Source organism: Trichosurus vulpecula, chromosome 1 (genome assembly GCF_011100635.1).
Source record: "Trichosurus vulpecula isolate mTriVul1 chromosome 1, mTriVul1.pri, whole genome shotgun sequence".
Classification (NCBI taxonomy): Eukaryota; Metazoa; Chordata; class Mammalia; order Diprotodontia; family Phalangeridae; genus Trichosurus; species Trichosurus vulpecula.
This window is the reverse complement of record NC_050573.1, coordinates 61,777,216-61,919,718: the sequence shown is the minus strand read 5'-3', so window position 1 is coordinate 61,919,718 and position 142,503 is coordinate 61,777,216. Positions and strand designations below refer to the sequence as shown.

Genomic DNA, 142,503 nt, shown 5'->3' with positions numbered 1-142,503 from the left:
TGCTGTGGGTTCACTGCCGACTGCTGACGGAGCCAGAGAGGTTTGCAGCGTGGATCTTGCCATTCCGGTGCGTCTGACTGGCTGACCAGGAGCCCGAGGTCCCCGGTACTCCCCACCCCGGACCGCGTCGTGGCACACAGAGATCGAGGAGAGGAGAGACAGGGAGCTCCACTCCCACCCTGCTCTGCACGATCCAATCCTGCCCCAGCCCGGGGTCACCCTTTCCTCCTCCCCCCACCCTCGGGTTCCCAAGGGCGCCCTCCTCTTCACTTCCACCCTCTCTCTTGTGACAACAATACGGGAAGGCCTCCTGAAAAAAGGCAGGGGGCCCAGGCCAGGACCATGAACCACTCTGGGGGCCCGGAGCCGGGGCCGGAGGTCAATGCCTCCTTTCCTGTACTGAACGAGTCCTCCTGCCAAGGGGCTGGGGCTGGGAACGGCTGTGCCAACAGCTCCGGGCCGTCCGGGCCTCCGCGCCTCGTGGACGCCTGGCTGGTGCCGCTCTTCTTCGCTGCTCTCCTGGTAGTGGGGTTGGCGGGCAACTCACTAGTCATCTACGTGATCTCTAAGCACAAGCAAATGAGGACCGTCACCAACTTCTACATAGGTGAGCCGGGACAAGAACCCCGCCCCTCATCAGGCCAAGGGGTCCTCTTCTGCACAAGAACTCCCCTCTGGACCTGTTCCCCAAGTGACTCGGAGAGGATCTCCCGCAGAGAATGACCTGTCCCTGCTCCATTCCCAGCCGCTCAACTTTGCCTATCTCTTAAGCTGGCAGCTGACAGGCTCCGCTCGCCCTCAAGGGAGGAAGGCGCCTCCCTACTTAAGTTCATTCAGATTTCCCCCAGCAGAACGGGGCTGTCTAGGGGAGAAGGGAGGGCGCAGGCTCTACACCCCCATGTCCTCTAACTGATAACCTTGGGGGCAGGGGTGGAGAACGGGGATGGGAAGAAGAATTCATTCAAGTCCAGCCGCCTCCTCTCCGACTGAAATGTGGAGTTTTGCGCCCAGTTCGGGGGCCCTCTTTTAAGACGGGAAACTGGAGAAAATAGACTAGAAAGGGGGACTCCATCATTGTCTTGGCCCCAGAAGGGAGAACTGGGAAGGAAAACACAGAAAAGTCCATTTTGATCGAATATAAGGCAAAACGTCTTACCAGCCGGAGCTGTCCAAAAGCTGTCTGGCAAAGTGGCCTCCACACTGGAGGTGTCAGAAAGGAGGCTGGCTGTCAGTCTGAGGCGAAGCTGGAGAGGAGATTCTTACGCCGAGCAGGAGTCAGCCTCCTGAAGCCCTACTGGCTCTTTGAGTCTATGGGGGTGGGAGGTGGGGGAATGGAGAAAGGATACCCTCAGGCTACAATAAAGAATAGAGAGTGTGCTGGCTCTACAGGCTGCATCCTTACTCGGCTTACTAGTCGTATGACCTTGGGCAAGTCTTTTACCCTCTGAATTTATTTTTCTGTCCTTTGAACGAAGGGTTTGGACGAGTTGTCTCTAAGGACCCCTTCTCCCCCACTCCCCAGCCCCAGCTGTGACATCCGTGTTCTGTGTTGCGAAGTCTATTTTAACTCTAACTCTAAATCAATCCTTCAATCCTCTAGTAAAAACAGACTCCTCTTGCACTGGACTGGGAATAGTGATGGATTCTGGGACTTCTTTGGGGAGCCAGGGAACTGTATTTGTAAAGAACCAGGGACTAGCTGGCTAAGGGCACTGGAGCCGGTGCTCTGAGGCTGGGAAAAGGAAGTTGGTGGCGGGTGGATAGCACCACAGCCTGGTCCCTGTATCCTACCCAGACTCTAGGAATTTAATAGGGTAAACAGGTACAAAACAGTGAGAGGCCTGCCTCCTTGACGGCGATGCCCACGGCAGCTTACAAGGAGGGCAGGGAGATCTCACTCCTTTGGGGGAACTAGAAAAGGGACTCTATGGTTTCTTTTTCTGGGAGGGTTTGGCAGGGTCTTGAAAAGTAGGGCATTGATGGGGAGAATGAGATGATTTCTGGGAGTCCCTTCCAGCTGATGAGGCAGGCTGTGGTTGAAACAGGATGGGGAGGTGGGGAGGGCTGGATCTCTTGTTGGCAGTATTGGGGGGGGGAGAGTGGTAAGAACTTGAACCAGATTTGTCCTTTGGTTTACCTGTCTTCCCCCTCTCCCCACCCTGTTCCCTCTCACCCCACTCCAGCCAACTTGGCAGCCACAGACATCATCTTCCTGGTATGCTGCGTGCCCTTCACGGCAATGCTCTATCCTCTTCCCAGCTGGGTCTTTGGAGAGTTCATGTGTAAGTTTGTCAGCTATGTCCAGCAGGTGAGGAGGGGGCTGAGGGGTATCCCTGTGTAGGGGTGGGGAGCTACCCTAGTGGCCCTGCCCAGCCTGTCTTCAAACTCAGCTGCCCCTCTCCTCCCCAGCTCTTTTTCTCAGTTTTTCTTCCCTTACTTTCCACCTTTCTCCTCTCTTGTTCTGTGGCTGCTCCTCATTGTCTATTTCTCCCTCCAGCTTCTCTTATTTTGTTTTCTTCTCTTCCACGATCCCTGTCTGGCTCTCCTCATCTTCCTGTTTATTTCTCCTCTTCACCTCTCTCAAGCCCTTCTGCCTATTTCTCTTTTCCTCTGTCTTGCTTTCTCCTTCTCTTCTGTCTCGTTCCAATCTCTACCTCTGGCTCCCTATCTGTGTCCCTGGCTGTCCTCTCTTTGTCTTCCCCTTCCCCCCTTTCCTCTCCCTTCCCTGGCTGTCACTCTGTCTCTCCATGTCACCACCAGTCTGCCTCTTCCCCTACCTCTCTTGAGCAATCACAATTCTTCGGTCCCTCTCTCACATTCCCTGTCTCTTCATCTCTTTCCTTTAGGTACTTTTTGCCCCTGACTGTCCCTCTTCCTCTTCCTTCCATTCTGCCTCAGCCTCCTGTCTATCTCCTGTTATTATTTCCTTCTCTCCTTGTGACTCTCTCTGTTCTCTGTCTCCCTCTCTCCTTAGATCTCTGTCCTTCTCCCTTTCATTTTTTCCTTTTCTTTCTCTGTCTCTCTTTTCTCCGTCCCCCTCTCTCTCCAATTCTCATGTTATCCCCCTCCTCCCTCTCCCTTACTTCTCTCTCTCTCTCCCTCCCTACTTCTCTCTCCCCCTCCCTCCTCCTCTCTCTCCTTCTCTCTCTCTTGCTTTCTCTCTCTCTCCCTCCCTTCTCTCTCTCTCCTCTCTCTCTTTCCCTCTCTACTTCTCTCTCTCCCCTCCCTTCTTCCCACTCTCTCTCCTCTCTTTCTCCCTCTCCTCTCTCTCTTCCTCTCTCCTCTCCCTCCCTCTCTCTCTCTCTCTCTCCTTCCCTTCTCTCTCCTCTCTCTCCCTCTCCCTCCCCAATTCTCTCTCTCCCCCTCCCTCCTTCCCACTCCTTCCCACTCTCTCTCCTCTCCTCTTCTCTCTCTCTCTCCTCTCTCTCCCTCCCTACTTCTCTCTCCCCCTCCCTCCTTCCCAGTCTCTCTCTCCCTCCCTCCCTTCTCTCTCCTCTCTCTCTCTCTCCCACCCCTCCCCTGTTCTCCCTCCCTCCCTTCCCCCCTCTCTCTCCTTCCCTTTCTCCATTCCCTTCTTCCCTCCCTCCCTCCTTTGTGTTCCTCTAGGTTCCCTGTCTCTTTCCCTCCTGTAGAAGGGTCCTCTGCTTCTCTTTCAGTCTCCATTTCCCTCTTTTTTCCCTTTGACTCTCCCTCTCTGTGCCTCTCTCCCTTCTTCCTATTGTCACTCAGTTCAGTTCACTGCATGGAGCACCTACAGATTTCCATGTGCTTTTGTGCCCAGGGCTGGGTTAGGTGGGAGCCCTCTGCTTCCTTCCTTTTTCTTCCTCCCTACCATCTCCTTGTGTCAGGACTTCATCTACATCTCTTTCCCCCTCCCTCTGCCTCTTGTTTGGTATCTCTCACTGCCTTTTGTGTCTCTCCATGTCTCTGTCTCTGCTGTCAATGACTTCTTGCCCTGCTCTGAGCACCCTGGAGGACTGCCCCCTCCCAGCTACACACAGTAGTTTAATAATAAATTGAAGTAGCAGCCTTGTATCCTTCTTCCTTTCTTCATCCGCTCAGCCCAAGGGGTAGGGGCTGCTCTGTCCTCAGTGACTGGGGGCACTTGAGGACCAGGTCCCCATCAGAGGAGCCTCCAGGGGCTCTGGTTTCTCCCTTCCAGGACAGGATGGGGGACCTTAAAGCCAGATTGCCCCAGCCCCAGGAACCCTCCAGGGCCTGTCTCCACTCCAAGTAGTCTTAAGGCTCTTGGAAAGTTGATGATAGACTGAAGGGAAGCTGAGGCCATTCCCCCAACCTACTCACTCAGAATCCTTTAGGCAGCTGGGTGGCATAGGGGATGAGCACTGGGCCTGGAATGAGGAAGGCCTGAGTTCAAATCTTGCCTCAGATACTGATAAGCTTTGTGACTCTAGGCAAGCCATTTAACTGCTGTCTGCCTCAGTTTCCTCAACTGTAAACTAGGGATAATAACAGCACCTACCTCCCAGGATGTAGTAAGGATCAAATGGCAGTATTTGTAAAGAGCTGATATACAGTAGGTGCTGAATAAATGCTTGTTTCCTTCTTTTGCTTTCTTCTAGACCCTGGGGGGACAGGGGGTGCCAGAGGAAGGCATGAGGGAAAACTGCAGGAAGCTGAGGGGAGCAGGGTTCAAATGAATATAGGTAACATATAGTGAGCAGAAATGGAGAGGAGAGGAGTACTTAACCCAGGGAGAAGCCACAATGAAGGATGGGAAAAGGTGATGTCCACAGCCAAGAGAAGGGGCTGGGGGAGGGCTGGGGCCAGAGAGGGGAACTGAGGCCTGGGAGGACAGGGGATGGGAGGGAGGCATGGAGGATAATGGCAAGGAAATGAGAAAAGCACTGGAGGCGGGCACGGCCGAGGGAGGACAGGAGATCATAAGAACTACCCAGTAATTGGGTGGGGGGGGAAGAAGACATTTTTAAATAATAATAATAATAATAATAATTTTTTAAAAGAACTATCCCAAAGTGGGCTGGGCCCTCTTAGGAGGTGGCGAGATCCTTTTCTTTGGAGCTCTTAAAGGAGAAGGGGGATGATGAGTTGTCTGAGATGCTGTAGAGGGGCTATTTGTTCAGGGTTGGCCTCAGCCATCTCTGAGGTCCCTTCCAGTTGGGAGATCCTGTGATGGTTGGGGGTGGGGCAGGAATGAAGAAGACCAGGAATGGAAAAGAAAGACTGGGGAGGCCTGCGCCACCCCTGCTCTTTCCAGGTGTCTGTCCAGGCCACCTGTGTTACCTTGACAGCCATGAGTGTGGACCGCTGGTACGTCACCGTGTTCCCCCTCCGCTCCCTCCGCTACCGTACTCTCCGGCTAGCCTTTGCTGTGAGCCTGGGTATCTGGGTTGGTAAGTAAGTGCTTAGGGCCTTGGGGAGGCTGTCCCAGAAGTGACTGGGGCACCTGGGGCTGCCAAGTTTTGTTTTGGGGAGGGGGATCATGGAGATGGAGCATCAGAGACCTGCGCTTCTTCCTGGAGGTCTGGTGAAGCATCCCAGGCTGGGGCCCCAGCCTTCCCTGATTCGACTCAGCTCCTAAGGGCCTAGCTCCCACTGGAGCAGATCCAGGGAATCGTGGCCCCAGAGTCTTCACTGTTAGCCATTATTCAAACTTAGGTATCCTCAGCATGCTTACATAGCCTCTCTGATTTGGAGTAAAATTGCTGCTTCTTAATAACTGAGTGACTTTGGACAAAGTCACTTCCCCTCTCTGGGCCTCAGTTTTCCTATCTGTAAAATGACAAAGAAATGGAGATCCTGCCTCATGTCCTTGAAGGAGAAGGCAGCCTCCACCCTTTGGGGTGGGAGGATGTGGAGAGAAAGATGGACACAGTGGGAGGGGGATGACTATTCAATTCAGCTTTAGGAAAGGGTTGATCTCTCCCCATGTCAGGGTCCTTCCTGGTGTCCATTCCCGTGCCCATGTACAACCGCCTCACCGAGGGCTACTGGTTTGGGCCACAGACATACTGCATCGAGGTGTTCCCATCCGTGACCCACGAGCGCGCCTTCATCCTGTACAACTTTCTGGCCGTCTACCTGCTGCCTCTGCTGACCCTTTGTGTCTGCTACGCCGCCATGTTGTACCAGATGGGACGGCCCACTGTTGAGCCAGTGGCTGACAATAACTACCAGGTGAGCCTGGTCCTCCCTGCCGCCCCACAATGCCCTGCCCACCCTGGGCGCTGGGGAGAATAGAGAAGCCCTGCCCTCAGCGAGCCCCTCTGGAAGGTACAACGGGGGATATTCAGGGGCCTGAGAAACCACTAAGTCCATCCCAATCCCAGACAAAGAAAACCAAACCCCAGAGGGGCCATATTCAAGGTTGAGCAGGTAGGGAGAAGCAGAGCAGAAGTAGGAACAGAGTCTCCCCAAGATACCATCACAGAAGTAAAATGCACTGGCCCTTTGATAAGGTAATAAATTCCCCATTATTACAATTCTTCTAGGATCATAGATTTAGAGCTAGAGAGACCCTGTCTTCCAACCCTGTCATTTTACAGATGAGGAACCCTTGGCAGGGACTTGCCCAGGGTCACACGGCTAGTAAGTGTTAGAGGCACTTTTCAAACCCAGGTCTTCCCTGGTTCTCTGTCAGCTAGGGCATGCTGCCTTCCAGCAAAGGCTGCATGGCTGTTTCTCAGGGACATCGTAGAAGGCATTTCTGTTCAGGTATGGGGAGGGGTCTACGTAGCTTCTGAGTTCCCTTTCAGTACTGAGATTCTGAGGTCCTGGGGTGACTTAGAGAAAAACCAATTAGCCTTATCAGCAACAGTACCTGAAGGCTACCCTAGCAAAGGAGGTCAGACTCCTGACCCTCAGTTTCTCTTGCATCACTGGGCCTCAGGCTCAGTGGGACTATACGTTGAAGTATGGCTAGATGGCTCAGTGGATGGCTCGGGACCCGGAGTCAGGAAGACCTGAGGTCAAATCCTGTCTCCCACATGCATTAGGGTAACTTAGCCTTCATCTGTAAAATTGGGGATAAGAGCACCTCCCTCCCAGGACTGATGTGAGGATAAGATGATACAATATTTATTCACCTTAAAAACACTACATAAATGTCATTGAAAATTATCATTATTACTAATTATCCACATTCTCCCTCTCCCCAACCTGGGGTTTCAATGGGACCAAGGATGTTTAGGAAACAGCTAGGCCTCTGCCCAGAGAAAAGAGTCATATAGCGGGCAAGAGGTCTATGACTTACCCAAGGTCTCTCAGGTGGCATGTAATAGAATACAGATTTGAACTTGGGGCTTTAGATTCCTTTATTTCTTTAGGCCAGGCTGCCTGTGACTTTCTCTGTGGGTCCTTCTTTAGATCTTGTTTTACTCATCGGTAGACAGTCCAACACCCAGAAGGTCCTCCCCAGTGCTCCCACCCACTGTACTGAGTCCAAGGGCCACAAAAGCTGCCAGTCCCCACCCTCTGGCCAGGCACCCAAGACCCAGCAACACAGCGCTCAGGCCATGGATGACTGGGCCACCTATCACCTTCATGTGTCCTCACCCCAGACCTTTCAAGAAGGAATTGAGTGAGGAAGGGTAAAGAATCACAGGGTCTGGGTTGGAAGGGTCCTCCGACTCCAGAGAGCCTAGCCCACCAAGGGCAACAAGCATCCCTTTGTAACGGGGGCACCCCTCAACAGTGTCCCTACCAAATAGTCCTCCTTTCCAATAATAAGTGGTGGCCAAAAGTGGGATGTGTTCAAGAGGAAGGAGTTCTCAATCACTAGATGCCTTAAAGAGGAGGCCATGTTGGCCATGGTTGGAACTATCTCTGAAATCCATGCCCCCTGCCTTAGTTCTGCCCTCAGGGCGAAACACAACAATCTAATCCCCACTCCTCGGGAAGGCCCTTCAAACATAAAGACTGCACACGTCTCCCCAGATCATCCAGGTTAAACACCTTCAGCCCTAGGATTGATCCTTGGTCCTCCATCCTCTGCACAGAGGGAGGGAGTGGGAAAAGAGAGAAAGGTGCAAGAGAGGAGGAGCCAGCGCTGGTTAGGAGCTCTATATAACAGCCTCTGTGGCTTGTATTGCTCTCTGTCTTCTTCCTCTATCTCTCCCTCCCTCTCTTCTTCTCCCCTTCACCCTCCCACCCTCCTTCCTTTCTTTCATCCTTCTGTCCATCTATCTTTCCTGATCTCTTTCCTTTCTTTGGTTCCTCTCTCCATCTTTCCTTTCCTCCCTCTATCCTTCCCTCCATCTCCTGTATTCATTCTTCTTCCTCCCATCTTCTCTATCCACCCATCTCTTCTCATTATTACTCCCTACTTTCATCCCTTCTCCTTCTCTTCATCCTTCCATTCTTCCCTACTTCTATTCTTTCTTCCATCCCTTCTTCCTTCCATTCATCTCCTCTACATCTCCATTCTTCTTTCCATCTCTTCTATCCATCTCCTTTATCCATCCTTACTCCTTCCACTCCCTTTCCCACCTCCTCTATACACCCCTTCTATTTCCTCCATCTATCCCTCCTTCCTTCTACCCCCATCCTCTATTCTCTTCTTGATCTATCCCTCCCTCCTTCCATCGATCTCCTCTATTATCCCCCCTTTTGTCCCTCCTCTTATCTCTCCTTCTAACCTTCCTTTCACTCCTCCTTCTATGTCCTTTATCTATCCTTCCATCTTTCCACATCTCCTTTATATATCTCTCCCTTCTTTCACCTCATGTATTCATTCTTTCTTCCTTCTATCCATCCCCTCTATCCATCCCTTCCATCTTGCATCTTTCCTCTCTACTTTTCCATCCATCTCTTCCATTACTCTCTCCTTCCACCCATCTCCTCCATCCTTCCATTTATTCCATCTGTCCCTCCCTTCTTCCATCTCCTTTATCCTCCATTCTTCCTTCCTTCCATCCACCACCTCCATCCCCCCATCTCTCCCTCCATTCATCCCTCCCTTCTTCCATCTTTCCCCTCTATTTTTCTATTTCTCCTTCCATCCCTCCATCCTTCCATCTATGTATCTGTCCCTCCCTCCTTCTATCCCCTTTATCCATCTATTCCTCCTTCCATCTATTTCCTCCATTCCTCCTTCCTTCCATCCATCCCCACTATCCATCCCTCCTTTCTTCTGTCTTTCCTCTCTATTTTTCTATTCCCCCTTCCATCCACCTCTTCCATTGTTCTCTCCTTCCATTCGTCACCTCCATCCCTTTCTCCTTCCCTCTATTTCCTTCTACCTATCCTCTACCTGCCCCCTCCCCTTCTTCTCCCTTTTCCTCTCCTGGGCTCAGGTGCAGCTGCTGGCAGAACGTTCGGAGGCCATGCGGGCTAGGGTGTCTCGCCTGGTGGCTGCCATTGTGCTGCTCTTTGCTGTGTGCTGGGGCCCCATCCAGCTCTACATCCTTCTCCAGACCTTTAGTCCTGGCTTCCGGCGTGACTTTGCTGCCTACAAAGTGAAGATCTGGGCACACTGCATGTCCTACAGTAACTCCTCCCTCAACCCTGTGCTTTATGCCTTCCTGGGAGCTAACTTCCGCAAGGCCTTCCACAAGGTCTGTCCTTTGGCTGGGCGTGTGGGCAGTGCCAGTGTCCCCAGTGCCAACCTCCACACTGAGCTGCACTATGTGTCCCCTGGGCCCCCAGCCTCGCTCCACCAGCCCCAGGTGGAAGGAGAGGCCCCAGCCCCAGTGGTCCAGTGAGGCCCAATCGTCCACTGGCATTGCTTTGGAGAAGGGCAGTCCCATCCTGAACCAATCACTCATTTGCTACATAGGCCTTGAGCCTCCTGACTGCCAGACTCTCTGCCAGAGGCCATAAGACAGCCAAGGTTTTTGGCCTCAGAGAGCTACCAGTCTAATAGGAGAGACAAGATTCACTTAAAGGAAATCAGAACAGGATGGCTTCTCTCCAGTGAGGTGGTTGGTTCAGACTCTAGAGCCTAGAACTTCAGAACTGGGAAGAGCCTTGGAAACCATGTAACTCACATCTTTTCACCAAGTGCTAATTTTCCCCCCTCTGCTCCCATTACTTGTCATATATTTTTGTACTTACATGTGTGTTCATATTACCACCTCTCAATAGAGTATACGCTCCTTGAAGGCAGATAATGCTTCATTTTTTTGTCTTTGTATTATTCCTAGAGCCTAGTGTAGTATTAGGCACAGAGTAGGCATGTGATGCATGCTCCCTTGTGGAATGAATGAATGGTATGGAAGGAGGAAGAGGCCAGAGAGAGGAGGGAATGTGTCCACGGCTACACATGGGAGTTTATGATATTTCCAGGGCAAGAACCCAAGTCTCCAGGCTTCCAGTCTAGGGTTCTTTCAAATATAGATGTTAATCCAGTGGTGGAATGCACACCTCCCCCCTCCTCCCAAAATGGGGTCAAAATCTAAGGAACCAGGGCTGCAGGCTCATAATTTGCCACTAGATGTCACTGTTCACTCACTGAAAATCTTCCAGGGGCGGGGACAGGCACCGTCCCAAGAAAGGTGGAGATGTTCCTCTCTGGTTCCCTAAGCCCATAGGGAGTTCCCAGGGTCTACACAGGGGTTTGGGTTCCCACTAAGTTTCTGCCTACCGGTTCTCCATCTTTGTCATTTCAGCCAGACAGCAGGTAAGGGTAACACATGGCAAATTCAATTTTCATCTACACTGGACAGCTCCCTTGGTTCAAAATTCTCCTGCACAAAGCACCAACAGAATGCCAGACCCTCAAAGGCAGCATGCTTCCCAGCTACCCTCCTCTCAACGCACGTTTGTGGAATGAATCAATGAGGGCATTGCAATGGAATCGTAGGCAAGTCACCTAAGGTTCCTGGGTCTCAGGCAGAAAGAGGCTAAGAGGCTCAGACTTCCTCTGGGGTTTAACCAACTCAGAGCCAGCCCAGACCTCTATGTGTGCCTCTGTGTGTTGTGTATACAGGGTCAGGGAGAGCTGGCCTAGGAAAGAGAGGGATCAAATGAGATAATCTAGGAAAATGCTAAATTGCTCTGCAAGCATTTTATCATTTGTGTTCATTTGGCTAGAGGAGGAAGAAGTTTTGTCCATTGGCTCTAGGGGGTCACCAGCCTGCCTCGTCTGGGTGGTGGGACTAGCTTGCCTTTGCTTGGGCTGTTTGCTGGCCACTGGAGGGGGGAGGTTAGGCTGGTGGGTGAGACAAGAGGGAGGGAGGGAAGGAGGGAGGGAGGGAAGGAGAGAGAGAGGGGGGTACAAGATAGGGAGAATGAGAAGCAGGCAGGGAAGGAGATTGTAGAAAGATTGTAGAAAGGGTCCCATGGACAATGTGATTCAACAGAAAGACAGGCATAGGATGTCAGAGCTGGCAGGGACCTTAGAATATAGAATATTAGTGCTGGGCTTTCAGAGTTGACCTAGTCTAATCTCTAGAGAAGTTAAGTGACTTCCCCAAAGTCATACAGAAAGTATGGCTTTATAGCCAGACCTCAAAAATCATTGAATCCAACCCCCCTCCTTTCATCAGTGAAGAAACTGAGGCAAGTCAAGTGACTTATCTAAGGTCACATAGCTAACAAGTAGAAGGGCCAGGATTCAAACCCAGTTTCATTGACTACAGATCTGTTCTAGCTGGTGGAAGATCATTATGTCCATTTTGTGGATGAAGAAACTGAGGCCCAAACACAGAAAATAGTTTGCCTCAAGTCACTGAGGAAGTCAGCTGCAGGGCCTAGACACCTCCTTCCGTGTCCAGGCTCTTTCCCCTGCAGTGCCTGTCAGTGGGTCTCCCCAAGGGCCACTCCACCCATAATGGTTTGTGGTCCTTTGGACTTTTGGCACCCTTGGAAGTGATGGAATCAGCTGTCAGGCTGTTTATAAATTCCCATCTCGGGACTCCCTCTCTGTGAAGTCAGTCTGGCCCCAGGCTATAAATAGAGAGGGCGCCACCCTGTCCCCACCCTCATCTATGGAGACAGCTGTGTATTTATATAGCAATCAACTTCCCCGATGGCCTTGCGCTGTCCCCACCCCCACCTCACAGCCCAAACCCAGAGAGGGAGGTGCCCCAACCTAGGATTGCACAGCCATTGTTTACATCTCATCTCTACCTCCTAGCAGCTTTTCCCTGGAGAAGGATCCCTTGGCTGAAAGTCAGGACTCCTGGGTTTTAGTCCTGACTCTTCCACTTGGGCAAATCACTTAGGACTTCCAGCCAAGCGTCTGACCGAGCAGGGAGCCAGACCACCTAGCATCCTACTATAGTAAAACCCTGAGGTTTGCACCAGACTGAATAATGGTCAAGAATTCCAAGGAGAAACTATAGCAGGTGCCTTCTCCCACCCCAGAACTGCCAGAAGCCCCAGGGCCATTAGAAAGGGGCCCCCTAGCAAAGCCAGCATGTCCAGGCTCAGGGCAGCCCTCCAGCTTGACCAGAGACAAGAGTAGCCTGCAAGATTCTGTATCTACAGAAGCATCAAGAGCAGAACAGAGGGCTCCCCAAAATGGCCAGAGTGGGACCTTGTAAGCAAGTCCTGGAGAGCTACAGGCTTAGACACTGCCTGGTGCTCATACAGGGACTCATCCCAGGCCCAGGGGCCTTCAGGTCCCTACTACTGTCTTGAGATGACAGAGAGGGCCCTGGAGATTCAAAGGAGAGCCTTCGAGGTTCTGAACCTCAAAAATGGGGGGCAGGACCTAGCCCTGGAAGGTGGAGGGAGTTTAGGGCAGAAACCAGGGTCAGACCTAACCTAACTACCCCACCCTAAAGTGTGGCAGGGGGCAAAGCCTGGCCTTGGCAGAAGGCCCCCCAGTTCAGGAACTAGAGCTGGAGAGATCAGTAAACCAAAGAAAATACCAACCAGTTTTAAAAAAAAATTGATTGCAAATCACATTATCTTCCCAAAAAGAGAGAATGATTTGCTAACAACTGTAAGCATAAAGATCCAAAGAGGGAAAAATATGGACTGTCCACAAGGATTACATGGATACTGAGAAAAAATAAAGCAAGAGAAAAAAAATGAAAAAAAGTCCTGCTGGAGGAAAAATCGAAAGGAGAACAAATACCTTCTTCATCCCAGAAATGTGCTCTTTGAAAATTAGACTAGACCAGAAAGAAACCAATGTCTTCATGAAATAGTCAGAAATATTAGGCCAAAATCAAAAGATGGGAAAAAATAGGAGAAAATCTAAGAGGTTTGATATCAAAAAACTCCTGACCTTGAAAACAAGTCAAGGGGAGAGATTTTAAGAATCATGGGACTCCCCAAAAAAACCATAATTTAAAAAAAACCCTACTATATTTCAAGAAATCCTAAATGAAACCTGTCCAGATCTATTAGGACTTCAAGATAAGTCATGCAGGCTCTCTGCCAGGCTTCCAGTTCCTCATCTGTAAAAGGTCAGAAGTTGATAAAAGCATGTAAACACAAAGGTGTTGAAATCATCCTCATTTGACAGAAGAAGAAACTGAGACTTAGAAAAGGGAAGTCACTCAGTAAGACAATGGCAGAATGGGCCCGAAAACCCAGGCCTCCCAGTTCCCAGCCTAGGATTCTCTCCACTGCACTCTTGGCTTTCCAACAGGCTTTTAAAACGGGTCAACTCACAGTGTGAAAAAGATGGGTATGGGGGAAGGGAGGACATATCTGGACAAGGCTGGTTTGTTTTGAAGAATCCTACAATGCCAGAGCTGGAGGGGACCTTAAACCAACTCCCTTGGTTTACAGATGGGAAAATTGAGACTTGGAGAAATTAAGGGCTTTGCTGGGGGTTATGCACACGCAGAAGACCAGGCCTTCAGACTCCTAGCCCAGGCTCTCTCTGGACCTGCTCCATATTGCAATATAGTGAGTGGGTCAAGAAATCCACTGAGAAACTCTAATGGGTGACTTCTTCCACCCCGGAACTGCACAGGGGCTCAGCCAGAAGCCCCAAGGCAATAGGAAAGGGGAGATCCATACCAGGACAGGGTAACCCATATATGGAGTCACAGGATTTGAGTTTGAATCCTGTCCTTCCAACTTAATGACGTTGGATAAGTTATATCCCTTCTCTGGGTCACCTCCCACTCCTAAACTCCCCTCACGCCAGCTGTGAGGTCCTCGTCCAGCTCTGACTACCCAGGACAAGCTAGGACCATTCACTTCTCCAATTTGCTTGCCCAGAGCTGAATGAAGAGAGAGGGGCAAGCTCCCTCCATGTCTCCTCCCCCTTTCCCTCCATCCAGAGGCTCCCACAACTCTCTTCACTTCCCAGCCCCCAACCCGTAATCCTATCCTAGCCACCTTAAGGCAGCTCATTTGTTTATGGTCCCCTGGCAGTTTTTAGGGAGCGTCCCTAAACTCCCAGCTCCTCCCAGGGCAACAGGCTTCAGGTGACAGTCTGCACACCTGGCCCCGCCCCACTCCAGCCTGAGCTGCAGCACCCATCCTGGACATTGATCCAAGGCCGTAGGGTTAACTAACCTTAAAGGTCCCATTGGGAGAAGCCCATTGAAATAAGGGGGTTCTTACCCTGGACGGAGGGGCCCCAGGGAATTCTGGAATTTAGAGCTTTGGGCTAATTAGCTCTGGGGACACTCTGTCCCACCAACTCCCCAAACAGGTTAAACTGGCTGAGAAACGATAGATTCAAAGAGCACAGAATATTGGAGGAACCTTATAACATAGAACCGGAATACCAAGGCTGGGAGGCAGTCAATGACCATCTCTGTGCTGATGATTCTCAGATCTATTCATCCAGCCCCAAACTCTCTGCCGATCTCCAGGCTCCCATCTCCAACTGCCCATTGGACATCCCAAACTGGATGCCTCTTAGTCATCTTCAACTCACTATGTCCAAAATTGACCTCATTATCTTTCTCCTCAAACCCTCTCCTCTTTCAAATTTCCCTGTTGCTGTTGGGGGCACCCCCGTCCTCCAGGCTCTCAACCTAGAAGTCAGCCTAGATTCCTCACTCTCTCTCACTCACCCCACCCCCATATCCAAGCTATTGCTGAGGCCTGTCAGTTTTGGCCTACCTCATCAATCAAATAAGTCCCCTTCTCTCCTAACACTGACATCACCCCGGTGCAGGCTCTCATCACCTCACACCTGGACTTCTGTAATAGCTGCTGAGTTGGGGGGGGCAGTCCTGGCTACTTCAAGTCTCCCCCACTCCAGTCCATCCTCCATTTAGCAGCCAAAGGGATTTTCCTAAAGCTCAGGTCCAACCATGTCATCCCTCATGCCCTCCAGAATAAACTTCCTATCACCTCTAGGCTCAAATACAAAATCCTCTCTTTGGGATTCAAAGCCTTTCAATACTAGTCCCTTTCTACCTTCCCAATCTTCTTACACCTTGAACCTCCACCACATACTTTTTTAAATAACATTTTTTCCCAATTGCATGTCAAGACAATTTCTAGCATTCATTTTTATGAGATTTTGAATTCCAAACTTTTCTCCCTCCCCTCCCCTCTTCCTAAAATGGTATGCAATTTGATATAGGTTATATATGTGCTATCTTGTAAAACATTATTTCCATAATGGTCTGTATTAAGAGGGCAGAGTTTATAATTTCAAAGAGGATCATATATATGTCTGAAAGGTTCAGAACTGCGAGATATAAGGAATCTTCAAAGTAGGAGGCAGAAGAATCAAAGCATATATTTAGGCTTCACAGTAACCAACCCACAAACCAGCATCCCCATTTTGATATTTTGATCAAAAGCTTCCAGGCCCAATAAGTCCGCCTCACAAGAGTAACCAGGAGGCCACAGAGAAGCATGATGGTATAAAGCAAAATCGTATACATGCTTCCCCTTTATGGTAAAAAGATTACCCACTGGCCTCAAGTCCTTGTTCAGCACTCCTCAGTCCTCACACAGGTCAGCTCTGCTACCGGCAGCTCCTGCTTCAGCTTCGGCTATAGCTGTAGCTGTAGCAGCCTCTGGCTCGAACAGAAGCTGTTTTTAACCATCCGGCTTCTGTAGGGGGTGTAAGGTACACTGGGGAAAGCACAGGTTCTTTCGATCTGCTTAAGCAAGGGAAGCAAGGTGAAGGGGCCGACAAGCTTACTCCAATCCAACATACAAACAGCATTCAGTTAGTTCAGGGGAAAAAGCCAAACTATTCAAGGGCACTTGTCGACTAAGTGCTAAGGGGCCCATTTTTGGTTACCAACACATGGTCACAATTGTGAAAGAAGAAATAAATCAAAAGAAAAAAATGCAAAAAAAGAATAAAGTGAAAATAATGTGCTTCAATCTGCATTCAGAGAGCATCAGTTCTTTGTCTGGGTGTGAATAGCATTTCCCTTCCTGAGTCCTTTGTACTTGTCCTGGATCATTGTGCTGTGGAGAAGAGCTGAGTCATTCGTAGTGGGTCATCACACAATGTTGCTATTATATACAATGTTTTCCTGGTTCTGCTCATTTCACTTTGCATCAGTTGGTACAAGACTTTCCAGGTTTTTCTGAAATCTGCCTGTTCATCATTTCTTCTTTCACAATAGTATTCTATTACATTCATATACTGTAGTTTGTTCAGCCATTCCCCAATTGATGGGCATCCCCTCAATTTCCAATATTTTGCCACTGTGAAAAGAGCTGCCATAAATATCTTTGCACACATAGGCCCTTTTCCCTTTTTTATGATCTCTTTGGGATACATACCTAGTAGTGGTATTACTGGATCAAAGGGTATGCACAATTTGGTTGGCTTTTGGGTACAGTTCCAAGTTGCTCTCCAGAATGGTTGGATCAGTTCACAACTCCACCAACAGTGTATTAGTGTCCCAATTTTCCCACATCCTCTCCAACATTTTTCATTTTCCTTTTTTTGTCATATTAGCCAATCTGATAGGTATAATGTGGTACCTTAGAGTTGTTTTAATTTGTATTTCTCTTAAACAAAAGTGATTTAGAGGACTTCTTCATATGCCTATGGATAGCTTTGATTTCTTCATCTGAAAACTGCCTGTTCACATTCTTTGACCATTTATTAATTGGGGAATGACTTGTCTTCTTATCAATTTGACTCAGTTCTCTACATATTTAAGAAATAAGGCCTTTCTCAGAGACATTTGCTGTAAAGATTGTTTCCCAGCTTTCTGATTTCCCTCTGATCTTTGTTGCATTGCTTTTGTTTGTACAAAAGCTTTTTATTTTAATATAATCAAAATTATCTAGTTTACATTTTGTAATGCTCTCTGTCTCTTGTTTGGTCATGAATTCTTCCTTTCCCCATAGATCTAACAGGTAGACTATTCCTTACTCTTCTAATTTGCTTATGGTATCATTTTTTACATCTAAATCATGCACCCATTTTGATCTTATCTTGGTATACAGCATGAGATGTTGGTCTATGTCTAGTTTGTATCCTATTGCTTTCTAGTTTTCCCAGTAGTTTTTGTCAAATAGTGAGTTCTTATCCCAAAGGCTGGAGTCTTTGGGTTTATCAAACACTAGGTTATTATGGCCATTGACTATTGTGTCTTGTGTACCTAATCTATTCCACTGATCCACCACTCTATTTCTTAGCCAGTACCAAATAGTTTTTATGATTACTGCTTTATAATATAGTTTGAGATTTGGTATTGCTAGGGCAACTTTCTTTGTATTTTTTTTTCATTAATTCCCTTGATATTTTTGACCTTTCTTCTTCCAAATGACTTTTGCTGTTATTTTTTTTCTAGTTCTAACAAATAATTTTTGGTAGATTGATTCGTATGGCACTGAATAAGTAAATTAATTTAGGCAGAATTGTCATTTTTATTATATTGGCTCAGCCTGCCCATAAGCAATTTGACATTTTCCCAATTGTTTAGATCTGACTTTATTTGTGTGAAAAGTGTTTTGTAATTGTGTTCATATAGTTCCCAGGTTTGTCTTGGCAAGTAGACTCCCAAGTATTTTATATTGTTTACAGTTATCTTAAATGGAATTTCCCTATCTCTTGCTGCTGGGCTTTGTTGGTCATATTAAAAAATGTTGATGATTTATCTTATATCCCGCAACTTTGCTAAAGTTGTCAATTATTTGAAGTATTTTTAATTGATTCTCTAGTGTTTTCATGTCATTTGTAAAGTGAAAGTTTTGTTTTCTTGTTGCTTATTCTAACTCCTTCTCTTTCTTTTTCTCCTCTTATTGTTATAGCTAACATTTCTAGTACTATATTGAATAATAGTGGTAATAATGGGCATTCTTGCTTCATTTCTGATCTTATTGGGAAGGTTTCTAGCTAATACCCATTACAGATAATGCTTGCTGATGGTTTTAGATAGATACTGTTTATCATTTTAAGGAAAACTTCATTTATTCCTATGCTTTCCAGTGTTTTTAATAGGAATGGGTGTTGCATGTTGTCAAAAACTTTTTCAGCATCTATTGAGATAATTATATGATTTCTGTTGGTTAGTTATTGATATGGTCAACTATGTTGAAAGTTCTCCTAATATTGAACCAACCCTGCGCTCCTGGTGTAAATCCCACCTGGTCATAGTGTATAATCCTCATGCTTTATTGCTGTGATCTCCTTGCCAGTGTTTCGTTCAAAACTTTTGCATCAATACTCATTAGGGAAATTGGTCTATAATTTTCCTTCTCTGTTTTAGCTCTTCCTGGTTTAGGTATTAGCACCATATTTGTGTCATAAAATGAGTTTGGTAGGACTCCTTTGCCTATTTTTATAAAAGTTCATATAGTATTGGAATTAATTGTTCTTTAAATGTTTGGTACAATTCACTTGTGAACCCATCTGGCCCTGGGGATTTTTAATTAGGTAGTTCATTAATGGCTTGTTTCACCACATGCTCTTTCATCCAGGGACCTCCTTGCTGTTTCTTGAACAAAACACCATCTCTTGGCTCTGGGCCTTTTCCCTGGCTGCCACCAAGCCTGGAATGCTCACCCTTCTCATCTCCACCTCCTGGTTTCCCTGACTTCTTCAAGTTCTAGCTAAAATCTGCCTTCTACAGGAAATCTGACCTGATCCCCCTTAATTCTAGTGCTTTCCCTCTGTGGGAGTCTTCCCATTTATCCTGTATATAGCTAGTTTATACATACTTGTTTATAGGTTGTCTCTCCACCCCCCCGCCCCCAGATTGTGAGCAGCTTGAGGACAGGGTCTGTCTTTTACCTCTTTTATATCCACAGCACTCAGTACAGTCCCTGACACGCACACAGTATGCGCTTAATAAATGTTTATTGAATGACTGATTGACCTTACAACTTAGAACCTAGAATGTCAGGGTTTGGAGGAACCTTAAAACAAAATAGGATTTGAGGACTATCACCTCAAGGTTAAGAGAGTGTTGTACAGTGAGTGCACAGGATGCCAGATTTAAAGTGAGGGAGACCTTGATTCAAATTCTGCCGCCAACTCTAACTCTGTGATACAGGGCAAGTTTTTCATCTTCTCTTGGCTCATTTTTTTTTTATCTGTAAAATGCGCTGGGATCAGACTTCTAGGATTCCTTCTAGCTCTAAGTCTGCAATTTTATGAACATAGGTCAAGGCTGGGAGGGCCCTTAGAACCCAGGATGTCAGAGCTGGAAAGACCTAAAAACATAGAACGTCAGAGTTGGGAGAGCCCCTAGCACCAAGGCTGTCAGAGCTGAGAGAGCCCTAAGAACATAGAATGTCAGAGTTCGGAGGGCCCTTAGAACATAAAGCATGGAATATGAAAGTTTTAAGAGACCTTCCAAGATTACTCCAACTCCTTCATTATAAAAATAATGACCCTGCAGCATAGCAAGGGAACATGCCTCCCTCTGAGGTCAATAGCTGGACTTGAAGCCCTAGCACACTGACTCAGACACAGTAGGTGCACTGGCCAATGGAGGAAGTCTCCCGCTGGTTCCAGCCTCCTGCTCTGGGCCGGCTCCCTTTGCTGCCTTGAATCCCACCTGCCCCAGTGAGTTGCTCACCCCGGCAGCTCAATGTCCTCAAATTCATATGCTGGCCCTTCCCATGTTGCTCTTCCAGGGGAAAATCCCCTGAGTGGGTGAGTCAGAAGACATAGGGTCAGAGTTCTGATTGATAATAGAAATATAGGCTAATAATAGCTATGTAGCACAAAGGTCTATACACATATGTTTGCTTATTTGATCCTTACAACAATCCTGTGGTTATTGTGGTCCGCATTTAACAGGTGAGGAAACTGGGTCTGAGAGTGGTTAGGTGACTTGCCCAGGGTCACACAGCTAGTAAGTCTCTGAGACAGAATTTGAATCCAGGTCTTCCTGACTTCAAGTCCACAGCTGCCCTACTAGCAGCTAAAGCCTTGAACGGATCCCATCACTTCTTTGAGCCTGACCTGTGAAATGGGCTAATTATACTTCCACTACTTAAAGGCCTTGGAAAACCACTTGGTCGCACAGAAATCATAGCATCATAGACCAAGAGCTAGTAGGGCCCTGAGAGGCTGTTCTCATCTTCCAGATGTCAAAACCGTGATCCAGAGCACCCAAGGTCACAGAAATGGGGATCTGGGATTTGAACCCAGGTCCTCTGACTCCAAAGCCAGCACTCTTCCTATTACATCAGGCTACCTCTCGAGGGATGGCTCTCAATGGGAATATTCTTATTTATTATTATTTTTGGAGGGGGGAAGGCAGGACAATCAGGGTTAAGTGACTTGCCCAAGGTCACACAGCTAGTGTGTCAAGTGTCTGAGGCTGGATTTGAACTCAGGTCCTCTTGACTCCAGGGCCGGTGCTCACTAGGCCATGTAGCTGCCCCGGGAATATTATTATTATTATCGTCAGTTAGAAGTCAATAAACAATTATCATGTTATTATCGTCCCATCCCTACAACTGACTAGCGATGTGGCCTTGGGCTAATTACACCCCACTTCTGAGCCTCAATTTCCTAGTCTGTTAAGTAGGGGTAATAATACTTGTCTCTCTCCCTACTTCAAAATGGTTCTGGAAGGATAGAGAGCTTTGCGAGTTGCACAGCCCCATATAAATGTAGGCTATCATTATTATTCATATCCTAGTCCCAACTCCAGCATTCACATGGCCTTGAGCAACCTCCTCCTCCTCTCTGGGGCCTCAGTTTCCTCTCCTGTTCAGTGAGGATGATAATAACACATTTTATAGCTCCTTAAAGTTTAGAAAGTACTTTAAACTCAACACACACACAATGATGAGCAGAACTAGGAGAGCATTGTACACAGTAACAGCCACAGTGTGAGATGACTGACTTTGATAGACTTGGCCCTTTTCAGCAATGCAAGGACCCAAAACAACTCCAAAGGACTCATGATGGAAAATGCCATCCACATCCACAGAGAGAACTATGGAGTGCGAATGCAGAGCGGAGAAGACAATTTTCTATTTTTGTTTTGTTTTGTTTCATGTTTTTCTTTCTCATGGTTACTCCCATTCGTTCTAATTCTTCTATACAACATGACTAATGTGAAAATATGTTTAAAAGGAATGTATATGTAGAGCCTATATCGGATTGCATGCCATCTTGGGGAGGGGGAGGGGGGAAAGGGGAAGGGGAAGGAGGGAGAGAAAATTTAAAACTTACGGAAGTGAATGTTGAAAACTAAAAATAAATAAATTAACTTAAAAAACACACACACACACAATGAGGGTTGTTTCCTTATCATTTTACAGATTAGAAAATTGAGACTCAGAGATTAGTTGGCCTGCTAATCCAGACACACGGTTAATATGTGTTGGCATCAGAATTCATACCCAAGTCTTTCCTGATTCCAAGCTCCAGTCTTTTCAATTGCCCGCTCAACCAAAGAAATAATATTTGTAACGTGCTTAGCACAGTGTGTTACAGTGTTAGCAAACAGTGGGTAGTATATAAATACTTATTCCCTCCCTCGCTTGCCTACTGGGTGGACATCTCCACAGGTATGCCATCTTAACTCCTCCAACTCAAAGTGGCCAAAATTAACCAAGTTATCTTCTTGCCTAAACTGACCCTTCCCCTAAATTTCCTGATTTCTGATGGTGCCAACACCTTCCCAGTTACCCAAGGTAGAAACCTCAGTCTACTTTGCCTTTACTCAGCTTAGTATGGTACTTGGTGGCTAGTAAGGCTTAATGAATTGCTGTTGAATGACTGTACATGTATAACCTATATCAAATTGTTTTACCATTTCAGGGAGGCAGAGAAGATGGAGGGGGAGAATCTGGAACTAAACATTTAAAAAAAACCAGATGTTAAAAATTGTTTTATATATATATATATATATATATATATATATATATATATATATATATATATATATATATATATATATAATTAGGAAAAAATAAAATATTCTTCAAAAATAATTAAATAAACTTCCATTGATTAATTTACTGATCGGTCCCATATCCCTCAAACCCATGCCAGGCCATGTGGATTCTCAAGCCTTCAACATCTCTATAATCTCTTCTCTTTCTTCCCCAACCAGGGCTAGTTCCGGCCCTCTCTTGACTCTAAGAATATCGGAATGTTCTGTTAGTTGGTCGCCCAACTTCCAACTTCTCCATTTTTCACTCCATTCTCCACACAGGAAGATCACTTTCCAAAAGGACATCTCTCCTCATGTTCAAAAGCCTCTAGATTAAAATACGCATTCCCAAGCTGGTCATTCAAGACCTTCCAAAACTGGGCTCCCCTTTATCTTCCCAGACTTATTTCAAAGGACAGTATTCCTCTTTGTTCCCTCCTATGTTCCATTCAAATTGGATTACTAGCTTTTTCCTGCACTCTACATTTCATCTCCAGCCTCCATGTATTTACCTAAGTCATCCCCTATGCCCAGGAATACCCTCCATCATCATAGCTCTGCCTTCTTTTTTTTTTAATGTAAAATATATTGTATTTTTTCCAATTACACGTAAAGACAATTTCCAACATTCATTTTTTATTTGATTTTGAATTCCAAATTTTTCTCCCTCTCTCCCTCCCCTGCAAGATGGCAAGCAATCTGATACAGGATATACATGTGCAACCACGTAGCACATATTTCCACATTAGTCATGTTGTGAAAGAAGAAACAGAACAAATAAAACCACAAAAAAACAAAGAAAGTAAAAATAGTCTGCTTTGATCTGCATTCAGACTCCATAGTTCTTTCTCTGGATGTAGACAGTATTTTTCATCATGAGTCTTTTGGAACTGTCTTGGATCATTGTATTGCTGAGAAGAGCTAAGTCTATCAGAGTTATCATCATACAATGTTACTGTTACTGTGTACAATGTTTTCCTGGTTCTTCTTACTTCACTCAGCGTCAGTTCATGTAAGTCTTCCAGGTTTTTCTAAAAATCCACCTGCTCATCATTTCTTATAATAGCTCTGAATTCTAGAAGCTTATTTTCCTTCCAGGTTCAACTCCGATGTCCCGCCCTCTGGGTGAGTCTTCTCTAACCGCCCCATTCCAATTGTTAGAATTCTCTTCCTCCAAAATAAGAGGTGGCCTGAGTCCTTTTTGGCCCCTTCACTCTCTACTTTGCATTTACTTGCTCTTGAAGACGCTCCATTCCCAAAGTAAAATTAAGCTTCTTGAGGGCAAAGACTATTTGGTTTCTAACTAGGGGCCTTGTGGCCTCCCAAACTGCCTTGCCTGGAGGAGCCTTTTAACAAAGGTCTATTGGTTCAATTTGCCTGGCCTCTCTCCCAGTGGTGAGGATTAACAAAATTGTAGTTAGCTGGATTAACTGAAAAACTTTTGGCCCAGGGCCTCGACCTGAGCGGGCACTTTGGAAATACTACTGGAATGAAAGAAAGAAGAAGTGAGAAGTGGATGGAATGAATGAGAGAAAAGGTGTGAATTATTTTCCCGGGGCCAAGGAGCTATGATTTCTGTCACCACCTCGGCAGAGCCCAACCCTTCAAAATCTCCTCATTACTAGTGAAATCCCAGGGAATGGCCTTGGGTCACATAGCAAAATGTGAGGAGTAGGCTGTGAAGCTGGGTCTTCCCAACCACCAGGCTCAGTATGCTGGCACCTCCCAAAAGCTGCCTACCATCATAAGGGCTCAGAAGAAAGCTTCCATTTTCTAAGCTGCCATTTTCAGGGCTGACCCCTTATCCTTAGTAACATCTGGGCATCTTGTGCTTTAACATATGATAGCTGCCAAGAGGAGGACCTGATAGAATACCAGAACAGAAAGAAGGAAGAATGAAAAATGAGGTTTTAAACCTCATTGATGACACCAGCAACAGAAATAAGGTCCTCTCAGCTCTGGAATTGTTCATTAGAATGGAGAATGTCAGAGCTGGAAGGGCCCTTAGAACAGGGAAGACAAGAGCTTGGAGGTCCCTTAGAACCCAGAAGGTCAGAGCTGGGAGAGCCCTTAGAATATAGAATATGAGAGCTAGGAGAGAACCTAGAACACTGAATGTTGGAGATGGGAGGGCCCATAGAACACTGAATGTCAGAAATGGGCGGGCCCTTAGAACAAAATGTTGGAGCTGGGAGAGCTCTTAGAACACAGAATGTTAAAACTGAGAAGGTCCTCAGAACACAGGATGTTGGAGGGCCTTTAGAGCATAGAATGTCAGAGCTGGGACCTTGGAATGTGGAATGGCAGTTAGAGACCCTTGGAACATAGCATGTCAGAGCTAGGAGGGACCTTAGAAGATAGGTAATTTCTGTCACCGGGGGAGGATGGGGACTAGTAGATCTGTCAATCTTGGTAGTTCTAAGCTTCAGTATGGCTAAAGTGGACAAGGTGTCTACACCAATATGGGGATCCTTCTAAAGCTGGGGCCCTCTGGCTGCCTAAGGAGAGGTGAATCAAGCCAGGTGGGAAATGAGCAGGTCACAGCTTCCCACAGGCCTCTCAGCATGGGAGCAGGGGCCATGGGTGGCTGCTGCACTTCCAGCCTGGGCAAAATGGGGAGACCCAGATTTAAAAACAGAATAAACAAACAAAAACCAAACCCAAAAACAGCACATCAGAGCTGGGAGAACTCCTAGGACACAAACTACAGAATGTTTGAGTCCAGAGTCACCTTTGAACACAGAATAAAAATGGTCTGAGCTGGAAGGGAACTTAGAATTTAGACGGTCAGACACATCTAGACAGGACTTTAGAGATTACTGAATCTAAATCCTTAATTTTAGCCTACTCTACCCAATGGAGAAGAGAAGGGAGTTGCCTCTTTCATTTCTGTTCAACTCAACCATGTAAAATGTCCCGAGGTCCATGACAGTTACAGAAATTGAAAAATGATACCACCCCTGCTCTCAGGGAAGTTACAATCTACTGGGAGAGTACTGGCCTACGTATAGATAACAATAATGAAAGGCTGGTTATAATTGGGGCATAGGAGAGGTCCCCAAAACTGGGAGGACCTAGAAAAAGAAATTCTAGAGGAAAGGGTTTTTCTCCTAGCCAGGGGAATTAGGAAAGGATTTAAACACGTGAAGAGAAGGGAGGGAGTGTGTTCCAGGCAAAGAAGGCTTCAGTGATGACCAGAAATGGGAAAAGAGGAGAACAAGAGGGGAGGAAGCACACAGGGGCTAGAAGAGGGGCTGTTGAATGGTCTTGTTTGGGAGGAAAATGAGCTCAATGCGGGAGGGAGAAGGGTAGTATGAGCTAAGGCGAGAGAGGCAAGATAGAGTCAGATTGTGGAGGGCCTTGAATGCCAAACCAAAGAAATTTTTAATTTTATCGTATAGATATACTAGAGGATATCCACAATGGATTGGAGAAAGGAGACTGGATATGGAGCCCAATTATCGGGCTATTAAAACAGTTCAGGCAAGAAGTGAGCTGATTGGAAGAGGCAGGCATGGAAGAATAAGAAAGGAGTAAAAAAAAAAGTGACTGAGGTTTAAATAGGAAAGTTAGAAGGTAAGGTAGATAGGGTATATGGAATTTGACTTTTGGACATAAAGTATGAGATGTTCTGCATTCTAAGCGCCCTACCCAGTTCTGAAATTCTGAGTTCTACCGCCCCTTGGGGCTCTGGCATTCCACGTTCTAAGGGTCCTCCTATTTCTGACATCTTGTATTCTAAAGGCCCTCCCAGCTGGGATATTCTGTATTCTAGGGGGCCTTCCAGCTCTGTCATTCTGTGTTCTAAGGGACTTTTCAGCTCTGACATTTTACAGTCAAAGGTCCCTTGCAGAGGCAGCTAGGTGGCAGGCACAGTGGATAGAGCCCTAGGCCTGGAGTCAGGAACACCTGAGTTTGAATCTGATCTCAAATACTTACTAGCTGTGTGACCTTGGGCAAGTCACCTAACCCTGTTTGCCTTAGTTTCCTCCTCTGTCAAATGAGCTGGAGAAGGAAATGGCAAATAACTGCAGTATAATTGCCAGTAAACCCCAAACCGGGTCAGGAAGAGTCAGATACACTGAACAACAAGAAGTCCCTCCCAGGTCTGACAAGCAGGCAGGTGGGCGGGATTTCCTGGGGGCAGAATTTATCTTCTCCCAATCCATCCCTACTTATCAAGCCTGGATCTTTGATTAGTTGTCACCTGCCCCCTGGGCCAGGCCACCTGGTTTGAAGGTCTCCTGGGGCTCAGATGGGGGAGTTGATTTCAAACCGGCAGCAGCCTCTTCTTCCACAATCTCATCTTTTTCTTGGGGCAGAAAATACAAGTCATGGGATACCACAGCCGGAATAATAAAGGAATAAGCATTCCACATAGCACCTACTATGTGCTGGACACTGTTGCTCTACGTGCTTTTTATAAATACCGTCTCCTCCGATCTTTAGGACAATCCTGGGAGGTAGATGCTATTATGATCCCCGCTCTACAGACGAGGAAACTGAAGCACAGAGAGGGTAAATGATTTGCCAGGGTCAGACAGCTAGTCTGATACAGGGTTTGAAGCTAAGAAGGAAGCTTTTTCTTGGGGAGACCCGTATCTTTATCTTTGGAGGCAACTCTTCTGCACCTTAGTGTATGACCCCGATTTGTGGGTGGTCCCTTGTAGTTTACATATCGGTGGCAAAATTAGAACCCAGATCTTTCTGATTCCAAGGCTGACCTCCTAAGACCACAATACGTTGCCTCTATGAAAGGGAGGGCCCTTGGAACCTGAGGTTTGGTAGAGATCATTTAATCCAACCCACACACTTTATCAAGGGGGTAAACTGAGGTCCAGAGAGGGAAAGTACCTCGTAGAAGGCACAGAGGAGCCGGCATCTGTCCTGGTGTCAGGAATTGAGATCCGACTGCCAACACTAGTTGCATGACCCTGGGCAAATCTCTTAAACTCTCCCGGTCTCACTTTCCTTCTCGGTAAAAGGTGGTAATAATTGCACCTACCTCCCAGGGTTGTTGTGATGATCAAAGGAGATAACCTCAGGTAAAGGGCTTAGCCCTGCAAAAGGCATATAGTAGGCGCTTAATAAATGCATGTTTCCTTCCTCTCTTCCTTCCTTCTCTCTAGAACTCAGGTGGTCCTCCCTGCCAGCCCGGCGCACTTTCCCCTACAACCTACAGGGCCCCAAGGCTGGATGGCCTTGGGGAGTCCTCCTCCCCCCTCCTCCTCCCGTAGTAACCCAATTGGGCACTTTGTAGACGGTCCCTAAACGGGGGGTTGGGCGTAGGGAGGGGGAAGGGGCGTGTCCTCCAAAGCGACTTTAGTATCTTTCTTTTTTAAAAAATTATTTATTATGATTTAAAGGGGCCGCAGCCTGGGATCCGAAGCCTTTCAACCCCCTGTTGCCGGCCGGGCGGGTGGGTCAGCGACTGCCCGAGGGGGAGCGGAAAGGAGGTGGGGGCGGTCACTGCGCGACCCCGGGGTGGAGGTGGGAGGGGGGGTGGCTGGGGGGGGGCGGTCGCACGCCGCCGCAGCTCTGATTCAGAGGTTAGGAATTTGCATCTGATTGCCTCCGTCGCCCAATGATTCGTCCGCGGGGCGGGGAGCCCGCCCGGGGCCGCGGTGGGGGGGAGGCGAGATACTGCGCGCCAGGAGAAATTTACCAATCCGGCCAAATCGGGGTGGGGGGGGTCGGGGGGGGGGGCGCTGGAGCGCGCACGGTCTGCAGGGCAGGCAGGAGGCAGTCGGAGAGCGGCCAGGCCAGCCCGGGCCGGGAGAGCCGGAGCAGCCCGAGGGCGGCGCAGGACTGACGGACTGACGGGCGGGCGGGGCATGAGCCGCCCGGGAGCACGGTAAGGCAGCCTGCGAGCGGGCGCCGCGGCGCGCCGGGACCTTTAAATCCGGGGCTCCCCCTCCCCTGGATCGGCGATTTGGGGGGAGGGCGGTCTCCCCCGAAGTTGAGCCCGGGCGGAGCGGGCGGCTGGCCCTTTAACTCTGAAACTCCTTCCCTCTCCCGCTCCCTCCGAGCCTACCTGGGTAACCGGAGTTGGGGGCTCGAAGGGGGAAGGCGCCCCGAAGTTAGGCAGGGTCTGGGGGGAGCGGGTGGCTGGCCCTTTAAATCCGCAACTCTTCCCTCCCCCTCTCCGCTCCCTCTGATCCTTCCAGGGTGATTGGGGGAGGCTGGGGGGGGAGGAAGGCTCCCCGAAGTTACTCAGGGACTTAGGGGGAGCGGGTAGCTGTCCCTTTAAACCAGAGCGCCCTTTCCCTGGGGTAATTAGGGAGAGCCCCCGAAGTTCGACCGGGGCCGGGAGCTGCTGGCCCTTTAAATACGGGACTTCCCTTCCTCGTGCAGTTGGCAAGGGCCCCCAAAGTTAGGCTGAGGCTGCTGGCCCTTTAAATTCCGGGCTCCCCACTTAGGGCAATTAGAGGAGGCTTCTCTTGTCTTGTCTCCCCCACCCCTCCACTGCAAACACCCCACTGAGTCGGGCTGGCAAAGACGCGGAGCGGGGGAGGGGAGGGCGCCCCAGGCAGTATCCCCCACCTCCGGTACCCCCCACTGTTCAATGTGCCCGGGGCTGCTCGGACCCGGGGAGGTGTCGGGGCCTGGGCTGCTGCTACTGCTGCTGCTGCAGCCACCGCCGCCGCCGCTCCTCCTAGGCTGCTCCGAGCGGAAATCCTGTCCCCCGGGCGGCCGGGCCGAGCCAAGCCGAGCCAGGCTGGGGACTGGGGGGGGGGTGGGGAGGGGGTGGCGCGGACGCTGTCTCTGGGATTCTTCCCCACTCCGGGCTGCCCGGGGAGAGAGGCAGACACACAGCCTTCTTCATCCTTCTCCTTTTCCTCTTCCTCCTCTTTTCCCCTTCTTTGCCCCCCCCCCCCCCGCTCCCGCTAGGAGCTGGGACTCCTGGGTCCCCTAGCAGCCCCCCACCCCACCCCCACCCCTGGGTTCCAGGCGCCTCTGAGGCTCCCAGGCACGGGCGGGGCAGGGGCCAGGACTGGGTGGCCGGAAAGGGGCAGGACCCCCCACCCCACCCCCAATTGTAGAGCAAAGGTGGGGGAGAATGGACATGGTCGGGAAACATCGATTGCCCCGGGCCTGGCCCCTGATGGCGGAACCTGGGGTGGAGTGTGTGTGGGGGCACCCAGGCTCACACAGGCACGCACAGGCTCACATTCACATATCTCTCTCACACCCTGATCCGCCCCGCCACAAAGAGATACACAACCGCGGAGCTCACTTTCCCATCCGTACGAACCCAGTCCCTCTGCCTTTCACTCAATCAACAAGCATTCATTAAGCGCTTACTAAGCGCCTGGTGCCCTCTAATCTCTGAGGATACCGAGGAGATGCAGAAACAGGCCTTGCCCTCAAGGAGCTTACATTCTCTTGAGGAAGCCTCTCGGCTACATAAATCCGGTAAATACTAGTTACCATATGGAGATACACACACCCGGCGACTCGAAATGCAAATCGGTTCTTTCCAAGAAGTTTGAACATATCGGGCTTTGGGGTTTTTTTTTTTCTCTCTCTCTTCTTCATTTCTTTTTCAGTTTCCTTTCTTCCTTACAAAGCTTCCCATCAGAGGCTGGGGCTACCCCTTCCCCTTCTGGTCTCTCCCCTCCCCCACTTTGGAGGCCTCTCTGTCCAGGGCCCTGCAGCCTTGCACAACACTTAAAATACTGGGTTTTGCAAGGGTCCTGGGGCCCCAAGTCTCTGCTCTGCAGAGGACGCAAATGTAATTGGGGGTGGGAAGCAGACCCATGCATGAAAGCCACTGTAACTTTCCTTCCTCCTGCTTTCCCCCTCAGCCTCACTTCCCCCCACCCCCCCTCCACACATCTGCCTGGATAACATAGAGTGTCCTTCCTACCCACCCACCTCAAAATCCTTCTGGCTGCAGCTATTCTAAGCCCCCTGGACCAGAGGATGTAATAAATAGAAGGAGAACAAAGGGTTAATTGGTTTTGGGGCCTGGAGCCAGGGATGATGCTGTGGGGGAGGTGGTGAGCCTGCTTTGTCACTGATATGGGGGGAACCCTTTCAAGGGGGGTCCAGTCAGCCCTTCCTTGGCTGTCCAGTCCTCATGCTCATCAGAGCTGACTCCCGAGGGGCCAGTGAACATCCCATAGTCCTGGCAGAGAGGGATGTCTGGGTGTGGGTGGGCAAACCCCAGACTCATAAACTAGATGAGAACATCCCAATCCTTTCTATGTCTCGTTGCCACTGCCACCCCCTTCCCCATAGGCTTATGGGATTCCCAGACAGCCAGGTTTTCTAAGACCAAAGGACAGTTTTTCTTAAAGCTGCTGGGGTGTTGGGACAGCCCACCTCAGAAATTCGGGTTCAGCATTTCCCCTCCCTTAGGGGCAGCAGGAAGCAGAGTACCCTGGGAAGGGACAAGAGGTCAGGCCCCTCTGACCCAAGCCTGGATGTCCATTTTTGCCTTTAGATGGCCTTCCCGTCAGGCCATCCCTTGGGGTAGGAGTAGGGAAGGGACAGATCTGGGAGATCACAGAAGAGATCACACTAAGAACACAGAATGTCAGAACTGGGAGGGCCTTAGAACAGACTGGCAGAGGTAAAATTGTCCTTCAGGGTGACCAGCCTCAGCATTCTCTAGATATGGAAACTGAGGACCGGAAAGCTTCTTCTTCCTCTCCATAGGACTAAAACAACTTCTTTCCCCTACTTTCTGTTGAAAGCCAGGCAGGGAGCATGTCCCATGTGTGGCTGGGCCACGCTATGTCCTGTAGCTCGGGGTAGAGAGGGATGAGCAGGCCTGCCGGTTAGGGTTGGGTCCCTCCAAAGTAGGGAATAAGGTCAGGCAGCCAGCCAGCCAGCCAGGGTGTTGCCAGACTCTGGTCCCATCCCTTCCCTCCACCCCTTCGCCTTCACAGTCACCCTCTCCCTCTTCAAAGCTGAGCCAGCCTGCCCTAGAGGACCTTCCGGGATCTTGGCTTCTGGCTCTTTGCTGGGTTATAACTTTTCTGAGAAGGGTAGGGGTGAGTTGTCTTGGGAATCAACCTGGGTGACCGGCTGCACCCGTCATGGATGCTGGCTGCCTGGTGAGCCTTGTTTGTAGAAATGATGGCCGAAGCTTTAGGGGAGGATAGATAGCCCTTCGTTGGACAGAGGCGAAATTGGAGAGCCCTGGGCCCAGTCAGGGCAACTCATGGCATTTGGCCCCATGACCTTCCCACTGGAAGAATAATGGCATCTGCCTCCCCTAAAGCTGTCTTCCCTGAAACTAATAACTGGGCGAGGTCTTAAGAAAGTTATACAGCCTTCATTTTACAGATGAGAAAATTAAGGTGCTGAAAGATTTCGGGATCTCAGTTTGGAGCTAGGAGGGGCTCTTAGAAGCCACTGAATCTACCTCTTCAGAGGAAACTGAGGCCCAGAGAGGTTGTTATTGGCCCAGGGTTACACATTAATAAGTGTCTGAGGCCATCTGGCCTCCTAAGCCTCAAAGGTACCTTGACTTCCTCAAGGTCACACAGGGACTCATATATGGATCTGAGACCTTCTACTAAGGAAACAATCCACCCCCGACATTTATGGGCCAGCCCAGGATGGCTGAGTTCTGTTCTGGGCTCAGTCTGTGGGAGTTTAGGCCAAGGCTTTTCCTCTCTCTGGGACTCAGTTTCTGTAATTGTAAAGTGGGGACGGGGGATTAGATTTAGATTAGTGGAAGGAAAAAAAAACCAAGGATTACTTGTGGTGCCTGCTGGGGACAGTCTCTGATAGCATGAGGCTGTTTTCAAAGGCAAACAAACTTCACAAAAGACCAGTGACCCTGAGCTATTATAGCCAGCTAGTAAAAGGGAGATACAGAAGACCAAACCCCTTTCATTTCCAAAAACCCCTTTATGTACACTTCAATTTTGAGCTCTGATCAAGAACGATACTCCCATTTCTATAGTGTCTGGAGGTGCTTTCCCCACGTTGACCTGAAACAGTAGTCAGACTGAGGTCCAGAGAGTGAGGCAAGTGACTTACCTAAGGTCACCCAGCCAGTAAGTCCTGGGTCCAGGTGTCTGGTTTTAAGCCTACCTTTTTTCCCAATACCTTCATGAAGAATCAAAGAATTAGAGCTGGGAGGGACTTCAGAGGCCATTTAGTCCAACTCCCTTTTCGATTTTACAGATTGGGAAACTGAGTCTCAGTGATATTAAGCCCTCTGCCTGAGGTCACACAGGTGACAGAGCTCTGATTTGAACTTGGGTCTTTAGACTTCAAGTCCATTCCCCTGTCACCTTGTTCCCTTGTGTGATGGGGCATTTCAAAGTTGGTCTTTTCATCTCTAACCAGACTGGTTGGGGTGTGTGTGTGTGTGTGTGTGTGTGTGAAAAGTTATTTATTGATGACTTTTGTTTTCCCGTTGTGAACATTTTGGATATCATCCCCCTCCCCACCAACTCTCACCCCACTCCTTGAGGAAGACACTTAAGCCAAACCTTCCGGCTAGGTCTGACAGTATATTCAGTGACCTGCATCCCTAGTCCCCTAGGAGGTCACCGAGGAAAGGAGGGAAGGGAAGCCATGTGGATGTTTGGCCCAGAGAAGAGTTAGCATTCTGTAGAAGGAGCTCTGGACTGGGACTTAACAGCCCTGGATTTGAATTCTGGCTCTAACTATGGACAGGTCACTTTTCTTCCTTGAGCCTCTGTGTCCTCATCTGTAAAGTGGGGCTTTTAGCAATCCTTGCACTTCCTATCCCGCTAGGCAGTTTTAGAGAAAGTACATTGTAAAGTCTAAACACCTACAGAAATGGAGGCTATTATTAGTGTCTAAGCAAGAAGGAAGCCGCTATGATAATAATAATAGGAAGCATTTATATAGCCCTTGCCGGTGCTCAGTGGTTTACAAATATCTCATCTGATGCTCCCAACCGCCATGTGAGGTAGGCTCTCCATTCTACAGATGAGAAAACTGAGGCAGGCTGAGGTTGGGTGGCTCGCCCAGGGCCACACAGCCGGTAAATGTCCCAGGCTGGATCTGAACTTCTCTCTCCACCTCAGTGCCCAGCTGTCCACAATTTAGTAATAGAATCGATGCTGTTAAGTGCCTGGTTTATGTACCTAGAAAGTGCCAGAGATTAGATTTGAACCCTGGTTTTTCTGTTGCTTAAGTCCCATCATTCCAGCAGCAGCCTAAGGATAAGAATATTCTAGTATCTGAAGGCTAAATGGTGAAACGGGATTCATTAGACACCAGAGAAAGAGGTAGAAGAAGTGGGGGTGCAGAGATGCAGATTTAGGTTGGGTAGAAGGGGCAGAACTTTCTAACAATCTTGGTTGTCCCAATGTGGGGTGCACTGCCTTCATAGGTGGGTAGTGAGATTCCTGTCATCGGATGTATCCAAGCAGAGTTTGAATGATTACTTGCGAAGGGTGTTTTTGAGGAACTTTCTGATGAGGTATGAGTCGCACTAGATCCTCCCAGCTCTGATTTTGTTTAGGGTTTATGAATGGGACAGATGGGTGCTGTCCTAGAATGCATAGTTGTATGGCCCAAGAGAGGCCTCCTGGATGGCGAGCCAGTAAGAAAGACTGATGGAGAAAGTGGAAAAGTGGGTGGGGTTGGAGAAAAGGTGGATTTGAGGACTGACTGATGGGAGGGCCAAGGGAGAGAGGGATGGGAGCAGAGCAGAGGAGGCCCTACCCAGGCTCCCCAGGGAAGTAGACATCTCTGCTGTCCGGCTGTCATTCTGAGGTAAGTTCTGGACAAGGGAGGTGGGGAGGAAGGCTGTGGACTGATAGGGGAGGAGGATCGAGGGCTGCATGGGTCCCAGGGTTGCAGCTGGAAGGGGCCTTAGATATTGAATGCTCGATCTGTGAAGCAATGGCCAGAAATCTGGGTTTTTAAAATATTTTGCTAACTATTTCTATATAGTTGTCTTCCTATGTAATCTTCAGTGTTTCATGCATCTAAAAACATTCTTTGGAATGTTGCATGCTAGATCTGTCAAGCAAGGGCCAGAAATCTGGGTGTTTTAAATATTTTGCTAACTATTTCTGTATCTCTATGTAATCTTCAGTGTTTTATGCATCTAAAAACATTCTTTTGAGAAAGGGTCCACAACAAGCCAGATTGTCCCCCGGGGGAGGGGGTCCATGACAAAAAGTGGGATAAGACCCCCTATTGGAAAGGGACCTCAGGCCTTAGAACTTTAATTTCTTTGTGAGATTGTTGATTGTTCAGTCATTTTCAATCGTGTCAGACTCGTCGTGACCCCATTCAGGGTTTTCTTGGCAGAAATACTGGAGTAGTTTGCCGTTTCCTTCTCCAGCTCATTTTACAGATGAGGTAACTGAGGCAAACAGGGTTAAGTGACTTGCCCAGGGTCATACATCTAGGAAGTGTCTGAAGCCAGATTTGAACTCAAAGAGATGAGTCTTCCTGACTCCAAGCCTGGCTCTCTACTCACTGTGACACCTGGCCATCCCAGGACTTAGAACTTGGAATGTCAAATTGGGAGGGGTATTAGAATACAGAATGTCAAAGCTAGGACAGGGCTCTTGGAACATTGACTCTCACAGTAGAACATAGAACATAATACATCGGAGCTGGGAGGGGCCTTAGAATGTACATTGTCAGAGCCAGGGGATAGACCCTAGCGGTAATCTTAACCAAACTCCTTATTTTTCAGATAGGGAAACTGAGGTCCGGAGGAGTGAAGTGGTTTGCCCCAGGTTATAAAACTAGTTAATATAACAGACAGGATTCAGACTCAGGCCCCTTGACTCCACACCTCTCCGAGTCTCAGTTTCTTCACTATATTCTAAGACCTAAGACTTTTTCCATCTATAAGATTCCACGTGGTGGAGGCTTGGGGCTGGCATCTCCTCCGATTCCAGTTTCTCCACCTAATCCTGGGGTTGCGTTGGCAATAGTTCTGGGCCAGCTCAGACCTGGCCTCCACCCCCTCCCTGCCTTCCTCCTCTGTGTAGCTTTGACCAAAATAGGCCCTGGAGCTGGAAAAAGGTTCCCCCCTCCTCTTCCCCCTTTCCCCCCAGGTGCCACCATAGGAGTCCAGCCCTTGGCAGCTGGCCTTAGGGTAGATTTACCGCCCTTACACACTTCTGCCGGAGGATCAGCTGCTAGCTGCCTTGCCCATCCTGGCACAGTTCCATGGGTGTGTTTGCTGCGTGGGCATTTTGACCTAAACATGGTTTTGAATGTGACCCAGAAGTGGTTTTGAATGCATGCACCTTGCGTGGGTTCATCCACCAAGATCTGGTTTTGTCTGAGAGCCTTGGGTGCATCCTGACATCACATGTTCTCCCCACCCCACCCCATCCCTTCCCTCCAGGAAATCCCTCTGGCTCTATTGCAGACCTGCGGGGAGGTGGCTAAGGGACACATTGGGAGAAGCCTTAGTCTAGGCTTCTGTTCATCTAGTGCCTTGTACTCTCACTGATCCTCAGGATCCAAAAGGAGAGATCATCCCTTATGTGTGATCTGGGGAGGGACGTGCTTTAGATCTTTTTTCTGAAGTATGAGGTTTCCCATGAAGCAAAGAATTGCCCCCTCTCCCTTCTCCCTACCCGATGGTGCCGCTTGTAAATGCTCTCACCATCCATCCGCCATACATCCATTCCTCAGACCCCTCAGGTGGGTCTGATTGCCACCCTCGTAGTAGTGAAAAACCACTACTTTGGGGTTATTTTTGCTGGGGGGGGGGTGGAAGTGGGAGAGAAGAGAGTGAGTGCTGAAATCAGCATGTAAGCTCTGGGCCAGATGGAAAGAGCCCTGGGCTGGGCGTCCTGAGTCCTGCAGCTGAGTGTCCCAGCCCTTGGGAAGGTCGGCTTCCTTCTCTGGCCTTCACTGTGGTCCCCTGTCAAATGAATTCCCTGTTAGACTGTAAGCTTCTCGAGGGCCGACACTGGCTTTCTTTTTGTTATTTGTATCCCCTATGTTAGCACAGTGCCTGACACATAGTAATCACTTAGTATTTATTGGCCACTGACTGCCGTTTGAGAGACTGGACAGAAAGGACTTCCTGGCCATGTGGGTAGAGTGGAAGAGCTTTGGACTGGCAGTATGGCCGATATTGAACCTGAGGTCGGGAAGGCCTGGGTTCAAATCCTGCCTCAGACAGGCTCTCTGAGCCTCCGTGTCCTCAGCTGTAAAATGTTAGTAGTTGTGAGAGAAATCCTTTAAAAATGAGAATTACCATCATTCCTTTAAACTGAACACTGTCAATATCCAGGGTTCTTCATGTCCTGGAAACGATTCTAGGCTCGGGTGAGATGAATGTGACCCTTGGAGGACCCTAAAAGTGAGTTTGGAGATGTGCTGGATGGGAACTTGGAAGCCATCTAGCCCAAACTGCTCATTTTACAGATGAGGAAACTGAGGCTAAGATGGGGTGTGGGGGAGGCCAGAGCTTGGGACAGGATGCCAGGCTGTCTGACTCCAAAGCCATGAGGCCCAGAGAGGGATACAATTAGCCTGGGGGCATACAACATGTATGTCTTTTTCTTTTCTGCCCAGGATCCTTCTTTATCACCCCCCTCCCCACCCCTCTATTTCTTGGTTGATTCTAACCTTTGGGAAGCTCTATCCTGCCCTCCCTCCCCCAGATTGAGACCAATCTTAGGATTAGGCATTTGCGAAGGCCTGGGTTCTAGCTCTCCTCTGTTTGGGGAAAGAAGAATTCAGGATTCTAAGTGCCCCATCTTGGGGAGATTCCACTAATGAGAGTAGTCTTAGCCCCCTCTCTGGGCCCTGATGGGGATGGACCGACAACCAATGGCAGCTCCCTTCTTGTATGCGTGGAACTTAGAACTTGGAATGCCACGCGCAGACCCTAGACCCCAGATGGCCCAGGGAGATGGCAGCCAATCAGCAGCTGAGGCAGGGGAAGGCCTTCCCCACCTCTGTTTATGAAGCAACAATTCTGGGGGCTTCGGGGGTCAGCCTGATGAGGTGCTGCTTATCTCTCCCTGGACTGCAGCAGGTGCCAGGGAAGGCCAGCTTTAATATTAATGAATTGTCTCTGGAGGTGACACCAGACCCCTGGGTTGTAGGTGAGAGGCAAAGGGTATTAGGGGGAGGGATGGAGTCTCAGCTCTGTGGTCCTGCCTCCAGGGAGCCCTCCTAGACTTGGAGGGAGAGAGTGGGGGGAGGCCCTGACTGGAACCAAAGGACCTTTGCGATGCTAGGAATTGGAAAGGGGCAGGATAGATGCCCGCCTTGGCCTGGGTCCTCATGGCCCCTCTGTCCAAGGAAGGGGGGATGGAGTAGTGGTCGACTTAGAGTTCTCTCTCCCCAGCTTCTCAGGCTTGATTTTTCCATCCCTAGGAGACTTCAGATGGTCTGGATTTCTTAGATATCACAGCTTGTACCCCTTTTCCCCTCCCCAAGACTCTCCTCCCATGACTGCTCTATCAGAGACTTCTCTCCACAGAGTCTAATGGTCTTGGAATCAGGAGCGACCTCCAGCCCTTAACTAGCTGTGTGACACTGACCACATCATTTACCTCTCTAGACCTCAGTTTCCCCATCTGTAAAATGAGGAAGGGTTGGACTCGATGACTTCCAGGGTCCTTTCTGGCTCTCCATCTATATTCCAACAATCCCAGAAAGCCCAGCTTTAGTACTTGTCACTTGTGTGCCTTAAACAAATCACTCAGTTTCCCCATCTGTAAAATGGGACTCATAATACTTTATCTACTTACCACCACCTCTTCTCCTTGTAAACCTTCAAATGTCATAGAAATGGAAGTTGGTACTCCTTAAGCCTTGACCCCTCTGTCCGGCCTGTAGGCCCTTCCCCTTGCCTGGCATACCGTAGCTGGCTGGAGCCTGTGCTGGGGCAGTTCATAGATCCTTTGGGAGACAGGGCTGGGTATAGCGTAGGTTGGGGTGGAGTCAGGACTAGCAGTTTTGTAGTGGAGAGAGGCAGGAATTCTGCTCTTGGCACTGGCTGGCCAGGTGACCTTGGCCCCTCTAAAGTGGGGCAAGCAGATTCTGGTGTGCATTTGGTAAAGGGAGTTTGCTCGTTGGGTGTACCCATGAAAACAGGTCCAGGCCCATTTATTGGGGTGCTAATCTCTTGTGCATTAGGCCCCAGCCAGCTAGTTGGGTCGTCTTGCAGGCAGGGGGCTTGAGAATAAGGCCCTAGCCACAGGGAGATGTGACGGTGGACTGGATTAGAGGAAGGAGGGGAAAGCCTTCCAGCTCTAACCATGTAGCTAACCTATTTTTCCCATCTCCCTTTGCCCAGACAGGTTCTCAGAGGTACCTGGATGAAACAGGCCTGAGCCAGGTTGAGGCAAATAGGACTTGCTGACCTCCAGCCCCACTGGCCTCGCTGCTGGTGGTGAAGGACATTCCCCACCCTCGCTCTATCACGGGAATCCTCCAGGGGATGTCCAGCTGAATGATTGCCTGAGCCCGGAGGGCCGGCTCCTGGTGACCTCTGGGCTTGTGTCCCGGCCAGGTACTGGCTCAGAGTCAGTAAAGAGGACAGCCCAGCCTGGCCCCTTCTCCCTCCTTTCGTTGTCATCGAAGCCCCCCCATTCGCCACGCTGCAGTGCGGCCCGCCAGCCCCCCGGCGCCTCCCCCCTTCCCCGCCGGGCCCTGCCCTGCCGCCCCCCTGTCCTCGGGCTCTCCAGCCCCCAGGCAGACGGCGGACAGCCATGAAGCTGCACGCGGTGATGGAGAATCTTCTGCAGCGGCAGCAGCGGGCCCGGCAGGAGATGGAGGCCCGGCAGCAGGCGCCAGAGCCGCCAGGGCCCACTGCGCCACAGGGGCCTGGTCCCAACGCAGAAGACGGTGAGCCAGAGAGCATGCGCATACAGCGGGCCCAGATGGCAGCCTTGGCAGCCATGCGAGCAGCGGCTGCCGGCCTGAGCCATGCCCCGAGCCCTGGAGGCTCAGAGGGGAGTCCGATGTCTGGCGACGAGGAGGATGAGGATGAGCTAGAAGAAGGCGAAGTGGCCTCAGTCCCTCCTGCACGGGCAGATGAGCCAGCCCAGGGGACAGAGGGCAGCCATGGGCGCTTCCAGGAGCTGGTCTCAGAAGAAGAGGAGGAGATGTAAGTCATGAGTGTGCAGGGAGGGCTTGGGAGTCAGGATAGATGTGCCACTTTTGACGAAACTCATCCACTCCCTGGATCTCAATTTGCCCATCTCTAAAATGAAGACATTAGGTTAGATGTTAGTTTTGATGTGCTGTGTCTATGGCCGTGGGGAATGGATAGCAACAGGGGCTCAGAGGACCGGGAGACTTGCCCCAGGTGAGCCAAGGTAGAGGTGCATCCCCAGAGGAGAAGAAGGCATACAACAACTTGGTTGTTGGCCCATTTTGTGGACGAGGATCATTAAGGCTCAGAAAGGACGTGGCCCCTCCTGAGCCTCCTGCCCCTACTTCCAAACCCTAATTCCTTCTGAGAGGAGCCAGGGGACTTCTTTCTGGGAAGCATTTGTGCTGTTCCCTGGATTCTCCCATTCCCACCTCTAGAAATAGAGCAGAGAGGGGGGATGCTTTCTGAGCTGGCCAACGTATCATCCCTGGTAGAGAAGGGATGGAGTCTGTTGGGTGATAGGAAGGGTTCTCCTTAGTTTTACAGAAAGAGGAGGAGGACATCTGGGTCCTGTCGCTTACTCAGCCTCTGCCCTTTTCTCTTTTTACCTAGGAAACAAAAATGGGAGGAAGAAGACTTTGAAGAAGACCCTGGGGAGGAGGAGGAGGAGGAAGAAGAGGAAGAGGAGGAGGAAGATGATTATGAGGAAGAAGAGGAGGAGCTCGGAGAGGAGGGGATAGGCCCGGCTGGCCGGGCCAGGCTGGGCACCGGCTCCCTGCTCCCTCGGAAGCCACCAGCTCCCCAGCCCTTCCTGGGGGATACATCCCGGTTGCTGGGGGGCCAGGATCGCCTGGCTCCAGGACTCACCCACCCAGGCACCTCTCAGCTCCCGCCACAGCCACAACCCCCTGACCATGGGGACTGGACGTATGAAGAACAGTTTAAACAGGTAGGACTTTGGACTCTGTATCTCCCCTGCCGTGGAGGCCGGATCGTTCTATAGGCATCTTGGAGCGGGCCCTGTGTGCAGGAGCCTTTGCCGTAGATGCGCTGATGTGCTGTGTGACTTTGTTGAATGAATGTTCCTCATGACTACTGGGTTCTTTTCTTGTAAAGTTATCCCAGGGAGAGACCCCCTTGTGGGGGAAAGCATCACCCATTCTCCCGTTTTCCCCTGTGGTTTCTCTGATCACTTCTACCCCCGGATGGACTAATCCTTTCCCCTGCCCTCCTGAATCAGTGCGTTGGGTATAGCAATGATCCCGGCCAGACTTGGCTGGTGGGGTGAATGAGTGAAGGGCCTGGGATCATGAAATGGGCAGGGGTCCCAGGAGATAAACAGAGCTTGGCACCACAGGGTTGGGCATTGGGCAGTGGGCCCAGGTCTCAGCAAGTGTACAGAATTCCTCTCCAAGGCATTTGCTAACGAGCGGAAGACTAGGCAGCTACGCACAAGGCTTTGTGCCCAGGTCTTTAGGAAGCTTAGACAGGACACCCACGGGCCCTGCCTTCATGAAGCTCATGGTCTAAGAGAACAAGATATTAGCACAGGCAGCTAGAGAACACAGTCTATGTGGAAGCGAACGGATTGTTGTTATTTTGAGTCAGAAGGGGAAAGTCATCACTGATGGGGGCTCAGAGGAACCTTCATGCCTTCAAATTTCTTATGGCCCTTACCTGACTCTCCCTGTCACATTTTGCCTTGTATCAGGTTTATTTGTAGATATCATTCCTTCCTATTAGATCACAAGTTCCTTTTTTTGCATAGTTCTATCCTTTGTACCCTCAATTAGTCAATGAACAGTTAGTAGGCACTTACTACGTGTCAGGCACTGTGCTAAGCACTGGGGATACAAAGAGAGGCAAAAGACAATCCCTGCCCTCAAGGAGTTTAATGGGGGAGACAAAGAACAAACAGATATGGACGAATAAACTACAGAGAGGCAAAACAGGAAATAATTAAGAGAGGGAAGGCACTAGGACAAGGGTGGGGAACCTGTAGCCCCATGTGGCCTCGAGGCCTCAGGTTGCCCACCCCTGCACTAGAATCAGGAGGGTTCGGGGATACCCCCTAACACACACACACATAACACTTAGAAACTTCAGGAGAATCTGTGATCTTGATGGGGATACAGATTCGCCCCATCTCATTCCATTCGATCTAGGCCCTCTTCTCATAAACCTTCCCTAGACAGTCCTCTCAGCTGGCCTTGGTTGCTCCCTCCACCATTTACATTTGATGGTCCAGGGCTCGCCTCTCTTGGCCCTCCCTCTCCATACCTGACTGGCGCACACCCTTCTCCTGCCCTGTATCACCTGGATGTCGTCTGTACACCTGTGCTCATCTTTTCACTCCATGGCCAATAGGGGACACCTAGAACTTTGGCGACTGCAACATTCTATCCACGTGTATTTATCAACTTGAAGAGGGTGGCACTTGGTTTGGGCTTTTAATGGGAGGTCGGGGGTTTGACAACAGGAAGACTTTCCAGACAGGAGACATAGGAAGGAGGCAGCAGAGTGAATTTAGGGCGTGTTGAAGGAGGCAAGCAGTCTTGTTTGTCCCGAGTGGGGAATGAGTGAAATGAGAATGACGGGGAAGGTATTAGAAAGGTTGGATTGGCGCCATACTGTAGAAGGCCTCAGATACAGGGCAGAAGAGTTTGGATTTTGCTAATCGGACAATTGAGAACCATTGAAGGCCTTTGAGGAGGAGGGGCGTGGCCAGGCCTGTGCGGAAAGATTAGTCTGGCAATGGACCAAGGGAGGACTGGAGAGGGGGAAGAGTGGATCCTTTAGAGGCTGTTGAAATGAGGGATGGTAGTGAGTATCCGGGCGAAGGTGACGACATGGAGGGACTAGAGAGATGTGGGAAATGTGGTGGAGGTGTGGTTGATAGAAATTGGTGACAGCCTTGATGTGAGAGGTGAGAGAGGACAGGGAGGCCCTCTATCCTCAGCTCCTGTGTGGAGGGAATTGAGAGCTCAGGTGCAGCCCCTGGTCCTGGGGCTTGAGGTAGGAGGTGAGGGGTCTGTTCATTGTGAAACCAGGCCGGGTTCCATGACATAACTAAGGTCCAAGCTGTAAGGGAGAGCAGCAGACAGCTAGCTGTGGGGCTGTCTGGACCCGAGCCACAGGCCAGATCCCCTTGGGTCCTGGCCCCGGGCTTATTGGGCTTTGAGGCTGCCCGTGGTTCAGACTGCAGGAGAGAGAATTGTCCTGGGTTGGAGGGCTGGGCTGTGTTATAATGAACAAAATCACAGGACATAAGGTAGTGTAGGATGGTGAAAAGAGAATGAGAGGTGGAGGCCAGAGGTCTGGGTCTAAGTTCTGGCCCCAATACTAGCTATGTCACTGTGGACCAGTCCCTCCAGCCTCAGTTTCTTCATCTGTAAAATGGAAGAAAGATTCTTCTCACAGCCTACCTCCTGTGGCTTTTGGAAAGAAAAGGAAGAACTCTAGAAATTGGAACTATAGTTACTGTTTTGTTAATAATAACAACAGGTTTTCTTAATCTTGTCTGTTGACAGGAGAGCTCCTGGGACCCCGGGACAGGGGCTGGGGGCACATGGGGTTTCCACATGAGGTTTCTTGACTAGAGGACCTCAACTGGACCCATCCCTGGGAACCCACGGAGGGAGGCTTGGCTCACTCTCAAGGCTTTACACTGGTCCATTCTGATCGTGAGGCATCGGCTGTTGTGGCTGGCTTCTGAGGGCCGTGAATGAGTTTGAGGGACGGTCCAAGACTCAGCCAGGGCCTTATAGCAAGGTCACCTTCTTTTCCTCCTCCTACTTCCTGGAAGCCCTGGGCTCTGCCAGGGACAGGACACAGTTTGTAACCTTGGACAAATCAAATGGGCCTCAGTTTCCTCCCTTGAAAAATGAAGGGGTTGGATTCGATCTTTCAATTCTGACATTTCTGTATCCTGTAAGGTATATTCAGGAGCTGGAAAAGGCTCTTCAGGGTGTCATCTCCCTTTCCCCTATCCCAGGAATGGGGAAGGCAAGGGCTGGAGGTGGCACGGGCCTCGGCCAAGTTGCTTGTTGAGCCCTTGGGAGATCTCGAGTTCCTTGGCACGGGGGTCAGGGGGAAGCGGCACCCCGGCTCCAGCGTTCAGTCTGCCACCAGTTCCCTGCAGTTCAGAGAGACTTGAGGAAGCTGGAGCCATCAGCTCTGTGTTAACAGGAGGAAACTGCCCTTTTCTCTGAAGGGGCTCCGGGGAGGTCGGCTAGAGCTGCTTTGATGTGTGTTTAAGTCCATTTAAACACCGACGAGGCTGTCGGAGGGGGTTGGAGGAGGGGGCAGTAAAGGCTAAGGGTGGGGGTTGTGGCTGAGCAGCCCCAGATGGAAACCAGACAGAAGGAGGGGGGAGTGGCCGCTGAGCTGGGAATTGAGGGCTTCCTCATGTTCTTATTTTTGTCCCCTCCTTCCCTGGGTTTGCGTGAGACACAGCCGGAAAGGAGAGGCAAATGGAGACCCAGGGGCTCCCGAGCATCCTGGTGGGAATGAAAAACTCCTGGATCTGGAGTTCTCGATCTGAAGCTTCCTGGCTGGGTGACTTTGGAGAAATCACCTATCTCTCTGAGCCTTGGTTTCCCCGTCTTTAAATGGAGATGATCACCTAGCTCAGAGTTTTGGAGCTAGAAGAGACCTCAGAAATTACCCAATTCCCCCGCACCCACCCCACCTCCTCATTTTATAGAACTGGGGCCCAGAGAGGGAAAGAAACCTGCCCTGGGTCACAGAGGATGTTCGAGTGGCAGAGCTGAGATGGGAACCCAGCTTGTCTGCCCTCTCTGCTGCACCCTGTTTGCACTCTCTCCCTCTCAGATTGCTGGAACTGAGGGAAATTGCTTTGGGTGGTTTTCTTTTTGCTTGTTTTTAAAATTTATTTTATTTATTTAAGGCAAGTTGCTTTGTAAGCCCTAGCATGTCAGGGGAAGGGGGAGCTAGGATGATCCTTGTGAAGGAGGGGGGTGCCCAGGCACGGAGTGTGGGCTAACCCAGGTGTCACAAACAGGGATTAACCCTCCTTGGATGTGCAGCCTCACAGTTTGGAGGGTACCTGATAACAGAATAATATTAATAACAACAGTGGCTAGAATTTATACAGCTCCTACCATCAGGCACAGGGCTAAGTGCTTTACAAATATTCAAGTCCGGTTTAACACAAATATAACTATAATATTGCCTATGTATTATGTAACAGTATAGTTCAATTCAAATATAACATAAATATTCAGATATTATCTCCTGTGATCCTCAACAATGATCCTGGGGGGTAGGTGCTATTAGGATCCCTGTTTTACAATGGAGGAAACTGAGGCCAGTGACTTGCCCAAGGTCACCCAGCTTGAAATCCCAGTTTGCAGATGGGGATATAGAGGCCTAGAGAAGAGGAAGAGTCTTGCTCAAGCTTCTGTGGTGAACCAGTGGCAGACCAAGGGCTGGCTAGTTTAGGGAGGGCTGCTTTTGGTCAGTTGCTCCTTGACGAGGAGGCCCTCACCTCCGTCAGGTACTTTACAGTTTACAGTTCACTCTAATAGCCTTCTTTCCTCTGAGCCTCACAACACACTTCCCAGAAGTCACCAGGGCAGGGAGTTGTCCCCACTCCCATTTCCCAGATGGGAAAACTGAGAACCAGAACAATTAAGTGATTTGGCCTAGGCTCCAGGGTTCTTTTATCGGTCATTTTCTCCTGGGAAGTTAAAAAAAAATGCAGGCCCATCTTTCCCTTGATGAGGGCATTTGCTTGTATTTATACATGGATGTGTGTCCGTGTGTCAGGTTCTGACTCCATGCCAAGCCTGTGGGTTAGCTGGGATTGAAAACAACCTGGGGTGAGCCAGGCCCAGGGCTTCCAGAAAGGGCTGGCGAAGCCCTCCCTCCTCTCTGGCCTCTCTGTCACCATCCCTCCTATCCTGGGAAGGGGTCCTCCAAGTTCATGGATCTTAGTATGTACCTCCAGGAGGCCACCAAAGGGATTCCATTGTTGGAAGGGCACTGGCAGGAAGGAGGGAGAGGAAGGGGGCAGGGCCTTGTTGGCCCCCAAGGGCCATTCAGAAGACATAGCGCATGAATGGACAAAATGATGGTTCCAAAAAATCCCACTTTTAGCTCCACGAGGGCAGGGAGCAGTCCTTCGCTACACTGTGCCAGCACACAGCACAGTGCTTTGTACGCAGTAAGAAGGTAATATGTGTTTTGCTGATTTTTTGGAAAAGCTCTTAGAACATGGAATGTCAGAGCTGGGAGGGCTCTTAGAACAGAGAGTGTCAGAACTGGGAGGACCCTTGGGACACAGAATGTGAGAACTGGGAAGGCCCTCAGAACAGGGAACGTCAGAGCTGGGATGCCCTTAGGATACAAGTCAAAGCTGGGGGGTAGGAGATTCGGTGGGCCTTAGAACATAGTATCAGAATTGGGAGGACCCTTAGGATACATACTGTCAGAGCTGGGAGGGGTCTTAGAACCTAGGATGTCAGAGCTGGGAGGGCACTTAGAACAGAGAATGTCAGAGCTGGAAGGGCTCTAAGAATCCAGAATGTCTGATGTGGAAGGGCCCTTAGAACCCAGAATGTCAGAGCTGGGAGGGCCCTTAGAACACAGGATGTCAGGGCTGGGAGGGCTCTCAGAACACAAAAGGTCAGAACTGGGAGGGGTCTTAGAACCCAGAATGTCAGAGCTGGGAGGGCCCTTAAGACACAGAATGTCAGAGTATCAGAACTGGGAAGGGACCATAGAACCTAGAACCTAGACTATCAGAGCTGAGAGGAAGCTTAGAACACAATATCAGAGCTTGGAGAGGCCTTAAAACCTGGAATATGGAATGAAAGGAATCAGAGTCTTAGAATGTCAGGGCTAGGAAGGACCCTAGAATATACAGCGTAGAGTGTCTGACCTGGAAGGGATTTTAGAGACTGTTGTATCACCCCACCATCCCCTCCCACCATCATTTTACAGAGGAACCTATGGCCAGAGGGAAGGAACTCATCCAGAATCTAGGAACTAGTCCGGTACTAAGACAAGTCCTCGTGGCCCTTCTTTACTCCTGTGGCTCTCTTCCTCCTCTATCACCCCTTTTCCCCCAGGCTGCCTCATGCTTCTTTAAAAGCAAAGGAAGGGGAGCTGGACCCCCTGGAGGAGCAGATATTGTCCATCCGTTAGGGAGGGAAGCAAAACTTTGGTGTCCTGTTCACTGTCCCACCATCACCATCCCTCCCACCCACATCCACTCGCTGGCTGCCTTCAGTCTGTGGAGATTTGGGGAGGGAGATGCAGGGGAAAAGGACCCTGAGGAACTGCCTGATGTCAGGATTGTCAGTGTGATTGCCAGAACTGCATGGGGGTGGCGGAGAAGAATTTGACACATGGTGGAGAAAAATCCTAATTCCACTCATTGGCTCTCAGTCAGCGCTCAGTAAATACCTACTGTGCGCAGGGCGGCTGGGCATAGGGGATGTGTTGGTGCCTGTGGTTGTGGGGCTCAGTTTCCCGTCTGTAAAATGGTTTATGTCTGAGGCTGGATTTGAACTTGGGTCTTTCTCACTCTGAGTCCAGTGTTCTAACCACTGCACCACCTCCCCACCTCCCTGTACTTACTATGTGCTAGGCCCTGGGAATACAAAGATAAAATAGAAAACAGTGGCTGTCCTTAAGGAGCTTCCATTCCATTGGCCTGGAAGCTCTTACAGCCTTTGTAAAATGAGGGCCTCTTTGCCTTTCATGGATTCACAGAGGTCTGGCTGTGATTCCCAGCAGCCAGGCAAGTCACTTAATAAACATTTATTAAGCCCTCATTATGTGTCTGCAGCTGTGCTAAGGCCCGGTTACCCATTACTCACTGCTACCCCAAGACCCCACGATGCCCACCCCAAGCCCCTGCACCATTGCTAATAATCCCCCTGCTCTCCCCTGGTCTCTCTTCCTGGGCTGAGGATTTTGGGGAAGGGATAAGGAACAACCAAAGATATGCAGGAAGGGGCCCTGAGGGAGCAGAGGCCCAGGGCTCATGATAAGGCTGGGGCAGGTCCAGCAGTGACTAAGGCCTTCCCTCCATAGCTTTCTGATAGCTCCTAGAGCTGATGAGGCCTCAGGAATGAGAAGATTGGGGTGGAAGGAAGAGGAGGAACCCTGGATTGGGGGGCGGGGTATGACAGTCAGGCGTTGGCCACTTTGAAGAAGGGTCAGGACACCTGAGTTGTTGTCCTGGTTGTGGTCCTGGGCAGCCCTGGGCAAATCACTTATGCATTCTGGGCCTCGGTTTCCCAACCTGTCAGATGAGGCATTTGAAGTCAGAAGACCTGGGTTTGAATCTTGACTCTGCTGTTTTCTTATCTATTTGACTTTGGGTAAGTCACTTCCCTTTCCTGGGCCTACTCAGTGTCAAGGTCAGTTCTAACTCCAAAGTCCTAAGGTCTATGGCCAGAGTTTGAGACCCTTGCTGTATTTGCTCCGGGGTGATGACCTTGATCAAATTCCTTCACCTCCCTCAGCCTCAGCGTACATCTGTAAAATGAGGCCAGTACCCACACAATCTTCCTTATGGGGCTACTGGAACAAAAATGCTAGAGAATTAGTAGATCGTTACTATTATTAATCATTATTATCATTCAAGGTCCCTTCTTACCTTCACATTCTGTGGGTCAGTGCAGTTCCTGTCTAATTTGTATCTGGGCTGACAGGAGGTTGAGCAGGTGGGTGCTGGCGCAGACTCCTGTTGCCCTTGACTGGCACCTGCTACCAGACTGGGACAGCTGAGGTCAATAGCCTGATGGCCATTCTGGACCCAAAGTCAATTCTGGCTGCCAGCCGGCCCCCATCCCTGCAGGAAGACCAGAGTGGAAAACCCCCAGCAGTCAGCTTGGCCCAGAGCTCTTCCTCCAGGGATAAGGGCTTGGCTCCAAGTCCTGCTTAGGCCTTCTCCCTTACCTGCTGTGAAACTCCTCCTGAGCAGGGAAGGCTGTGGCCATGTGGGAGGGGGCAGTTTCTAGGGGGCATCGATTGGGGGCGGGGAGTGGGAAGGGTCAGTAGGACAGTGTCTTCTTCAATTAGACAAGCATTTGTATCTGCCCGTGACTTAATATGGAAATATGTTTTACATGATTGCCCAGAGGAAAGGAAAAAACTTGGAGATCAAAATTTTTAAAAAATGAATGTTAAAAATTGTCTTTATATGTTATTGGGGAAAAATACTATTAAACAAATTTGCATCTGTCTACATCCGCTGCATTCAGCCACTGACTCCCTGGTGACCTCTGTAAGGAGAGCTGGAGCTTTGGACTTGGAATAAGGGAGGCCTTACTAGCTGTGTGACCCTGGGCAAGTCATAGAACCTGTTTGTCTCAGTTTCCTCAGCTGTAAGACGAGGATGAGTAACGTCTACCTGGAGGGTTTTTGTGAGGATCAGTAAGATAACATGTGGAAAGTGCTTTGCGGACCTGAGAAGGCTATATAAGTAGTGATGGTGTCATACACCCCTTTAGCAGTCTGGTCAGAGTAATATCCTTAAATGCATGACACAAAATACAGAGGATTGCAAAGAAAACCAGTTATACAACTATTGAAACATCAGAAAGTCAAGTTCACAGCCTCCGGACTGAGAACCCTGGTCGTTTTCTTTGGAGAGGGGCCCAGGATTTGAGCCTGGGGCACCTTGAACAAGTGACTTGACCTCTCTGGGCTTGGCTTGGTTCATCTATAAAATGAGAAGAATCTGAGGAGATGTTGTTTAAGGACCCTCCCACCTCTTCAATGGATGATCCTAAGATTTAGGATGCTATGCCAGAAGCTTCCTAGTCCACCCCCTCATTTTATACAGAAGGCAGCCCAGGGTTGGGGGGGAGGGGGGGTTGGTGACGTGACTTACCCAAGGTCACACGGTATCTGCGGTAAGAGTTGGGATATTTACTGGGCTGCTCTGTGTGCCCCACCCAGGGCCAGGCCACACTGGAAGGGAATATGTTATTTGCACAATATTTGCTCACAGTCTGGCTGGTAAGACAGCATTCACACCCACAGGATAGCTAGAGAACAGGGCAGGGCAAGACAGAATTAACTTCTGGGTCATTTGGTGCACGTGAGCGGTGAGAAAGGGGAGTCAGAGCAGGGTCACGGAGGGCCCTCTCCAGCCATGGGTCCCACAGATCAGGTGGGTTTGCAGAGGACCAGGGAGAAGGATTCCAGGGGCTGGGGCATAGCAGTGCTGTTTCTTCTTCCCTATCTGGGATGTAGGGAAGGAGCTCTGGCTTGGGAGCCAGAACACCTGGGTTCTGGTGCCACCAGCTTCACTCCCTATGGGATCTTCCCTTTTGCTGTCAGGAACTCAGTTTCTTAATCTGCAAGATGGGGGTGGGGGAAGGGGTTGTACTAGATGATCTCTAAAGGCCCTCCCAGCTCTGACATTCTCTGTCCTAAGGGCCCTCCTAGCCCTGACATTCTGGCTTCTAGAGACTCTCTCTAGCTCTGACATTCTGGGTTCTAAGGGCCCTCCTAGTTCTGACATCCTGGGCTCTAAGGGCCCTCCCAGTCCTGACATTCTCTGTTCTAGGCAACTTCTCAATTCTGACTTGTGCCCCTCTGCCCTCAGATCGAGGGCCCCTGATAAACAACAGTAGCAGGTAAATTTGGGGTGAAGGTCCCTCCCTCTTCCTCAGGAGTGTCTGCCTCCACCTGCGGCTTTCTCGGTCTTGCTCAGCTGGGGCCAGGTGGTGGACCTCTTTAGTTATTGATGGGAACCGAGAGGTTCCTGGCCAGGCCACTGACAGGAGGGCCAGAGCAGGTGGGGCCACTTGAGTGAAGGCCCAGGATTCCCGATTCCTATTTTGAGCTTCTCCAGAAGCCCCAGCTTTCAAGTCGGCCCTGAGCTCATCACTTCCTCCTTCTGATAGGGTCAGAAGAGGCCTCTGTTTCCCCCTCTTAATTACTCTTCTAAGGGGCCTCTCCATAGTGACTGTGAACTCAGATCAGAAAGTGCTTTGAGATCCCTTTCAGGAAGAGGGGGCTTAGAGCCATAAAAAATACAAGAGGCATTTTAGGGACTGAGTCACCTGGGGTAAGAAGGCTGAACCTCTCTACTTCAAAAGCCTAGAACAGTCATTGAATGTCAGAGCTGGGAAGGCCTTTCCCTGCCTTTCCCACCCCTCCTCTCCCTCCTCTCCCACAGGGGAACTGAGGCAGATGCCCTCACTTCTAGTCCCACCTTGGCTACTTCGTGTCCACTTCCCTCTATGGGCCTCAGTTTCCTCAACAGTAAAGTGATCTCTCAGGTCCCTCCGAGCTCCAGTACTTTGTTTTAAGATCCTTCCCAGCTTTCTCGTTCAGTTTTCTATGAGCCTTCCCAGCGTGGACACTCTGTTCTGAAGGGCTTGTCCAGCTCTGACATTCTGGGTTCTAAGGGCCCTCCCAGCTCTGACTTTCTGGAACCTAAGGCCATTAATAGCCTTGACATTCCGGGTTCTAAGGTCTTCCAAACTCTGACATCCTGTGTTCTAAGGGCCCTCCCAGCTCTGACTTTCTGTGTTCTAAGGGCCCTCCTAGTCCTGACATCCTGGGTTCTAAGGGCCCTCACAGCCCTAAGGTTCTCTGTTCTAAGGGCTTTCTCAGCTCTGACATTCTCTGTTCTATGCATGTTTCTTCCTTCTTCACTCCTTCCCCTACTACCTACCACAAGCTCAGGGAATTGGAGTCCCAGAGTGGCTGAGTTGGTTCACAGAGCTATTCGGAGGGAGAACCCTGGGCCCCCAGTCCCAGTTCCTCATTGGGCCTTTTCTCTTTTCTAGCTCCATCCCCCCTCCTGCCCTGTTCAGCTGACCCCTGCTGTGGCTCACATCCAGTTGATTGAAGAACCCCGGGGGTGCTGCCAGCTTTTTGCCACCCTTGGGCATGGGGTGTGGGGGTGAGGGCTTTAGCCTCTCTTTATTGATCCCTCTCTCCCCAGGACCAGGTTCTCACTGCTTGCTGGGCCTCCAGCGAGGATGCCCCTGCCCTCTGTGCCTGGTGGCCTCCTGCCAGAGCCCTCTGTAAAGGTTGGCACCATGCCTGCTTCCCCCCCCCCCCCCATCGGACTTTCTGTCTGTCCCTTTGTCTTTTCTTGATGTCCATGCAACCCTATTCCTTTTCTCTTCATCTCTGACTCTTTCTGGAAGGCACCCAGGTGGGCAGGAGGTTGGATTGAAATGCAAGTGGGTGTGAATACTTCCATGCCTGCCCCAGGGGACACTTTCTTCCCAGGCCTGCAGTGGGTCTGGCTGCAGGCTGAGTCAGTGCAGGAAGAAGCTGGGGCCTGACTGCCCGCCCTGCATCGCCTGGCTCAAGCCCTCCCCAAGGTTACTGTGTCACCCGCCGCCACGCTGGCCTCTGGCCGACTCCCTTGGGGCCTATGCCAACCAGCCCTGGCCCCTCCCCACTCTTTCTAATAACAGAATGCCACTGCCGCCACCACTTGGGATCAGCCCGTGGCCCAGCAGGCAGAGCACTGGGGTGGTACCTTCATCCCAGCCTGGGCAGGGGGTGGGGTGCCTTCATTCTCCAGAGAGGGAAACCCAGGGGCCAGAGAACCCCAGCCTGGCTGCTTGGATGCAACGGTCCTCCTCCTGAGGACCATGGCTCTCTGGATGGGTCATGCTGAGGTCTGCCCTGTGGGCAGCAATGTGTTGGGGCTATTGGCTTAAGCTAGGGTGCCCAGAAAGAAGTCAGACACTTCAGAGAATACAAGGCTTAGACTTACTCTGAGGTGTTTGTGTGTGTGTGTGTGTGTGTGTGTGTGTGTGTGTGCGCGCGCGCGCGCGCGCGCGAGCGCACACGCGTGCACGTGTGGCCTCGCCTTTAGGTTGTGGCGTGTGCTCGTTGGTATCTGTATGTGTGCCTGTGTGCGGGCATGCCTGTGTACATGTGTGTATCAGAATGCCTTTATATGTGTATGTCAGTAATTGGGCCTGTGTATGTGCGTGTATGTGTGTGTGTGTGTGTGTGTATGTGTGTGTGTGGTATCCAAGTACACAAAGGTATGTTTCTGCAGGCACACCTGCACTGTCTCTGTACACTGTACTCAGTTCCAAGCCCCTCATTTTCCAAATGGGGAAACTGACTCCCAAAAGAGATTAAGGACTTTTCCCAGGTCAGATAACTCGGGTCTCCTGACACGCATCCTCGAAAGCTTCTTGTCTCTGGGTGTGCCTGGACGTGCCTGAACAGACCTGTCTGCGGGCACAGCCGTGGGTGTCTGCACGTGTAGCTGGGTTCTCAGGATGCTTCTGGGCACCTAGCCCCCTGGCTGTTCCTCGGCATGTACAGCTTGTCTCTGTGTATACCTGCATCTTTGGGGACGTGCTTGTGTGGGTCTTCGTGCCCCCGTCTCCCGGCCCCTGAGTGCACCTGTAGGCCTCGTGTGCACCTGGCTGTGTGTTTTCTACCCTCCACTAAAGAAACAATTGGCCTCTGATGATAATTTGATTCTAATTATAATTTCTCCTCTACCACGAGACCAAAGTTTATGATGAAATCTGTTAACCATTAGCCATAACGAACGCAGGTTTGTTTGGAAAATCGAGTCCCGCCAGTAAATGATTTTGCATCGGATTTGGGCTTCAGGACAGATTAACCCAGCCGTCCTTTGTCACGGTCCCCGCCTCCTCCCCCAGCCCTGTGACCTTTAGAAAATAAAACAGGAAAGCTTACAGACTCTGGGGCAGCTGTTGGGCCTGAACTCCCGGGATGGGGTCGCAGAAAGCAATGGGCATTGACCCAGGCACCCAGGTGGGAACAGCCTCCCCCCACTCCTGGGAAGGGCATCCATCTTGGCACCCAAAGCACGGGGAGACTCCCTTGTCTCAGATGCAGGGATGCCCTCATGGTACAGAGGAGAGGGCAGGAGATTTGGAACTTGGTTCAGAGCCTGGCTTGGCTGCCTGGGCAAGTCTCACTTCTGTGCCTCAGTTTCTTCTTCTAGAAAATGGGAGTGATCCAAGTGATTCTATGCCAACCAGCCCTGGCCCCAGGGTCTCAGAGTAGGGAGGAAGCATGCTGGGGTGTTGGTAGCAGAGCTAGAGGTAGGCAGGCTAGTGCTTGGGAGGGCAGAAGAGCTATAGAATCAAATCCCAGAGAAGGCCCCTTATTTGGTGGGAAGGACCCTTGGCTGGGAGTCGGCAGTCCTGGGTTCTCATCCTGGTTCAGCCATAGATTATCTGTAAAAATGAGAGGGTTGGCTTAGGTGATCTCTGAATTTCTGTGGCTTGGATTTTGACTTGCAGTGTGACTGTGGGTAAGTGTCTGTGTTCTCTGGTCCTCCATTTCATCTGGTAGGTTGGACACTATAGTGTGTTCTCTTGAGGCCTGTCCAGTTCTAAGAATTCTGTCTTTCATTCTAACTTTCTGAGTAACCCTTGGGTCAGTCATTAACATCTCTGATCTTCATAGGGGGAGATGGAATAGATTTTCTCAAAGGTTTCCTTGCCAGCCCTGGAGTCCTAGGCCCTGTTGAAAGGACCTTGGACAAGGCGCCCTGGGAGACCTCTGCTTATTGACCCCAGGGTCCTTTCCACTGCCCTTTGATACTCAGAGAGACCCAGCAGGTCTGAGAGTCCTGTGATGGGTAACCAGGGAGAGGGTTACAGGGAGATCAACGACCTGGGACAATCTGGAGGCAGATGGCGTGGAAACTGAGAGCCTCTTTCTGGTGGGTGAGGGTGGTACATGTGGGATAGAGCCAGTGAGATTGTGTGTGTGTGTGTGTGTGTGTCCATATACATCCACACACACGTGTGCATTCTCTGTGATTGACCCGACACGTGGGGGGCTCCCCCCTCCCCATATGTGCCCCAATGGCAGGAGGAGGGGCCCCTAGTCATCCATTTCTCTTTCTCTGGGGCCTTGCAGACAGAGGACAATTGAGGGTCATGGGGTTAAATGGTAACTAATGTGGCCATTGAAAGTGGCCTCCAAGCTGGAGTCATAGGGCGTTGAGGGGGGTGGGGCTTGAAGCCCTAGGGGCTGAGGGGCCCCTTCTCCTCCCTACCCTCCCACCAGCTCTGCTTTTGAGTTTGGACCCTGGGCTCAGGGGCAGCCAGTGGTCTGACCCTGGGAGGCCCCAGAGCTGAAGGCCTAGTGGGGAGAGTCCAATGGGGCAGAATGAAAACTGGGTCCTGTTGCCCGTCCCAGGGAAGAATAGCAGGCTTTGTAAACCCTTAGATGCCTTGAGTGAAGTCAACTGTCACCCCCCCATGGAGAAACTGAGGCACAGAGCTTCATGAGTATTGGGGGAGCTGCAGAAGTGTTTTGAGGGGGAACATTCAAAGGCTGTCTGGTCCAACCCCCTCATTTTACACAGGAGGCCTGGGGAGATTGTGACTGCCCAGGGTTAGCCGGGTAGTTAGTGTCGTAGGCAGAATTTGAACCCAGGTCTTTGGGTTCCGGAGGCAGAGCTCTTTTTGTATGACATGGTGAGAGCCCTAGACTCTGAGCCATATAAGTTCTCCTCCCTCTTCTTCCCCTTTTATGACTCAGCTTCCTTATGTGTAAAAAATTAGGACAATAGTACCTGCCCCCCTGACCTCACAAGGGCCATTTGCAAACTGTAAAGAAGCTATGGAAGCATGCTGCCTTATTCCCTCCTCCTAGTCTGTCAGGGGAGGAAGGGTGGGGGTCTTCAAGGGCAATCCATAGCCCCCAGCACAGGGCACACCGTGCCTGGGATGGTTCATGAACTGAGAAATCCTCAGTGTCAGAGCCACCGAGGACCAGGGGATTTCTGAATCCACGACGGGATCTATCAACAGATATTTATGGGATCATAGAGTTGGAAGCTTACTAAAAGGTTACAAGATCCTGAAACTGAGGCACAGAGAAATTACGTGATCTATCCAAAGTCCCACAGCTAGTGAGGATTTAAGGGCAGGATTTGAATCTGGGTCTTCCAGAATCTCAAGTCCAGTATCCTGTCCCCTACACATTCAGAAAGGCCACTTTCCATGGGTTTCTCTGTATCCTGCCAGGGCCCAGCTCAGCTGACTGTGAAGAAGACAGAAAAAACAGATGGGGATGTTGGGGAGTTTAGATTCACACATAAAACTGCAGAGAATCTAACATAACCTCCCACCTGTCTCGGTTTCCTCATCCGTAAAGTGGAAGTGATAATAGCATCTACCTCCCAGGGTTGTTCTGAGGATCAGAGGAGGTAATATATGTACACTTACCTTTGCAGACCTTAAGGCTTCAATAAATGGTGTCTGTCTGATGCAGTGGAGATTTGGAAAAGGGACCAAGCTTCGAGTGGGTTTAGGGTAAGGAGGCAGAGGAGGGCGGCCGTGCTCACCCCTGCGTGATTCTGCTAGCCGGCGGTGCCCAGCACTTCCCTTGGAGCTGCGCTCCCCCAGGCCCCAGAGCCTTGACTTGGAGGGGATTCCCTTCTCATCAGGAAACAGTGACCATGGTAACAGGGTCAGGAAAGGTACCTGGGACTAGGCCAGTGTCTGAACGAGGCAGCTTGGCTGCCCTCCTTGGCATTGAGTCAGGGGCCTCCCTGCCCAGCAGGGAGTCCCCATCCCAGGGACAGCAGACTTCATTCAGTTGGCAGGACCTGGTGGTTTCTCCCTTCCCCACCCCCATCCCTATGCTAGGTGACTAGATGGCATGGCCCTCCTGCCCGTCAGGGCTTCCCAACTCTTTGCCCCAGCTTCCTGTCCCTGGGACCGGAGGAATCCTCGCCCTCTCCCTGCCCGATTTTCTTTTGCTTTGGGGACTTTTCTGAGCCTGAATCTGATAGACATTTTGTATGGTTTCCAAAGGCGGCCCAGTGTCTTTAAATATGCTAGAGAAACCCTTGATTAATGATGGTAATACGGGGATTCCAAGCAAGAGGGAATCAAAACTTTAGAGGAAGGGACCTTCAAACAAGGGGTGTGGAAAGTCAGAGCTGGGAAGGCTTTTTGGTCATAGAATGTCAGAGGTAGAAGGAATCAGGGAACACAATGGGAGAACTGAAAGGGACCTTAGAGTATAAAATGTCAGAGCTAGGAGGGCCCTTAGAACACAGAGTGCCAGAGCTGGGAGGGCCCTTAGAACACTGGATGTCAGAGCTGGGAGGGCCCTTAGAACACAGAGTGCCAGAGCTGGGAGAGCCCTTAGAACACTGGATGTCAGAGCTGGGAGGGCCCTTAGAACACAGAGTGCCAGAGCTGGGAGGGCCCTTAGAACACTGGATGTCAGAGCTGGGAGGGTCCTTAGAACACGGAGTGCCAGAGCTGGGAGAGCCCTTAGAACACAGAGTGCCAGAGCTGGGAGGGCCCTTAGAACACAGAGTGCCAGAGCTGGGAGGGCCGTTAGAACACAGGCTATCAGCAGAGAGGGAGCTTATTGATCACTGAATCCAGCACCTTCACTTCACAGATGCTTAAGAAGGCATCGAGGCTCAGAGACCTGTCCGGAGTTTCACAGATTGTTATGGCACACCTAAGATGAGAACCCAGGTGTTTCTGATTCCTGGATTTCTGACTTCTGACCCATTCCCTCTGACTTTGGGAGAGTCTTCTGCTTTGTAAGGTGGTGGTCAGAATGACATGGACGAAAGGGAATGCAGTAAGTCACAGGATTTGACTTTAGTCTTGGCTCTGACATTTATTGATTGTATGACCTTGAGTGAGCCATTGCCCTCTTTTAGTCCTCAATTTCCTTATCTGGAAAATAGGCCTAATCACACCTCACGGGTGGTTTTGTAAACAGTAATGCTGTCATTAATGATCATTGGGTTCCTGCTGGTGGAGCCCAGTGAATCAGTTTGTTGGAAACCCCCTTGTTTGGGACGGGGATCCAGGATTATTAGCTGTCGCTGTGAGAGCCATACTGATCCATACATGAGTGGTGGACTGGTTAGCCTCTTGGACTTAGAATCAGGAAGACTTAGGTTCTGATCCTGCCTCAGGTAGCCCTGTGAATAGGGGTGAGTCATTTCTCAAAGCCTAAGTTGGGGATAATCATACCCAAAGCCTCAAATAAGATAATGTAAACTGGCCAATGCTAAGCATTAGGGATTTCAAAGCCAAAACCCAAAAGCAGCATGCACCTGCCCTTAAGAAACTTACATGCGACCGGGGGTTTCAGCATTTACTTGGGGAAAAGAAGATTTGAGGAGGGAGTGGGCACTGGCCAGCAGAGGAGTCAGGCAAGGATTCTACTGGAGCCGAGCCTGGGAGAAGCCTGGCTAAGGATTCCAAGGGACGGCGATCCTGAGGGAGTATATTCCAGGCATAGGGGACAGCCTGTGCAGATGGACAGAAAGAGGGTGGAAGGTTCCAGGAAGAACCAGTAGGCCAGGTCGGCCAGAACGTAGAATAATGGGAAATCAGTCTAGAGAGGCATCCTGCAGGCAGAGTTTGGTAAGGCTTCAAATGCCCATCCCCTGTGCCCATTCTTCTCTACCCTGCACTGTACTCTGCCCATTCTTCCCCCACGGTTTTCTGACTTCATTTAAGCACTTTCTGGGAGCCTGTAGGAAAGAGCTGACGTATGGGCGGACAAGGGAGGCCTCTTCCTTTTTTTTTCTTGAGGCTGGGGCAGGGAAATGGTCTTCCTTCCTTCCTGTGGGCTTACCTCTCTCCACTTCCTCAGTGTGCCAGCATGCAGGAGACATCCTATGGCAGCACCCCAAGGCAGCTCTCCCCCTTACAGTGCGGTTCTCAGCCGGCCTTGGTTAGGCAGCTTGCCAAGGGTAACCTCAAAGGGTCGGCCCCAAGCCTTCTTAGTCCTAATTGGAGACATGCCTGAACATTGTTTGGTTTCTGTGTGGTGGACTTCACACGTTCAGAGAAGCATAGAATCCAAGACTCTCAGTGCTGGAAGGACCCTTAGACCATAGGATGTTGCTACTGGGAAGGACCTCAGAATGGAGGTGGTTTAAGCTACAAGGAACCTTAGAACCCAGAATGTCAGCGCTAGGAGGGCCCTTAGAACACAGAATGTCAGAGCTTGGAGAGACCTTAGAACACAGACTGTCAGAGCTGAAGGACTCTTAGAATAGAAGGACCCTTAAAACACAGAATGTCAGAGCTGGGAAGGCCCTTAGAAAATAGAATGTCAGAGCTTGGAGGGGGCTTAGAACACAGAATGTCAGAGCTGAAGAACTCTTAGAACAGAATGTCATAGATAAGGGAGCTCATAAGCTACCATCTCTGCCCATCAGATAGAGAAGGAAATCTTCCTGGGACCACATCATCATGCTTATGACTCGTCTCTCTGTCCCCTTATGCTGATTCACTCCCCTCTTTGCACAGGATGCCCTAGGAAAGCCACGATGTCCAAGCCTTAGGTCCTGGCCTTGAGGAACTGAGTCACAGTTTATTATTGGAAATGAGCCATGGGCAGGGGGAGCAGAGAGTAAGACCGACCAGCTCTCACACTGAAGCCATGTCCCAAGCTTGCACCTGGTCCCTTCTCTCTCCTTGCCCAGCCACCACTTCATTTTAGGCCCAAATCACCTCACAGTGTCCACCTGAACGCTCTTCCTGCCAAAGTGATTTTCCTTAAAATCTGACCATATTACACCTCTATTCAACTCCCTGTTGCCTCTATGATAAAATAGAAACTTTTCTGTTTAGTCTTTAAAGGCCTTTAGAACCTGACCTCAATTTCTTTCCAACTCCATTACACCTTATTGTATCCCCCTTTCTGTGACCCAGCCACATCTGGTCTCTCTCAGTCACTCATGAACGGCACTCCATCACCTGTCTCCGGGCCTTTGCCCTGGCTGTCCCTCTGCCTGGCACGTACTCCCTCCTCACTTTGATCTCAAAGGATCCTTCTCTTCTTGTAGGACACACCTCAAATACAGCCTTTTACATGAAGCCTTTTCTGTTTCCCCCACTGTTTGTGCCCATCCTTCCTCCCAGACCACCTTGCTTTTAAGTATTTTGGCTTGATTTGTACTTTTATCTCTTTATGTAATGGTATTCTGTATATATTTCTATATGTCCTTGTCTTCCCCATTAGAATAAATTTCTCGAGAGTATAGAGTGTTTAATTAGTTATATTTGTGTCTCTAGCACCTTAGCACAGCGCCTGGCATATAGTAGTGGGTGCTTAATAAATGTTTGTAAATTGATTGACAGTGTCAAGGAGAGACCATCCTTGGGTGGACAGCTTCCCTGATATGGAAGCTCCTGCTTTAGGTCAGAAGGATGGACAAGATTTAGATAGTGGAGGACAGAGAGTAGGGGGAGGAAGGAATGCGTTTCTGGATTATAAAGGTCTCAAAGCATTGGCCTTTCCCAGCTTTCCTTCACTAGTCCTGGAGGTCTATGGGAAGTCCCTAAGCAGTCCTGTATGTAATGCTGGAGGGTGTGAGAATGTTTGCATACAGTTGACATCTATCTTCTGAAAGAAAGGATCTCAGCCCTCTTTGACTCTGCTTTGGAAATGTAGACAAGGCACAGAGTGGCGTGGGGCAGAAAGCACTAGATCTGGAGTTTTGAATCTTAGCCCTGGTGGTTAAAACCTGTATGACCTTGGGTCAGTCACTTCATTCTGGGCTTCAGTTTCCTCCTGTGTAAGATAAGATGGTTAGGCTAAGATGATCCCAAAGGACCTTCCCCGCTCCAAGTCCTATGAGCTGACACCAGTGAAGACTATGCTCCTTGGTCTTTTTTTTCTCTGAACCTGTTCACTATTCCACGATCCCTGGGGACAAGCCGGGCTTAGTCTCAAACTTCTGTTACCTACTTTTAAATTATTATTAAATTGATTTGCTTTCAATTAACAAAAATTTATTTTCCCTCCTTCCCCCCACCATGAAAAAAAGGAGGAACAAAACCTTTGTAACAAATAATGGATAGTGAAGCAAAATTCACCTTTAAGTTGGCCGTGTCCAAAAACACGTGCCTTTTTCTGTATCCTGAGTCTGTTTGCTCTCTGTCATAAGAGACTTACCTGAAATCATGGTTGGTTCTTACGTGGATCAGAGTTACTGTCTTTCACGATTTTCAAACTTTACTTCTCCCATCACGGAGTCCTCGATTTAGAGAAAGAAGGGTCCTCAGGGCCCTTCAGTCACCCTCTCCTCCTCCCCCCACCCTGATTTGCAGGTGAGGGAACCAAGGCCCAAGGAGAGTAAGTCATTTGGTCACCGAAGGTCACCGAAGTAGGAAATGGACAGAGGCAGGAGCCAAGTTCTGGTCCTTGGACACCAGAGTCAGGGGGCTAGCCACTAGCTCACATGGTTCAGTAAGATGGAGAGGGGCCCATTCCCAGATGAGTATGAGACTGTTGAGGAAAGCTAAGGACACCAAAAAGGGGTTCCATATAGCTGTGTATATGTGTGTGTATACGTATGTGTTTATATATACGTATATGTATATATGCGTGTATGTATAGCTTAGGGACTTCCCATAGACCCCCTTGGCTAGTGAAGGAAAGCTGGGAAAGGCCAATGCTTTGAGACCTTTATAATGCAGAAGTACTTCCATTCCTCCCGTTACCCTCTCTCCTTTACTATCTAAATCTTGTCCATCCCTCTGACCTAAAGCAAGAGCTTCCATATCAGGGAAGCCATCCACCCAAGGATGGTCTCTCCTTGACCCTATCAATCAATTAACAAACATTTATTAAGCACCTACTATGTGCCAGGCGCTGTGCTAGGTGCTAGAGACACAAATATAATGAATTAAACTCTCTCTCTATGTGTGTGTGTATATATGTATATGTATATATGTATGTCTATATACATACACACACATACGCACATATCCACACACATACATATATTAGGGAAACACTAGCAGCAGGAGTGGAGAAACCTGCGGGCTTGAGGTGGCAGGTTCCCCACCCCTGCTAGTGTTTCCCTAATATACATATGCAGAAGTTTGGATTCAGTCAGAGGGCCGCACTTGAGGACCTAGAGGGCCACACATGGCCTCAAGGCTAAAGGTTCCCCACCCCTGCTTCTAGAGGCTCAAAAAGAAAATAGATGAGAACACTGCTTGAAGCGAAGGTAAGATGGTGATGGCAGTGAGGAGACCCGATCCTTTATTTTGCCTCGGCTTTCTCTGCTAAGGAGAATGGTCTTTGGACAGAACAAAAGTGATTCCTAGGGAATCGGTATATTAGCCACCATCTCTAAGTAAGAAGACAATAACAGACCATCCAGCTGCCAAGTGGACTCCCTTGCTCTGCAGGAAGGGGGATCACTGGGGCAGGCTCTGGGGAGGAGAACGAGCATCCTCCGGGCTCCACACTCCCAGAGCTGCATCCATAGCCAGAACCCCACCCCCATCTTATGTCCCCTAGATAATGGATTCCCTTCTTCCCCACCAAAAAGTGCTGCTATCAACATTCCAGTATAGATGGGGAGTTTCTTAGCAATGGCCTCCTTTTGGTATGTGTCTAGTAGTGAGATCTCAGGACCAAGGGTGTGGGCCTTTCAGTCACTTTATTTGCATAATTCTAATTTGATTTCCAAAATGGTCCTCCTGTTTCCTAGCTCCACCATTTCCATCTTTTTGTCATCTTTGCCAATTCACCCGGGTGGGGAGGGGAGCAAAACCTCAGCATTGTTTCGATTTGCATTTCTCTTATTATTAGCGATTTGAAACATTCTTTCTTACGTAGTTATTGTTCGTTGGCAATTTTTCTGAGAACTGTTTATTGACCGTTGACCCCTTATCTATTTGGAGAATGCTTTTGGAGTTTGGAGTGTCCCTTTATCTACTGGAGAATGTTATCTGTATATGTATACATGCATGTACACATATGTAGGTATACATACATGTATGTATACATGCACATCTTGGATACTAAAACCTTATCTGAAAAAATTAAAACCAAAGATTTTTTTTCCATTCAGCTGTTCTTCTCCTTAACCTAGACGTATCGATTTTATTTATGCAGAAGCTTTTTAGTTTTGTGTAATCAGGACTTCTTCCTGAGACAAATTCACAGGATCAGGTATTTAGAGCTGGAAGCAACTGTAGGCCAACTCCATCATTTCGTAGATGAGACCCAGGGAGCCTAAGTGATTTGTCAAAAGTCACATGGGGACTAAGCCTAAGTAACAGTTTTTGAACCCAGATACTCCAAAGCCAGTGCTCTAAGAACTGTGTGGTCAGTGAATTATAGTTTAAACAGAATGGGGCTTGGACCCAGAAGATTCCAAAGGACGTAGGCCCCACCGCTTATAAATTTTGTGGCCCTGCATTGACAATTGATTTCTCTCGGAGCCTCAGTTTCTCTGTCTTTAAAATGCAGGAATTAGACTAGATTAAGTCCGTCATAGAGGTCGTAGCCCTGGATGGTAAGATTTGTGTGCCTGGCCAAGTAACTCCCCCCCTCTGGCCCCCAGTATCTCATCTGTAAAACGGGTGTGATAATCCTCGTGCTGCTCACTAGCAGGGTTGTGGAGAGGAAAGTACTTTTTTTTTAATCTTTATTATTACAAGTCATTACTGATATTATTATTATCATGTATTACTTTCTTTAAAGCCCCCAAATTGCATTGTTTGGCCTCAAGGATGATAGATATTTTAAGAAACTTTCCCAAAGGACAGTGGGATGCCTCTGGAAGTTGTCGCTTCCTATCACAGGACCAAGCTGGAAGGTTCTTTAGAGGTCATTGAGCCCAGCCCCCTCATTCTACCGATGAGGAAACCGAGACCCCAAGAATTTAAGTGGTTTGCCCAGAATACACAGCATGTAAGCGTCTGATGCAGGGTTCAAACCCAGTGTAGAGCTCTGTCCATTAGGCCATACTGCCTCTCTGAGATCTCATTGGAGGTCTTCTGGCAAAGAGTAGATAAATACTTGTTGGGGATATTTTTCAGGTGTGGATTGGAGTAGGTAGAATAGAGGTCCTTCTACTCTAGCCCTCCCAGAACCCCTGTGTGTTCTAAGGTCCAGTCATTCTGTGTCCTAAAGGCCTGATATACTGTGTTCCAAGGGCCCTCCCAGCCCTGACACACTGTGTTCTAAGGGCCCTCCCATCCCTGACACTCTGAGTTCTAAGGGCCCTCCCAGCTCTGACATTCTGAGTTCTAAGGGCCCTCCCAGGCTCTGACCTGCTGTGTTCTAAGGGCCCTCCCACCTCTGACACTGAGTTCTAAGGACCCTCCCAACCCTGACACATTGTGTTCTAAGGGCCCTCCCATCTGTGACAGTCAGTGTTATAAGAGCCCTCCCAGCTCTCACATTTCACATCTACATGAGGGCCACTCTATACCATTTGTAAAATCCTCTCAGATAAAATTATCTCATGCAATCCTCACCAGCTTCTTGTTGGAGACAAAGCAGGGGATAATCTCTCCACTTGGTATTAGAGGAAACTGAGGCCTGCTTGCCCAGATTCATACACAAAGAAAGTGATGACAAGCCCATCTCAGCCTGTAGAATGTTAGAGCCGTCAGGGACCTTAAAGACTGTCAAGGCACGCCTCTTACAGATGTGGAAACTGAGACCCACAAAGAAGAAAGGAAGTGTCCAGGGTCAAATCCCAGGTAGTGTTGTGGCCCACACCTAGAACCCAGGTTTCCTGGCTCTCAACACAGGCAGGTCTGTGGCAGTTTCTCCACCGGCCTTTCCAAGGCCTGGCGCCAGGGACTGAACGGGTTTGGGGACTCCCTGAGGAGGCCCTATCAGCCACCCCATCTCCCCCTGCCTTGCTGTGGGGCCCTGGCTTCAGAGGAATTCAGCTTAGCTGGAAATGGGTCTGTCACCACCTTGCTGCTTTGGGATCAGTCCCCCGCCCCCTCCTAATGCCCAGTCCAGTAGCTGGGGCCTGGAAGGGGCCCCTGGGGGGTTATGGGGCTTTTGCTGTTGGGCCGGATATTTCAGCCTTAGTCTCAGTTCCCCAATTGCTCTGTGAACTGGGTCCTTGCTGCTGTTACATCTGGAAGCTGGCTCCCTCCCCCCTCTCTACCCCCCAGGTTGAAACGGAAATGAAAGAGAGAGAGAGCCTCAGGGGTTTTGAGCATGCAAATGTCAGGACACTCTGGGGGGGGTGCTGTCAAGGTGGATTGGGGTGGGGGGGGGAGTGGAATGTTTGGAAATACCTCCTTGTCTCTGGAGGGGGGATGCAGTCAGGAGGAAGGGCCCTGTCAGAGCTGGGAGGGACTGGAGGGTGGGGATCATACAGGCCCTCATTCAGCAATGGACAGTCTTGGAGAAAACCTGGGGAAAGTGAGGCCGGGAGAAGGGGCATCCAATTCCCCAAAGGCCCATGGTGATTTAGTGGCTGCTGGGACTTGGGTACCCTCTCTCCTAAAATTGGAGATATTCCAGGACTTTTTGGAGCATTTACTGTGACATCTCTGAGGAATGCAGCTCCGCATTGGGAAGGACTCTATGGTGAGGGTGAAGGGAGTGGAAAAACCCGACTGAAAAAACCCGTTGGGGCCAATCTTTTCCCCCTGAGACTGGGATTCCGGGTAGTAGCCACCCAGGTTTCCTAGAAAGGCAGGACTGACCAGTTGTAGTAGGCCACGGCTTTGAGGCTCTGTTGGCTGCCCCTCCCCACTTTTCAAGTGGGCAGACTGAGGCCCAGAGAGAGAAGGGGGCTTGTCCAAAGTTACGTAGCTAACTGATAATAGGATTCTTAGTTAGTTATTACCATCAGTCACCGCCATGTTGGTGGTAACATTGGGATTTAAGAAAAGCATTGTTTGTGGCATGATGCTTAATGCTTCTTAGAAAACAGAAGTCTTTAGCTCTTCTGTGCATAGCTTTCTATTCTCTGTGACTAAGAAGTTTCCTAATAAATCCGTACCAGACATAAAAATAAAAAAATTGCACCTTAGCCACTATCTATTCTAACCTATTTTTAAAGTAAATTTTCATTGATATCTTTTGTTTTCACATCAACGACATTTCCCAGTAAATCTCTCCCTCTCTCCCCTCCCAGAGAACCATCCCTTATAAAAAAATTTTTTTAAAGGGAACAAAAATTGTTCAGTAAAACTAACCCTGGCATTATATGCAGTGTTCTACACCCATAGCCCCACCGCCTCTGCAAAGAATCAACCTCCTCAGTTTCCCAAAAGCTCAGAGAGGGGACAGGATGTGTCCAAAGTCACAAAGCCAATGAAAGCCAAGTCGCCTAATTCCCAGCCCCCTGGTTCTTCCTACCCCGCTGCCCTCTGGTCTCAGGAAGAGCTAGTAACCAATAAAAGTGCTACGAGTAAGGGGACACACTTCCACGTGGTGCATCATTCCTCCAAATTTCCCCTCCTCAGCAAGAAGGTGATCTCCATCCTCTGAAGCCCCACAGCCCTGGGTCTGTCACTCTGCTGGGGCCCTTCTTCCTTACCAGCAAGGATCATTTCATTCTTTGTCTTTGTCTCCCCAGCGCCTGGCACATAGTAGGTGCTTAATAAATGCTGGTGGATTGCTCCGTCTTGTCCTTGTGAGTGGACGAGTCTTATCATTCTTGTATTTATAATACATTTCCTAAGCCTGTATATTCAGCAGGTGGATCATCATAACTCATAGGAGTTATTAGCTCTCAAATGCACCTCTGGAGTCATCTAAGCCAGGGGCTGCTTAATGTGGGGGCCCTGAACTTGTTTTATAAAAATATTTTGATAACTGTATTTCCATGTAATTGTTTTCTTTTGTAATTTGACAACATACTCCTGGGCTTCCTCAGATAGACACAAAAAAAGACTAAGAACTTTAGATTGAACCCAATGTACCTCCTTTTCCAGATGGGGAAATTGAGGTTCACAGGGGTTAAGTGACTTGCCCCAGGTCACACAGGAAGCGAGAAGTAGTAAGTCGGTGGATCGAATTGAACTGGGCAAGGATATGAACCCAAGTTTCTGATTCTCCAAATCCTGTCCCAGCTCCACTCAGCGATGCTACCTTTTTGTTTTGTTTTCATATATATGCCTTTATTTTTGTATATAATATTTTCTTTTTCCCCAGTTACACATTAAAACAATTTTTTTTAACATTTTAAAAAAGTTTTGAGTTCCAAATTCTATCTCTGCCTCCCCCCTCCCTGAGAGAGTAAGCAATCCGATATAGGTTATATATGTGCAGTCATGTAAAACATTTCCATATTAGACATTTTGTATGAAAAGACTTGAATAAACGGAAGGAAGGAAGGAAGGAAGGAAGGAAGGAAGGAAGGAAGAGAGGGAAAGAGAGAGAGAGAGAGAGAGAAAGAAAGAAAGTAAGAGTGAAAAACAGTATGCTTCATTCTGTATTCATACATTATCACTTCTTTCTCTGGAGGCAGATAGCATGCTTCATCATGACCCCTTTGGGACTGTCTTTCATTGTCTCGATCAGAGTAGCCAAGTCATTCACAGTTGATCATCATACGGTATTGCTTTTGCTGTGTTCAACATTGTCCTGGTTCTGCTCACTTCACTTTGCATCAGTTCATATAAGTCTTTCCAGGTTTTTCTGAAATCTTAAATATTCCATCCAAGATACCACAGCTTTCCCAGTTGATGGGCATCCTCTTGATTTCCAATTCTTAGCCACCACAAAAAGAGCTGCCATAAATATTTTTGTACAAATAGGTCCTTTCCTTGTGTTTTTGATGAATGATGATACTTTTAAACAGCTTAGTCTAAGGGAGTAGAAATACAAATGCACACTGTAGCTGCAAGTCAGGGACAGGTGAGCTTTCGCCAAACAAGAGATCCTGGCACCAAGCACCAAGAGGAATGTGGGCAAGGAGAGATCATAGTTAGCTGGGAGTGGGCAGTGGCCTTGGACACGGGTGAGGAAGTGGACTCTTTAGCTGGGCCTTTAAGGAAGGGAAAGACTCCAAAGGCATGGGGAGCAAGAGCAACCTGCCTTAACATGGAAGAACATGGGATAAAGGCAAAAAGAGGTGGGGGAAGGTCAAAAGAACAAGCAAGGTTCCAGTTTGTCCAGAGAGTTGTGTAAGATAAGATTGGACAGCTAATCTTATTCCCCCAGACCCCACAGCCTGGGCCTGCCCTGGAGGCCTGAAATTGTTCTGCCTTGTCATTCTTTTTTTTCTGTGATGTTGGAGACATCCCTTCCCTCTCCAAGACTCATTTTCTCCGTCTGTTTAATGGGGGTAATTATGATTCTTGTACTATCTATCTCACAAGGACATCGTAAGGAAAATTGTGAGCTCTTTGCAAGCAGCAGTGGCATTTTGCCTTTCTTGGTATCCCCAGCACTTTGCACAATGCTTGGTACATAGTCCATCAAAATCAGTCATCAAAGACTGTGGCTGTTACTGCGTACAGTGTTCTCCTGGCTCTGCTCACGTCACTCAGCATCATATGTCTTTCCAGGTTTTTCTGAAGTTCGCCTTCAAAAAGCATTTATTAAGTTCCTGCTGTGTGCCAGGCTTTGTACTAGGGGTACAAAGAAAGGCAAAAGACAGACCCCATTCTCCAGGAGCTCATAGTTTAATGGGACATGCAAATAACTATGCACAAATAATAGAGGGGATAAATTGGAAATAATCAACGGAGTCTAGGGATTGAAGTAAAGGGGGTTGGGAAAGGCTTCCTGTAGAAGGTGGAATTTTAGCTGGGACTTGAAGGAAGCCAGGGAAGCCAGGAAGGTGGAGATGAGGAAAGAGAGCATTCCAAGCATGGATACCAGCCAGGGCAGATGCTGGGAGTCAGGAGATAAGTATCTAGCGTGAAGAACAGCCAGGAGACCAGTGTCACTGAATCCCAGCATGTGTGTGTGGGGTTTAGGGTATAAGAAGACTGGGGAGGTGCTGGTGGTGGCAGGTTGTGAAGACTTTGAGGCTTTTGTATTTGATCTTGGAAGGGATAGGAAGGCAGTGGAATTGATTGAGTAGGATGGGGGTGACCTGGTCAGACTTGGGCTTTTGGCAGAGGATGGGATGGAGTGGGAAGCTGTCTGTCAAGAGGGAGATTTCCCTCCCCTCCCCCCACCCAAAGTCTTGTAAATTGGGGAGTTGTCTTCGGACAAGGCCTGTCCCTAGTCTCCAGCTCCTGGGGGGACCGTGACAAAGAAGAACGACAGTTTACCTCTCTCTGCTCTTCTGGCACGATTTCAGATATTACAGCGGTAACAGGGGGGAAGGGAAAGCAGGGGCCCAATTGCACAGGTGAGGAAACTGCAGTGAAAAGAGTCCTGGGTTCAAATGCTGACTCAGCTCCTTACAAACGATGAACTCAGGCTGGTTATTTCTCCATCTGTGAAATGAGACAGTTGGCCCAGATGATGGTTAAGGTCCCTCCAGCTCCAAATTCCAAGAGCCTGTGAAATCAAGGGCCAGAGGAAAATCATGGGATTGTAGATCTCCAGCTGGAAGGGACCCCAGAGGCTGTCATCTGGTTCAATTCCTTTATTTCACAGATGAGGAAACAGAGGCCCAGGGAGGTTAAGTGACTTCCCAAGGTCACACAGTAAGTAGCAGAGAACCCAAGCATTCCTGACGGCAGAACTAGGGAGCTTTCTAGGGACACAACAGTGTGGTCTAGTGGGAAGAGTACTTTAGACTTAGGGACCTGGGTTTGAATCCTGTGTCTGTCACTTACTTGCTTTGTGACTTTGTACAGATCACTCCTGATGGGGGCTTCTTTTGCCATCAGTAAAGTGAATGGATTGTGCCTGATGGTCTCAAAGGTGCCTTCTAGCTATAAAAGCCTATGATCTTGTGACTTGCCTCGGTGGGGGAGTCAGGCCTTGAACCCCTTAGTCTCATGATCATCTCCCTTTGTCCACCTTGGTCATCATGGGGCTCTGGCCTTCTGAGTATCTAGGCCTGCTGTTGCCCTTAGGTGAGGCCCTGGACAGACTTTGGAATCATTTGCAAATGGAGGGGATTGGGGGGGTGGGGGTGGTGCAAAGTCAGCGGTTTGGGGTCCTGTCAAGGCAATCCTGGCTCTGCTAGGGAGCAAAGGTCCATCTCAGGCAGAGGTAGGGGCCCTACTGAGCATGTCCATTAATGGCTCTTGGGGCTACTTGGCCTCACTGGCCTTGGAATGGGTCAGATACACCCACCCCAGGGCCCCTTATATCTGTAAGCAGCTTCTGGGTGACTGCCAGGAGTCCCTGAGAAGATGGGGTGTGGGGGTAGGGAGCCAGGTTCAATCCTGGAGAATCTTTTCACCTCCTCCCAAACCGGCCTCCACCCCTGCCCCACCCCCAGCCTTCCTTCTGAAATCGGGCAGAGGTGGGGTTTGGGGTTGGGACGAGGGCCTTCAGGCAGCAAGTAGGGTCTGGTTCACCTAGCAGAACCACTTTATGTTAGGTGGGGGGTGGGGGTGGCCTGGGCTAGGGAAGGCTCCAGTGTCAGACAGAGGAATTTGTCCTTTTTCCAGTGAACAGTGGGAGCCCCTAAAGGTCTGGGGAGATCAATCCCTTAATTGCCCCTTGGCTCTACCTTCCAGGCTCTGATGTTCTGGGTTGTTAATAGCTTAAGCTCCATGAGAGAAGGAACTGTGTCTTATCCAGATTTTTTTTAATCTTCCTCAAGACTCATGCATATCTTCCCAATTCAGACATCCCGTGTTAATTCTAGGTTCTAAGGTCTTATCCATCTATGATGGCAGGTCTAAGGGCCCTCCCAGATCTAATGTGCTGTTTTCTTCTGTATTCTAATGTTCTTATCTCTGATAGTCCGTGTTCTAAGATCCTTCCCAGTTCTGATTTTCTGTGTCCTAAGGCCCCTTCCAGCCCTGAAATCCATTGCTCTAAGGGCCTGACTTTCTGAGTTCTAAGGATTCTCTCAGCCTTGACATCATGTGTTCTGAGGGCCCTCTCAGCTGACATTGTATGTTCTAGGGACTCTCCCAGCCCTGACATTGTGTGTTCTAAGGACTCTTCCAGCTCTGACATTCTGGGTTCTGAGGGCCCTCCCAGCTTTGACATTGTGTGTTCTAAGTGCCCTGCCAGCTCTGACACTGTGTTCTAAGTGCCCTGCCAGCTCTGACACTGTGTTGTAAGAGCCCTCCCCATTCCCTGCTCTGTGATGAGCATTTTTAGTCCTGTCCCCCCCAACCCTCTATGTGACTTGGGCTTCCTCTGAAGGAGGGAAGGGGGGGGAGGGGCAGAGCCAATGTAGAAGTAGGTAGAGAATGGTCTGCAGCCCTGAGGTCTCTGTGTCAGGGACAGGGTCCGAGCAGGCACGAGGGGCTGGTCTGGGCAGCTCTTGATCCCCTCCCCCACCACAAATGAGCTGTGTGAGCAGCTCTCTTATCTGCCAGGCCGGCAATCTGACCTCGGTTCAATTGTGTGAGGCTTGGGCTGACTTTTTTTCTTCTTCAAAAAGTGCTGAGTGTAGCAGCCAGGGAACGAGTATTTCCTGTTCATCGAAGTCGGGCCCATCTGCAAGGGGGAGGCTGGGGTCTCGGGGCAGGGGGCAGGGTGCTTGTGTGTATATGTATTTGTACGTGTATGTGTGTGTATGTGTGCACACATATATTTTTGTGTGTGTTTCTACCCCATTGACATCCTCCTTTTAGGGATCAAAGGTTCCTATCTGAGGCCCCCCCAGCTCGGGACCTTTGCTGGGGAATCAAGAATTGAAGATTCTGTTCATCCCCAGCTTTTGCCCCCGACCCCTCCTGCATGAACTCAGGAGAGTCACTGAACATGTCTTGAGCCTCTGTTCCCAACACCCTCCCGCAAAGCTTCAGAAGGACTCATGGACATTAGACATCACAGAGTATGACCTTTCTGTCATATAATTGAGGGAACCGAGGTCTGGGGGAGAAAAGGACCTTGGCCAGTCCGAGTCATCAAGCATTTATTAGTAGCGGACACTTGGCCGCACCCTGGGAACACAACGAAAAGACAGGACGGTTCCTCCCTGGAGGAGCTCACCGTCTAATGAGGGGAGACACAGTTTTGAAAGAAACTGAAAAACTGGAGGTGAGGGAGAGGGAGCTGCTTGAACTTCCAGGCCACGGGACCTCGGAGGCCAAGTCTGAGAGGGGAAAGGATGCCGGGTTCCTCTGACACTTAATAGCTTACATGGTGTAACGCCAATGCACTACCTATAGGACAGGGAAGATCTTCCTATTCCATTAACATTACACACGGCCTGTTCAAGTCAATTGGCTTCTCTCTGTCTTCGTTTCCTCACCTAATCATGCCTGCCTCGCTGTTGTGAGTGATCAGGTGGCATGTGTACTGGGCTTTGTAGGTCTTCAGATTGCCCTGGAAATATCAGCTGTTATGACGGGTGTCAGTCCCAGCTCTGAGCCTTCCTTGGTGAGGGGAGTAGGCAGGCTGCTTCCTCCTTCTTTATCTATTAAATGAGGCTAATGATACTGGCGGTGTCTGTCATTCTGGAGCCACCTCCTGGGGGTGCCGGGAGAAGGCTTTGGAACCTCATTAATTCCTGGATAAGAGTCAGGAAGGCCTAGGTTCAAATCTCGTGGGAGACTTTGTAGCCATGTGCCCCCAGGCGCAGACTCCGTCCCTTCCTTCATAAGATGAGGATAACATAATAATACCCGCAGATCTCTGCCTCAGAGTTGTTGGGAAACAGCCGTGATCGTTTGGGGGTTTGCACAATGGAAAGTGCTTTATAAGTGTTGGGGGTTGTTATTAGAGGCAGCTTTGCTTGGTGGGTCAATGGGGAGTGGACTTATCTTTAGGGAATTAGTGGATGAGAGTGCTGGCCCTATAGTCAGGAAGATCGGCCTTCAAATCTTGTCTCTGGTACTTCATAGTTATGTGTCCCTGGGAAACAGACTTGGGAGGGCCCTTAGAACCCAGGAAGTCAAAGCTGGGAAGGCCCTTAGAACAGGGTGTCAGACCTTGGGAGGGCCCTTAGAACCCAGAATGTCAGACCTAGGAGGGCCCTTAGAACACAGGGTGTTGGAGCCGAGAGGGCCCTTAGAACACAGGGTGTCAGAGCTGGGAGGGCCCTTAGAACCCAGAATGTCGGAGCTGGGAGGGCTCTTAGAACCCAGGATGTTGGAGCTGAGAGGGCCCTTAGAACACAGGGTGTCAGAGCTGGGAGGGCCCTTAGAACCCAGTATGTCAGAGCTGGGAGGGCCCTTAGAACACAGGGTGTCAGAACTGGGAGGGCCCTTAGAACACAGGGTGTCAGAACTGGGAGGGCTCTTAGAACCTAGGCTGGGAGGGCCCTTAGAACCCAGGATGTTGGAGCTGAGAGGGCCCTTAGAAAATAGGGCAGCATGTTGAAATGGAGAGAGCAGGGGACTTAAGAGTCAGAAGGGCTGACTTCAAATCTTGGCATGACCATGTGTTAGTTCTGTCACCTTGGACTAACTGCTGAGTCTCAGCTACCCACTCCATCTATGAAGTGAGAATAAGGACATTTGGACCCCCTACTTCAAAGAAGTACCAGGAGAATCCAAATCAGACAATACGTACAAAGCATGGGGCAAACCTAAAGTTAGCCATAAATGGGAACCATAGGTTTTATCGGAAGCATAGAATGTTGGAAGTGAAATGTCCCTTGGAGACCCCTCTCATCCAGCCGCTCACTAGGACCATTGGACCTGCTCTGCGTAGGCTAAAGGATCATGGGCCAAAAAATCAGACCTTGAATGGGGGCTGCATGAAGCTCCAGGTGATAAGGTGATGGTGTACAGTTGCATCTGGGGTGGGGTGGGGGGTGTTGGTGCTTATCTTTGTCAAACAAGCCTTGTGCAAGGAGGGTGTTTCCTGGACTTCTGACTAGGGCTGACCTTGGCTGGGGGCCCCAGGAGGCCAGGGGGAGTGGGGAACATACACCCACCAGGATTATCCCTTCAGTATCCTGGGATGTTTTACCCCCTCCAGCCAGACACAGGCTTGGGGGTGCAGAGATTGGGTGCAGATCTCCCACAAATACCTCTGAAAGTTACCACGGGCAGAGAGAGATGGGCATCATAGCAGTTCAGGTCTTAGAATTGGCAGGGACCAGCATTATAAAATTCAGAGTTCGAACCAGGTCCTTTGAGATCATCCAGTCCAATATCCTGATTAAAATGAGGTAAACTGAGACTCAGAGACAGGGAAAGTGACTTGTCCGTGGTCACAAAGGCTCAGCTGGGTTCTCTGATTCCAGAGCCGGTGTTCTTTCCATTGAGCCCCATCTAGGGGAACTTGGGGCCATGCAGAAAGGGTCAGAACATCAGACTTGGATGGAATATTGGATCATAAATGTTCAGAGTGAGGAGAAATCAGAGAACCTAGAAAGTCACACAGCTAAAGGGGATTTGATTTTATTTTTATTTTTAGAGGCAGTTGGGTTAAGTGACTTGCCCAGGGTCACACAGCTAGTGTCTGAGACTGGATTTAAACTCAGGTCCCCCTGACTCTGGACCTGGTGCTGTATCCACTGTGCCACCTGTCTGCCCAGATTAGATTTTTAAAGTCTTATTGGTGCCTTTGGGTTTTTGTGTCCCAGGCATTTGTGAACAGGCCAGATAGCTAATCATTCAGCAGAACCCACTGACCCATTTGATGGCATGCATGATGTCCCATAAGCTGTCATCCTCCACCTCTCCATGGGCCATGGAGGACCATGATAATTACACACCATTCAGTTTCACTTTATTTTCATGTTTACCTTGTTGTGATGCTGGCTTCCCGGGTTCTGCTTTCATCGCTTCTCACCAGTTCCTAGGAATCTTCCCATGACTTTTTGAGTCCCCTGGAGGAGAATTTCAGATATACAGTGGCAGAGCAGGAAATGGCCCATGTCAATTAATCCTAGAGAATTTTGCCCCCGTCACTAAGCTAGTTAAGCATATATATTATATTTTTATTACTAAGCATATTATTATTATTTATTAATTTATTCATTAAGCATCTTTGATGTACCAGGCTCTCTGCTACAAAGACAGGCATATAAGACAGTCCCTGCCCTGAAGGAACTGCCCATCTAACGGGCAGACAGTGTATGCCAAGAACTGTGTACGGGACAGCTATGGACAGGCTTTGTATGTGATTGGAGAGACCCAGCAGAGGGGAGACACTCCCCCTAAAAGAGATTAGGAAAGGTTTCCTGTCAAAGGAGGGATTTTTAGCTGGGACCTGAAGGAAGCCAGGGAAGCCAGGAGGTGAGATGAGGAGGGAGAGCCAGGCATGGAAGACAGCCAGGGAAAATGCCTGGTGACTAGAGATGACGGAGTGTTTTGTGGGAGGAACGTCCAGGAGGCCGGTGTCACCTGTAGTGGGCTGTAAAGTGTTAGAAGACAGGATCTCTGCTGCCTCTCTCCCTTCTTAGCTTGTATTAGATTCATCTGTGGGTGCATGAATTCCATTCCCTCCCCGCCTCCCTCACCTGTACAACATGAGCTCTTTGAAGGCAGGAACCGTGCCATGTTTTTATCTCTAGGGCCTAGCATGGTGCCTCAAACATAGGAGATAATAAATGTTTGTTGAAGCAAACAGTATCTAGGCTGGAAGAACTTAGACTGTAGGCCCTGGAAGGGATCTTAGAACAAAGAATGTCGGAGCTGGGAGGAGCCTTAGCCAGGGGTAGGGAAGTTTCAGCCTGGAGGCCACCTCTGGGTCTTCAAGTGCGTCCCTTCCACTGAATCCAGACTTCACAGAACAAATCCCCTTAATAAAAGGATTTGTTCTGTAAGACTTGGACTCAGTGGAAGGGCGGCTGCACCCAAGGACCTAGATGGCCAGATGTGGCCTCGAGGCCGCAGGTTCCCCACCCCTTCGAGAATGAGAAGTAGGGGTCACTCTGGATTGGTTTTCTAAAAGAGAAAGCTGCAGGCCGAGAGAGGGCTGAGCTTACCCAACCCTGGCCTAGCGCCCCACCCAGCTTTCCTCTACCCCCAGGTTGCGGCCCCATTCCTGCTGGGCTGGGAGGGGTCCGGGGCCTCTGAGGGCTGGCCGTCCAGCCCATAAAGCTGGCTCGTCCTTTACTGCCTTCTGTTTAGTGGTCCTTTCTCCTGACCTTCGGGCTGCCTCCCCAGAAGCCTTTCCCATGGCCGGCCCAGCGGGGCCTTTTACCATTTTGGGTTTATAGCTCGTCTTTCAACACAGCTGCCTCCTAGCACTGGTCACTGATGTCTGATAACAGGCCCCTCACTGAGCACTTAACTATTTACCGGAAGGCAGTTGGAGAGGCCCCCCTTTCCCCCAGATCCAGACTCAGACACTCTGCTCTGCCTTTTAGACCCCAGGACCCCACCCCCTTCCCTTTCTTCCTACAGCTTCAGCCATCTTAGTAACAATAGAGAAATTTAGAGCTGGAAAGCACACTTTAGAGGTCATTCAGTCCAGCCCACAGTTTCAACTCAATCCATGAAGCATCTTGTAATGGCCTGAGATGTGCCAGCCCCTGTGCCCACTACCAAGGCTGCAAAGAGAAAAAGAAGGCATTCCCTGGCCTCGAGATGCTTCCATTTGCCCAGGTAGAGGGGCAGCATGCCTCAAATTATATATAAATAAATTAAATTTCAGTTGCCAGGGTGAAGGAGGAGAGGCTTCATTTAGGAGGTAATGCCTGAGCTGAACCTCAAAGGGAATCTAGAGGGGAATGCATTTCAGGAATGGGGGAGAAAAATGTCTTTACAGAGGCAGATGGGATGGTGTATATTACGGGCAACAACAGGTGGGCTAGTTTGATCGGAATGTGGAGTGTGAGGGGGGTTAATGGGAAGTGAGTCAGGAATGATAAATTAGAATCATATTGTAAAGAGCTTTAAATATGCCAAACAGAAGAGTTTGATGTGATCCTAGGGGCCATAGGGAGCCATAGGAGTTTATTGACAGAAGAGGTGACATGGTAGGACGTGTGCTGTAGGGAACTCAATGTGCCACTTGTGTGGAGGAAGGATTGGGGGGGGCGGGGAGGGGGGAGGCAGGGAGACCAGTTAGGAGGCTATTGCAATAGTCTAGGTGAGAATATATATGTGTATGTGTGTGTATATATGTTTTCATATGTAAACCCATTCATATAAATAAATTTCTATGTAAACCTATGTTTATTTCTATCAATATATTTCATTTAAACATGTTTATTTATAGAAATGTATTTATAACAAATATATACACTTTATTTCTATCAATATATTTCATTTAAACATGTTTATTTATAGAAATATATTTATGACAAATATATACATTTTATTTCTATCAATATATTTCATTTAAACGTGTTTATTTATAGAAATGTATTTATAACAAATATATACACTTTATTTCTATCAATATATTTCATTTAAACATGTTTATTTATAGAAATATTTATAATACATTTTATTTATGTAAATAAATATTTATATGAATATAAAAATTTAGAAAGGGATGTATTATATATAATCTATCCCTTTAAGATTTGCAAAGCATTTGTACATGTATTATTTAATTTGATCCTCACAGCCACCTTCTGAGATAGGTGCTATTACTGTTTCCATTTTACAGATGAGGAAACTGAGGCAGGCAGGGTTGGAACAGCCTGCCCAGGGTCACTCAGCTAGGAAAGTATCTGAGGCCAGATCTGATAGCCACCTGAACTGGAGGCAGTAGCTATGTTAGGTTGGCAGAAGGGGGTCAGAGAGTCAAGAGATTTTGAAGCTAGAATTACCAAGTCTTGGGAGGGAGTCAGGCGGGGGAAGGTTGCAAACCTGGGTGCCTGGAAGCGTGGTCTTACACTTGCCAGGAATAGGGAAGTTTCCTCACAAGAGGGGCCCAGAGAGGGGAGGTCACTTACTCAATGTCACACTGAGTCATTGGCCAAGCGAGGACTTCGATTTTATCGGATTTCAGAGACCTAAAGCAGGGGGCCTCAGAGCCCAGAATCTAGGCTGTTAGAGCCTTCAGGAACCTCAGAGATCACCTCATCCAGCCAGTTCCTTTTCCCCGATCAGGAAACTGAGGCCCAGAGAAGGGAGGTGATTTGCCCAAGACCACTGAAGTCTGGGTAGAGAGATGCTGAAGCTCCTGAAACCCAGGCCTTCCCACTTCTAGTCTAGGGCTTTTTCTACTTCCTTGAATCATTGATTGGATGAAGACAAAGGCTGGGTCTCCTAGAACCCTGCCCGGTGGGTGGGAATACAGAACATCAGATTCTAGCCTGTACTAGACCTGCACAACCATCCTCAGTAAGGATTTCTGACCACTACCACCCCTCCCACACAGCATTGCAGGCAGGTGCATCAAGCTTGGCCCACAGAGTTCTGAGGGAAAACTGACTAAGCTGAAATCCTTAAAAGAAGAGAGGGTGGTGTCCAACCAGGGCGATGAGGCATGTGGAGACCCTGCCATACCAGGATCAGTCCATAGGATCAGAAATATAGAGGTCAGAGGGACCTCGGAGGCCATCAAGTCCAGCCCCTGTGTTTTACAGATCAGGAGACAGGAACCCAAAGAGGTTAATAAGAACCCGAGTCCATAGACTCCAAAGTAAGCAGTCTTTGCTAATGTTCCACTAGTCCACAGCTAGGTGTCCCGGTCGATAAAACATCAGGCCAGAAGTCAGGAAGACTCATCTTCCTGAGTTCAAATCCAGCCTCAGATCCTATGACCCTGGGTAAGTCACTTAACCCTGTTTGCCTCAGTTTTCTCATCTGTAAAATGAGCTTTGCCAAGAAAACCCCAAATGGGGCCATGAAAAGTCAGACACGACTGAAAACAACTAAACAGCAACATCCAGTCCAGTTGAAGGAACTGGAGAAGAGAAAGGAGGTGGGGGCAGGGTGGAGGTGAGTATGGGGAGAGATCACAGACATCTTCAAAATACTGAATACTTGTCATGTGGAACTAGGGATTAAATTTGTTTGGTTTGGTGCCTGCAGGCAGAACCAGCAGCAGTGCTGGGAAGATGGAGGTTAGCAGATTTTGGGTCTATGTAAGGAAAAGCTTAAAAAATTTTTTTCCAGCTGTTAAAATGCAGATAGGCAGCTTTCTGGGAGGTAGTGAGCTGCCGCTTCCCTGCAGGTCTTCAGGTGAAAGCAGGATGATTGTTTGTCCCAGTTGTTGTCGGGGGTGATCTTGCATTGGAAAAGGACTGGACTAGGTATCTTTTGAGTGCTTGTTATTGGAGCCAGAGCAGTACAACAGCTAGAGGGCTAGACTTGGCGTCAGGAAGACTTGGGTTCAAATTTTGAAATCCTCGGAGGTAGGTGCTATTATTATCCCAATTTAGCAGATGGGGAAACTGAGGCAAATCACTCTCTGTTTCCTCCCCTGGAAAAGGAGGGGGTTGGACTCAGATGAAGTCCAATGCCCCTCTGGCCCAAGTCTGGTGGTCTTGTGGTCAGTTCTGTGCTTCTACGATTTACCTGAGGAGCTTCGCTCTATACCTGACTGGGGCGATGGGAGCGCTGCTGCTCTTCTCTGGGGTTTGCTTCCCTGGCTTCTCCAAGGCCTCAGTAATGCTCTGGTCACCTTGGGCCCCTAAAGGGAGAATAGAATAAGGAATGGGAGCCATTGGAAGGGAGCTTCCGGGGTCATGAGGTCCAACTCTCTCTTTTGTCTGGTCTAGGAAACTGAGGCCCATAAGAACAACTGGGTTGGCTAGGGTCATTTAATAAATTAGTGACTGAGAAAGGCTAGCCCTAGCATCCTAAAGCCCACTTCACTTCTCCTGGCATCTTGGTTCCCCTACACTATGATAAGTGTACGTTTTCCTGGATTTGGTGCAAGTGAGAAACTACACCATGGGAAATACAAGTGCTGGAAGGACCCTTAGAACACAGAGGGGCTAAGGGAGCCTTAGAACATGGAATATCAGAACTGGGAGGGCCCTTAGAACATAGAATGTCAGGACTGGGAGGGCCCTTAGAATTTGGAATGTCAGAGCTGGAAGTATCCTTAGAACATGGAATGCCAGAGCTGGGAGGGCCCTTAGCACACAGAATGTCAGAGCTGGGAGGGTCCTTAGAACACGGAATGTCAGAGCTGGGAGGGCCCTTAGAACACAAGATGTCAAAGCTGGGAGGGCCCCTAGAACATGGAATGTCAGAGCTGGGAGGGCCCTTAGAATGTGGAATGTCAGGGCTGGGAGAGCCCTTAGCATGTCTAATTGAGCTTCCTCATTTAACCGGGAAAGGAGCCCTTTATCTTGCCTTTGGGCACTTAGGGGCTGGGAGAGAATGGGGTTAGGGTTAGGAAAGGGAAGAAAAAAGGAAAATCAAGGGAGGCAAAGAGAAAAAGAGAGAGTACCTTAGCAGAGGATAGGAGAGCCAACTCTAGGGAGACCAAGTGTTTGTGTACCCGTGAGCATAGGAGAGATAGACAGACAAACAGGGCTCCTGGTTCCAAGGTCTGAAGACAGACATCGAGGGATCCTGGCTGTGGGGTGGTGAGTGGGAATTAGGTGGAGGGATTCCTTCTATGAAACAGCTGTCCTCATCCTGCGCTCATCTGGCAGTTGTTCAAGGTGGTCATTGAAGAAAGCTGTCATGCCAAGGCCTGGGATTGTGCCCGAGGCCAGCTGCAGGTGCCCTGGCCTAGGCCAGGTGCTGCAGTTGAGGGTTGGGGGGTGAGGGAAATGTTTGATGCCCTGGGCCTCTCTGAGGTGATGCCAGAAGGTCTGTTATCTGCCAGACTGCAGAGCTTCCTGCCAGAGTGTGCCCCACTCATCTCCTCTTGGAGCTCAGAGGAGCCTGGCCCGGCCCCCAGAGCTGGAGACCCATACAGTCCAGGGTGGGGGGCAGGTGAGGAGCTCCGAACTACCGTCATGAGGGCCCCAGGAGCGAGCGTTTGTCCCGGAAACAGTCTGTGGCTTATTTGATCAGATAATTAATTCACCTTAATTGGTGTCTGGGTGTTTGTGCAAATTTCTGGCCAAAGGCAAAGATCTGGTTTACTTTCTAACCAGAGTCTTCCTACAGAGAAGGGGAGAGGGGAAAAGGAGGGAGGGAAAAGCAGCAGGGAATGAGAGAAAGAGAGAGAGACAGAGAGAGAGGAGAGAGTCAGAGACAGGAGAGAGAGGAGAGGGAGAGAGAGAAAGACAGAGAGAGAGGGAGGGAGGGAGAGACAGAGAGGGGAAGAGAGAGAAGAGAGGGGAAGAGAGAGAGGGATACAGAGAGAAGAGAGGGGGAGGGAGGAGAGGGAAAGAGGAGGGAAAAAAACAGGAGAGAATGAGAGAAAAGAGGGGGAGAGAAAGAAGCAGAAGGGAGAAAAGAGGGGAAGGAAAAAAGGAAAGAGGGAAACAGGAAGGGAAAAGGAGGATATAGGGAAAGAGGAAAGAGAAACAGCTGGAATGGAAGGAGAGGGGAAAAGGAAGGGTGCAGAAGAAGAGGAGAGGGAGACAGAAAATGGTACAGGCAGTGAAAGTAAGAGAAACAGGCAAAAATTGAGGAAAGAGAAGGAAGAAGAAGAAGGAAGAGAGAAGGGAGAGAGCTGCACTAGGGGATGGGAGAGCTAACCCTAGGGAGACTGTGTCTGCGTATCCATTAGAATGAGAGATGGATGCACGGATCCTGTGCCTTCAATGGAGCTGGGCTGATTGCCTGGGTGCCTAGGCAGGCTGAAGCTCAGAGGGCAGTGACCCTTGACCAAGGGGAGCTTGAGGGCACTGTCCCCCTTGTCTTGGTCTTTAGTGTCATGTATGTAAGGGTTGCAGTTAAGAACCCTGACCCTGCCTCAGCCCTTGGTCTCTCTTTAGGTCCACAAGACTGATTTCTGTGCAGGGCGGGAGGGCCTGATGGCCCGGGTCCCTTCACCCCTTCCCAGGAGGGCCTCAGGGCCTGGGATGAGGCTGGGCTGAACCAACCCACCCCACTGAAAAAGGCAGCAGTGACTGTTTGCCTCCCCATGCTGGGCCCATAAATCAGGCCAGGAATGTGGGGCTGCCACAGGCTGGCGCTGGGTGTGGTCCAGAGACAAAAGCCTCACAAGGCTGGAGGTGGAGCTGGGGACCCTGGGTCCAGGCCCCACATAGATCTTCCTGTCAGACCTCAAGACAGCATTTCCCTCCCCATCCCCCACCCAAGTGGGGCCCCAGCTTTGCTTGTTTCCCCAAATCACATAGACTTGGAGATGGAGAAGGATTTGAAAAGTGTAGTGAGAAGGTGGGGGCAATTGGTTAGAATTTTGCTATTGGGAGGGGGGCCGTGATAGACTCATTGGTCACAGAGAGATAGAAGGGATCTGAGTTCATTTGGTCCAAACCCTCATATGGAGAAATTGAGGCACAGAGAGGTTACATAAGTAGTAACAGATGGGATTTGAACTCATGTTCCTTGACTCTAAATCCAATATTCTCCCTAAAACGAAGGAGTTATACTAGATGGTTTCTAGGGTTCTTTCCAGTTCTGGTGTTCTCCCTCCCAGCTGTGACATTCTGGATTCCAAGAGCCCCGCCCCCCACCCCCCAGCTCTGACATCCTGTATTCTAAGGGCCCTCCCAGCTCTGACATTCTCTGTTCTAAGGTCCCTTCTGATTTCTAGAATTTGATGTTCTCCATTACCTAAAAGCCTTTCTGGGGCCTAATGTCAGGTTGTACTCATTTGTATTCCTAGGAATCGCAGGATCTGATCAGAAGGTCAGACACTTATTATGATAGCTTCTTGTGCTATCACCTATTAATAGAATCAGGAAATGTTTGGGTTATAAAGGCATTTAGAACATAAAGGGGAAATCTGTCAGTGTGAGGTGGCCTTAATAACCTAGAACCTAGAATGTCAGAGGTGGAAGGGACCTTGTCAACTAGCTAGGTCACCTCCCTCATTATACAGGAATAAGGGAACTGAGGCCCAGAGAAGGGCAGAGACTTATCCAAGGTCACACACAGACACAGGTACACAGAGGCAGGCTGTAGTAATGTGCTTCCTCTATCCCCAGTCTGGCCTCCCACCATCAGCCAGGGTGGTAGCCTAGGCTTCTCTGGACTTAATGACAGCTCTTCCCCCTACTCCCCGCCCCTGGGCCCGCCTGCCCACCAGCTCCTGGGGAGGTTTAATTATTGGTTTCAATATTTGTCTCCTCTCTCTCCTCATCTTCTCCCCACCCCACCCCCCCTTCTCTGTTTTGAGTCCAAACTGCATTCCTGAGTGTTTAATCTAAAGCCTGGTATTTGCTTCATCCCTCCTTCCTCCCACTCCCCAAACACCCCCTCCCCTTCCTCTCTGACTCCTCTTTAATTATCTCTGCCTCATCCACCAAACAAGGAGCTCAGAGCCTCATGGTGTCTGGGAGGGGAGGGAGGGTTTCTGCCCTGGTCATGAGGCCTTGGCGCCCATGGGGCACAATAGACAGCCCTGGGCTGAATGAGCTCTCAGTACCCTGTCCAGCTCTACCATACCTTAGTGGATAGTAATAAACTCAGCTGATCCGGGGCCTCCCCACCGATGTATTTGTGCCCGTAGGCAGGACTTCTTTACTCAGAGAATCTGAAGGCATCTTCCTCAGTTTGCCAGGGACTCAGTTAGACTGTCTGGAGGGTGGCTCTTCCCAGCTCTCTGGGGCCTTTTAGACTTCTCAGATTCAATACATCCAAGCCAGAACTCATGATCTGCCCTCCACCCCACCCCAGTCCTTTCCCCCTTGGTAACTGTTGAGCCAACCAAGGCAGGCAACATAGATGTCAGCCCCCACTCACTCACGATCACCCCACACATACGAAGCCAATTTGTTGGCCAGACTGTTCATTTTTGCTTTTGTAATGTCTCTCTCTCCATTCTTTGTCCCCTCTGACCCTGCCACCACCTTGGTACAGGCCCTTATTTCCTCACACCTGAGCTATTGAAATAGGCTGCTGGCCTTCAGCCTCTCTGCTTCAAGTGTCTCCTCACTCCAGACCATTGTCCAGTCAAAAGAATGATCTTTCTAAAGAGCGAGTCTGTCCATATCAAACCCCACACCTCCCTCCAGTAGACCCTAATGGCTCCCTCTCACCTCCAGGATCAAACATAAAATCCTCTGTTCCAAGATTTCATAAACCGGTTCCACTCGCCTCCCTTCCCCTTGCCACTTTCCTTGTCTCCTTATACCCCACTACGTGCTCTGTGATCAGCCCCAGCAGCCTGTTTGCTGGTCCTCCTACACGACACTCCATCTCCAACTCTTGTCTTTGCCTTGCCTGAATGCTCCCCCTCTTCACCTCTACCACCTGGCTTCCCTGGCCTCCTTCATGTCTCAGCTCAAACCAGGCTTTCCCTGGCCCTCTTCAATGCCAATGCCTTCCCTCTGTGATTACCTTCTGTTTACTCTGTATCTATCTTCTGTGAACAGTTTTGTTTACCTACTGTATTGATGGTAATAGCTAACATTTATGTAGCATTCACTATGTGTCCCACACTATGCTAAGCACTTTACAATTACTGTCACATTCGGTCCTCACAATAACCTTGAGAGGTAGGTGCTATTATTATCCGCATTTTCCAGATGAAAAAACTGAAGGAGGCAGAGGTCAAGTGACTTGGCCAGAGTGGCACAGCTAGTAAATATCTAAGAGCAGATTTGAACTTGGGTCTTCTTGACTCCAAGCCCAGTACTGTCTCCACAGCACCACCTTGCTGCCCCTATAAGACTATAAGCTCCCTGAAGGCAGGAACTGTGTTTTTGACCTTGTTTTTATCCCTGGTGCCTGGCACAAAAGTACTGCTTCCTAAATGCTTGTGGATTGAGTAGTTGAGGACCCTCTCCCTCTCCTTCCTGAGAACCTCTAAGATCTCCAACTTTGAAGTGGGGGAAGAATGGCTATCTTTCCAGGGGAGGCCCAAGTATGGCCGAGCAAGGTGGGAGGGCAAGGGTCCATTGTCATACCTTAGTAATTCTGTCTCCCTTCTTTGCACACAGCTGTATGAACTGGACGGGGACCCCAAGAGGAAAGAATTCCTGGATGACCTCTTCAGTTTCATGCAGAAACGAGGTGAGACTTTCCCCTACCTTGGGGAAGAGAGCACAGGTTGGGAGGAACTCATCTCTGAATGGGGGCCCTGGAACTTGGACCCACCACGTAGGAGTAAGAGCAACAACTCACATATGGTAGCATTTTAAGGTTTACAAAAGCCCCTTCCTCACAGCCACGCTAAAACTAGTGAATAATATGTATATATTATATGTATATGATATATATAGTATAATACCCATAACGTAGGAATTCTTATCCCCATTTTACGGATTAGAAGGCTGAAACTCTTTGAGGTGAACTGATTTGCTCACAGTTGTGTGGCCGGATAGTGAGGAGAGTGTAATCTCTTTGAGGGCAGGAATTGTTTTCATTAATCAGCCAGCATTTGTTATGGTATGTGCTAGGCTGTGGGGGATACAAAGGAAAAAAATGTAACGGTTCCTGCCCTCAGGGAACTTATAGTCATTTCTGTCCTGGTAAGTGCTTGTGGAATTGAATCGAAGGGTCCGAGCTAGAGCCCATTCCTCTGCAGACCAGCATTAGGCAGTTTGGCTGAGGCAGGCAGGGAAGCTGAGGGGACGAGATCTTGTGCACAAAGCAGGCCCAGGGCCTCCTGATGCTAGGGTTTTCTCCATGTGGGATCCCACGCTTTCCATGCAAGGGGATGGTGTCAGAGAAGAGTATGAGGACCTCTGAGTGTCCTTCCATCCCTCTCACTGCGCCCCATATTCTCCTTCCTTCTTAGGATCATAGGTTGAAAGTCAGAAGGACCTCAGAGGTCATTTTGACCTGCTCAAGGTCACACAGTGTAGTAAGCATGCTGAGACAGAATTTGAACCCTGGTGTACGGGTACATGTATGCATACATATGGGGAGGTAAGAGGGGTCCCACTTAATGCCAGTGAGATTTCCACCATAATTTCCCTTCCATGGTAAAATCTGGAGGGAAATCCAAATTTTCCCAGAAGCCATCACCAAGTCTCGGGATGCCGAGGGTCCTGGTAGTATTTCAAAGGTTGCCCCTTCTCCTTTAAGCCAGAGGTTGGGAGGAGCCAGAGGACAGATGGCAAAGGGGAGAGCCCTGGGAATGAGGCCTCCCTGGAGAACCAGCATGGGTGGAAGGTTCAAATGACTTAGCTGTTAATTGGTCAGGCCATGCTATTGATTGGGACATCTTCTAAAGACTGAGCAGTCCTGGCCTCTTCATTGTGTAGTGATAGAGGAAAGAAGAGATAAGGGGTTTGGGTCCTATTCTAAGGAACCCCTCAACACCCCAAACCTGGCTCTCTTCCCATCCCTCAGGCACCTGAAATGGGGATCCCTTGTTCCTTGGTTTCCCCATTACAGACATAGATCTATCTGTCTCAGGGTTGTCCATAGTCAATTAGAAAATATCTCCATAGGTGTCTGCAGGTCCTGTATTTTTTTTATGAAGCTTCTGCTTGGGGGAAACAGTGTGGTACAGAATAAGAGCTGATGTATTTGGAGCCACATGACCTGGGTTCAAATCCTGACTGTACCCACTTTATACCCGGATGGTCTTGGGCAAATTACTTAGCTTCTCTGTAAAATGGGTGGTTTACTAGCTCTCAATCTGATTATATAATACCTTATAAATCTCCCTCTAAACCCCTTCCCTCAATTAAAAAAAAAGATGAATTATCCTAAGCAGGGGTGGGTGGCCCAGGGTGGGGGAGGGGAGTCCTAATGATCTTAGATTCCCATCTGTGTTTACCAAGGGGCAGAGAAGGAGGAGGTCGGCCTGAGTGTGTAATGGGAGAGATCAGATTCCCAGAGAAAGCAGATGGTCTGGATGTGGACAGGACTGCCTGGAGTGGGTGGAGGAAATAAGCTGAATTTTTTTCTACATAATATGTTGAACAGAATCTCAAAGTGGCAGAATTTGGAAGGCTTTTGGAACATAGAATGTCAGAGCTAGGCAGGCCCTTAGAACATAGAATGTCAGAGCTGGGAGGGATCTTAGAACATCAAATGGCAGAGCTGGAAGGGTCCTTAGAACAAGGAAGATAAGAGCTGTGAGGGCCCTAAAAACATATAGTGTCAGAACTGGGAGGGCCCTTAGAACACAGAATGTCAGGGCTGGAAGGGCCCTTAGAACACAAAATGTCAGGGCTGAGAGGGATCTTAGAACATCAAATGGCTGGAAGGGTCCTTAGAACAGGGAAGATAATAGGTACGAGGGCCCTAAGAACATACAATGCCAGAGCTGGGAGGTCCCTTAGAACACAGAATGTCAGGGCTGGGAGGGCCCTTAGGACCTAGGATGTCAGAGCTGGGAGGGCCCTTAGAACACAGAATGCTACTGCTTGACTCTAAAAGACCTCAGGGACCTCAGAGATATTCTCGTCTAACTCCCTCTTTTTATACATGGGAAGACTGAGACTTGTGAACAAGGCAGAGATTTTCGCAATTACTAGTAGTGGCAGGTTTCCAGACTTGATTCTGCACTATACTGGCCCTCTTTGAGTGGGAACCTTTTACTCAAAGACTTACTTCTTGGCTTCTAAAGTATTGCTGTCCTGGAGCAGATGTTTAGGGAGTTATCTCTCACAGACCATTGGAGCTAGAAGGGAGCTTCAGATATACACTGTCACATCTGGAAGGTACCTGAGAACATAGAATGTCAGTTTGCTCCTTCAATACTGTGGATTCCTGCAAAATTCCACTAAACCTCATGTTGAAAATTCATTTAAAGCCCATCACAGTCTTGATCTAGCCTAGGGTTTCTTTCTCCTTTTTTAACATTTAATTTTTCTTTTATTTTTCTTAATTACTTATAAACAAAAATTTTTAACATTTTTTTTTTCCAATTTTGAGTTCTCTATTCTCTCCCTCCCTTCCCTCCTCCTTGAGAAGGCAAACAGTTTTATACAGGTTATACATGTTCAGTCATGCAAAACATTTCCACATTAGCCATGTTGCAAAAGAAAATGCAGACCAGAAAGACCCAAGAATGATAAAGTTTCAATCGGCATTCCAACTCCATCAGTTCTTTCTCTGGAGATAAGATAGCATTTTTCATCATGATTCCTTCGGAATTATTCTGGATCGTTATATTGCTGAGAATACTTAAGTTATTCACAGTTGATCGTTGCACAATATTGCTGTGACTGTGTACATCGTTCTCCTGCCTCTGCTTATTTCACTTTGCATCAGTTCATATAAATCTTTCCAGGTTTTTCTGAAAACATCCTGCTTCTCATTTCTTTTTTTTCTATAGCCAATGGTTACATTTTCTTTATATATTTATTTTTTAAAACTAATTTTTTTTTTAGTTTACAACTCTCAGTTCCACAAGTTTTTGAGTTCAAAATTTTCTCCCCCTTTTGTCCTCCCCCTTTTCCCCCCCAAGGCGGCATGTAATCTGATATAGGTTCTACATATACATTCACATTAAACTTATTTTCCCAATAGACTTATAACCAGTGAAATGAACCATGAGAAAGATGTAACAAGACCAAAAATAAAATAAAATTTAAAAAAATAGAGCAAATAGTCTGCATTCAGATTCTGTAATTCTTTCTCTGGATGTGGATAGCCTTTTCCATCATGAGTCTTTTGGAGCTGTCTTAGCACCTTGCATTGTTGAGAAGAGCCAAGTCTATCAATTGTCATTTCTCATATCACAATGGTATTCCATCACATTCCTAGACCACAATTCGTTCAGCCATTCCCCAACTGATGGGCATCCCCTCAATTTCCAATTCTTTACCACCACAAAAAGAGCTGCTATAATATTTTTTGTACATGTGGGTCATTTACCTTTGTCTTGGATCACTTTGGGATGTAAACCTAGTAGTGGTATTTCTGAGTCAAAAGGTATGCACGGTTGTACAGCCCTTTGTCGCCCAGGATTTACTACCCTGGGGGTCTACAAACTTGTTTTTTTTTTTAATATTTTGATGACTTCTGTGTTTTAGTATGATTGCTTTCCTTTGTAACCCTGTGAAATTCATTTTATGCGTTTAAAAACATGGTTGTGAGAAGGCATACGTAAACTTCACCAGACCACCAGAGGGGTCCAGGATGCAAAAAATTCAGAACCCTAAAAAAAAAAATTCAGAACCCTTTCTTTAACTCTATTTTTTTTCTTTTTAAAAATTTTTTTAATCAATAAGCATTTATTTTCTCTCCTTTACACCACTTCCCACCAATTGTAAAAAAGAAAAACCCCTCATAACAGTTATGTGCAGTCAAGCAGAACAGATGCCCCCTTACACACACACACATCCCATGTCCAAAAATCTATGTCCCATTCTTCACCCTGACTCCATCGCCTGTTAGGAGACAGGCAGCCTGCTTTATCATTGGTCCTGTGGTATCCTAAACTGCCTTCCCAGACTCATTCTGTCTCCTTTCCTTCCAAACTGGCTTTCTCAATGTCCCCTGTACGCCCCTGCCTTATCAGAACGGAAAAGTGCCATCCTCATGTGAGAGAGCATTACAGTTGGCTGGTAATGTATCCAGGAGCAGATTGGGAGCCCTCCTGTCCGGAGGCCCAGAGGGTGGGCTGGCTCCCTGTGCCAAGGAGGGATTGTGGATTCTGAGAACTGGAAAGTTCCTTCAAGGCCACCAATTCAAACCTCTGCAATATGCCTAAGGAGGGGTCACCTGCTTGGAGACCTCCATTGAGGAGGAGGGGGAAGCCCCTACTTTCTGAGGCCATCCACTCCCCCCACCTTTTTTAAATGGTAGCCATCGACTTTTGTATAGTTCTAAGTATTAGAGCTCCGTACCTTGAACTTAAGTCTGCTGCTGTGAACCTTCCTCTCCCGTCCCCCCGGTCACTGCCTCCTCAGGCCAGAGAGACAGCAAATCTAATCCCTCTTCCATAAGCCTCGAAGACCGTCCTGTCCTGCCTAAGTCATGTCCATTTCCTACTAGACATCTCCAGTGCCTTCAGCCAATCCGACTATGGCATGATCTCCAGTCTTCTCACCATCATCTTCCTCCCTGCTCTGAGTGCCTTCCAGTTCGTCAAGGCCAACTTAGAGAGAAAGCACTGAGCCGGGAGTCAGGAAGACCTGAGTTCAAACGTTTGCAGCCTCAGACACTTCCTAGCTGTGTGACCCCTGGCCAAGTCACTTTGCCCTGTTTGCCTCAGTTTCCTCATCTGTAAAATGAACTGGAGAAGGAAATGGCAAACCACTCCAGTATCTTTGCCAATAAAACCCCACATGGCGTCACAAAGAATCAGACACCACTGAAACACAACAAAAATGGTCATTATTAAAATATGGCACCCGGAACTAAGCCCGGTAGTTCAGTGCAGAGGGCAGTAAGACCACCAGCTCCCATGCTCGAGAAGCTATGCCCCTCAGAGTAATTTAATATCAATTTGACCTTTTTGTGGCCACTATGCAACAGTTACTTTGTTGAACTTGCGGTGCCCTAAGATCCTTGGATCTTTTTCACATGGTCCGCCATCTAGCCATGCCTACACTCTCCTGCTGTCATACAGTTGGTGTTTTGAAGCCTTATGGCCACTTGCCTTGACCAGTCCCATTCTGGGGTTCCTTAGTTCTCTTAGATCTCAGGAACCTGCTCTGTTCTTGATCAGCTGTTCCCCTCTTGTTCTGAGGGATGTGAGAGCATGAGGGGTGGCACGATCTCACCGATGCTGCTGATTGGTCCGAGAACCTTAGGCAAGGCCTTTCTCTCTGGACCTCAGTTTCCCCGTCTGTAAAATGGGGACAGATCGCAAATAGAACCAGGAACCATGGGATATCAAAGCTAGAAGGGACTTCTGAACATAGAATATACATTTAAAAGGAATTTTAGTCTAGTCCAGCTCCTCCATTTTACAGATAAGGAAAATGAAACCCCCAGATAGGAAAGGACTTGGCCAAGGTCATACCACCAGTTGCTGAAAGAGCTAGGACTGGGATCTGGGTGTTGCATCTCTAAGGCCAACATTCTCTCTACCCAGCTCCACTGATTTTCAGGGAGTAGGTATCTCTACTAGGGGCATGGGGGCAGGGGAAACAGGTATCTGTTATTAGATTTTATGGATGTTTCATCCACAGAACCAGACCCTACGTCTCCTTGACAACCAACCTCCCACCCCACCCCATCCCCACATCATTCCTTATCTGGGATGGGTCTACTGGCTGCTGGGAATGAATGGAACTCTCTGTGAACCAGGCCCTCCCCACCACTCTCCCCATGAATAGGCTTTGCCCTCCCTGCTCAGGGTTATTCTCTAAACATCCTTTTCCCCAGCCCTAACCCTCACACAAAGCCTGCAGCACAGCCCGGCACAGCTGGGGGGTGAGGTGGGGGTGGGGGGGCATAGCCAGGGCTTCGCTCTGAGGGGGTAGGGCAGGGGAAGGAGTAGTAGACGAAATTTCCGGGTGGGCTTCTTCAACAAAAGGGCCTTCAACTCCAATCCCCGGCAGGGGGTTACAAGGAAGAAGGGATGTTTCCACTTTGTGGGAGTGGGCCGCTTGTCAGGGCCTAGTCTTTGGGTGGTTCATCACCTTTCTCCCCGCCACTGTCCAGCTCTTCTCCATCTCCCCCTCCTCGTATCTGCCTTTCCAAGTCACTTCTTTCTCTTCTTTCTTGATTGTATTAACAAATCTGGCCTCAGCTATGATTCACACAACCTCGGGTTTGGAGGGAGTGTTACTGTGTTGGGCAGAAAATGCCAACCATCAGTCTGAGGTGTTCCACGACTGATGGGTTCTCATGTGAATGAGAGAGAGACAGAGAGACAGACAGAGATGGGGGGAGGAGGGAGAGAGACAGAGATGGAGGGAGGAGGGAGAGACACAGAGGGTCAAACAGAGATGGAGGGAGGAGGGAGAGAGAGAGACAGAGATGGAGGGAGGAGGGAGAGGGACAGAGAGACAGAGATGGGGGGAGGAGGGAGAGAGAGATGGAGGGAGAAGAGAGAGAGAGGGAGAAACAGATGGGGAGGAGGGAGAGAAACAGAGATGGAGGGAGGAGGGAGAGAGAGGTGGAGGGAGGAGGGAGAGACAGACAGAGATGGGGGAAGGAGGGAGAGATACAGAGAATGGAGGGAGGAGAGAGAGAGGGAGGTGGACAGAGATGGGAGGAGGAGGGAGAGAGATAGAGATAGAGGGAGGAAGGAGAGAGACAGAGATGGGGGAGGAGGGAGAGAGAGATGAAGGAGAGAGAGAGAGAGACAGAGACAGAGATGGAGGAAGGAGAGAGACAGAGACAGATGGAGGGAAGAAGGAGAGAGACAGATGGAGGGAAGAGAGAGAGATGGGGGAGGAGGGAGAGAGACAGAGATGGAGGGAGGAGAGAGACAGAGATGGAGGGAGGAGGGAGAGAGACAGAGATGGAGGGAGGAGAGAGACAGACAGATGGAGGGAGGAAGGAGCCAGAGATGGGGGGAGGAGGAAGAGAGACAGAGATGGAGGGAAGAGGGAGAGAGACAGAGATGGAGGAAGGAGGGAGAGAGAGATGGGGGAGGAAGGAGAGAGAGATCGACAGAGATGAGAGGAGGAGGAAGAGAGATAGAGATGGAGGGAGGAGAGAGAGAGGGAGAAACAGAGATGGGGAAGAGGGAGAGACAGAGAAACAGACAGAGATGGAGGGAAGAGGGAGAGAGAGAGAGAGATGGACACAGATGAGGGAGGCACCAGACAGACAGACATAGATTGTGGGGGGAACGCTAGAGAGGGAGAGACCAGACAGAAAGAGATAGGGGGAGGGGGGAGGGAGAGAGAGAAGAGAGAGCTCTTAAATAGAGTCTTTCACTGTCTTTGGCATTCTCTTTTTTGGTTTCTTTCTCACTCAGTCAGACTGCTCAGAGTAGTCTCTTTCTCTTTCTCTTTTCTTATCTTTACAATATAATAAGTCTTTCTTTCACTTCTCCCTCCCTCCCTCCTTTCCTTCCCTCCCTCCTCTCTTCTCTCCCTTTCTTCCTCCTTTCCTTCCTTCCTCCCTCCCTCCTTCTTATCCTCCTTCTCTTCCTTCCTTCCTCCCTCCCTCCTTTCCTTCCCTCCCTCCTCTCTTCTCTCTCTTCCTTCCTCCTTTCCTCCCTTCCTTCCTGTCTCCCATCTCTTCTTATAGTAAGCAGCATCTCTCTTTTTCCCAGTCTTCTCTCTGTCTCTTTTCTCTCTTTGTATGGTGTCCTCCCCACCCCCACCCCATCTCTCAGGCTTTCTTTGTCTTTCTCAGCGAGCAGGGTCCCTCTCCCTTACTTTGTGTCTTCTCCTCTTTATCTCCCTTGCCCATTTCTCTCCCCTTTCCTGTCTTCTTTCCCTTCACCCTCCCTCTCCTTTTCCCTCTATCTCTTTCTCAATAAACCCCAGCTCTCCCTGGCCTTTTATGAGGGGAGAGGCCAATTACCAGGGCCCCGGACGGTTGGTTGCATTGTTCTCTGTAACCTATCCTCACATCTGTTAAATCAAAGGGCTCCTGCTGCTGACTTGTGCCTCCTGAGCAGCCCAACTGAGACTCTGTACCTTTATAATGAGGCTCTGGGTTTAATTCCTTGTGTTAGGTGCTCCACAAAAGCTTGGGGAGAACTAACCGTGTATCCCAGCCCCCCCGGTAAACAGAGCATTGCCCTTCCTCACACTGAGAATTCAGGCTTAGCTCAAAGTTTGGAGGACGCACTCCCAATCTTAGTGGAGTTTTTCTGGGCTTGGCAGTAGGGAACTCCCCCATGCCTTGATCCTAGGAACATGGGTTAGGACCAGAAGGGGTCTCTAGGTCCATCCAGCCCATCCCTCTTATTTTCCAGATAAAGAAGTTGAGGATTAGAATAGCCACATGACTTGCTCAAGGTCATACAGGTCCTAAATGTCAGAGGGAGGCTTTGAACCCAGGTTCTCTGACTTCAGAGCCCTACTGGAGAGAGTTTCGCGCTCTCTGAACTAGTTTGGGAATGTGGCTTCCCATTGAGAGAGAAGCTAGGGTCCATAGAACTTCTGATTCATTACTTAAGAATGAGCCAGATTTCTTCCCTGTGTGGACCTCCAGGAGCTGAGACTCTGGAAGGAGGGAAAGAAAATAAGGAGATGCTTAGAAAAAATCTCAGCTCTCAGGCTCTAGGTAGAAGCAGTGCGATCTGAAAACAACCGTGGATTTCCCTACCTGTCTCTCCCTCCATCCACCTATGGGATCTCTGTCTCCATCTGTCTCTGTTTCTTCTCACTGTCTTTCAGTCTCTGATACTTTCTTTGTCTAAGTCTCCTTTTTCAGTCCCTCTTTCCTCTGGGTTTTTTTTCATTGTTTCACATTCAGCATCACCTTGCTAGCTCATATGTAACAGCAGCAACATCAGGGACCTCATGCTTCTGCAGTTGCCCAGACCCCTCCCACCCCACCCCAATACTTCCTCCTGGCCGCTTCTGTTCTTTGAGTTCAGGGTTTGCAAGGTCAGAGTTGGCCCCACGCCACATTTACGTGTTAACAGGGACCGGGGCAAACTCTGTGTTTACTCTGAGAATGGAGCTGCCAACCCATCGAGGCCCTCACGCTTCCTGTCTGGGTCCCTGAGTGGACTTTGGTTGAGGTTTGTTGTCCAGCCTCCCTTCAGGGTTCCCTCTGCTTGTGCAACTCCCCAGTATTGTGCAAGTCCATGCCTCCTCTGTGTGTGTGTTTGTGTGCGTGTGTGTGTGCTCGTGCACGCGTGTGCATAAGTGTTAGAGAAAGGATTCCTGCACGGGGATGGAAGTTAGATGGGATTTCCCCTAAAGCCCCTTCTACCACTGAAATGATTCTAATGCTGCTGTAATTTTACTTCAGGATGCTAGGATTTCAAGCGTCTGAGATTCTAGATTCAGAAATGCAAGAGTCTTAGCTTCTGAGAGTTTAACATTCTGGGTTCTTAACAAGAGTAACATCAAACAAGCATACCAGGATTCTAGGCAAGGTAGATTCTGAGTTTCTGGCATTCTAAGACTTAAGCTCTTGAGATTTTTTTTTTGAGGCAATCGGGGTGAAGTGACTTGGGTCACACAGCTAGTAAGTGTCTCAGGCCAGACTTGAGACTCCGGTCCACCTGACTCCAGGGCCAGTGCTCTATCCACAGTGCCACTTAGCTGCCCCAAGCTCTTGAGATTCTAAGATTTTCATTTTATTCTGAGGTGGTGGTCTTCTGCGGTCATCCTTAGCAACCGACTAGTTGACTTCTTCAGCAAACATTTATTAGGTTCCTAAATCTTGTCTCTGGGTATACAAAAGGATGATCCAAACAGCAATGTTTGTCCTCAGGGAGCTTCCATTCTATTTTGGGATATAGTATGTATCCAAGTACCTGGATAAGTAAATTCGAAGTTATATAAGAGGGAGCAAGGTCTAACAAGTAAGAGACCAGGGAAGGCTTCATGGAGGAGATGAAAGAAAAAGACCCAATGATCATGATACTTTTGTCCTCAGTCACACATACTTCCTCCTCCTCCTCCTTCTCCTCCTTCTCCTCCTTCCCCTCTCCTTCTCCTCCCCTTCCTCTTCTTCCCCTTCCTCTCCTCCTCCTCCTCCTCCTCCTCCACTCCACACACCACCTAGGCCTGTGCCCAGAGAGGCTGAAGGGATTCCAGGCTTCAATCCTTGAGCTTGAGAAAAGTTCTTTTTTTATTTTTTGACAAAAGTTCTTGGTGTCTTTCACACCCTTTAGAGATCATTTCCGGTCCAGGAGGGCCAGATTCTAGTGCTTTTCCTGATCCAAACATCAGTCAGTTAGCAAATGTTTCCTTCATCCGTGGCCCAAAGTCCTAAGCTGGGTGCTAGGGGAGCTATGAAGTTGAAACAATATCATTGTTATTATGATAATAGCCATTATTCTTACTGATTTTCCCAGAGCTGGTGTGAGAACCAAAGGAGATAATTCAGTTCACCAAACATATATTTAATAACCTCCATGTGCCAAGGACTGCGTTCATGGGATAATGGGGCAATGGATGTGAAAGCATTTAGATGATGCGGTAGAAAAAATGGTGGGCCTGGAGTCGGGTAAACCTTAGTTCAAATCTGGCCTCGGATACCTACCAGCTGTGGGATCCTAGACAAAACTCATAACTTCTGTCTTCTGTCGGCTTCCTCATATGTAAAATGGGGATAATGATGGCCCCCCAGGGTTGTTGTAAAGATCAAATAAAAAATATTCGCAAAGTGCTTTGCAAACCTTAAAGCGACTTATGGTTCTTGACCTCCAGAGGCTTATAGTCTAGTAGAACAATTAAAAAAATGGGAGGCAGGAGGGGTTAGATAACAATGCTGATGATAGTTAAACTTTATCTAATGTTTCCAAGTAGGTAAAATGCTTTGGTCTAAGAGCAGTTAAGTGACTCATCCAGAATCCTACAGCTGGTAAGTGTCTAAGGCAAGATTTGAACTCAGATTTGAACTATTTATTCTAAATCCAACAGTATTCACTGGGTCTTTTAGCTGTGCTTTAAAAGCAGTTCCTCGGGGCAGTAAGGTGGTGCAGTGAGTAGAGCACCGGCCCTGGAGTCAGGAGGACCTGAGTTCAAATCTGGCCTCAGACGCTTGATGCATTTACTAGCTGTGTGACCTTGGGCAAGTCACTTAAGCCCAATTTCCCTGCCTTCCCCCCTCGAAATTAAAAAAAGAAGTGAAAAGCAGTTCCTTTCCTCCCTTCACAGTCTTGATGTCAAATGATAAATATTCCACAACCTTTCAGTTCCTCACTTCTAGTGATAAATATTCCAAAACCTTTCATTTCCTTACTCCCAATGATAAATATTCCAAAACCTTTTGATTCCTTACTCCCATGACTTTCTTCTGTCCTTGCCGCATGGCATAACGAACTTTACCAGACTTGGAACCAAGCTGACTGAAAGCTAGATCCTGCATCATTTACCTTCCACTAGGTTAGAGGGTCATTGGTCACTTTTGAGGGAGTAGTTTGGGTAGAGTTATAGGGACAGAGACAGACTACAGGAATCTGAAATAGTGTGGCTCAGTAGAAAGAGTCTCTGTCTTCTGGAGTCAGAAGGTTGGGGTTCACACCTACCTCGGATACATATGCAGTCACTTGCATGACCTTGGGTCATTCTCTTAACATCTCCCCTCTCCCCTCCCTTCTTGCCCCACTGCTGCAGGCCTCAGTTTCCTCATATGTGAGATAGGTTTGGTTTCAATGGCCTCTAAAGGTTGGAATCAGTGACCTCTCTCTGATTACCTTAGATAGATCTATTGAGGCTGTGATCATAAATTTACAGCTTGAAGGGCCCGTCAAGTCTGACTTCCCTGATTTTTACAGGTTAGCTGAATTGCTCAGGGTCACACAGATGTGAAATGTCCAAGGTGAGATTCGAACCTGGGTCTTCCTGACTCCAAGTCCAGTGCTCCATTAACTACAACATGCCGCCTCTGTGAGTGAAGCATTTGAGTAAGGACGGGAAGGGAGTGAATGGAAACTACCCTTTCTAGGCATTTGGCAGGAATGAGAGGGGAGTATCAAGGAATAACAGTTTGAGGGAGTGACGATGGAGAAGGTTGTTTGTTAGGACTGAAACAAGGACACTTATAGAGAGAAAAGAGACTGGAACAGAGATCCAGAGGAAATGGGAAGAAGTGGGATAAAACATAGTTCTCATAGCCCTGGTGAGAAGGAGGGCCCTCGTCTTCTGAAAACAGAGAAGGAGAAGGAACAGAGATTTGGGGGTATAGAGTGGAAGGTTCCTCAGTAGAGAAGGTGATGAAATCACCTGCTGATAGAGGGGTTGGCAGCAGGCCTGGGGATCAGAGAGATGATTTGGAACAGCCTCTATGTGAAGCGGGTTTCACAGAGGAATAGAAAAACCCATCAATATTTATTTTATTTTATTTTCACTATAAAACCATGAATTTACATTTTATAATGTTTGCGTGTTTTCAAAAACCATATAAGTACTACACATTGTTTCCAAAACTCCTCTGCTTTCGTGGCTTCTTTCTAAATTTCCTTTTATTCTTTGCTTTTTATTCTTTTTTGGAGTCTTTTTTTTAATAAACATTTTAATTTAAAGTTTTGAGTTCCAAATTCTATCCCTCTCTCCCCACCCTAGAGATAGATAAATATGTGTATATGTATAAATACACGTATCTGTGTGTGTACATACATGTGCATATACGCACATATACATGCACACATATACGTGTGTGTGTTTATGTAGAACCATAGTATACACACTTCTATTTACCAGTTCTTTCTCCAGAGGGAGATAGTGTTGTCTTTCATAAGTTAAACATTTATTTTAAAATGGGTTGCCGCGCAGTTGTGAGAGCCCAGTTTAATTTAGGGAGCGTGGATTTAGAATCATTAGAATTCGTGAACTCCTCCAGCAGCACAAGAATAGAAATCAGGCAGGTGGGTACTAGGGGATGACCCAGGGTTATAGATTGTAGGATTATAGATTTAGAGGTACAAGGTACGTTATAAGCTGTTGAATCTAACCCTCTCATTTTACAGATAGGGGAACTGAGGCACAGAAAGGTTAAGCAGATTGCCCAAGGTCACACAAGTTACTGCATGCATCAGAGATAGGATTTGAACCCAGAGCAAGGGCTCTTTCCACTAAAGCCACACTGCTTCAAATTCCCATAACACGCCTTCTGTCCTCAGGGCTCTCCTGAAACTACTGTATCCAAGGTTTCAGGGATTTCCTAATTGAGGCCCAGGGAGTAGGAACAATGAGTAGAAGTCACAAAGAGTCAAATTTCAACTCATTATGGGGGGAAATTTCCTCATCATCAGAACTGTTGAGAAATGGAATGTCCTGCCTTGAGGAGGCGGTGAGTTCCCCATCTCTGGAGGTCTCCAAGCAGAGGCCACTTGTGAAGAATATCGTAGAGGGGTTCTGCTCCAGTACAGGCTGGGCCAGATTGTCTCTGAAATCCCTTCTAGTTCAGTCCCGCTGCCCCTTTGACGATAGTGTGGGAGAACCAGCGGTTGATAAAGAAGGAAAAACAGTTTGGAGCCAATCTATAGAGGGCTCTGAATGCCAGGCTAAGAAATCTGGAACTTGGAACTACGTAGAGATAGTGATTTCTCCAAGTGGTCATTTTGCCTCCCATTCACCCAGATGGAGCCCCCAAAGCTAATGGACTGCATTAAGAGAATCAGGGCTTCCAGGAACAAGGAGGGGGGCAGAGAGGAAAAGGGGAGTTAGGCCCTTGGTCCTTCCCTGGTCAGGTCAGCTCTGGAGTATTGCATTCAGTTCTGAGCACCACAGTTTAGGAAGGACATCGATAATCTGGAGAGTGTCCAGTGGTGGGTAACCGAGGAGGTGAGTGAGGGCCTTGATTCCAAACCTGTCCTGTGATGATCAGTAGAAGGAGCTGGGCTTGTTTGTCTTGGAGAAGAGAAGGCCCCAGGGGACAATGTGAGAGCCATCTTCACATACTGGAAGGTCTGTGGTGGATAGAAAGGATGAGCCTTGTTCTGTTTGACACCAGAAGGCAGAACCAGAGGACGGATGTCAGAGAGGCCTTCTTAACAATGAGAGGTAGGGTGCCTGCAGCTCCTCCTCATTGCATCAGAGCTGTACAACCATTCGCCAGGTGTGTTGGAGTACAGATCTTTTCCAGGTGGAGGTCAGAGCAGATGGCTGCCGGGTTCAACCTCCAACGCTGAGATTCTAGTATTCCTGTCTTGGGCCTGAGCCAGAACAGGCATAAAGCTTTTGAAGACATTTTTTTGGTGCCCTCATATAAATGCCAATGTTTTCTTTTTTTTCTCACAGATTAGGAAGGTGTGTTATGTTTGGGTTGGGATGGTGGCAACCGGGCAAGTGTAATTATTGGTTTATGACATGAGTCTGTTGAACTTGTCTGCGTCGAGTCTGGGGCAGGCAGTCTACCAGGAGTTCATTCATTTATACATTTAACTTACTAAGTGCCTACAATGTTACCAAGCACTGCATTAGACATTGTAGAGACAAAGGTGGAAACGAAGCAGCCCCTGTCCTCAGCTTGAATTCTACATGGGGACTAAAACATGAACACTGATAAGCAAATTAAAAGTCACGTCAAAAGGAGAAGAGCATCGAGAGCTGAAGGCAGAGGAGAGGAAGGAGGAATAACTGGGGTAGGTGGTAGCAGGCCCCTGAGTCCTGCTTTGAAGGAAGTTAAGGGTTGGGCAGCTAAGCGGCACAGTAGATAGAGCACCAGACCTGGAGTTAGGAAGACCTAAGTTCAAATCCAGCCTTAGACACTTACTTGCTGTGTGACCCTGGGCAAGTCACTTAACCACTATGTGCCTCAGTTTCCTCATCTGTAAAATGAACCGGAGAAGGAAATGGCAAACCACTCCAGTATCTTTGCCAAGAAAACCCCAAATGGGGTCATGGAGAGTTGGACTCTACTGAAGTGATTCAACAACATGGGGTAGAAGTGAGGAGGAAGTGCATTCAAGGCATCATGAAGTGCCCAAGCAAAGGCAGGAGACTGAGTGTCACATATGAGGAACATACGAGCAAGACAGTTTGCTTGAAATGAACAATATGGGAAGGGGAAAATAATGCAAAAGAAGACTGTGAAGGTCGGGGGAAGCTAGCTTGTGGAGCGCTATACTTTGTGGTAGCCAATTGCTTCCTCCTGGTGGGGTATAGACCATCTTGGGTGCCCCAAAGTTAATGCCCACAGAGCTCAAGCTCTGCTGCCTCCTGCCAAGCCAGAAAGGGTTTGAGTATAGGACTGGTGATGGACCATTCAAGGCCCCAACCCAGAGAGGCTTGCCAATAAAAAGTTGACTTCTTGTTCAGTCTTGTCCAACTCTCTGTGACTCCATTTGGGGTTTTCTTGGCAAAGGTACTAGAATGGTTTGACATTTCCTTCTCTAGAAAAAAAGCTGCCTACTAAGTGATTAAAAAAAATTTACCCACTCTTGTTCTCTTATTGTTTTCACTGTACTTAGGCTGAGATGAAATCGGAAGAAATCATAGGCCAATTCAAAAAATGTTTCTTTTACAATTGTATGGATAATCGTTTATTTTGGCATTTTTCTCAGTGTGTCCAAAATGGAATTCATTATCTTTCCACCCAAACCATCCCAGCTTCCCTATTACCATCAAGGGTACCACCATCCTCCTGTTCCCCAATCTCCAAACCAAGGTGTCATCCTCAATGTGTCATCCTCACTGTGTCCAGGCCATTGCCAAATCTTGGATTTTCTACATTTATTGCCTATATGTCCTCTTTAGGCCACTTATCACTTCTCACCTGGACTAGTAACAGTAACCTCCTAATTGGTCTCCCTGCTTTAAGTTTCTCCACTTTTCCAATCTGGCTTCCATTTAGGTGCCAGGCTGGTTTCCTAAAGTGCAGGTCTGCTGTTCCTCAAAACACTTCATTTCCCATCTTCCTGTTTAGAATGCACTTCTTCCTCATTTCTGCCTTTTAGAATCCCTGGCTTCCTTCAGGATTTGGCTCAAAATCCACTTTCTGCAGGAGGCTTTTCCTGATCCTCCTTTCTGCCAGTCTCTTCCCTCTGAGATTGTCTTCAATTTATCCCGTCTGTAGAGTGTTTGAACGTATTTGTTTGCATGTTGCCTCCCCTGTTAGACTGTGAGCTCCTTGAGGGCAGGCATTGTGTTTTTACCTTCCTTTGTGTTCCCAGTGCTTACTTAGCACAGTAGCCAGGGCTTAAGGGGAGTTGAATAAATGCATGTTGAATGACCATCCTTTCTCATCTCTCCCCTGGCAGGGACCCCAGTGAATCGGATCCCCATCATGGCAAAGCAGGTCCTGGATTTGTACATGCTATATGTGTTGGTGACCGAGAAGGGCGGCCTGGTAGAGGTAATCAACAAGAAACTGTGGAGGGAGATCACCAAGGGCCTCAACCTGCCCACTTCCATCACCAGTGCTGCCTTCACCCTGCGGACACAGTGAGTCCCACTGGTGGGGGTACGGCATGGGGGTGGATGAAGAGCTGGGCCTGGAGTCAGAAGACCTGAGCTCAAATCCAGCTTCAGATACTTACCAGCTGTGTGATCCTGGCCAAGTCACTTTACCTATGTGTGCCTAAGTTTCCTTACTAGCTGTGTGACCACTTGTCAACCTCAGTTTCCAATTATAAACTCTCTCTCTCTCTGTCTATCTATCTACCTATATCCCCAACTATAAATTGGGGATAATAATAGCACCTCCTTCCCAGGGTTATCGTAAAGATCAAATGAGGTAATATTTGTAAAGCACCAGTGCCTGACCCATAGTGGGTGGTTAATAAAACCAGCCTTCCTTTCTTCCTTCCTTCCCTCCATCCTACCTTCCTTCTTTCCTTCCTTTTCTTCCTTCTTTCTTTATTTCTTTTCTTCCTTTCCCTTTCCTTCTTTCTTTTCTTCCTTTGTTCTTTCCTTATTTCTTTTCTTCCTTTCCATTTCTTTCCCTTCTTTTCTTCCTTCCTTCTTTCCTTATTTCTTTTCCCTTCCTTCTTTCCTTCCTTCCTTCCTTTCTCTCTCCCTCCCTCCCTCCCTTCCTTCCTTCCTTCCTTTTCCTTCCTTCCTTCCTTCCTTCCTTCCTTCCTTCCTTCCTTCCTTCCTTCCTTCCTTCCTTCCTTCCTTCCAGAATGAGGAAGATTGAAGGCAGGGGGTAAAGGGAAAATAATAACAAAACCCATGTCGATAGTTCTTTATCATTTACAAGGCAGCTCCCTCACAACAACTTTGTAAGTTAGGTCATATTAATATTATTATTCCCACTTTATACATGAAGAAACTGAGGCTTAGAAAGGTGAAGTGACTTTTTCCTGGTCCCTCGGCTAGTCAGGGTCAGAGCTAGGACTTGAACCCCCAAATCCAGAGCTAAACTCTCCACTGCACGGCAGAGTTCTTACTGTTCACACTGTTCTTTTCTCCTTCTTCTCTCTTCTCCCCACCCCCACGGCAGATACATGAAATACCTGTATCCCTATGAATGTGAGAAACGTGGTTTGAGCAACCCCAGCGAGCTACAGGCCGCCATCGACAGCAACCGGCGGGAGGGCCGCCGACAGGGCTTTGGGGGGTCCCTCTTTGCCTACTCTCCAGGAGGGGCCCACAGCATGCTGTCCTCACCCAAGCTGCAGGTGGCTCCCCTAGGACTGCCAGCCAATAGCAACGGAGGAGCCATTGCCCCAACCCAGAAGATCAAAAAAGGTGAGAAAGGGCTGAGCCTGGAGGATCAGGGAAGTCCTCCAGGTCCTCAAGTGTGGCCCTTTGACTGAATCCAAACTTCACAGAACAAGTCAGCTTAATAGGATTTGTTCTGTAAAACTTGAACTCAGTCGAAAGGATGCACTTGAGGACCTAGAAGGCCACATGTGGCCTCAAGGCTGCAGGTTCCCCACCCCCACTAAGAAATTCAGAGGCAGCATGATATATGATAGATAGTCTATAAGTACTTACTAATAAGCGCTAATAAGAGCTGTACAAGATGCTGGGAAAGGCAAAAACAGCCCCTGCCCTCAGGGAGCTTCCATTCTAGTGGAGGAGACATGTCTCATGTAGGACCATTAGAGAGAGATAGGGAGTAGAGGGCAGGTAAGCTCAGAGGGGAAGGCACCAGCAGCTGGGAGGCCCAGCAAAGGCCTCCGGTGGAAGCTGGGATGAATCCTGAAGGAGCTGGAGAAGCCACGGGACAGAACCTTCCAGCCAGGAAGGAGTAGCCAAGTACAAAGGCCTTTGAAAGCTGTTCTCATCCCAGTGAGGGCAGCATTGTGATTGAGGGCTTTCCCTCACCGCCATTGTGGAACCGATGGGCTGCTAGGGAAGAAGGACGTGGTTGAGAATGCCCGCTGTCCACGTCGGGCTCCGCATATGTGTGTGTAAAGTCAAGGTGAAGATAAAGGGCAGCGGGTCATGGCCCAGCCAAGAGGGAGATGGTGGGGATGGACGCTTTTCTGGAGGAAGCGGCATTATTTGAGCTCAGCCTTGGTGCATGGGGAAGGTTTCAGTGCAGCAATAAGCACTTTCCTGCCCCCAGAGTTCCAATGTTCCTGGCCCAAACAGTTGAAGGTGGTTGAGGCCAGAGTAGAGGGTTGATGTGATGTGATAGCTCACCCTGTCATGGCTCGGGAAGAAACAGACTTCACCACGGCTTCAGGAGGAGGGATGGCTAGGGCCAATGGGGAGACTTTCTAAGGAGGCAGATTTCAGCTAGATAGAGAGAACTTCCGTACCAGAGCTGTCTAAAGGGGCTGCCTCGATAGTGAATTTCCTGTCACCGGACATATGCAGGTAGATGTTTGGATGACCACGTATCAGTCTATAGAGGAGCATCCTTTGTGGGGTGGGAAGGGAGCCCCAAGATCTGTGATCTGTGATGCCATGCTTTTCTCCTGCCCAGAGGAGGATTCTTCCATCCCCATCACGGTGCCCAGCCGCCTGCCCGTCTCCCTGGCAGGTCATTCTGTGGTGGCAGCCCAGGCAGCAGCTGTGCAGGCAGCTGCGGCCCAGGCGGCTGTGGTGGCCCAGGCGGCTGCCCTGGAACAGCTGCGGGAGAAGCTGGAGTCTGGTGAGCCCCCAGAGAAGAAGATGGTCCTGGTGGCAGATGAGCAACAAAGACTGATGCAGCGAGCCTTGCAGCAAAACCTCCTGGCCATGAGTGCCCAGCTGCCCATGAGCATCCGCATCAATAGCCAAGGTAGCCAGGCTAGGGGAGTGAGCAAGGGGCCAGGCTTTTAGAGCTGGGAGAGGCTTTAGAACCTAGGATGTCAGTGCTGGGAGAGGCTTTAGAACCCAGGATGTCAGAGCTGGGAGGGCCCTTACAACTCAAAAAGACAGAGCTGGGAGGGGCTTTAGAACACAGAAAATCAGAGCTGGGAGGGCCCTTAGAACCCAGGATGTCAGAGCTGGGAGGGCCCTGAGGACACAGAGTGTCAGAACTCGGAGGACCCTTAGAACACAGAAAGTCAGAGCTGGGAGGGCCCTTAGAACACAGGATGTCAGAGCTGGGAGGGCCCTTAGGACACAGGATGTCAGAGCTGAGAGGGCCCTTAGAACACAGAAAGTCAGAGCTGGGAGGGCCCTTAGAACCCAGGATGTCAGAGCTGGGAGGGCCCTTAGGACACAGGATGTCAGAGCTGGGAGAGCCCTTAGAACATATAATATCAGGGCTAGGAAGTATCTCCCAGATTACCCCAGACCACACTGTTCATTTATAGGTGTGGACAGTAAGAGTCAGAAAGGGGAAGGGCCTAGCCCAATCTAACAGGTTTCGACAGACCTGAGACTCCCGACCCAGTTCTTTTGCTATTATACCACAATCGACTCATTAACTCCTGGCACTTGGTTGGCCCTCAAAGGTTACAAAGGTATAGTGCAAATAGGATTGTTCCCATATTACAGATGGGGAAGCCAAGACTCCTGACTTGTGCCCACCTCGGGATGAGGCAGAGGAGTCTGGCAAAGCACGTGGGCCCATCTCTGCAGAGAAGGCTTCCAAAACCCAGTCAGGAGCAGAGTGTAGTTACTAAAGCCCTCCTCCACCAACAGCACTAAGAATCCTGAGACCCCTCCAGCCCCCAGCCACCCCCCTCTGGAAAGGCCCCTTTGATTAATACTCATCATTTTTCCTCCCCTGTTTCTGCCTCTCCAGCGTCAGAGAACCGCCAAGACTCGGCCATGAACCTAGCCAGCACCAATGGCACCAACAGTATTAGCATGTCTGTGGAAATCAACGGTATCGTGTATACAGGTATGTCCACGCCTAGCTTGGGAACCACCCAGCTCCCATGACTATGGTTAGACTGCTTTAGAGCCGGAACAGAAGATCGTGTCCCCTTTGAGCCTGGGACCAGAAATTAGATGTCCAGCAATTTCCTGGATTCTCAGGAAATGGGGTGCCAGCAGAGAGCAGGGGGCCTCTTAACAGCACAATTTTGTCAACTTTGAAAAGTGGGGAAACTGAGGCAAGCAGGATTAAGTGACTTGCTCAGGGTCACACAACTAGTAAGTGTCCAAGACAAGATTTGAATTCCTGATTCCCAGCATGCCATCTAGCTGCCCCAGGCTTCAGTTTGCTCGTTGGTAAAATGAGGGGTCTTGTGGGGGGTTGTCTATCTGTGATCTTATGAATACCCAATACGTAGACTTCCAGGACCTGCTTGAAGACCTTTAGTGCAGAGGGACCTTCTTTCCTCTTCATTTTCTCTCTGGATAGCTTTAACAAGTCATTAGGAAGCTTTTCCTGACAGCAAGTCGACATTGGCAGTGTCCGCTCCTGCCTCTACTTTGTAGTACCAGATTGGAAAGATCTAATCTCTTTCCCACATGATGGTTTTTCAGATGGCAGTCATGCCCTTGCTAAATCTTCTCCGCCTCAGTCTAAAGAACCTTGTTCCTTCAGTCAGTTTTCATAGGCCAAGCCCCTAAGTCTTCGATTCACCACTCTGGACATTGTCCAGGTTATCAGGGTCTTTCCTAAACTAGGGCTTCTAGACCTGCTCATGGCACTCCAGATGCAATCCCACCAGGGCAAAGTACAGCGGGCTTTTCCTCTCCTGACGGAGGCCAAGGTTACTTCCGTTTGGTTTTTGTAGTCTTTGTTTTGAGTGTGTACATCATAATGCTCACTTAGAGAGTTCATCCTAAGGTCCCTTCTAACTCCAAAATGTTCTACTTCTCTAATCCCACCCCCTCTTTTTTATGGCTCAGGAAACTGAGGCCCACACAGAGCAATTAAAATGCCCAAGAATTAGCTAAGTAGAAAATGGGTGAATGGGGATTCGGACCTGAGTCCTGTGGTTTAAGGTCCAACCATTGCTGCAGACAAAGCGTTCTGAGGAGCGCCACCTGGGGGTCCCCGAGTGAAGGAAGGAACCCCCATGGGCCCCCCAGGTCGGCACTGGGGAGCAGGGTTGCTGACCCTGGCCCTTTCTGTCTCTTCCCAGGGGTCCTGTTTGCTCAGCCTCCAGGCTCACTAGCCACTATCCCAGCCTCCACTCACAACAAAGGTGGCAGCAGCAGCAGCAGCAACAGCGGCACTGGCGGCAGCAGCAGCCGGGGCGGGCCTGGCGGAGGGCCCGGCAGTGGGGGCACCGGCAATGGTGGAGGCGGCAGCGGCAGCAGCAGTGGTGGTGGCTCTCAGGCGGGGGCGGCGGGTCTGTCTGTCCCTCCGGCTTCTACCTCGAATAATTCTTTGCCTTAAGCCACCAAGGGGCTTAGCCTGCCCCCCCTCCCCTCCTCTCTCTTGCTCTCTCTCCATCTCTTTCTCACCCACATGCTGAGCCCACTGGACTGGTGGGGTGGGGGTGGGAAAGGGAGGCCCCAGGAGGGGGTGAGCAAGAGAGGAAAAGGGAGTTGGGGTGGGGGGAGACTATGCCGGGGAAGGGAGACCGAAAACAGGGAGCTAGAGCGGACACCCCAAGACAGATACACACATACCAGGAAAAAATCTATAAAGAGAATTGAATAAAACCAGGGGAAAAGAGAAGGAACACTTGAATTTCTCCGGGTTTCGGACCCTCAAGAAATGGAGCATCAGGAGAAAGCAAAGGGGAAATTAGGGAGAGAAGAAGCTAAAGAGACTTTTCCCAGTGGCTTTATCAGAATCCCCAAGGGACTGAGCTAGGTCCTTGGGGGTTCAGGTATTTATCAGTTGCTTTGTTGATTGAACACTGTTTACCTCACATATCCTGCACTCTTTTTATAATTTCTGTTGTCATCAACCCCACACTCACCATACCCAACTCCTTGGTTCCACAATAAGCCCGGAGCCTAGAGCAGAGAAGTCTTTGTTGGTGGTTTGGGGGAGTGGGGGAGGGGGAGGTTGGTAGGGAAGGGGAGAGAAGAATTGTTTTTGTAAAGACATAACCACACTCAAACTATACAGGGGTTTTTAAGAGGTTTTTGGCTTTTGTTTTGAGGTGTTTTTTTCTTGTAAATAATCTATTTTATTCTCTAAGAAAAATCAAACTTAGGAAAAAAATACATATATATATATATTCGTATTTGTTCAGGGAAACTGAACTTGAAAAAAAAGAAAAAAATGTTTAATAACCTTTTTAATAATCCCTTTCCCTTTTCCTACTCCCTACTATGATTAATTTTTTTGGCTAATTTCCTATGATGCTTTGCTGTTCATAAGCTGGGGATGCTTGGTGACCCTGGAGTCTCCAGGGGCTGGCTTCTCCCAGAGATGATTAACTCAGGTGCTGTAGCTGGGATGGGGAGGGGGGAGGGACTCGTGAATCTGTTGTGGGTAGAGCAAGAGAGGAAGGCAGGTAGCACAATTTGGGGCGCTGGCAGGGAGGGAGGCATCATCCTATTGCCCTCTGTCCCTTTGGTGAAGGTGTCTTTTGAGTTTCTAAGGCAGGGAAGCTGTTTTTGCCTCCTCCTCTCCCCCTCCTTGCAGAGTAACGGGTACAGCTAAGCTCAGGCCAGAAGTTGGGCAAGAGGATCTTAGTGGACCCATCTTAGTCAGGACCCTCCTCTATTCTAAAGGAGTGACTCAGAAAAGGACAGAACCTTCTCCTTCCCCACATCCTTCCCCATTATTCTTTCTCCTTGCATGAATAGCACAAAGCAGATGGGTCACAGCCTATAGCTTGGCTCAGAGGTTCCTGGGTGCCACTCTCATTTCTAGGCTAGGGTTGGGAGGAGGAAGAATGGGTACTTGCTGGAGAGACTAGAAAGAACAAATTCTGCTCTGGCACCGGTTACAGGTAGGGCCCAAGCTTGACACAGCATCGAGCCCAAAAAGTGGGGCTGAGTTTTTATTGAGTCATTTGCCTGGTGGTACCTGTAAAGACTGTCTTCTGGATCTGAGTACTAAGCCGTCTTTCCCAAGATGTCTTTGGCCTTTCTGCCCTTTGCCCTTCTTTCTCTACCCTCCACCATCCCTTCTTCAGCATGGGAACAGCTAGGTCTCCAGCCGGCTGCCCGTTGTTCTTGCGTTGACAATGAATGCATGCCTGATGCCCAGGGAGAGGAGTAGAGAGCCCTTCACCCCACTTCCATTAGCGAGTAGCCTCTTACAGACAGGAAAGCACTTGAAAGATGAGAAGAGAAGGGGGGAGTGAACGTGGTGCCTCTGCTGGAGAGGGGGTGGAGGATTCCAGGTATCATCACCATGATACTTGGTAGACTCAGCTATCTCATTGGGGTAGGTGAGGGCAGATACTGCCCTCTCCCCATAAAAGACTTTGGGTGGTCTCACTCAGCTTCATTCATAAGAGGGCCAAAGAGTGACCGAAGAGTCTCTCCTCCAGTACCTCAGACCATTTAGGGTCAGTCAGTAAGCATTAAGCACCTACTATGTGCCAGGCACTTGTGCTGAGGGCTAAGGATACAAAAAGAGGCAAAACAAAAAATCACTGCCCTCAAAGAGCTCCCCATCTAATCCTCAGGCCCTGGTACCTTTAAATCTATTTTTCAGCCTCCTTGCCCATCTCCCTCCAAAACCCTTCCCCCTCTAGTCTCACCAGCCCCCAACTCCTGCTGCAAGATGTCCCTGAAGGAGACCCTGGAGCCTTTCAGAGGGTCTCTTTTTCTTTATGTTGGGGGAGCCCTCAATGGAAATAGTTTTCCAGACCCCACTTAGATATCTGTTTTTCCTTGCACTTGATTTTAATTTCTCCAGAGGGGAAATTAAGCAGTTAGCACCCCCTGGCTCAGCTCCCCTCTCCCCCCACCCTTGTCCCTAGGGTGGCCCTTCTTCTCAGGTCCTTGCCTTCCTGCCTATAATTGGGCCCAGGGAGCTAAGTTTTACCCAGGGTTGGGGGGGAGGGGAGACAGTGGTTTGCTCAGGGCTTATCAAACCATTTCTAGGCTTCTGAGGTGGGGGGAGGGAAGGCCCGGCCGGTCTATCAGTCTGGCCAGTGTTTGTCCTTCAGAAGTCAGGGCTGTGTTTGGACAGATGAGGGTGGAAGCCCAGGATAGGTTATCATAGAAAATTCTGATGCCCCTCACCACTCACTGAAGTTCCCCCTCTCTTCTTCCCCTCAGGCTCTGTGTAGGCACTTTTTAGTGACAGAGATTGGGGTATCACAGCAGGATGGAAGTTTCGTTCCCTTCTAACTTCTACAAAAAAATAAATCTCAGGGTGATGAATTCCCCCACTGGGGCACCTCAGGATCACTTCCCCTTCACCCCTGCTTACTTTCCCTCAGAAACCCTGGTCTCCCTCAGGCCTAGTGAGAAAGTGCTTTTTAAGTCTGCATTCCTTCCTTCCTTCCCCCTTTCCTTCCTTCCTTTCCTACCTCCCTTCTTCCTTCCCTCCCTCCTTTTCTCCCTCCCTTCCTGCCTTCCCTCCCTCCCTCCTTCCTACCTTTCCTTTTTCAAACCTCCAAGCCCCTCCTTATCCTCTTCTCAGGGTCTTCCTTCTCCCTGGGGTCCCAAAGAGCCTCCAGCAAAATTATCTCCCATGGTGACTGGGAATCAGAAACAAATGGAGGGAGAATTCTGTTGGTTTAAGGATGCAGCCCAGGCCCTAGGCTTCTCTTGTCTGAACCCCAGAAGGCATGAGGTCAGTTTTCCTCTGCCTTTGAAAACCAAGGGCTTTGTTATTTTGGATGTCTGATGGAAGGTGTGACTGGGCTGGGAGGCTGAGTTTTCTGTTCTCTGTTCTTGAGGGACCAAAAACCCCCAAAACCCAGACCCTACTGGAGTCCCTTAACCACATAATGTGGCAGGCAAACAGGAGAGGCTCTGACTTCAGGGAAGGATGGGGAGGGGAATAGAACAGCCCCAGGGCACTACCAGTGCAGCCAAGCTTTCTTTGGGGAACAGTAAGACCAGTCTGCCCTCCTGTCCTGGGAGGACCCGTTTTCTCAGCCTGAATGAACAGTTCGTCTCATGTGCAACATCCCCAAGCCATCCTTAAGCTTCCTCGGGTCCCGGGAGTTCATGGACTTCATAGGGAACTGGCTTTCCCAAGCCTAGCCCTCTCCATCCAGCCCTCCCACAGATTTCCTCTCTTTCCCGTCCTTTTGCTGGCTGCTCTTCAAGATGTACCAAAAACAGTTGTAGTTTTGGTCCTGTTAGGTGGTGTCTGGGCTCAAGTGCCCCTTTTAGGGGAAAGATAAAGCTTTGAAATTTTCTTTCTACCTCATTGCTGATATTTAATGCCAAAAAAAATAATAATAGTCATCTTCTTCATCACCATCCCCAGTCTGCCCTCCCCAAGCCAGGTCAGGGGTTACCTGTAGGGACTGACGATCTGGGCCCCTCAGACCCTCCCCACACCCAATCCCATCCAGTCATCCTCTTCAGCCTTGCTATTCTAGGACTTGGCAGAGGTGCCTCAGCAGGGCTTGGAGGCGAACCCAGGCCCTCAAAAGCTATGCCTGTAGAGTGTGTGCCTATCGATCTTTAAAGACTTTGAATGTGCCCTGGAGGCAGATCTTGCCTGTCATCCAGGGCCCATCCATCATGCCAGCCAAGCATGGAGCAGCTCACCAGCAGAAGGCAGGACACTCGGTGGTGAATTTTTTTTGGCCCTGGTACCCCAAGGCTTCCCCCCATCTTCTTCACCCATCTGGGATAAGTTGAGAGCCTTAAGCGTTTAGGAAATCCCAGTGCCGAGCTGCCCCTCCTCACTCACCCACTCTCTAGCTGTTCCATTCCACATCCAACTGTCTGCCTGTCCTTCATTTTAGTATGTTGCTTGTTCAAGGGGGAAAGAATTGTAGAAGGGGAAAAGTGGGTTGGGAGAAGAAATTCTATATTAAAATTATATATAGATATATATATATATAGTGTATGCGTGTGAGCGTGTGTGCGTGTGTATGTGTGTATACTGAAACCTCTGTGTAAAAAATGTCTTTATGTATGATCCAGGCTCTCTCAGCAGGCTCTGGATCCTTACTCAGGGGAATTATACCTGCTGTTCAGCTCCAATGATTGTACTGGGAGAGGCAGGGAGATATGGGGAGTAGCCCAAGTAGCTTTGGTGGTCTGGGGCGTCGGGACAGTGTAGGGGACAAGAGGGGCGTCAGCTGTGTTCCTCCCTGAGAAGGCCACTTGTATTTTGCAAGGAGGGTTGAGAAGGGAAGGGGACAGTATCAGGGGAAGGAGAAAAGGACCTCTCTGGAGAAGAATGGGCCACTTACCACCCGGAGCCACCTTTGGAGACCGGCCTGGGTTCTGTGGCAGCCCTGGAGTGCCCGTGGACAGGCCAGGTCAGGTCTAAAGCTAGGAATATAACAGGGAAGTGGTCAAGCTCTGAAGAGGGGTGGAGGCCATACCCCTCCAAAGGGACACTACTGAAGCTTGATTCCACTGGGATCTCCCCCTGGCCTCCTGGCAGCACCCTTTCCCCAGCCCCAACAGGGTGGCACCTTGCTTTTCTCTCCTCTCTCAAGCAGTTCTTCCTTCCAATCCTTTCCTTCCCACCCACTGACTACAGAGCTGGGGAGAATCAGGTGATTTTCTACCCCAGGAAGCAAGAAACTTTTGGGGGTGCATCTCAGCACCCTTTTATGCAAACTGGGGGGCCGGTCCCCTTGGCTGGGGAATGGGGAGGGGGCTTATTTCCAAAGCAAATCTTTGGCAGTGCTAGTGGCAGGGATGGGTTGGGACACCTTACCCTGAGCTTAGGATCAGAAAGAAATTATAAAAAAAGTTCTGAGCTTTAGTTGGGTTTTTGTTTTAACCTGCTGCTTTTAGAATCTGCCAAAGTACTTACGGTAGACTAGGATGACAAGACGCTTTCTTCCAGCTAACCCTTTGGGGCGGGAGGGGGGTGGGCTTGGGGCAAAGGGAGCTGAGGGGTCAGGGTTAGGTTTTAGTAACTGTCCATTTTGTACAGTCATCTTTTCATCTGTCTTCTAATTTCCTCCACCCTCTCCTGCCTCCCTTTTCTTTTCTTTTTCTGGAGAACATATTACATTCAATTTTCCTTTTTTGGCATGTGGACTCGCATTTCCTCTGGGGTTTGTTAGACAGCATGGAATCCCCGGCCTGGGCTGTGACCAGGGTGGGGGGACCATGCCTGAACTCAGGTAAAAGAAAAAAAATAAGGCAAAAACCACATTCTACCTCTGACACAGCTCCGTGGGCCTTCTGGCCTGGCTGGGGCTGGCTTTAACTATTTCAGTTTTGCAGGACATTCAGGTATTAAAAAAATCTTGTGATTATGAAATAAAAAACACTGAAAGTTTACATTTTATAATAACATTATTATACAGATTGTATTTAAACTTCAGAAATATTTAAGACAGTTGTAACCCTGTAAAGCTGATGAGATATTAAATGAAACAGCAACAACAAAAAAAAAACACACTTCTGACTTTTAAAAGAAAAAATCACCCGCCTCCTGTGGTTTCTGCTTGGGTCTGGGCTCGCCGGGTTTGAACCAATTGTCCTTCAGGTGGGTGGACAGAGGAGGCTCGTTTTTCCACTCCTCTCCTCCCAAAAGAGGTCATTGAGCTACTGTTTCCAAAATATGCTGTGATGAATTCACTTTTTCATAGACTGTCAGGGCCGGAAGGGACCCGGGAGGAGAGTATGTCTGACAAAGCGCTCACCCACCCTCCACTCGAGGGTCTCCAGTGTGGGGAACTCATTCTTACCTCCTCCTCTCTGGCTCAGCTCAGAGACAGGCATAGCTGAAGCCTGTTGTCATGGAACCCACCCCGCCCTCCCCATTGGACCCTGGAACAAGCTCCCCAGCCCTAAAGAGTAGCTACTGTGGACCTCTAGTAGAACTTAGTAGGTCTTTTTCATCCCTCACCTTCACTGGTAATGGTTTGTACTGAGAGCACAGTCAGAACAGACCTGAAAGGACATAGAATGGCATAGCTGGGGGGGGGATGGGGGGGGGACCTTGAGCCTTAGCCTGTCAGCCAGTGAGTATTTACCAGGTGCTCAGTATGGATACAAAGAAATGCAAAAACATAATTCTTGTTCTCAAGGAGCATACATTCTAATGGAGAGAGGAAGACAACATGCAAGACTCTACACGCACATGAATGACGTAGAAAGAGTGAATGGAAAGCAATCTCAGAGGGCAAGAGAGATGAAGTGTTGAGTCCCTACTGTGTGTCAGGTGCTATGCCAAGCACCGGGGATACAAAAAGGCAAAAAACAGGCCCTGCCCTCAAGAAGCGTACAATCTAGTGGGAGAGACAACACGCAAACAAAATACAAAGCAAGCTATATATGGGATAAATGGAGATCACAGGGAAGACACTGGAATTAAGAGGGGTTGGGGAATAGGGAGGGAACTTAGAGCTGGAAGAGCCCTCAGAACACAGGTCAGAGCTGGGAATGGTCCTTAGGACACACAGTGTGAGAGTTGGGAGGATCCTTAGAACAGAGTGTCAGAGCTGGGAGGGCCCTTGAAACATGGGATGTCAGGGCTGGGAGGGCCCTTGGAGATCATATGATCTAGGCCATATCTCACATTGTACAGGCAAGGATATTATGTCCCAGAGAACAGAAGTGCTCCATCCAAAGTTATATAGCCAGTTGGTGGGAAAATGTGTGCAACAACCCAGCTCCCTGGCTTCCAGTAGCTCTGCCTCCCGATTCCTGATTCCTGTTCCTTCTGGATTGTGCCAGTACCCTAGGTCAGCCACGGAATTGGCTCGAGGGCTGTTCGCCAGGCACCTCTAATACATTACAGCACTTGGTTTCCCCCTTCCCTTTCCGAGGAGTCAGCCAAGGTCACCCTAGTTCTGTGCCACGTAGCTATTTATTCACAACTCACCAAAGGCCGCTTCCCAGGGAGTCTGGCATCAAGGACACCCCCGCTCCTGTTTCCCGGGCCTCAGCCCAGAAAAGAAGCAGCTAAATCCCAGCTCCCCAACCTAGCTCCTGGGAAGGTTGAGCTGCCATCTGGGTCATGACTGGTGGGGGGGCGGGGAGGCTTATGTTCTCGATGATGTTAACGAGTCACCAGGTGAGTCACAGGGAGGGAGGAAGGGAAGGGAGGAAGGAAGGTCAAATTCAAAGAGTCTGTATTAGCAACCAAAGTAAATCCAGATTTAGCCAATGCATATTAAGGAGCCTCACTGCACCGTGCAGGTGACCCTGCTATCCCCACTAAATGCAAAGAGCCTGGACCGTGAACAAAGGAGTGAGACCTGGCTTCAAATGCTGCCTCAGATACTCGCTTAGATGTATGACTGTGGGCAAGTCACTAAATCTCTCAGCCTCAGTTTCCTCACCTGTAATTGGCCTCAGTGGCTACTGATGTCCCTTCCACCTCCAAGTCTGTGCTCTTCTGCCCTCAGACAGATAACCTTGCCACATTGATTCCACTTCCATCACCTTTCACTTGGGTGTTTGAAGTAGCCTCCTACCTGGTCTCCCTGCCTCAATAAACTGCTCCAATACATCCTCCCCAAAGCAGCCAGTGATTCCCCCTAAACACAGGTTTAACCTGTGTGCATCTCCCCTCAATGAACTCAAATGGCTCCCTATCACCTCTGGGATCAAATCCAAAGTCCTCCTTTTGGCCCCTTCCCATCTTGTCTGTCTCCTGACAACATACTCCCTTTCATACACTCTATAGACAGCCATACCTCCTAACACAGGACCCACATATCTCTGTATCCTACCTGCTCCGGACAGATCCTCCCTCATCATCTCGTCCTCTTGGACAAAGCCATCTTTTCTTCAAGACTCAGCAAAAATTCATTCTACCGGAAGTCTTTCCTGGTTCCCCAGGGTGCTGGTACCTTGCCCTCTGAAGTGACCTTGGGCCTGCTTGGTGTGTTTCTTATACAAGTGCCCACGAGGACATTTGTTTCTCGTGTTCTAATATAAGTTCCTTGAGGGAAGGCACTGTTGCTCCAAACAAAGTTTCTGGCACACAGCTCATTTATAATCCTCGGAGGGATGGAAGGAAACAAGCATTTATTAAGTGCTTACTGTGTGCCAACACTTGTGCTGAGTGCTGGGGACACAGAGACAAAAAATGAAAATCTCTGCTCTCAAAGAACTTATGTTCTAATGGGGGAAGAGGACTTGAGTTGGGGGGGGGTGATAAAGGTACCCCAAGGAGACATGGACTTAAAGTCAGAAACAGAGCCATGAGGGGAGCCTGAGGGTCTCCACAAAATGGAAGCCCCGGGGGAAGCTCGCAAGTGGGAGAAGGAGACAGGCCCGGCAAAGCTATGTTCCCCGGTGGGCAGACTGAAGGGTGGTAAGATATTCCAAGGCAAGAAGGCCTTATGTGCTGAGGATGAGACATCAGCAGAAAGTCAGGGTCTTCAGGTATGATTCTCCCCCTACAAATGAGAGAATTGAGCCATTGGGTGCGTGACTGGGCCAGAGTCAAACAGGTAGGAAGCTGGTGGGCCTCAGTCCAAATCCAACACTGCCTCGGGGGATTATCAGCGCTCCTCAGCTGCTGTTCTCCACTAGAGGATTGTGGCCTGGATTGGTGGGGAAGTGTCCCACCACTCAGCTTCAACAAAAGGCCTTTGGAGGATGTTCAAAGGAAGCCTGGAGATGCAGAAGTGACTAAGACATGATCCCTGCTGGAAAGGAGGGCACGATCTAGTAGGGGTGACGTGACCCAAACACAAAAGAGATTGTTGAGAGGTGCATTAGGTGAAAAGCCACTCAAGAGAAAAAGATCATCTCTGGCTGAGAGTACCACAGAACAGCTGTCCTGAACGATATAGTGTCAATTGGGTCTTGAAAGATGGGTAGGATTTCTACTGGGCAGAGAAGTGGGGTACTACTAGGGCAGAATAATGTATAAATTGATTGACAATTGAGGTCACTATATTGGTGTTTTTGGTTAACTTATTTTCTTTGCAACAAGGAAGGTTTCAGTACTAGAAGGTTCAATTCCAGGGGTCATAGGGTATATGCAGATACGATTAATATAAAAACAAAAGACATTGGCAAAACTTAATCTTAAAAGAGAGAGAACTTCTGGTTAGTGCCACAAGCAGATGATCTAGTGTGGCCCACTATGGTGAGGGGCTTTAATATGGTTAGATAAATTAGCATGACTTGAGCATTAACTTTAAAACTGTGTGGTTGATTTAAGTAATAAAAATTCAATAAATCTAACTTTTGTTTCTAAGCCCTTGCCTGTCTCCCTTGCTATGCATATTTGCGATTTTTCCATTTAACAGGTAGACCTAGAGTCCAGAAATACAGATAACCTTTACTTTTAAATAATGTCTAGTGTGTTGGGCTAACATTGTAGAATTTATGCTTTGTCTTCTGTGTCCAGGCTGGCCAGTATGGTGTTGCTCAAACTCGAAGAAGGGCCATCATCCTGGCTGCAGCCCCAGGCGAGAAACTCCCCATGTTTCCGGAGCCCCTGCATGTATTCGCACCCCGAGCCTGCCAGCTCAGTGTAGTGGTGGATGACAAAAAATTTGTTAGCAATATAACAAGGTAAAGGAATGCAGAAGTATTCCATTTATCCTAGGAACCAATCCCTATTGCAGGTGTCAGCAAGCTCTTTAACCTTACTTAAAATCCTCAGAGCTAATTGTCTATAGTTGTCACTAGTAGGCCTTAGGTCCTAGGTTGGAATAAAAGGAAGAGGAGGAAAGAGGAGATGTGTACAGTACAGAGTAATAGAATGCTCTGCCTTTCATGGTAGTCTATCCTTGTGCTAGTTTGCTTAGTATTGTCTGACTTGGTAGTATTTGTTTTACACACTCTGTAGTCAAGAATTCAACTCTGTGACTTATTAAGTACCTGCTGTGTTCTGGGCACTGTGCTAGGGCCTGGCTGATAACAAAGACAAAGGAAACATCCCTTGTCTTCTAGGAGCTTATGTTCAATAGGGGAGAGACAATATATTCCTAGATAAATAGATATAAAATATATACAAGGTAATTTCAAGGATGGGAGAGATTGCTAACAAGCAGAGGAAGTCATCAGGAAAGGCCTCTTCAGGTGAGGCTTGAAGAAGACCAAGGATTTCAAGATGTAGGTTGGTCCAGAGAACATTCCAAGTAGAGAGGCAGTCTGAATGAGGCCATGGAAACATGACATGGAATGTGATGTACGGGGAATAAACAAGTAAGCCAGTTTGGCTGGAGCATGGAGCATGGAGTGTGTGTGTTGGGGGGGACTAATGTGAACTCAGTCTGCCAAGATAAGCTGGAACCTGATTAGGAAGTCAGCTCTCAATGCCAAACAGAGTTTGCAGAAATTTTTCCAGAAACAATATAGGGAACCACTGAGACTTCTTAAGCAGGGGAGTGACATTGAGAGTTAGGCCAGTGCTAACAGCTGTGTGAGGAATGAGGAAGCAGGGAGACCAACTTGGAGGTTAAGGCAGTAGTTTAGTGGAGCAATGATAAAGGCCTGAACCAGGGTGGTAGCTGTATGAGGAGAAAGAGAGGACAGAGTCAAGAAAGGCTGTGGCAGTGGATTAAATATGGGGGGTAAGGGAGAATGAAGGACTCTGAGATTTCCAACCTGGGTAACTAGAAGACTGGCAGTTCCCTCGATGGAAATAGGAAAGTTAAAAAACAGGGGATTTTTTTTGGGAGAAATAAAACATAAAAAGAACTTTAGGGGAAATAAGAAGTTCTGTTACTTGACATGTTGAGTTTGAGGTATCAATGGGACATTCAAGTAGGTGCAAATGTACATGAAGCAGTAGGTGATTGGGGCTTGGAGCTTAGGGGAGAAGTGAGAGCTGGATATTTAGATTTGGGATTCATCTACTTAGAGATAGTGGTTGAACCTGTAGAAAGTAATGAGATCACCAAGAGACAATGTAGAAAGAGAAGGACCCAGCGCAAAGCCCTGGGGTACACCCTTGTCAAGGCTGTGGGGCATGGATGATGACTGTCCAGCAAAGGAGATTGAGAAGAAATGGTCACGTAGGAGGAGAACCAGGAGAATTTTGGATGGGGAAAAAAAGAGATTCTGTAATAGAATAACTACAAAAGCAGCATTTCCCTTCTTCTGCATTGTTATTGATGATACATGATCAAAACAGTTTTCAGAATCTAGATTTCCACTGGTAGTCGTACTGTATTTCAGAATGAACTCTGCTCCATTCCGAACTATCACTGTAGGTGATACAATGTCAGACCTCCCCGAGATTAGGAATGGCGCTTCTGCCCTGGAGATCTCTTACAATGGAGAACCTCAGTCCAGGTTTCAAAGGCAGATCAGGGGCTCACAGTATCAACCCAACCTCAGGGATCATATCTGCAAGGTAAGACTAGCTGTAGCTGAAGTCTTACATGTTTTCCATTGGTCTAGTTTAGTATCTGGTCTTAAAAACTTTACATGCTTTAGATACTTATTTATCATTTGTTATGAGTAGTTGTGTTCCCATAAAGAAAAGTACTTCACAGTGTCACTTTTACGAGGTAAATGTTCTGAGTTATTGCTTTAAAATGCATGATCTTAAGTTCTAAAATACTTTTCAGAATCTGATCTATTGATGTCTGGTAGACCTGGGTGGGAAGAGGGTTTGAGACAACAGTGGAAAGGTAATGGTCATTTGGGTTGCAAGATATGAATGCTTTGGTAGCTGGCCGAATGAGACACATTCCCCTCGCCCCAGGATCAGACTGGCGTGACCTACCCAACATTGAGGTCCGTCTCTCAGATGGCACTACGACCAGGAAATTGCGATACACGCATCATGAGAAGAAGAATGGACGTAGCAACACTGGAGCTCTCAGAGGTGTCTGCTCCTGTGCAGAAGGTAGGGATTTTTTCTTTTCTTGGAATTGTTCTCTCAAAAGGGATGAGGGTTAATGTCCAGTCTTCATTCATTAATTCTAAATGATCTTTATATTTCCCAGCTACACTTAGATCACTGGGTTACTGTGAGAGGGGAACAAAATTCCTAGAAATTACATTAGGGGGTCTACCTCTTTCAAGATAGACGATAATTTAACTGCCTTTTCAGACCTTGTTCCGTGTTGTAATTTTACATTTTAAAGTTTTATTGTTGCCTTTTGATATTTATTACATCATAATTATTTCCCCATAACCCATGATTCTGCCATTAAGCCCTTCTATGTAACAAAAACGTTTAAGTCGAACCAACAGAGACAGCAGCCGCATCTGACAATGTGTACTGTATATTACATCTGTAGTCCCTAACCTTCTACTGAGAGGAAATGTGCCCTTCATCATTAGTCTTCTGAGACCAAGATTGTTCGTTTCAATTTGTCATTAGAATTCAGCTGCTTTTTTGGGTAGTCATCATGTATGTTGCTCTCTTGGTTCTGCTTTTATTACTCTTCATGTCTTGAGATAAGTGTTCCAATATTTCTCCAGATTCTTCATGTGTCTTTTTTTTATGGCACATCTTACCCAATTTGTGGGCACTCATTTTGCTTCTTGTTTTTACTGCCAGGCTGCTGTGAACACTTTGTTCTAATCCTGCCTTAGACACTCACTATCTGTGACCCTAAGCAAACTGCTTCACTTCTTAGGGCCTCAGTTTGCTCATCTGTAAAGTGAGGATGTTGGATGAGATATATAATTCTAAAGTCCCTTCAAGCTCTTAGTTTACGATCTTGTGATCCTCTGACCTTTTCTCTCATTGACCTTCTCTGGGTATAGATCACTGGATCGAAAGGTATGAGCAGCTTAGTGGCTTTTCTTTAGTATATTCCTTATATGTCCTGGATAATTAGCTTTTTAATGGAAATATTTTATGCAAAGATTTTTTTTCCTATTCAGATACTTACTCTTATTCTAGCTGCATTTTTTTTTGTTCAAAGGCTTTTTAGTTTTTGTAATCCAGATTGTCCATTTTATATTTTATGATTGCACCTGTCCATTTTTGGTTATGAATTCTCTGCCTTAGAGCCTAGACATTATCTTTCAAGAAATTATCAAGGAAAACTCACCTGATATTCTAGAACCAGAGGGTAAAATAAAACTGGAAAGAATCTACTGATCACCTCCTGAAAGAGATCCCAAAATGAAAACTCCCAGGAATATTATAGCAGAATACCAGAGCTCCCAGGTCCAGGAGAAAATATTGCAAGCAGCCAGAAAGAAAAAAACAATTCAAATATTGTGGAGCCACAGTCAGGATAACACAAGATTTAGCAGTTTCCACATTAAAGGATCAGAGGGCTTGGAATATGATATTCCAGAGGGCAAAAGAGCTACAATTACAACCAAGAATTACCTACCCAGCAAAACAGTATAATCTTTTAAGGGGAAGAAAATAAATATTCAATAAAATAGAGGACTTTAAAGCATTCCTAATGAAAAGGCCAGAACTGAATAGAAAATTTGACTTTCAAATACAAGACTCAAGAGAAGTATAAACAGGTGAACAGGAAAGAAAAATCATAAGGGATTCAACAAAGCTAAACTGTTTACATTCCCACATGGGAAAATGATACTGTAATTCCTAAAAACTTCATCATTATTAGAGTAGTTAGAGTATACATAGAGGGCATGGGTGTGAGTTGACTATGATATGATTATCTAAAAAAATAAAATTAAGGAGTGAGAAAGAAGGATTGGGAGAAGGGGAAAGTGAGAGGTAGAATGGGATAAATTATCTGACATAAAAGAGATGTGAAAGATTTTACAGTGGAGGAAAAGATGGGGAAAATAGGGCTGGCGGAGCATGTGAACCTTACTCTCATTGGAATTGGCTCAAAGAGGGAATAACATACAAACTCAGCTGGGTATAGAAATCTATCTTACCATACAGGAAAGTAGGAGAGGAAGGGGATAAGAGAAGGTGAGACTGATAGAAGGAAGAGATTGGGGATGGTAAAAGTCAGAAGCAAAACACCTTTGATAATGGACAGGGTAAAAGGAAAGAGAGAGCAGGATACACAGGGAGAATAGGATGGAAAGAAATACACAGTAATCATAAACTGAAATTTTTTTTACAAGTTTCTCTAATAAAGACCTCATTTCTCAAATATATAGAAAACTCAGTTAAATTTATAGAATAAGAGTCATTCCTTCATTTATAAATGGTCAAAGAATATGAGCAAGAAATTTTTTCAGATGAAGTAATCAAAGCTATCTATATTCATATGAAAAAATGCTCTATATCACTATTGATTAGACAAATGCAAATTAAAACAACTCTGAGCTACTACCCTACACTTATCAGATTCGCTAACATGACAAATGTTAGAGGGGATGTGGGAATGTGGGAAAATTAATCTAACCATTCTGGAGAGCAATTTGGAGCTATGCCCAAAGGACCCAGCAATACCACTACCAGGTGTGTATCCTAAAGAGATCATAAAAAGAGAAAAGGACCTATATGTACAATAATATTCATAGTAGCTCTTTTTGTGATGGCAAAGAATTGAAAATTGAGGGGATGCCCATCAATTGGGGAATGGCTGAACAAATTGTTGTATATGATTTTAATGGAATGCTTTTGTGCTATGAGAAATGACAAGCAAGTGCTCTGAGAAAAACCTGGAAAGACTTATATGAATTGATGCCAAGTGAAATGAGCAGAACCAGGAAAACATTGTACACTGTAACAGCAATATTGTATGATGATATACTGTAAGTGAATAACCTAGCTATTCTCAGCAATACAATGATTTAAGACAATTACAATGAAAAATTCTATCCAACTCCAGAGAAAAAACTGATGGAGTCTGAATGCAGGTTAAAACATACTTTTTCTTTACTCTATTTTTCTTGGGTTTTTTTTGTCTGTTTTCTTTCACAGCATGACTTACATGGAAATATGTTTTGCATGGGAAAGAGGGAGGGAGGAAGAGAATTTGGAACTCAAAACTTGAAAAAAAATGTTAAAATTTCTTTTACATGTAACTGGGGAAAAATAAAATATTAAATTATGAAATTTTAAAAAAGGATAAGAATGTCTTTGGGTCACATTGGGTGACCTGAACTCTATGACCAAGAAAGAAAAGAAAAGAATCTAGACATCAAATTCCAAGAAATCTTAAAAGAAAATTGCGCAGATTTCTTTGAGCTAGAGGGCAAAGTGAAAATAGAAAGAATCCACTGATCGCATCCCAAAATGAAAACTCCCAGGAACATTATAGCCAAAATTCAAAGTTTCTAGGTTAAAGAAAAAATACTGTAAGCAGTCAGGAAGGAAGAATTAAAGTACCAAGGAACCACAGTCAAGATCACACAAGATTTAGCAGCCACTTTGATAAAGAAGATGAGAGCTTGGAATAGAATATTCCAGAAGGCAAAGGATATGGGATTACAGACAAGAATAACTTATCCAGAAAAAGTCAATATAATGCTACAGGAGAAAAAATGGACTTCTAAGTAAACAGAAGACTCCCAAACATTCCTGATGAAAAGACCAGAGCTTTGTAGAAACTTTGAAGTTCAAACACAGGAGTTAAGAGAGACATAAAAAGATAAACATAATTGAACAATTATAAGGGACCAAACAAGGATAAAATGTTTACATTCAAATATTGGGAGATTCTACATGTGTCCCCTCTGAAGTGGTCAAATGAGGGAAGAACACGTGTACAGAGTTGGGTACAGGGATGAAGGGGAAAAGGGAGAATTAGAGGGAAGGTAGATTAAGAGAGAGATTAGTCCTATGCAAAAAAAAAACTCCAAAAATCTTAATGATGCAAAAAAAAAATTATAGCTCTTTTAGAGGTGCAAAGAGTGTATATCTGAGGAGATATCCATCAATTGGGGAATGGCTAAACAAGTTATGGTATGTGAATGTGATGAAATATTATTGTCCTGCAAGAAAAGATGGAGGGGATGTTTTCCAAAAAACCTGGGAAAACTTACACGAACTGATGCAGAATGAAGTGAACAGAACCAGGAAAACAGCTTTTACAATAACAAGAATATGGTAAAGACAAACAACTCTGAGAGAATTAGGGAATCTGATCAGCATAATAACCAGCCACAATTCCAGAGGATTAATTATCACCTGATAAAGAGATGAAGGAAGAGATGAAGAGTGAGACATTTTTGGGGGCGGAGGGGGGACTCGGCCAATGAGGAAATTTGTTTTGCTTACCCATATATGTTTATAAAGGTGAGGTGGTTTATTTTTCTTTCATTCTTAATTTGGAAGGATATTGGAGTGGGAGGAAGAGAATTTAGATTTTTGCTATCTGAAATGCGCGTGCGTGTGTGTGTGTGTGTGTGTGTGTGTGTGTGTGTGTGTGATTTTAAAAAATAAATTCAAATAACAAAGCCCTTCCCAATCTGGCTCCAGTTACTTTATTTCTTTTTACTGCGATTGTGCGTGCGTTCACACACAGGAATTGGAAGAAGACTTAAAAGAACTGATAAAGAATGAAGTCGGCAGAATAGAAAAATGATATGGAAGATGATTTATGATAATGTAAATGGAAAGAATAACCAAAAAATGCAAGTGCATAATTATGACAGAACTGAGTCATGGAGAATAGTTGAGAAAATGCACCTTTCTTCTTTGCAGACGTGGGAATTATAGTTCGGAAATATTGCACAAGCTGCCAGACAGGATTGATGTATTGCTTTACCAAAATGCTTTTTTTCCTCTAAAAAACTCTTTTTTTACAAGAGCTGGTAACTGGGTAGGGGAGAGAGAAGGATATATTTGGAAATAGAAGTGAAAGTGGCAAAAATAAAAGACATCAATAAAAATGATTGTTTAAAAAGTCCCGATGTCACTGAACTAGGAGTGAAGGCTCATATATCAAGTAATTAATAAACCAAATTAGGACACACATTTCAAACAATATTCTTTGATTGCTAACATTCTGAAAGGTTTGGTGCCCATGAGGATACCGTATTTTCCCCATTGCTCCCACCCCTCAGGGAGAGAGGCAAAGAGGAAGGGAATTAGAGCATTAGGACCCTAGTCTATTAAATAAGCTAAAGTCACTTCATCAGCTGCACCTGGCAAATTTATCAGCCAAAACAGTAGCTCTAAATCCCTTCAGCACTACAGTCAAGTCAACAAGCATTTATTAAGGACTTACTGTGTGCTAAACACTGGGGATCCAAATACAAGCAAAAGGAAAGACAGCCCTTGCCCAGGAGAGTTTACATTCTAATCGTGAAAGACAACACTTTAAAAGGGAGCTGAAAATTGAGACAAAGGGGCAAGGGAGAGGCACTTCCACCGAACCATGGTGATAAGGTCCAGAAGATGAATGAATTATGGTTGCTCCAGACCCTTCCTCAAAATGGAAATCCGAAGAGTGGAGATATAGGCAGGCACACCTGTTCAGTTCAAGAAGCCACAGTGGCTTCCTACTGCCTCTAAGATAAAAGACCAATTCTTCAATTTAATATGTAAATGCAAACAACAAAACCCTTCCCAATTTGCCCCAACCTATTTTTGATTATGTTACTTCTTTTCACCTAACTCTGTATTCCAGCCAAATAAACCTCCTCCTGTTTCCCCAATATCAGCATTCCATCTTTTGCTTCTTTGCCCAGGCTATCCTCAGTGCTTGGCATCTACTCCCTCCTCAACTGGATTTATTTGTGGACCATCCCCTGCCTTCCAGCAGAATGTGAGCTTCTTGATGGCAGGAACTGTGGGTTTTTATTTTTGTCCCCCCAGCTCCTAGCACAGTGCTTGGCACATAGCACATGCTTAATAAGTACAGTACTTGTGGAATTTGAGTCACATTAGAATCCCCAACTTTCTCCAACTTTACCCTAGGTGAAGTTCACTTCCCATGGGAAGATAGCTTTGTTGAGGCCCTAGGCTCTAAATGCAATGCCCTCCCTTCTCAGATCGTCTCATATTTACTTATCTGTTTATATGTTCTGTACCTAGAACATAAGCAACTTGAGGGCAGGCCATATCAGTCTTTTCTGGTTTCGTTTTGTATCCCTAATACTTAGCATGGTGTCTCACATGTAACAAGTTTTAAATGCTTACCCTATTGAAAGGAGAGTTACATTCTCCCATGGATTGGAAGCCAAGGTGGTAATGCTGTCAAGTCAGCATTTTTTAAGCACTTACTAAATAAATAAAATAAGATAAGCAAACAAAAAAAAAGAATTCACAGAAAAGCATCCTAGCCACCCCAGGGAGCCAAATAGGAATGGCATTAGTGGCTTCGTCCCTGAGACTCAGCCCTGCACCATCTTCCCCTAAAGGGGAAGAAGGCACTTGTATTGGCTTTGATAGTGGCTAGAACAGAAAAGCTTTCAGCTGGGAGGAATGAGTACCGATGCAGGTGTATAGCATCTCACCCTGAGTAGAAGGTCAGCAGCCAATAAGAAGTGCAGCTGCCCCCTGGGTGACAGTATGAGCTTAAAATCACAACAAGGGAGAGGTAGTGTCAAGACAGCCTGTTATCAGTTGTTAGTCTGTTGGGTTTTGCATTTTGTTGGGTTTTTTTGGTGGTGAAGCCGAGAAGAAGCTGCGTTGTCTTTGGTCTGACAGTTTTTTCTTTGGGCATCATCCGTTGGATAGAGATTCAAGTTATCATTTAGCCTTGGCTGGATGTCAGTTGCGTATTTTAATGCTCTTTTTAAGAAATAAAAACCTATCAAGGAACTAAAGAATTTCTAGAGCTGTAAGTAATGTCTTAATTATTACCAGTTCTGTGTCTATGCGTTTAAAAGATTGTAAGGTAGGGCGGGCAAGATTGACAAAGAAAACCTGGAGTGCCAACTTGCCCTTCTGGTCTATGGCTCTTTGGTTCACTTCTGTTCTGTTCAAACTTCTTGGTCTTGCTTCTAAGAAATATGCCCTCTCTAGTACTCTCTTTTTTTTTTCTTTTCTGCCTTTAGCTTTAATGCGGTTTCTCTTTAAATCTCTTAATGTGTCTTCCACTCCTCAAATATCTCTTATGATTATGATGTCGAGGGATTCAAAAGAAAAATCACTTCCTTGATATTCCTAACTCAGGAGTATCCTATACACCAAAGACACAATACCAAACATGGCTTTTAGCTCAGAACAAGTAATATATATATATATATATATATATATATATATATATATATATATATATATATATATATATATATATATATATATATATATATATATATATACACACACACACACACGCACACACATGCGCACACATGCACATATGCATACATATATATACATATATATACATACATATATTATATATATATATACACACATACATATTTCAAATCAGAAGAGAGAGAATGGTATTCCACCGAATACCCCCTTTTAGAAGTCTCTAGATTTTCAAGCTAATGAGGGCAAGAAAAATGATAGGAACATCTCTAAAGATGTCTGAAGCTCTGAGGTTTCCATTCCACCAATCCGTATGTATCTCTCAACTGCTTCAGTGGAGCTTTTATCTTCACATGAATCTCTAGTCTCTCTCTTTTAGAGGTCTCTGCCATCAAACAAAGCAATTCCTTTATGCAAGTATGCAGGTTCCTTCTCTCTAAGCTATTCGGGATCTTTGTATCTCTCCTCTAAGTATGCAACACACAGCAAATGGTTGTCCCTACAGAAAATTGACTAAAATTTGAGATCTATTGAGATAATCAATTTCTATTTTTGCCTTATCAGAAATCATGGAGAAGAGGCTGAAAGGCCCCCATACCACTGTTTTTAAAATCCGTAAGACACGGGGGAGCAGTTTTGTTTCCACAGAGTTGAAAGTATTCCTCTTCCTTCCCCCAACCCACCCCCCACCTTTAGCAGAATGTAAGTCAGGTGACTGGTTAGAACTAGTTCTAATCAAAGCTCTGGGGGGGGTGAAAGGTTAGAGGCTTGTACGCATGCTTAAAAGAGCCATTTGAGGACGGCATGACTTAGGCAATCAGTGGCTTGTATCTGGCCAATGAAGAGCCTGGCAAGAGATTGGAAGGGAGAGTCAATAAAAGGGCTGGCGTCCAGCTGAGTCCTTTGTACTCTCCTGTACTCTGTTCAGTTCAGGGGATGTGCCCATTTATTCAAACTGAATAAATGAAAACATAATTAAAGCGCCCCTGCTTGGGTGGCGTCCTTTCTCATGAGGAAGTAACAAAATTCCTTTTGCTTTCTCTCAAGAATGATCTCTATTTTTTTCTTTCTTTTTTTTTAAATATATTTAGTTTTCAGCATTGATTTTCACAAGAGTTTGAGTTACAAATTTTCTCCCCATTTCTACCCTCCCCCCCCCACTCCAAGATGGCGTATATTCTAGTTGCCTTGTTCCCCAGTCAGCCCTCCCCTCTGTCACCCCACTCCCCTCCCATCCCCATTTCCCTTCCTTTCTTGTAGGGCAAGATAAATTTCTACGCCCCATTGCCTGTGCATATCACTTTCTAGTTGCATGCAAAAACTTTTTTTGTTTTTGAACATCTGTTTTTAAAACTTTGAGTTCCAAATTCTCTCCCCTCTTCCCTTCCCACCCACCCTCCCTAAGAAGTCAAGCAATTCAACATGGGCCACATGCGTATCATTATGTATAACCCTTCCACAATCCTCATGTTGTGAAAGACTAACTATATTTTGCTTCTTCCTAATCTATCCCCCTTTATTGAATTTTCTCCCTTGACCCTGTCCCTTTTCAAAGGTGTTTGTTTTTGATTACCTCCACCCCCATCTGCCCTCCCTTCTATCATCCCCCCTTTTTATCATCTTCTTCCTTCTTTCCTGTGGGGTAAGATACCCAACTGAGTGTGTATGGTGTTCCCTCCTCAGGTCAAATCTGATGAGAGCAAGATTCACTCATTTCCCCTCACCTGCCTTCTCTTCTCTTCCTACAGAACTGCTTTTTCTTGCCACTTTTATTCGAGATAATTTACTCCATTCTATCTCTCCCTATCTCCCTCTCTCAATATATTTCTCTCTCATCCTTTAATTTGATTTTATTTCTTTTAGATATCTTCCCTTCGTCTCTCAACTCACCCTGTGCCTGCTCTCTCTCTCTCTCTCTCTCCATACACATATACACACATGCACACACGCATACACGCACACGCATGCACGCACACGCGCACGCACACGCGCACACACACATATATATACATAAACATATATATATATATTTGCATATTCCCTTCAGCTACCCTAATACTGAGGTCTCATGAATCATACACATCATCTTTCCATGTAGGAATGTAAACAAAACAGTTCAACTTTAGTAAGTCCCTTGCAATTTCTTTTTCTTGTTCTTTTTCTTGATTACCTTTTCATGCTTCTCTTGATTCTTGTGTTTGAAAGTCACATTTTCTATTCAGCTCTGGTCTTTTCACTGAGAAAGCTTGAAAGTCCCCTATTTTATTGAAAGTCCATATTTTGCCTTGGAGCATGATACTCAGTTTTGCTGGGTAGGTGATTCTTGGTTTAATCCTAGCTCCATTGACCTCCAGAATATTGTATTCCAAGCCCTTCAATCTCTTAATGTAGAAGCTGCTAGATCTTGAGTTATTCTGATTGTGTTTCCACAATACTCAAATTGTTTCTTTCTGGCTGCTTGCAGTATTTTCTCCTTGACCTGGGAGCTCCGGAATTTGGCAACAATATTTCTGGGAGATTTCTTTTTGGGATCTATTTGAGGAGGCGATCTGTGGATTCTTTCAATTTCTATTTTGCCCTGTGGCTCTAGAATATCAGGGCAGTTCTCCTTGATAATTTCTTGAAAGATGATATCTAGGCTCTTTTTTTGATCATGGCTTTCAGGTAGTCCAATAATTTTTAAATGATCTCTCCTGGATCTATTTTCCAGGTCAGTGGTTTTTCTAATGAGATATTTCACATTGTCTTCCATTTTTTCATTCCTTTGGTTCTGTTTTATAATATCTTGGTTTCTCATAAAGTCACTAGCTTCCACTTGCTCCAATCTAATTTTTAAGGTAGTATTTTCTTCAGTGGTCTTTTGGACCTCCTTTTCCATTTGGCTAATTCTGCCTTTCAAGGCATTCTTCTCCTCATTGGCTTTTTGGAGCTCTTTTGCCATTTGAATTAGTCTATTTTTTAAGGTGTTGTTTTCTTCAGTACATTTCTCAGTATTTTGGGGGGTCTCCTTTAGCAAGTCATTGACTTGTTTTTCATGGTTTTCTAGAATCCTTCTCATTTCTCTTCCCAATTTTTCCTCTACTTCTCGAACTTGCTTTTCCAAATCCTTTTTGAGCTTTTCCATGGCCTGAGACCAGTTCATGTTTTTCTTGGAGGCTTTTGTTGTAGGTTCTTTGACTTTGTTGACTTCTTCTGGCTGTATGTTTTGGTCTTCTTTGTCAGCAAAGAAAGAATGCAAAGTCTGAGACTGAATCTGGGTGCGTTTTCGCTGCCTGGCCATGTTCCCAGCCAACTTACTTGACTCTTGAGTTTTTCAGTGGGGTATGACTACTTGTAGAGTACAGAGTTCTATGTTCCAAGCTTGGCGGGATGTGCCAGCTATGCCACACCAGCACTCCTCCTTCCCCAAGAACCCCCAACCCAGACTGGACTTAGATCTTCAGCAGGCTGTGCACCCCTGCTCTGATCCGCCACTTAATTCCTCCCACCAGGTGGGCCTGGGCCGGAAGCAACTGCAGCTGTAGTTCTGTAGCTGCCCCACCTCTGCTGCCCCCAGGGGCAGTAACTTAACTGCAAACTCCCTGTCCCCAGCAGCTTTTCCCACTAACCTTCTCTGTTTTCTTTGGTGTTTGTGGGTTAAGAAGTCTGGTAACTGCCACAGCTCCCTGATTCAGGGCGCTAGGGCACGCTCCACCCGGCTCCTGGTCTAGTTGGTCCATGCTGCCCACCCTGGGCTCTGCTTCGCTCCACTCCACTCCCAGCTCTGTGCAGGATAGACCTTACCCAGAGACCATCCAGGCTGTCCTGGGCTAGAGCCCTGCTTCCCTCTGCTATTTTGTGGGTTCTGCGGTTCTACAATTGGTTCAGAGCCATTTTTAATAGTTTTTTGGAGGGTCTTGGCGGGGAGCTCATGCTAGTCCCTGCTTTCCAGCCTCTATCTTGGCTCCGCCCCCGTCTCTGTCTCTCTAGTACTCTCTTAATGAAGATAGTATTCTTGATGTCTATGGAGGTTGAGCCGTGAAAACCAGCCTGTTAACTCTACCATTGTTACTCTGCTGTGTGAATAGGAATATGTTCTTTGGGACTGCTGTTCCTGTTTCATAAAACCCATGGCAATTTCCACTTTTCCCTCTTACACTGTGGTTGCCTTGCAGCCTAGCTCCAAAAAAGGAGAAGACTAGCCCCTTTGGGGAGTTTTCTGTGTTGTTCCACTGGCTAAGCCCAGAGTTGGAGTGTATAACTGGTTGGGTAACCTTAGACAGCCACAGGCCCTGTAAAAGAGTTGAGCTAACCCAATGGGTGTTCTTCTTGTCCATTCTTTGCATGTGCTGGGGGCTCTCCAAGGGTGCCAAACTTGTAGCTGATGGTTCATCTGCTTTCTTGGGTAGTTTTGTCCAAATCTGTGGTAGGTCTTAGTCTTGTGGGTGCTGAGTACCACAACCTTAGATCTCCTCAGCTGGTAGCCTGCTGCTGATTGTATCAGTTGGCTTATGTTAATAAGACCATGGACTTTAAGTTAGTCCAGTCCCTGTTTTCTTTTTTATAAAGAATCTGGGAACCCAAGAAGTGGACTGACTTTCCTAAAGTCAGATAGCAAGTATAGAATTTCAACTGGGGGGGGGGGGCGGTCTTGGATTCCAAATCTGTCAATCTGTCCTGAGGAATGATGAACTGGGTTTTATAGGATGTGACTTGGCTTGGTATGGTGATACATATTTATAACCATATATGGTGAGAGAGGGTGATTGAGGCTGGTGGATGTCTGGAGCTCAGAAGTTCTGAGCTGTAGTATGGTCAAAGGCTATCAGATGTTTGTTCGCCAATATGGTGAACCTTGGGAGCCACTGGGGTTAGAAATGGAAGCAGGTCAAAGCTTCTCTTTTAATCAGTGTGGCCTGGCCCTGAGTGGCTACAGCACTTCTAACCTGAGTTATATAGGGAGACCCAGTCTCCTTAAAAAAAATTAGTTTGTCTGCAGCAGCTTCTTATTAGAATCTTTCTAATTGAACCAGTTCTAGTGGTCTCCTTTTCCTTAGACAAATTCCACAGTGTTAATTAATGTTTGAGAGAAAAAATTTGTATGGCATCTACTCTCATGTTTGATGTTTTTTAAGATGGGATGCTGGAGATGGTTGGAGATGACTTTGTCATACACTAATTGCCTCATTAACACAAATAGCTTATCAGTTGTTCCAATAATCAGCACCTTGTACCACTGGAGAGTATTCAGCACATTTAAAGACTCCTTTGACCTAATCAATGAGATTATTCTTTGGCCCTTAGGTACTTCTGTGATTCACTTTTCTTCACTATAAAGACCATTCTGAGCTAGGGCCTGGTGCTGACCCACTTATTGTGCAGGATGAGACTGTTGCTACTGACATTTCCGTTGAGGTCCAGTTGCTTTCCTTTACATGTAGAAAGCTCACTGTCCTCTCCTTTTCTCCCCTCCCTCATGATCCTTGATGATTTCATGTGAATATAAAATCCAACTTATGACACGGTGGTAGGCTTCCATGTGCAGATGACGGTGCTGTGATAGGTAATTACCTAGAACAAGCCTAGATCCAGGTTAGGGATTCCATTTGGCTATGGAATGATTTTTCTGTCTTCAGTAGTTTGTCTGCATCTTGCTCATCTGTTCTGAGGCACTCACACTCATCATGTTGATCTCTGCTGTTATCTGGGCATCAATACAGATGCATTTTTGAGAGCCTCATTGTTGATATGGGAAACTTTTGCATTTCCCCATAGATGTTGGCCCTTTAAAGAAAACCTTCATACCCTAGTGAACGAAACAGGTAAAGGTCAACAGGTGGGTTTTAAAATATAACAATGAATACTGGATATTACAGGACTCCTACTGAGTCTGGAGAATAGGAAGATTTACATAGTAAAGAATAAACTCAGCATATTTTTAATAGCAGGGACTTTCAATGTGAACTAGAAATTCTTGTGATACACAATGAAATGGGTTTAGGTAATTGTCTCTTGTTCTTGATTTCTAATGTTATCAATACTCAACCAGTGAATTATCTACTCCATTCACCCTCTGCCCTTCAAATGTTGGCCACGCTATGCCAACGACAGGATCTTCATGACTTCCTAACCTTTCAGGTGATTCAGTCATGTGAGGTATCACAGCTTTGAATAATTTGGCCAGCAGGTGTCAGAAGCTTAAAATAATTAGGGGAAAGGCTGTTCTTTTTTCCTAACTAGTTTGTTTTACCCCCATCTCTTGCCTCAGGACCTAAGTGCCAAGAAGTGGCAGTTGTTTTGGGAAGCACTGCATGCCCTGAGTGGTTCACGGAGGACTGACTAGTGCCGTGTCACCTCCTTGAAACTGATTTTTGTTATTGAGTGGGTTATCTCCTTAATCAACATAAGGAGCTCCCCTTTGCTAGCCTCTCCCGGCCCCAATAATCCAAGGTATAGCTTGGGTACCCAAAACTAACTGCACTCTAACAAGAATATTTGGTTCTTTTAAGGTTTAAAGGGTGAGAAGATGAGGATATTTTTACAGAAAAGGGAATTCCTTCCAAGATGAATTTGTTTTCTTCCAATATAGGATCACTTGTAGTTAACTGGCATGGAGGTACGCAGCTCAGATCATAGTCTGCCATAAAAATTGAGAAGAATGTCACAATGCCCTGTCACCCTAGAACAAAGACCTTGGATAGGACACCTAATCAAAACAGTGCACCTGCTTTATCCAAAAAAGAGGGCAATGCTTGTAGTTGACCAGCCTGATAGTGTCACTGTCCTCTCTCTCTAGACGGAAGGAGGGGATTACTAGAGGGAATAGTGAGAATCAAGAAAACATCTTTTTTTTTTCCCAAAATTGTCACGTGGGATTCTGTAAGATCAGCACCAGTGACTTAACTTGAGATGAAATTGTGCCAAAATAAATGCTGCCATTAATGTGAATGGCACTTAAAAAATTAACAAAATGATTAAATTAATCATTAAATTAAAACTACCCTAAACTGAAACCATAAAACTTTAGTAGCTTTGTTGCTATAGGGTTCTGACATCTGTCAGTTGCCATCAAATGGGAATTAAAAACACCTGAGGTCTTTGCCAATTTAGCCAGTGATCCTCTTTCCAAGAAGGTGTTTATGCATCTAATGAATAATGTCTCTGATAGGATTACCTGAGATGAATTTTTTCTTCCATACTAAGATTTTTTTTTTGGTTTTGAAGTACAAGACTTTTGTTGTTGTCGCTGCTTTCTTAATAAGAGCTAATCTCAGAGCCATTTTTTTTTTTACTCAAAGAGAACACAATTTCCAAATACCCTACACCAAGGCAAGTCAACAAGCGTTTATTAAGTGTCTTCTATGTTCCAGGCACTGTAGTAAACCCTGGAACATAGGCTATGGGGAACCATAGCTTACTGGCAAGCAACTAATTTGCAAGAGCTTAATGTCTTAAAACAGACTTCAGCAGATCTACATCAGTGTTTATTTCCTTGGACTGGTTACCCTGACCCACTTAACTCTGTTCAGAAAAACAGATACTGTTCTAGTGTTCAGTTTCTCATTTAATTTGACTTTTTTATTGTTAACCTTTTTGTTTTTATATGTCCCTTCTTGTTATAGCTTTCCTTATAAGAAACAGCCCAAACCATTGGACACCTACAGTATGTGCAGTATTCAATACATGTCTCTTCCCCACCTCCCTCTTCCCCCCCAGAGAAAGAGGGTCATATTTTCTCATTTATCTTTCAGGACTGAGACCAGTCACTAAAACTGATCTGAGTTCCACTGTCTTTCAGAGCTTTTCACGTCAGTCTATTCATTGTAGACATTTGATTTCCCATACCCTTAGACTCTTTGCCCTCTCATTTTTCACTTGGTTCCTAACCAGAGGAGAAACTGAGTTGGGGCAGTAATCTCAATCCTTTCCATCTTAGGTATGGTGGTGATCCACACTGAAGTACCTTGTTACTGTGTCTTACGGTTTTATTCATTCGGTTGAACTTGCTGTCAGTACAGCAATGTTTCCAATAAGACTGAGTGCCTCTGTGCCTGCATGGACAGTTGTTTTATGCTAACGTTGAGTCTCTCTTCTGTATTCCTCCATATTGCAAATTTGAGGAACTCTAATTATCCTTTTCTACCCCAGGAGAAATTGTCTGTTGCATGAGTTTCTGGAAGCACATCAGTTATCTGACTTTGACTCTGATGCAGTTTGAACTCAGAGTTAATAAACTTTTATCAAACACCTACTGTGTGCCAGGCACTGTGCTAAGCTCTGGGGATACAAAGAAAGGTATAAAACATTCCTTGCCCTCAAGGAGCTTAAAATTGAATGGGGGAGACAACACATAAAAAGAAGCTGAAAAGTGCAGGGTGATGGGGGAGTTAATTGCCCAGGGCATGATGAGTCATGCAGCTGGAGGGAAATGATGTGCGGAGGCATACATTTGAGGTGATTTTTTTTTAAATCTTGTGGAATGATGAATTTCTGAAGATGATCAAGTCCAGAAAAGCAGTCAGGTGGAAAATGATGAGAATTCACTAGGTTCCTTCCTTAAATAGTGGAGGACCTGCCCCTCCAATTAGAGGGAGGGAAGCATCGTAGGGGCAGGGTGTGCTGAAGAAGTTTGAGTTACTGAGTCGATATCATCTTATTGAATGATGAGTTTCGAGATGAATTCAAGGTAGGTAGCTAGGTAGGAAATGATTAAGAGAAACTGCTGACTAGCTTTGATAGACTTGACTCCTCTCATCAATGTAACGTTCAAAGACAGCTCCAATCATGATGGAAAAAACTATGAACACTCAGAAAAAGAATTAGGAAATCTGAATGCAGATGGAAGCAAACTTTTTGCTCCCCTTTTTTCCCCTTTTTTTCCTTCTTTTTTGGTTTCATTTCTCCTTTCTCATGATTCATTCCATTGGTTATAATTCTTCTTTACAACCAGACTATTATGTAAATCATTTCAACGTGAAGGTATATGTAGAACCTACATTGGATTACATGTTGTTTTTGAGGGGGAGGGGGGAAGAGAGGGAGGGAGAGAAAATCTGAAACCCCCAAAACTTGTGGAACCGAGTGTTGTAAACTAAAAATAAAAAAATACATTTATTTAAAAAAAAGAAACTGCTGAAATCTTCCATATTGTCCAACTTGGCACATAGCTCCCTTCTTTTAGTGCAGAAGAAAGTTGCCTGTCTTTCTCATAGGGTTTCCCATACTAACTACTCTTTAAATGGTGTGTACCTTATTCTAGGGGAGGATAGATGGTTCAAGTAAAATTCTCACTAAATGAAGAATTGGCCTTGGAGAAAAGATCCTAGTAATCATCAGAAAGTGACTGTTTAGAAAAAAGGTGGCCGCAATGACCCTATCATCAAGCTCTGAAGAAGGGAGTGATCGGGAGGCGGGAGAAAACATTAATTTGGAGTCTCCACCCAGAAGTAAGTGACATGGCTGTTAAACATTGGTGTATCATGTGCAGGAGCACTCATGTGACATCTGTCTTGAAGGAGAGAGAGCTTCTAGCTTTCAACCAAATGGGACAAGGGGTCTAGATATCCACAGTTCCATCTCTAGTGTTCATTGTAGTAGGAACTAATTTTCCCTCTTTATTTAATAGAGAGTATTAGTATAGAGAGAATACTTGGTACTATCTGTGACCTAGGTTCCTGAGACTTCCAGAACGGAATTTTTGGTGGGTATCAGATGGAATTATTGCTTCTTACACTTGGGGCAAGCACCATGAACAGCACCCAGGGCAAGTGCCCTCATTGGAATGGTAGGATGGTGGAGAAAAAGATCAAGCACTGATATATTCCTAGTGTAATAAATCTTACCAATTTGGTGCAAAAGCTTCTTTCTAAGCTACTCCAAGATAGCTAGTGCTATTGGTGTCCTAGGGCTAAGTCTCAGTTATCCTGCTCCCGTAGGCATAAAACTTGCTTTCTAGTAGGATGTACAAGGTTCCTAGAACATATAGTAAGTTAATTATATTTGGGAAGAGCACATAAGGCCACATTAAAAAAAAGACAAAAACGGGGAGGTTCTATGTCACAGAGTATATAAATTCTATTAGTACTCAAGTTTTCCCCCCTCAAACTCTTACATGCCAAAAGTGCCAATAGTAGTTACTCTTAGCGTGTTTTAAATATAAAATGATAGTCAATAATATCCTCAATTAAAAAGATGAGGATGGGTCATCATAGTTAACGTATTAGTGCATACTGACATTCCTCTCTATCATGGGAGTAGCCTTGGGAGATTGTGAAAGGCTAAGATGGCCAGGAGAGTATCTCACCCTTGTGCCACACTGCCCTACTAGCCTGAGCAAAGAAAGGTATTGCCTAAAGGACATACCTATTGCCGGTGCTGTCTCTTCCCCAATCCCCTCCTAGCACAAAGATATCTCCTTTTTATTCATAGTTGATAGAGTTAGAGCTGGAAGAAATCTTAGAGGTCATTTGGTCCAATTCCTAAGTTATTGGTCCAAGGTCACACAGATTGTAAGTAGCAGATCTGAGATGCAGACCCAGGTCATCCGACTTACAAAACCATTGAGCGCTCCACTCATAGGCATCCAGCCTACTTCCCTGCTTCCTCTGCCTCTAAACTCCCCTTCCACCAAATAACAACAAAACAATGACCTCGTGTTGCCTTCTTTAAACAGGATCTTTACGTAGCTCAGAAGCCACCACGAACTCTACTGTGCCATGGACATCTTCTAGGTGAGTATATCAGTAATGGTCTGCCTTAGCTAGGCAGTGGTTAAAATTCTATTTCAGTTAGAATGTTGGTAGAAAACTTGGGGAATTTCAGTTATTTTTGACAACTTCTGAGGCATCTAGTTTCAGTTTCCTCTCCACCTTCCCCCTCCCCACTTTTTTTTTCTTAGTGGGCTTCACCTGCCAAGTCTATTATATAGCATGTTGTTGATCACCTGCTTCGAAAGACCACATTTAAGCATAGCATGTGAGCTAATGTCTGAGCTTTATATGACTAGAGCTTTGAGTGCCGTTAGATGGTCTCATTTTATAAAACTTTTTTTTGGTGTGGGGAGAGGTGGGACTTGACTGGGAAGAGGCAAACTGTACCAGGCCTTCCTGAGTTGATTGGGTTTATCTCCTTCTTCGTGAAACAGGCTAGACACCTTGAAAAGCTAGCTAGGTGAAAAAGTGTCTAGGTTAGTAGCTGACATGAGTGGTCTTCTTTCTGGTGGCCATGAAAAGAGTGCCTCCTTTCAAACAAGGACTTCTTTTGGATAACAGAGGCATCGAAATGGAAGGCATCTTCTGAAACTACCTCTCAGCTGAGGCAGAAACTTCTAGGGTGAGTAACTTGCTGTCCAAGCATCTTTTTTTTTTAACTCAGTCACGTCTTCTGATTTTCTTATACCTAGCACTTTTGGGGAGGGGAAGAGACATCTGGAGAATTCCCAAGAAAGTAAGCCTTGCATTGCGTTTCAGTTAAAGATATTTAAATAAGGAAATAGGCTAAATGATAAGAGGGTATGCAAAGTACATTGTGTATGGGGACTATTGTGGTCTCTGACCAATTGACTTATCCTTCCCCAGTTGAAGACAGAAAAAGCAAAGGGCAGATGAGGGAGGTACTGGAGTATTGATAATCTAACAAGGTATAAAACTGTGAAGATGCATCCATGCCTTGTGTCCCCTTTAAGGTATGAATAAATTTCTCTTGACCAAAGGAAGTGAGAGCTTAGTCAGAGGCCAGGGAAAAATAAAAGTCTTTAAATGTCTAAGAGGCAGCTAGGTATCTCAGTGGATGGAGCAGGAGAGTTGGAATTGGGAAGACTAGTTCAAATATGACCTAGCACAGTACCTGGCACATAGTAGGCACTTAATATATACTTGTTTTGTTTCTTCCAGGGACGTGGTGAGAAGAGAATGGAGCATCAAGCTAGGAAAAGGTAAGAACAGTGAACACGTTCTTGGCTCTTGTATAACTTGGTGGATGTTAAAACTGCCCTACTTGGAGAAGCAGTCCGAGGATCGAGGGATTCAGACCTAAATGGGAACCAGGTCATTTGGGACAGTTGTGGCTAACTCTGGACTTCTACCTTCCTCTTTGGTCAAAGTGTTATTGGAAGCTAGGTGGCACAGTGAATGAGGAGCTAGACTTGTAGTCCAGAAGATCTGGATTCAAATCCTGTTCCTGAGGTTTAACTAGCTATGTGACTCTGTGCATGCTCTGTTCCCTCATCTGTAAAATGGGGCTGATAATAGCACCTATCTTACAGAGTTTTTGAGATGAAAAAAAAAAGAATATCTGTTAAATACTTTGTAAACCTTAAGGTGCTATATAAATGTCAGCTATTATCAGAGTTCTTTCCAAGGTGGTAATTTTAACTTATGGTTTTGTTTTGGTGGATTTTCTTCCTGTTGAATACAACTCATTATTTCATTGACAGGAGGCTTCGAGAGCTACAACTGATTCCCACAGCATAGAATGCCTATGGACCTAGGGAATTCCCTCTCTTAATGCGAACCTCTATGGTGATTGTCTGTGAACCCACCTAGCTTCTCTCATTGGGCCCATGTTCAAAACCTTTCCCCACTTGGCAAGATTTGCCAGAGCTTGTGCTTGGCCGATCGGCATAGGTTTTGACTCTAGAGCTAATTGAGACCTTAAAACCTTTGAGAACTAGGGTCCCATCTATTATGTCAGGATAATGTTCCCAAAGAGGACTTTTCCACTTTTCCCAGACTTTTATGTTAAAATACCAAACCCTTCTGTCCCTAAATTTCAAATTTCATAAAATGCAACCAAGTCACTTTTTCCTGAAGCACAGGACCTCCTGGCACATAGTAAAGCACTTAAAGCTCTTTAACTGCCTGACTCTGAAGCATAGAAATAGAGACTTGCAAGTTACCAGGAGACTTGACCATTTGAAACGGCTCTTCAGTAAAGCTATTGTATTTCCAGCACTGATCTTGAGTTTTTCTTCCCAGGCATCCTCCAAAAAAATCTACCTCAGCTAAAACTACAGCACCCAGAGAGGTAGGCTCTTTCTTGCTTGGATCATACTGAATTTAGAAGGGATCGATTTCCATAGTTCTCATCTATAAAATGGGTATGGTAGCATCTGCCTCCCACAGTAGTAAGGATCAAATAAAATAAGGTACAGTTAATGTCTTGCAAACCTTAAAATACTTTTCTAAATGCTCACTATTAATGTACCCTAGTATGCTAGACCCCAGAGCCTAAATTTGGATTCCTCAGATGGTTCTGTTTTTTCTACTCTTTGTACGACCTTGGGCAAGTTGCTTAACATCTGGTGGTAGAGAAGTTTCTACCCCTATAAAACGAGGAGTTGGATTAGATATCTAAGGAACGTTTTAGTTCAGTCTTACAACTCCTTCCCCACTCCTCCAACCAACTCTGTAGTCAATAAAGGAACAGAATAATAGAATTTTTCCATTAGGAAGCAAAACCATCTGAAGCTCCCCTACCACACAAGTGTGTGTATGTATACATATATCTGTATATACATATAGATACATATATATATATATATATGTGTGTGTGTGTGTGTGTGTGTGTGTGTGTGTGTACTATTTATTACTGGGGAGATAGTCCCCTGCGAATTCTAGGCATGAGGTCCTTGCCTGTCCAGGGAGTAGAAGGAAATCTTCCTATGCTTAGGCTCTATCTGTGAAGAATGAACCTCCCTGGAGTGAATGTTCTGAGATCATCCTTCCCTCTGCATTATTCTCCCCAGTTTTCCCCACCCTTGCCCCCAAACCACATAGAAGTACGGCACTGATAAAGAAACACAAGGTATAAGGCTTGGGAACCAGTTCAAGACTTCTGAGGGGAGAGGGGCAGAGGGGTCTATATGTATGTGGCAGCTAGAGGTATGGTGGAATCTGCATCAGATACTTGTTAGCTGAGTGACCCTGGGTAAGCCAATTGACTCTTTGTGCCTCAGTTTCTTATTGGGGCTCAAATGAGATAATACCTGTAAAGCACTTTGCAAACTTTAAGCCTATATAAATGCTAGCTATTCTCTCCTCTCTCTGGAAATATCCATGCTGCTAGAGAATACGTGTAACCCCTAGGTATAGCTATACTATGAGGGCCTTGGTGACTTTAACTAGCTATCAGTATAGAAGAACATCAGAAGTTTGGTTCAGAGAGCTTCCCCAAGCCTTGACTATGTCAAATTGCAGTTTGATCATACTTCCCCTCCCCACCCTTTTAAAATTAAGGTTAAGGGGTCAATGTTAAGGAACAGCAAATTTTTTTTCTTTTTTTTTCTGAATCAGTTCTTTTGCAGAAAAGTACTTTACTATAAGAAAAAAAAAAAGATTGGAACAAGGCCTAACTTTGAGAGTGACTCCTTTTCTTAGGAAAAGATTTATCATTATATTGTTTAAAATGTTCCCTTTAGTTCACTCGAAATGTGATTTGTGCTACTCCCTACACACTACTGATGGGGGAGTAACTAACTAAATCGAGATGAGCTTAGCTCACCTGAATACAGGACCTTGCTCCAGTGCTTGTAACAGGGAAGGGTGACTTGATTTTCTGAATGCTTTCTCTTCAGGTTCCACAATGTCCACAGTGCTTGCAGTTTCTGGATGACCCTGAACTGACACATTTCCTAGGAGACCCCAAAGACGCTGTAAGTTTGGTTGTGGGTTGGAGAGAAGGGAAGGGGATCTCTCTACCTCAATCTCTCCTCTTAGCCCTTCTTCTGTCTTACTCTGAAACGTCTCTCAGTTGGAAGAACCAGAGATGCTGGCTGACAAGCTGTTGTGCATTTTTGAAGACAGTGAACAAGGCTGGGAGAACTACGACTATTTCCCACAACATAAAATAACATGCTTCAGGTAACATGAAGGGCGGAGGGGCAGGGGGAGGGGAAGTAGTTGGTTCTTTGATGTTTGGATTGTTTAGCTCTATGTGTTCAGGACTCCTACAAACAGCTAGCTCATAGGTGCTCAAAGTGGACAATACTAAAGGCAGAATTAGCCAAATGGAAAACGAGGTCCAAAAGACCACTGAAGAAAATACTACCTTAAAAATTAGATTGGAGCAAGTGGAAGCTAGTGACTTTATGAGAAATCAGGATATTATAAAACAGAACCAAAGGAATGAAAAAATGGAAGACAATGTGAAATATCTCATTGGAAAAACCACTGACCTGGAAAATAGATCCAGGAGAGATCATTTAAAAATTATTGGACTGCCTGAAAGCCATGATCAAAAAAAGAGCCTAGATATCATCTTTCAAGAAATTATCAAGGAGAACTGCCCTGATATTCTAGAGCCACAGGGCAAAATAGAAATTGAAAGAATCCATCGATCGCCTCCTCAAATAGATCCCAAAAAGAAATCTCCTAGGAATATTGTTGCCAAATTCCAGAGCTCACAGATCAAGGAGAAAATACTGCAAGCAGCCAGAAAGAAACAATTTGAGTATTGTGGAAACCCAATCATAATAATCCAAGATCTGGCAGCTTCTACATTAAGAGATCGAAGGACTTGGAATGCGATATTCCGGAGGTCAATGGAGCTAGGATTAAAACCTAGAATCACCTACCCAGCAAAACTGAGTGTCATGTTCCAAGGCAAAATATGGATTTTCAATAAAATAGAGGACTTTCAAGCTTTCTCAGTGAAAAGACCAGAACTGAATAGAAAATGTGACTTTCAAACACAAGAATCAAGAGAAGCATGAAAAGGTAATCAAGAAAAAGAAATTGCAAGGGACTTACTAAAGTTGAACTGTTTTGTTTACATTCCTACATGGAAAGATGATGTGTATGATTCATGAGACCTCAGTATTAGGGTAGTTGAAGGGAATATGCATATATATATACATATATATATACATATATATACATATATATGTTTATGTATATGTGTGTGTGTGTGTGTATGTGTGTGTGTGTGTGTGTATGTGTATATGTATGTATGTAAAAGAGAGAGAGCAGACACAGGGTGAGTTGAAGATGAAGGGAAGATATCTAAAAGAAATAAAATGAAATTAAGGGATGAGAGAGCAACATACTGAGAGAGGGAGATAGGGAGAGATAGAATGGGGTGGATTATCTCGCATAAAGGTGGCAAGAGGAAGCAGTTCTGTGGGAGGAGGGGAGAGGGCAGGTGAGGGGGGAATGGGTGAACCTTGCTCTCATCAGATTTGGCCTGAGGAGGGAATAGCATACATACTCAGTTGGGTATCTTACCCCACAGGAAAGAAGAGGGAGGAAGATAAAAGAAAATAAAAGGGGGGGGGATGATGGAGGGGAGGGCAGATGGGGGTGGAGGTAATCAAAACAAACACTTTGGAAAGGGGACATGGCCAAGGGAGAAAATTCAATAAAGCGGGATGGATTGGGAAGGAGCAAAATGTGGTTAGCCTTTCACAACATGAGTATTGTGGAAGGGTTATACATAATGATACACGTGTGGCCTAGGTTGAATTGCTCGACTTCTTAGGGAGGGTGGGTGGGAAGGAAAGGGGGAGAGAATTTGGAACTCAAAGTTTTAAAAACAGATGTTCAAAAACAAAAAAAAGTTTTTGCATGCAACTAAAAAATAAGATACACAGGCAATGGGGCGTAGAAATTTATCTTGCCCTACAAGAAAGGAAGGGAAAGGGGGATGAGAGGGGAGGGGGTTGATAGAGGGGAGGGCTGACTGGGGAACAGGGCAACCAGAATATATGCCATCTTGGAGTGGGGGGGAGGGTAGAAATGGGGAGAAAATTTGTAATTCAAACTGTTGTGAAAATCAATGCTGAAAACCAAATATGTTAAATAAATAAATTTAAATTTAAAAAAAAGTGGACAATACTGCCCCCTGGGGGTGATGGAATGATGGGGCAGGGCAAAGTGGTAGCCTCAGGTGCAATTGCAGGAGTAGAAAAAAATAAGGAGGTGGCAGA

General features: G+C 47.4%; 2 protein-coding genes across 3 annotated transcripts; both read left to right on the top strand.

Annotated features, from left to right (window-relative positions):
- Window positions 1–342: 342 nt before the first annotated feature.
- Window positions 343–10,072, top strand: KISS1R (KISS1 receptor). Its single transcript, XM_036734681.1, has 5 exons — window positions 343–607; window positions 2,184–2,308; window positions 5,240–5,375; window positions 5,918–6,159; window positions 9,276–10,072. Exons 1-5 carry the CDS (start codon window positions 343–345, stop codon window positions 9,681–9,683), a joined length of 1,176 nt encoding a protein of 391 aa, XP_036590576.1. The 3' UTR covers window positions 9,684–10,072.
- A 17,860-nt stretch (window positions 10,073–27,932) lies between these two features.
- Window positions 27,933–106,651, top strand: ARID3A (AT-rich interaction domain 3A). Of its 2 annotated transcripts, none has more exons than XM_036736342.1 (9): window positions 27,933–28,023; window positions 38,408–39,216; window positions 39,817–40,153; window positions 83,825–83,897; window positions 100,531–100,714; window positions 101,715–101,962; window positions 103,152–103,448; window positions 104,403–104,501; window positions 105,697–106,651. In XM_036736342.1, the coding sequence occupies exons 2-9, from the start codon at window positions 38,819–38,821 to the stop codon at window positions 105,951–105,953; spliced, it is 1,893 nt and encodes a 630-aa protein (XP_036592237.1). In that variant the 5' UTR covers window positions 27,933–28,023; window positions 38,408–38,818; the 3' UTR covers window positions 105,954–106,651. The 2 variants fall into 2 exon arrangements, with proteins under 2 accessions (XP_036592237.1, XP_036592231.1); XM_036736336.1 differs by having other exon boundaries at window positions 38,404–39,216.
- The last annotated feature ends 35,852 nt before the right edge of the window (window positions 106,652–142,503 follow it).

Coding starts and splice junctions, on each gene's coding strand:
- KISS1R (XM_036734681.1), top strand. CDS start 343: ATGAACCACTCTGGGGGCCCGGAGCCGGGGCCGGAGGTCAATGCCTCC. Junction 608..2,183: donor CGTCACCAACTTCTACATAG/GTGAGCCGGGAC, acceptor ACCCCACTCCAG/CCAACTTGGCAGCCACAGAC. Junction 5,376..5,917: donor GAGCCTGGGTATCTGGGTTG/GTAAGTAAGTGC, acceptor TCCCCATGTCAG/GGTCCTTCCTGGTGTCCATT.
- ARID3A (XM_036736342.1), top strand. CDS start 38,819: ATGAAGCTGCACGCGGTGATGGAGAATCTTCTGCAGCGGCAGCAGCGG. Junction 39,217..39,816: donor TCAGAAGAAGAGGAGGAGAT/GTAAGTCATGAG, acceptor CTTTTTACCTAG/GAAACAAAAATGGGAGGAAG. Junction 40,154..83,824: donor ATGAAGAACAGTTTAAACAG/GTAGGACTTTGG, acceptor CTTTGCACACAG/CTGTATGAACTGGACGGGGA.